The 144,179-nt window shown below is 36.2% G+C and overlaps 3 protein-coding genes across 5 annotated transcripts; 1 reads left to right on the top strand and 2 right to left on the bottom strand.

Moving 5' to 3' along the window:
* The first annotated feature begins 46,217 nt into the window (after nucleotides 1-46,217).
* Nucleotides 46,218-105,387, top strand: LOC129236402 (organic cation transporter protein). Of its 3 annotated transcripts, none has more exons than XM_054870774.1 (6): nucleotides 46,218-46,674; nucleotides 99,132-100,116; nucleotides 100,237-100,495; nucleotides 102,345-102,762; nucleotides 103,414-103,920; nucleotides 103,998-105,387. In XM_054870774.1, the coding sequence occupies exons 2-6, from the start codon at nucleotides 99,790-99,792 to the stop codon at nucleotides 104,188-104,190; spliced, it is 1,704 nt and encodes a 567-aa protein (XP_054726749.1). In that variant the 5' UTR covers nucleotides 46,218-46,674; nucleotides 99,132-99,789; the 3' UTR covers nucleotides 104,191-105,387. The 3 variants fall into 3 exon arrangements, with proteins under 3 accessions (XP_054726749.1, XP_054726747.1, XP_054726748.1); XM_054870772.1 differs by having other exon boundaries at nucleotides 46,218-47,310; XM_054870773.1 differs by lacking the exon at nucleotides 46,218-46,674 and adding an exon at nucleotides 81,665-81,828.
* Nucleotides 105,388-120,981: 15,594 nt separating this feature from the next.
* LOC129248818 (organic cation transporter-like protein) lies at nucleotides 120,982-128,093 on the bottom strand. Its single transcript, XM_054888433.1, has 6 exons — nucleotides 127,785-128,093; nucleotides 125,916-126,102; nucleotides 122,518-122,776; nucleotides 122,036-122,453; nucleotides 121,449-121,955; nucleotides 120,982-121,385 (listed from the first exon to the last, which is right to left on the bottom strand). Exons 1-6 carry the CDS (start codon nucleotides 127,940-127,942, stop codon nucleotides 121,265-121,267), a joined length of 1,650 nt encoding a protein of 549 aa, XP_054744408.1. The 5' UTR covers nucleotides 127,943-128,093; the 3' UTR covers nucleotides 120,982-121,264.
* A 5,103-nt stretch (nucleotides 128,094-133,196) lies between these two features.
* Nucleotides 133,197-139,635, bottom strand: LOC129249140 (organic cation transporter protein-like). The gene is made up of 6 exons (XM_054888796.1): nucleotides 139,335-139,635; nucleotides 136,734-136,920; nucleotides 134,523-134,781; nucleotides 134,036-134,453; nucleotides 133,455-133,961; nucleotides 133,197-133,397 (listed from the first exon to the last, which is right to left on the bottom strand). Exons 1-6 carry the CDS (start codon nucleotides 139,475-139,477, stop codon nucleotides 133,259-133,261), a joined length of 1,653 nt encoding a protein of 550 aa, XP_054744771.1. The 5' UTR covers nucleotides 139,478-139,635; the 3' UTR covers nucleotides 133,197-133,258.
* Between the last annotated feature and the right edge of the window lie 4,544 nt (nucleotides 139,636-144,179).

The following is a 144,179-nucleotide window of genomic DNA, read 5'->3' as shown; positions in this document are numbered from 1 at the left end:
GCTGCGAAGGTTATGCTATGTATTTGGTGGGACCAAGTTGCTGTTATTTATTATGAACTGTTAAAATCAAGGGAAACCATTACTGGGGATTGGTATCGACTTCAATTGATGCGATTGAGCCGAGCACTGCGCGAGAAGCGGCCGCAATACGCGGAGAGGCATGAAAAAGTGGATGACAGGATGAAGTTTGAGAGTAAAAGCGTATTTTCGACCTCAAACATAGCCAAGTCAAAAGTTGCAAAATCACACGTGTTGACTTTATGGGTCATAATTTCTACAATTTTTCGTCGATTCAGACAAACTTAGGCTTAAAATGTAGGTGACAAAATTGTCTTTCAGAAAACCTATTTTATGTCGATATAAAAAAATTTTTTGTTCCAGAAAAAAGTTAATAAACTTTGATAATTTAGTAAAAAACGTCAAAAATGCATTTTTTTTAACTTTCAGCAGCTGTTTTGCGAAAACTACGACTTCCATTGATACGAATAATATATTGCCATGTAGGTTATATGTGTGCCTTTTGAAACTTATGTACTTCAAAGAAATGGCGTGCACTGTGTTCGAGATTGCAGGTAATAACTGCACTATTGCCCAAAAACATGTTTTTTGGGAATATCTCGGAAACCGTTCTTTGAAAAAAAAAAAATAAAATTCATTTTTGGTTTCAGCGACCTCAAATTAGTCTAAAAAACGCTTTTTGGTCGAGGACCATTTTTGAAAGTGAAAATTCGTAAACTAGTGTTATCACCTGTTCCGATCGATGGCACATGGTGTAGCTAACCAACAATTCCATTCATATGAAGACATCAAAAAATCTATCGGAAAGATGGGAAAAAGTAGTGGCCAGCGATGGGCAATACTTTCAATGATTCACTTGTAACTGGTTTTTCAGAATAAAGTTGTATTTTCATCAAAAAACAGCGAGAACTTAGTTGCACACCTAATATAATTGGCGCTAACACCGTTTTTGAGTGTTTGGCCGAGTTTCCCCCTCCTATTTTCGGTATGCGTCTTTATGTTGTTCTATAAATGAAGGGACCTACAGTTTTAAGCCGACTCCCACTAAGGAGCTTTTTCATGGTAGAAATACACTCGGAGATTTGCCATTGTCTGCCGAGGCGCGGCCGCTATTAGAAAACACTTTTTCTTCATTTTGGTGGTTCACGGATATCCGAACCTACGTTCTCCGAATTCCGAATAGTAGTCACGCACCAACCAATTCAACTACGGCGGCCGCTTTTTAATTGGCGCGATTTTGACCGAGTTCAACAAAGCGCGCCAGTCATTCTTTTCTCGTGCGAACCGGCGCTAGTTGGACACACCAAGTGAAGCCATGTCCTCCTCCACCTGATCTTTCCAACGCAGCTGCTACCACCAGCTGGTACCGTATCGCATACTTTCAAAGCCGAAGTGTTTGTATCTATTCGGACGACATGACCCAGCCAACGTAACCGCTGGATCTTTATTCGCTATGTTTATGTTGTTGTAAAGCGTTTACCTCCCCCATAAAGAGGCCTGCCAAGTACAGGTTGGTTTAGAAAACGGGTCTAATTATAATAAACTTAACTATCAAAATGTTCGTGGTTATAAAACAAAATCATTGCTCTGACCCAGAAGGGGAATCATATTCAACATATCGCAGTAGAAATTGTACTTTAAAATTTTTCTTGCGTTTTTGCTCAAATTCGCATATATAATATAGACCTTGCAGCGTCTGTTCCATAGAGGGCGGCTGCAAGACAGACGGTCTTTTAACAAGCGGTTGAACTAGATTTGCTGCTCCCTACAGCTAAATCGAAGGTGGCAGCCCCATCATGTAGATCGGGACCTTAGGCTAACCACCTATTGCTTCCAAAACGTAACTGTTACTGTTACCGATCTTTGGCATCAGAATTATAAAATCTAATATAATGCCAAAATATTGTGAAAGAGTGTTATTACTCTTATTTTTAAACATTTTTATGCAGACCTTCACTTGTCGTGATTTTCTTAAAAAAATATTTATTAAAAACAATTTTATGTATAAAAAACTCGATCTCAAATCGGCCCAGCCAATGTAATTTTAATATTTTTCCGAAATATTTTGGCCGAGGTTTTAAAGTATAACAAATTTTATGATTTCAGCAGAAAAACCACAAGTGTTTTTGGTGAGGTACCCTTATGTACATTCATTTATGTGTAGTTGTTGTTGACGATGTTTTGATTGTTGTCATCACTCTGCCGATACTCGTATTGCTGTTGCAATGAATTATACAAATTTCAGTGTATCGACGAATGTGTGTGGAACACTTGACGCAAATTGCGTCCTTGCAACTATTTTTACCTATTTCACAATAAAAGCAATAAATACTGTTATTATAAAAAAATACATATACCATTTATAACAAGTTATACAAGATCTTTCAATACATATGTTCATATTTGTGATCACGTGCATACTCACTTACATTAGAGTTTCCTCAAATGAACTGTAAAAAGACAACTCGGGTACCCAGCGCTCTCCATGTAACTTACAAACACATATGCATTATACATATCTGCACTCATTATTCGAATATCTTTTAATATATTTTTTGTTTGATTTTTCTAACTTTCATATTTATGATAAGTTTTAATTAAGCCGCAGCACGTTTTCATTCGGCCGCTGCTATCTTCTAAGGTTGTCAATATCTTTGCGGGCTTTTTAGCTGATTTTTTGTTTTTGCTTGCCTTTAGCGATTTCGCCTTAGACTCACTTCCGGATAACTTTGGAGGCGTGTGTGACAGCTGACATGAAGTCGAACAGACTATTGTTGTCGTTGTAATAGATGATTGTGATAAATTGTTTGGTATTGTTAGCCACAGCTGATATTCGTATATAGCAAGAAAATGATTGAGAATTTATGAACCTCTGCATATCCCTGGCAACAGCAGCCATGTTAACGCAAGCACACGTACATATTTAAGTTTATACCACGATGGAGAGAATTGGGTTTATACGTTTGTACGAAGTTATGTGCAATCTAATGCGAGAGAAAAAATCGTACAGGAAACATTTTTAGAATGAAAATTATGCATTGTTGGAAATTCTCCGAATATGAGCGTAAAGGTTGGGAATTTTTGGGTAATCCCTATGTCTGTTCGACTTTAGACTAACTTCTCGAAGAGCTAGTGGCTTGCAATTTCCAGGATTACGACTATATCTCTGTAATACTCATACAACTTCCATCATCTATGCCATTCGTCGTCCACAGCTCTTCGCCGTGCAATAAGATGAGTAAGTTGAAAAGCTTATGAAATAGAGATTTCGCGTGCAACATGTTGCATGTTGTGCCTAATGACGTTTCTAACTTCCGGAATGGAACCTGCAATAAAAATTGAAACAATTCACTATTCACCAGTCGTTTCTTTCTCGTGCTAACCGGCACCAGTTGGACACACCAAGTTAAGCCAATTCTTTCTCCACCTAATCTTTCCAATGCAGAAGAGGCCTTCCTCTTCCTTTGCTACCACCATCGAATACTGGTACCGCATCGAATACTTTCAGAGCCGGAGCGTTTGTAGCCATTCGGGTGACATGACCCATCCATCGTAGCCGCTGGATCTTTATTCGCTGCGCTATGTCTATGTCGGCGATATTCGCCGTTGCCAACGTGCAAAGGTCCAAAAATCTTGCGCAGAATATTTCTCTCAAACACTTCAAGCGTCGCTTCATCGGATGTTGTCATCGTCCACCTACGGCCACACGTTAGGACGGGCATGATGAGAGCCTTGTAGAGTGTTATTTTCGTTCGGCGAACGAAGACGGCGGAATCAGTTTTCTTAATATAAAGTTATATCGAGCTCATTGCGTGAAAGACTAAAACTCACCTTTAGTGAATTCAGCTGGTTCTCATCGATGTACCTTTAGACCCAGTATATGTGGCAGAATATAGTTAATATGGACGAAATCTCGTAAAAAATCGAGTAAAAGGATATACACTTACCATCCATTGCCGATTTTCAAGCCGCTTTTGGCTAACAAAATAGATACGTCTATTTACTTTATCTGAACTTAGTTCTCTAGAAACAAATTTTAAATGGTGTTCCTTAAGTCTTTAAAAAACAGCAGTTCATACAGACTAGGTGTTCTTATTTCCTATTGCTAGATCTCTCATATATGACCCTTTTCAGTGACCGCGCCTATTTTAGTTCTTTCTCTGAATTGAATTTAAATTATATTTTCTCAAGTTTTAAGGAAAATATACCTTTGGGACTTAAAAACGTTATTATCAACAGTTAAAATATTTCAGTTAGTTAGAAACATTAAGCAACATCGCAAAAAGTGTAAGCTTTGGAACGATTAGCATAAATCTGAGTTCTCAATTTTATGTTTTGAAATATTTTTTGCTTTAGTAGCTATTATTATTATTATTGTAAATAGAAAATTGTTTACATTGATCGACTAGAAAATAAAGCTCGAGAACTATAAATGAAGCTAAAGCCCAACCTTTCCATTATTATCGTCAGGTTATTTTGAAAAATGTGGACATTTTTTCAAAAATTTCAGCTTTCAGCGGATGAAACAAGAGTGAACATTAGGGTGTCCGTTATTTGCCAATTTGATTATTTTTCTGGCGACGCCTCCTAAACTTTTAGTTTTCCGTCTAAGAAAAATTATCAGATCAAAATCAGCTCTTAATATTCAGAATAAACCTTGCCCCAAATACGATATATAATATTTCCCATATAAATTACAAGGGATTTTGCTACTTTTTGGAATAAACTTTTTTTTTCTCTAGTATGCTAATTTACAGCTATGAAAAACACATATTCTGATGGCAATTTTAACTCTCTACAAAAAAGATCTCTTATAATTTTTCGATAAATTGACTCCTTTAAAAGTTAATCGAAGTTAAAGTTGAACTGTGTAAAGTACTAAATATGCTTGAGTGCGCATGGGCAAGAAAAAGACAACCATATGTTGGCAGAAATGCTTGTAAAAATAATTGAAAAAGACATTTCATAGCAATGGACAAAAATTGATGATTTTTTTCAGAAATATTAGTTGATTAGATACTGTAAATGGAAAAATGTTTGAATAATTTTTACTTGGCTCTGGTCCATTGATTTTTTTTTATATAAACGTGAGAAGTTTACTACAACAATAATAATTTTGCTGCAAAAGTGAAAATGTCTGAAATTTACACACAGTTCAACTTTAACTTCGATTAACTTTTAAAGGAGTCAATTTATCGAAAAATTATAAGAGATCTTTTTTGTAGAGAGTTAAAATTGCCATCAGAATATGTGTTTTTCATAGCTGTAAATTAGCATACTAGAGAAAAAAAAGTTTATTCCAAAAAGTAGCAAAATCCCATGTAATTTATATAGGAAATATATCGTGTTTGGGGCAAGGTTTATTCTGAATATTAAGAGCTGATTTTGATCTGATAATTTTTCTTAGACGGAAAACTTTAGTTTAGGGGGCATCGCAAAAAAAAATAATCAAATTGGTAAATAACGGACACCCTAGTGAACATGTTAATTAATCTTCAACAAATTAATTACTTATTATACAAAGTAATCTAATTCTTCTATGAATCATGATTTAATAAATAGGATTAAAAATTTCTCTAGCAGAATGCGAAAACACACCAAAATTGGACTGATATGCAAACTCTCTCAAGTTCAATAAATAAACACTTGCATATGGTTTATATGATACATCAATAGATATGCATGTAAGCAGTAGCTAAATTGTAGCAAATTAACAGTATTGTGCTAAGTGAAATATCTCAAAATATAAATTTAAATAAGAAATCAAAATTAGCTAACGTACAAATATATTACGACATAAACACGAAATTTGGTAGCAAAAAAGAAAAACCCAAATGCGAAGAGGATCGAAAACAAATCAAGTCGAATTTGGTAAATAACTTTTAGAAAAGCAATTCGAAATGATTTCACTTGCAAGCATTTTTGGTGCTCGTTCAACAAGATGCTGTGGACATAAATAATAATTAATGCGACCATAATTTTACGTAATTCTCTTTTTTTAACGAAAGCAATCAAGCGGAAGTGTTGTTTGTTTGCAAGCAAAGATGGTGATAGGTACGCGCTGGCGTGTAAGTAACGTGACAAATTCATATGCATGCATGCTTACACACGCACATATCTTCTGTTCAAGAATTGCTCATTTAAGGGGGGAGCCTGGTTTATGAGGTCTAAAAATTGCATCTCTTTGCGATTTTTGTTTTAAGGAAAAAATTAATTTAGCACTGCAAAGTTTTTTCTATGTTTTAATGAACATTTAAAAAGTATAAAAAATTTTGTACTGGTTAAAATAAGTTGAAAAAAATGTTTAACATAGAAATTAGTAGAGCGCTGCAACGCTGGAGTTTCCAACTGGCGTACAAGATACAGCTCGTAATTATTATCTAAAGCAAAAAATTCAAATGGATTTCTAATTATCATGATTTTTTATTCTAGATAAACTAAGAAAACAGAGAGAAATTCCAAAATTTCAACTTTTTGGAGGTTTCAAAGAAAAAAATGCCTTTCTATAAAAAAAAATTCACTTCAACTTGGTACAAAAATCTTGACATTTTTTTTTTAATCTATTTTGTTAGTTCAAATAGAAGAGAATTTAATACTAAAGAAAACAAGCTATGATTCATTTCAAAAGGTTCATTAGTTTTTTTTCATTCATGTACGCCAATTCAAAGAAATCATAAAAATGAAAAGTCGAGAAAAGAAGATAAAGTTTGTACTTTGCTGCCTTGGCTGGGCGTTATCAAATTTCGTCTGCTGCACTTCGCTTCTGAGATGTCAAGAATAGCCAATTTATATTTATTCTGGTTCAAATTTATATTTAAAAAAACTTGTAAATTATAATTAATTAAAAGAAATACGCAGATGTCAGGAACATCCACTCGCACCTTCAACGAACCGACGACTACCCTTTTCGAACGCCAACCAGCGAATGCCCTCTCACATGCAAACTGCCGGTGACAGCTCGGCCTTTCCTACCTAACTAACTTAACTACCTAACGCTCGCCTACCTTTGGCTTTGTATCTACGGAAATATTGAGAATTAGGCTCTGTAACTTTGTGTGAATATTCTGAAATATATTAGGAATCGCTTAAAACGAAAAAAAAAAATGATTTTTTTGACCTTATAAACCAGGCTCCCCCCTTAAACGAACTAAGCTTCCGAGATAGCGTCAAAATATGTAATTTGTTATCTAAGTTTGTACATCTGTCAGTGCCAATTTCGCTAAGTTGTGTAAACCGTCTGTCCGAAATTTTGTGTTAAAAGTTACTATTTGCGGCAGCGTTGAAAATGTAAACGGTAGCCTACTGGACTTGCGGGGTGGTGTATTCAGATGTTCACAATTGCGAAACCTCGAAATACTTCGAAAAAGCTTCTCGTAAAATGCTTCTGACATTCGGAGGCGGCACTAAACAGTAGGTCCCCGCAGCCATGGAAAAATATCAAGACGCGCCCCACACATAGGAAGAAGTCGTCGGCCAAACACCCAAAAAGAGGGTAAGTGCAAATCATATAAATTAGGGGGCCTGAGCCACCACTTTCCCCGCTGATTCCACTGGACCCCTAGCTTTGTTAGGGGTGTCTATTACCCCAATGCGCCTTTCTAGAGTGTTAATTTTGTCAAGAAGAGTATTGACGGCCCCAGTTAAATTCGTGACAGGGGTCCTCAGATCCTCCATCCTGAGAGAAAATGTTGATTTTACTTAAAATATACGGTTAATTTTCAATTGGTGCTTGATTAAATTACTCGCCAGATAAAATTATTCAACACCTTCTGCTTTATCCTTGTAATTTTCATGTATGACTATTTTATTTATGTAAGGTTTTGCGGATACGTTTCGTTTTAAGTTTTTTTGTGGTTTTTCGAATTACATGTTTTTATTTTTACAATTTAGTCAATTTTCATGATACACACAGTTACAGATTTCCAGTCCGTTACATTCAAAAAGTTAATGCACCATGAGCCCGAAAGGAAACAAAAGTTAATTAAAAGTACGTTCACATTTTTATTGAGTACCAATAAATCCACAAAATTAATCTACCCGTTCACATATGGCAGATTACCTGTAAAATTGACAATCAGCTGTCAATACTCTTTTTAACGGGTTTTCTTCATAGAGCTTGTTTTGGTGGAATATTTTGGAGTTTTTGGTTTGTCTAATTATTATTAACGATATGAAGAAAAGATAAGGAGAACGAATAGCAAAGCAAATTTAACTGCGCAATTGGCTACTAGTATAAACAGTTGGAGGAAATCTGTAAATGACGTTTACTGAGGTTTCAAAAAATTATGCCAGCAATACGCATTCGAAATTCGATATTACATTTTATAATAAGCAATAAAGGCCAAAGTGTCTATGGACACACGTTTTTTTCTGTTATATGAATGCATAGTGAATAATACCTAACAAACATTTTATTAGAATTATGTCTACATATCTGTTTTCTTTGACGGCTTCCATTTTAATTATTTTTTACTTTGACGTTTTTCTTTACACGCGTAAAAATAATAATCTATTGCACAGAAAACACAGGGTTGGATGTCAAAAAGTATGGTTGTTATCTAAGACTTTTTTACAATCTCAGATTTTGCGAGAGAAATTTTGTATGGGAAATCTCGCTTTTAAATTACGGCTTGGGAGTTAACCACGAAAAAGTAGATCATGTACTTATATGTGAACGTATTATAAGATTCACTTAATTTTATTGACACTAAAAGTCTTACAGCCAACTGCTTTCTAATACTAACACTATCTAATATCGCACATCAACTCGTCCCGAACTTGCAATTCCTACATAACTTGTTTACAGCCTGCTGTTTGAGACTGGCTATGGTCTTGAATATGTTGATACTGCGACATGAGCAACGAATTTAAGGGTCTTCCCCGCCGCAATGCACTGGCCAAATATCTCACCTTGTACATGACTATTTGGCCAAGAACAAAACTAATACCGCTTCCCCATCTAACTTTTTTCTATTCCCATTTTTGAGATGACTGATGCAATAAACGTGAGCTCGCAGAAGGCGTGTACAAAATCAGCAAAGGAAAATTTTTTTGAAGATTGAAAGAAGCCTTGAAGTATTGGTTACCATGAAGGTCACTTTAAAGGGAATGAACTAATTTCTGAACCCCTGATTTTTTTGCCATCAAAAGCCATTTTGAGTCAGAAGCTTGCTGTTTTGGTGGTAAACGAGTTGACACGTCTGCGATTCTTTGCTGAAATGTAACGAAATTGACACATCTTTCAACGGAAGATGATTGGCAGTTAAAGGGAAAGGAGTCATGCACCAAAACACCAAGAGCGTGGTGCAATCGCGGTTAGCCGGCTCAAGAGATCGTTAAGAATAAATGACTTAGAAAGTTTTGCAAGGCTCTTTGTTTTGCTGCTCTTTGAGTTCCACTTTCTTGCGTTCCGTCAAGACCACACCATAAACATCCGTATCGAAGTACCAAAATCTCCAAGAGCTTGGATGGCGGGTTCTGTCATATCTACTTTATATGTTAGCTTAGTGCTAGTACAAAGCGATAATTTTCTTTTGCAGATTTGCAAAATTGTATGATGCTTAACAACTGACTTCAAAAGAGTTCAACAAACTGATTTCTGTAAAAAAATTTTTGCTTCAAAGCCGGATTTATTGAGCTTAAGGAGGATGTTGTTGGATTCTGGCAGAACGAAGAAGTAGGGCCACAAGAGGAGAAAAAAGTATCAAATGAATCAATTTATATTACAATAAATTTTTACATTTGTGTTGATCGGAAAAAAATATGTGCTTCAAAATATTGTATCACCCCAAAATGCTTCATATGTTTTATTTGGTAATCACAAGCTAATATATTGGTGAAATATAATGAACTTAGCTTATTTCGTCTTTTGTCTTACGTTTCAATTTAATTGGCAATGCTGTCACGAAATGTTGAAAGACCAATAATAATGGCGAATAAGAAAATAATAAGCAAAACTGTGTTTGCTGCTGCTAGCGTAAACTCTTGTCAAATCCCATACAAATGTCATAACCCAAACTAGTCCAGTCAAAAGAGACAAAAAAAATAGCCAACTAAGTAATTTTAGGAGTATGCGAGTTTATGGTTTTATTATGTAAAACCCATCACTGTGAACTTAAATTTGAGTTTTCGGGGTCGGGGGTTGTGTCCCGCGGCCGCCATCTTGGAAATAAGGGTGCAACTGGTTTTTTGCGTTTATCTCGTGAATTCCGAAAGTTACGAACATTTTGTAAAATACTTTTTTGTAGACAATAATATTATCTACATTTTTCATTCAAAACTTTTTATTGTAAAATTAATAATAAAAAAGTTATAAACAAAATTACGCGAAAAATTAAGGGATGAATTGTTTTAAAGCGTAATAACTTCTTTTTAATAGATTTTATGGAAAATATACTTTAGAGCTTTTTTATAGAGCATTCTTTTGTGAACATTTTTGCCTATAAGTTTTTTCCGCTATTTTTATTTAGTCGTATGATTTTGAGCTGCTAAGCGGAGCAACCAATACATTAGCGAAGCGCGTCATGATTACACAGGCCGACAAAATTTAACCAACATTCAGACCCAGAAACCAGACTATATATTTCCAAAGGTTTATGATGCGCTGAATCCAAATCTGGCCTCAGAATTGCTCTATCTGATCTGGTTTTCGAGATATCCTAACCTAAAAGTGCAAAAAACACCATTTTTGCCCATATTTGAGGTTATGTAGCCTTGCAGATGTTTTCTTTCACCAAAATTAAAGGATGGCATCTTTAAATGCAAGCCTTCTTTTTTCAAATGGCGTTTTGCTTGCTCAAATATCATTTTTTTTCGCAGAGATATCGCATTTTGAAATTTTCATGTTTCTAAATTTTCCTACACCTGAAAATCGATTAAGATAACATAGACATGATATAGTCGATTACTAATTTTCTTGGGTTTGAGGGCCTGAAATATATGGATTAATAGTATGTAAATTTGGAGTTTGTGGGTAAGCCTGCTTGCGGTTAAGTGGGTTAGCCTGCTCGCGGTATGATGGGGGTGGTTTCTAGGGGTTAGGGCTGTGTGTGACTCGGTACCCAAAGGTTAGATAGTGTAGGGGTGTGGTGAGTCAGCACACTTATGGTGTGAGACAAAATTTTAAGAAAAATAAGACTCAATTCAAGAAAATGAGTAATCTACTATATCATCATATATTACGCTTTAAAACAATTCATCCCTTAATTTTTCGCGTAATTTTGTTTATAATTTTTTTATTATTAATTTTACAATAAAAAGTTTTGAATGAAAAATGTAGATAATATTATTGTCTACAAAAAAGTATTTTACAAAATGTTCGTAACTTTCGGAATTCACGAGATAAACGCAAAAAACCAGTTGCACCCTTATTTCCAAGATGGCGGCCGCGGGACACAACCCCCGACCCCGAAAACTCAAATTTAAGTTCACAGTGATGGGTTTTACATAATAAAGCCATAAACTCGCATACTCCTAAAATTACTAAGTTAAATCTTCTTTTGACTGGACTAAACCCTTTTCAAATCCAACTTCCACAGCCTGGTTGTGTTGCGCATGCAAGCATTTTAATACAGGGTGGCTGATGAATTTTGCTACATTAAGAAACTCAAATAACTTTTTTTTTAGTGTATGGAATTCATTTATTTTTTTTCAAGTTGAAGGTCATTAAATTTTATTAAATGTAGCTTAACTAGTTTTAAAAATAATTGAATTTAAATGCCCCCCATGCTCGTTGACACAAGTGCGGCATCTTAGTAAAAAGTTGTTCATTGCTGCTTTGAGAGTTGCGACAGGAATAGCCGCAATTGTTGCCCGAATGGATAGTTTTAGTTCATCCAAATTTGTTGGCTTTGTTTTATAAACTTCTTGTTTACATAGACCCCACAAGAAAAAGTGAGGTGCAGTAAGGTCAGGCGACCTGGGGTGCCAACGAAATTCGGAGTTTCTTGAAATCAGTTTATTGGGAAATTTTCGTCGCAACTCTGTCATAACAGTCTGGGCTATGTGAGACGTTGCCCCATCTTGTTGAAACCACACAGAGTTGAAAGGAATTCTCTTTCGGCGTAGTTCTGGATAGAAAAATTCTTTCAGCATTTTCAAATAACGGTCTCCAGTAACCGTAACGGTGTGACCATTTTCTTCAAAAAAATAAGGCCCGACAATACAGCGTGAAGAAACCGCACACCACACTGTCACGCGAAGAGGATGCAATTCCGTCTCGTGGAGTATCTGTGGGTTAGAAGTACTCCATATTCGACAATTTTGTTTGTTCACATTGCCGTTTAAATCGAAATGGGCCTCATCAGACATGAAAAGGCAGTTTAACATGTTTTGGTCTTCTTCCACCATTTGCAGTATCTTCTGGCAAAATTCCAAGCGAATCGGTAAGTCTGCTGCATTCAGTTTGTTAACCATTTGAATTTTGTAGGGAAATAAGTCTAAATCTTTGTGCATTATTGTTTGCAAAGACTGTCGGCTGACACCAAGTTGAGCAGATAAGCTTCTTGTTGAAACCCTTGGATTGCTTTGTATAGCTGCAGCTACAGCAGCGATCGTTTCCTTCGTCCGAACTGGTGGGTTTCGATGATAAGGCCTTCTTGCGACTGTTCCTTGCTCAGCAAAATTATTCACCAGTCTCATTATGGTCCATCTGCTCGGGGGATCGCCGCCAAACATCCGCCTGTATTCTCTCTGTACCAAAACTACGGACTCCAGTGCGTGATAGCGGCGGACTATCCAAATTCTTGTTTGCGTGTCCCAATTTATATAAATTTTAATAAATTTTAAAGATCAATCTGCAAATTAAAACAAAAATGGAACAGATAACTTAAAAAGAAAAAAAGTTATTCAATTTTTTTTTGGTAGCGGCTTTCATCAGCCACCCTGTATAAGATGGTGTTTCTTTACGTGACTATTTTTCTTTTGTTATTGCATTCTTATCAAAATATGGCAACAATGTTTTGCAGCTTATCAATCGAGTCAATTTAATTGACTGCCGGCGTCTAAAATTCAGATATATGGGGAAACAAACGAGTTACAGTTTAAACACGCAGTGGAAACAGTTGACATTTATCTCAAACCCCAAATCTGAAAACCTTTGTTAAAGCACGTTTACATATTACGAGGTTAAGGTTAACTTAAAGTTAACCCAAAAAGATAATCTATAGTGTTTATATTTTGATATCCATCATAACCTAATGACGTCAGGGTCAAGCAGCTGTTGAATGTAAACATTAGATATCCGATTAGTTTGTCAGCTTGTTTCTATTGCTTTTGTGGTGAAATTGAAAGAAGCCTTGTGAGAAATTTGAATATTTTAACTCAATCGTAAATACCGTACGTTCTATTTTGTCTTGCAAGTCAAGAAGAGAGGAAAAGAGTTTGATTGCTCTGGACTCGCAATCTATTGAACAAAAATTTGCATTGCAAAAATGTCAACAAGATTTCAAAATGCATAAAAAGCTGCTAATGTTTATTCTCAAGTTGTAGTTTGGTCAACATTAGCTTTATCGAAAGTAGTGAGTCCAAGAAGTACTTGGGCATACGTAAGTAAAGATGAAACACGTAAAGTATTGTATTTCTTACCTTTAAATAAAACATACTCTTTAGGCTAGACACGGAACGTTTTATGAACAATATGCTCCCTTGATGAATGACGCTGTCTTTAAAAATGCGTTTCGCATGACTCGGGCTACTTTCCAAAACTTGTGCGAAAAGGTGAAGGGTATCACCAGGCGAGATACTTTCTTTAGGAACTGCATACCACTAGAGAAGAGAGTTGCTATCGCCGGGGAGTATGAGACAGTATGGTATTTCTAATGCAAGTGTATGCAACATATTGTAGTGAAAATTTTGTTAATAGCGAAAAAGTGGACTAGTTCAGAAAGGATTTGAGGGCTTAGGGTTTTCCCAATGCTTTGGAGCTATAGACGGATGCCACATCGAAGTCAGACCCTCTGCAAAGGACTAATACAATTATAAGGGGTGCTATTCCACAGTATTACTGGCACTTGTTGGCTATAGGTTTGTAATTGAACAACTGTTTGTTAAAAATGTACACAATAATTCTTCATTTGCAAATATCACTTTCTTTATATAAATGTCGGGTGCTCTGGTCGATGTATTGATTCAATTATTTTCGAAAATTGCAAGATGAAAAGTGCTTTACAGAACCACATCTTCAAAGAGAAAAGCAGAATAATTTCTGACGTTAAAGTTCCCATGAGCGGTGGATCGGCTTTCAGATTCTCGGAAACTTGCATGAATCCCTACCTGTTTAGTATTGATCCTCCAATGCATGAAAAAGTGTTCAACCAGCAGCTATCCAAATGCCGCAGGGTAGTTGAAAATGCTTTCGAGCTTTTGAAACCCCGCTCCAGAAGAATCAGAAAAAACGCTCCCTTTATCATAAAAACAGCATATGTCTTGCACAATTTTTTGAATTCCCACAACGACAAAATATATCAGATATGGCACCAAAAGCAAACTGAATATGAGAGGAGTCGCAATCTACCACAGCCGGAGCATACAGAGGCCATGCCCGATTTTGTGCTGAAAACATAAGAAAAGCTATTGCAATGTTTTTATGTTAGTATTCCAATTTTTTTTCATAAGAAAAGCTATTGCAACGTTTTTATGTAAGTATTCCAATTATTTTTTTATTTCCACCAAAATAATATTTCTTTTTTCATCTACAGTCAACGCCTTCTTCGTAATGTCCATCATTGTGGCTTGTATTTTTTGAATTTCAGTCAAGCCTTTTTCTAGACAAGCAGTTAAGAATCGCTTCCTGGCTCATTGTTTTTTTTTTAGGTTCAGTCGGACTTACTGGTACTGGAGATGGTAGCGATCTTCTGGAGCTTATTGATGCCTCCGACGCAAACAGTGGATCGTCATTCGCATCACCTTTATTGTTCGACACTATTAATTAAAGAAGTAAAAAACAATAGAAAATGGGAAATTATAAAGGGTGTTTTTTTTAGAGGTTAGGTTTTCAAGTTGGCACTATTTTTTCACAAGAAAGTTTTGTTCAGCGATGAAGCTCACTTTTGGTTGAATGGGTATGTCAATAAGCAAAATTGTCGCATTTGGAGTGAATATAATCCACAAGCCATTGCTGAGACGCCGTTACATCCTCAAAAAGTCACTGTTTGGTGTGCTCTATGGGCAGAGAGAATCATTGGTCCATATTTCTTTAAAAATGAAGCCGGCCATAATGTTACAGTCAATGGAGAGCGCTATAGAGCCATGATTAATGACTTTTTCGTGCCTGAATTGGACGATGTTGATGTGGACGACCTTTGGTTCCAACAAGACGGCGCTACATGCCACACAGCCAACGCAACAATCGATTTATTGAAGGAAACTTTTGGTGAGCGCATTATCTCGCGCCGTGGACCTGTGGCGTGGCCTCCAAGATCGTGCGATATAACACCGCTGGACTATTTCTTGTGGAGCTATGTGAAGTCGCTTGTCTACGCAGATAAGCCCGAGACGATTGACGTCTTGGAAGACAATATTCGGCGCGTTATTGCTGACATACGGCCCCAATTGCTGCAAAAAGTGGTCGAAAATTGGGCCTCTCGGCTAGAATTTATTCGAGCCAGCCGCGGCGGCCACTTGCCCGAAATCATTTTTAAAACATAATGGCAAACCATTATCTTTATAATAAAGCTAAATTCTTGGCCATAACATTAAATTATATACGTTTTATTTCATCTTGAAAACCTAACCTCTAAAAAAAACACCCTTTATAATAAACTTCGATTTTATCTCACCAAAATTATCTTGCTTGAGGGGCTCGAAAAGCACAGCGCAACTCAGTGAATCGTAGTATTGGGCGTCGGCGACATTTATTCTTATTCGACCTATCCTCGTGCAATCAGTGGATTGCTTTTGTATCCCTTGCGCCTTTTTGAATTTGTTTTTTTTTTCGTTTACACTGGGTTGTGCGATTCATTGTTATGCGTTCCACTACCATACATCACGACTGACTGGGGCTTCATAAACGGGCGGGCATGCAACATTGTTAAATTTTAGTTTCGAAACAATTACTTACTTATATTGGTTTGTAAGGTTATGGATTTTAACACTTGCCTTTACTCATTTCTTCTTCCCTCTCCAAGAAAATGTGATGGTTGGTCTGCCCACAATTCTAATACCACTTTTCAGCTTTTGGAACGAGGTTATCTTTTGTATGGGTAACCTGGTAGGTTAAGACCTAGATTAGCGAGTTAGCCTTGAAAGTGGAGATAACTTCGTTAACCTCGCAATATGTAACTAGAACTACTAGAAATGTATTATTTTCCTTTATGCAACTATTTCCAGGAAATAGTTTTATATATTGCATTAAATTTTAGTTTGTTGCGCTAGTGCAAAAATAATTAACTTTTGTGTCATTTAGAAAAATATAAAAAATTCGAATTTTTACGACAAAAAGTTTTCTTTAGCGAGTTTAGGGAATTTATTTTGAGAAAAAAAAAATTCTGGGAATCGATTTGTTAATAAATTTTATTTGTTGAGTGTTAATATTAAAATGCTAAACAATATTTCATCACTTGATGAATCAGTGCCCCTAAAATTAATTAACGGCATTCTTGTAGCAATCGAACTTAATTTTTTACGCAGCATGCGATTCTTACTGCTCAATAGCTGCTGCGCTTTTTTAAATTTCCTACAAAAATGTTGTTAATAAATCTTAATGAATTTTAATTAAATTGTGTACGCATTATTTTTTATTGAAACGGAAGAAGAAGTTTGGTTTAGCACTCATGCATACATATAAATCACAACAATTTGCTATGAGGTAATTATGAGAAAAGGTCTAATAAATCAGTGACAGTTGGGCGGATTTATATGTAAGTTTGTTTTGAAAATTTTCGAGTTCATTTCTGCGTATTGAATATTGTCATTATTTGCAAAAGGTGTGTCTACATGTATTCTAGAAATGACTTAGGCTGGGGTCAGTAGGAATGCCAACGTCTAACACGGTTGCTGTGCAATGGATCTCAAAATAAGTATGCAGGAGCGAAACTTACACGAAAATCAGCTATGGTTTTGGCTGATTATGAAATCGAATAAGTTCATGAAGAAATTGTAGGTTGCCGAATGCGTTGGTGCGTGTCTACCGTTCGGAATTCTTAGAGAACGTAGGTTCAACTCTTGGTGAACGACCAGAATGAAGAACAAGTTTAAGTCTAATAGCGGTCAGCCCTCCGCAAGCAACGGCAACCTTCAGAGTGTATTTCTGCCATGAAAAAGCTGCTCATAAAAACCATTTGCGGTTCGGAGTCGGCTTAAAATTGTAGGCCCCACAGAAGTGTACGCTCCAATGCTTTTATTTATATTTATTTTGTCTGCATGCAATTTTGTTTTAACTCTTTCAATTTCGTTTTCATTTTTAATTAAAATATGTTTCTCTCGATTTTTTTGAAAGGTACACACAATTTTTAAATAAAAATCTCTTAAATTTAAAATATAAATCTCTTAAATTTGGAAATTAGTAATATAAAATACCGCTTCTTGAGGCCATGAAAAACATTGGTCATGCATTTGTTTTTGATGTGTGGGAATGAGAAGAAGTCATTGGGTATCAATTGATGTTTTGAGTGTTTAAAATTAGACATGTTTGAGTCGTCGATTGAGAGCTTCCGGCATATGAATGTCTTTTGTCCCGATTGAATTTTTTCAACGTTTCTTTACACAAATTGGCAAAAGTCTGTTCTAAGCGTTTGTCAAATTAGTGAATGTTTGCAAGTGGAACTAATACCCAAGCATGTATAAGTAGTTTGAGTTACTTACTCGAGAACAATCAATATAAATTTTACCTTGGCTGAAGCCAAATCAATACCTGGTTTTTTAAAGTCAGCTCTAATGCCTTACAAATTTTTATTGAAAACCTAATCGGGAATTAAAGGCGCTTGGATTTGAATGAGCCGTTTGTTCCGATAATTGAAGTTCGGGAAATGAAATCAGATTCTCGTTTGACTCAATCAGTCAAGTTTGTTTAGTAGAAATTTGTTTAGTAAAATTTTTAATTCGCAAATAAGTACCGGTGCTCAACGTATGAGGTTTTACATTATTAAAAGTACAGTTTTTAAAATGATTTGGTGCCCTGGTAGCCTCGAATCTTTAAAATTATTTAAGAACTCGACTGCATCAATAGTCCATCTTTTGCAACAGCTAAGTTTATCGATGACCAAGTTAGTTCGTTCTTTCATCTCCGTTTATTTTGTATAGGATTGTGTGGTTTATTAAGGCAGTAGTCTGCTTTACAGGCTTCAAAAAATCGATTTTTTTGTTTTGTTTTAAATCTCTTCCAAAACTATCCAAGAATATGTCTTTAAAATTCCAGAGGCCAATTCGACATATTTTCGAAGCTAGAGCAGTTTTGGTGGCCGAGCGTCGAGCAGGTGCGAATGCTCAGGCAGACTTTAAAGCGCGTTTTCTCGAGTTTTCATTTTCACAAGTGTTAGAAAACGGTGCCGACGATAGCAAAAAGAATATATGTCCGATCGAAAAAAACCAAAGTGATCTAGCTTCAGTATTAAATTATCTTCTATTTGAACTAAAAAAGTTGGACAAAAGTATTATTTAAACTACTTGTTTTGCAACTTAAAGTCAATTTTTTTTCTTAAAAAAGTGAATTATTTTTTCAAACTTCGAAAAAATTTGGAATTTTATAACTTCTTCGGTATTTTTTTAGTTCATAAAGAAAAGAAACTTATAAAAATTAAAAAAAAATTTGGTTCGACTGTTTCAGATGCATCGCACGACCTCCATTACCGGCACCGATTTACAAGTGCAGACTCCAGGCGCTCCAGAAAAATACTTACAACTTTAAAAAATTTCAATATTTTTTAAAAATAAATATTGTTTTTTAAACCTTAAATATAGTAGGGGAGATCGGGGGGTTATGAGACGGGTTTTGTTTTTTGACCATAAACATAATATAACCTATCCATTTTTCTGCACATTAAAATTTTTTAATTGTGATTAAGTATAACAACACTTTGACAAAAGATTAATTTCTTAAAATTATAGAAAAATCTCTAAGTTTTGCCTGCCTGCTCAAAAATCATTTTTTTCGGATTTTCGCATGTTCGGGGGGTTGTGAGACACAAATTTCATCAGAAAGAAAACGGCCTGATTTTATAAAAATTTTTTATTTCAATCGTTAAAAAGGCATATATTGGCTTCTACAATATAATTGATATGAACAATATGAATAATATACCTAATCAATCAAGTCAATGAATATCCGAAAAAGAAAATATTAGATTAATCAGATTCACAATGGATGCAGGTGTAATAGCCGGCTGTTAAATTTGCACATTTCAAGTGAACAGGTCTATCGCAAGTATTACAGTGAATCGAATTGTTTCGGTTTAATTTTTTGGGCATTACACCTTTGCAGATAATACAAAAGTCTTCATCTTCAGAGTCCGACATATTTTGAATCGTCATTACAACCGAAGATTTTCTAGGACGTCCGCGCTTCGATGGTAATGCTTTTGCTGCCTTGTTCTTCTGGTTTTCTTTATTCTGAGAATCTTTTGCGCCAATTTCGACTTATCGATTTTATATGCGCTACCAACGGATCGTAGAGACTTTTTCGCGATTGTAACCTCCTTAATAGCAGCCACAAAAACATTGGCATCAATCGCAGGTTTAACAGTCTGACTATACTTATGACGCACCATAATGTCTGAAAAATAAATAATTAATTATCAAAAACCCTGTATTTATCCAATACAGTGTAAATAACACTAAACGTAACACAGAAATGCGAGATACGGCTGTAGAATACTATTAAATGTTCCTAGATTACGGAAATAGCATGTCTCATGACCCCCCGAATACGCTGTCTCACGACCCCCCAATTGCTTTATTTTCAATGTGGCCACTGTTTTATGGATGCATTTAATATTTACGCAAAACTCTTGTTGTGGGTCAAAAGGCTACTCACCAAGGAAGGTTTTGATGCATGCACTTTTATAATTAGCTTGTTCAACAAAGTGTAAGAAACAACAAAAACGATTATCAGCAAAACTTTCAATCACACAAGTGGAGTCGCGGTATGAGGACACACAAATAACCTGCATGAACAAAATATTTGTCATGTAAATATTATGATTGAAAGCTAGCAAGAAGTTACGCAGATACCAGACAGATGCCGCGCTCTTCAGTTCAGGGCTGTGAGCGTGTCTCATGACCCCCCGTGTCTCACGACCCCCCGATCTCCCCTACACTATCGTCTTAAAATTCCGTTTACCGCAATCATTTCCTTCCTTTTCAAAAAAAATTGCTAAAAAACGCTTTTTTCGGCTTCTAAAGCAGACTACTGCCTTAAACCTATTTTTTAATATATGCTATGTATGTATGTACGTTGTTCGCGTTGTTGACTTAAAACGCCATTAAAAATTATTTTTAATAAAACGTTCTCCGCATACTTATACCGCATTCGTATTCAATATTTTAATTTCTAAAAAAGGTGGCAACACCAGATAGTATTTAAACACTTTTAACTCGATATTTATATATAAGGTTGTCAAAAAAGTCTTGCGGTATTTTTATTGAATTTTCAATTGTTCATAAAATTCGTTATAATAATGCGATTTAAGTCAAATATGCGCCGTTTTGTTCGATGACGAGTTCCCAACGAGATGCCAACTTCATAATGCCCCTCTTATAGAAGCTCGCTTCCCTATTGTCAAAAAACTCGGAGAGCCAATTTTCACAGGACTCTCTTGAGGACAACTTCCCACTACCAAGCTCGTTCGCCATGGACAGAAATTGGTGGTAATCACTTGGTGCGAGATCCGGACTATACGGTGGATGCAAAAGAACCTCCCATCCGAGCTCCCGGAGCTTCTGGCGCGTCACCAAAGATGTGTGTGGCCTGGCGTTGCCCTGATGGAAGACAATTCGGCCTCTGTTGATCAAAGATGGCCTCTTCTGCATGAGTGCTGCATTCAAGCGGTCCAGTTGTTGGCAGTACAGGTCCGAATTGAGCGTTTGGCCATAGGGAAGCAGCTCATAGTGGATGATTCCCTGCCAATCCCACCAAACACACAGAAGAACCTTCCTGGCCGTCAATCCAGGCTTGGCCACCGTCTGGGCAGCTTCACCGCTTTTCGACCACGACCGTTTGCGCTTCACGTTGCCGTAAGTGACCCACTTTTCATCGCCAGTCACCATCCGCTTCAAAAACGGGTCGATTTTGTTGCGATTCAGAAGCGATTCGCATGCATCCATAGGGGCAAAAATTTTTTCTTGCGTCAAATCGTGTGGCACCCATACATCGAGCTTCTTTTTGAATCCAAGCTTCTTCAAATGGTTTATAACGGTTTGATGACTCATGCCCAGCTCTTGGCCGATGCTACGGCTGCTACTATGCCGGTCTCTTTCGATCAATTCAGCGATTTTATCGCAATTTTCGACGACAGGCCTTCCGGACCGTGGCGCATCTTCGATCACCTCTGCACCAGAACGAAAACGTTGAAACCATCGTTGTGTGGTGGAAATGAAAACTGTATCGGGTCCATAAACTTCACAAATTTTATTGGCAGCATGAGATGCATTTTTGCCTTTATCGTAGTAGTACTGTAAAATATGCCGTATTTTCTCTTTATTTTGCTCCATGTTTGCGACGCCATAACTCACGAACGACTAAAAGCAAACAACAATTAATCAAACACGTGTTAGCACGTGAAAAGAGCTTTCCAAAAAGCTCTAGCGTGAACCGATGCCACGAATACAACTAGAACTACGCGCTTGCAAAGACAAGCTTGCGGAAATACCGCAAGACTTTTTTGCCAACCTTTATTTGAATATTCAACTAAAATTTGTCATAAGGTGATATTTTTGTAATCAATTTCAGGTGTCACTAAACATTTTTTTTTCGTAACAATTTCTTAAAAATATTTGCTTTGATTTTCATACAATTAATTAATATTTTTCAATAAATTACTTTCTTTAAAACACTTACATACAAGTAGCGATAGCCTAATAAAATGAGTACTACACATAAAGCTTCTACGGTTTATAAGCATATCGACGACACTTAAAAAAGCGAGGCAGTAGTTTTTGAATGATACTATTTCCAAGAAGTTTACATGAGTGTGTAGGGATTGAACACGGTAGATTCTGTTTTTATGCAGCTTTTTTTATGCGGTTTTGAAATAGTGCGGTTTTTAAAAAATTGAAAAATGCATGTCGACCTATCGGGAATTGTACATATAAACAAGATTCTAAACCAGCTAAGCAAAAACTCATCACACATTATATCAAGAATGCTAACCTTACCGCCTGCATCACCATCCAGATCAGACGTCATTTTATGAAGTGACGGAAGTGATTTTACGCCAAATCCTAAACGAATGCGCAACATTGTCTGATTCTATTTCTGACGATGTAAATTTATTTTTCGATTTTGACGTTTCTTAAATAAAGATTTAATTTTCAAAAATACAATATTTTGTTTATGCGATTTTATTTAATTATTTCAGATTCATGCGGTCTATGGAACGTATCTATAGATATAATATGTGACTAGTACCCTTTTTTTATGCGATTTCATTACATTATTTCAGATTTATGCGGTTCTTAGCACTTTTGAAACGTGTCTGTAGTTTTACTATAGAACTGGTAGTTTTTTTTATGCTGTTTTTTTATGCTGTTTCTTGCGGAACGTATATACCGCATAAAAACAGAATCTACTGTATATGTATAATAGATAAGCTGCAAGGGCAATTAATAAAAGTCTTCTTTTATGCATTTTTAATTGACAAAGACTTATTTGTTGGTTCACTGATGCCAAAATATCTGCATTAAATAAATACTAACGAGTATGAAAAATTCAAATATGCATACATATACACCCATACATACATAAACCATACGTAGTACATAGGTACTTGCATGAAATAAAAGATTTTTCAATTGTCACCAGCTGAATTTTAAAAATATCGAATATATTGACCCACATTGAAATTAAAAACTAATCTTGGTTAGCAAATATCCCAATTTTATTATAGCGGAGCGTCTTAAAAAGTCAATTCCTATTAAATATTTTCCTTATGTATGCACATGAGATTTATTGCCTGTTTACTATGGCCGTCAATTGAACGAATCAATTTTTCATTTCAATCTTTCAGCAACTTGCACTTGCGCATTGAAACGTTGTGCAAATTGCTTGCCAACAATTTAAAAACAGCAAAAAGGGGGAATTTATTATTTTTGGCTACTAAAACAAAACAAAAAAATACTTAAGAAAAATAAATTAAAGAAAAAAATGCAAACGCAATTTATGGGGACCAAAACCAAGAACTGTGTCGGCCACAAACTCATAGCCAAAAACCAAACTGTTTTGCAAAAAACACAAAACAACGAAAAACAAGCACAAATCAATTCCTCTAGTTGAGAGAAGCGTGCAATGTAGACACAGAGAATTTTCTTTGCCAATTTGGCTAATATCTTTAGGCCATCGCACTGCCACTTTTGTCACTGAACTTTACATTGATTCTAAAGGACATACATACAAAATAATAATTACACTCTAGGTGACACGCAGCCAAGGCAAGTACGCATTTTACTTTCTAGGTGTGTGTGTGTGTATGTGGTGCGTGGTGCGATGAGGTGCAAGGTTTGGACATGCGAAATTAAGGGGGGAACCAATTTTTTTTTTCCTTTTAAGCGATTCCTAATATATTTCAGAATATTCACACAAAGTAACAGAGCCTAATTCTCAATATTTCCGTAGATACAAAGGCAAAGGTAGGCGAGCGTTAGGTAGTTACACTGAACGGCCAGCTATAGTACAAACTTTATCTTCTTTTCTCGACTTTTCATTTTTATGATTTCTTTGAATTGGAGTACATGAATGAAAAAAAACTAATGAACCTTTTGAAATGAATCATAGCGTGTTCCCTTCAGTATTAAATTCTCTTCTATTTGAACTAACAAAATAGATAAAAAAAAAATTTTTCAAGATTTTTATACCAAGTTGAAGTGAATTTTTTTTTTATAGAAAGGCATTTTTTTTCTTTAAAACCTCCAAAAAGTTGAAATTTTGGAATTTTTCTCAGTTTTCTTAGTTCATCTAGAATAAAAAATCATGATAATTAGAAATCCATTTGAATTTTTTGCTTTAGATAATAATTACGAGCTGTATCTTGTACGCCAGTTGGAAACTCGCGTTGCAGCGCTCTACTAATTTCTATGTTAAACATTTTTTTCAACTTATTTTAACCAGTACAAAAATTTTTTATACTTTTTAAATGTTCATTAAAAGATAAAAAAAACTTTGCAGTGCTAAATTAATTTTTTCCTTAAAAAAAAATCGCAAAGAGATGCAATTTTTAGACCTAATAAACCATGTTCCCCCTTTAAATTGTGAGAGTTACTTTGGCTGTTACGTCATAGGTTTTGACAGAGCGAGACCCGAATGAAATGAAAACAAAATGGGTAAAATGAGGTTAGTTGAATGCAAATAAATATAGTGGCCAACAAATTGTGTATTACCAATGTTTTTGAGGAAGGCGGCGATCCGCTGCGCTGTGTACAATTTAAATTTCATAATTTCCGGAATATCATCAGGAGTCGCGGCCGCTGTAGCCGAATAGTTGGTGCGTAACTACTATTCGGAAGTGGGTAGGCTTGAGTCTCCGTGCATGAAACACAAAAAGCTCGGCAGGCAAACCTTCGCGTGTATTTCTGCCATCAAAAATCTCCTCATAAAAATGATTTGCCGTTTGGAGCCGGCTTATAAATGTAGGTCCCTCAATTTGTGGAGCAAAATCAAGACGCATTCCACAAATAGGAGGAAAAGCTCAGCCAAATAGCTGACCGGAGTGTGCGCGCCAATTATTTATTAATCTTTATCGCATCATTCTGCACCAGTACGACTCTCTATTTATCAAATTATTACCAGTGGGAATGCCAAGAGCGCACTTCGCTGGATTATCTGATAAAACCAGTTAATATTTTAATCCGCAAGAGTTAGAAATACACGTAAGTGATGATTTTACTGCCGCTATTTATGCAAGAAAGCCCCTATTTTTGCGTGTGACTACTGTCCCTTAATCTGTCATCAAGACTGCCACCACTTTGCCAACTGGTCCCTGGAGGTGTTCCAACCATGTAAAATTGGAAAAACGTGTTCAACGCGTCATTTTAGACAAACAGCGTGGGATAAGGTAAGGAAATCAGGAAAAATCTAATGTTGCTGATTTCTAATATATAATATTGTTTATTTCAGAATGACACCTTCCATGAAATCGGAATGTAAATGCACTTTTATTTCTGAATCCCTTTTGTTTGCTTGAGTAGATACGGCGATACTTACCATGATACTTTAATACGTTTCGGCTGCTGGCCAATACCTGAAGAAGGTACATGTAACAGGAGATCCATGACGACGACAATAAAATTTGATGGAACCATAACTGTATTTTAAATTTCAACTTTAATAATTATATATATCCAGAATATCTGCTAAGCCAAAATAAGCGCAGTCTTAGCACACAGATTTCAGTTATGACGGGGCACTACCTAATAGGCAGGCAGGCCCAGAGGATGATGGAGATGAGGAAGAGGAAGAGGCGATCTCGCACCTTCTGTGTCATTGTCCTGCTCTATCCAGACGGAGATTTACCATTTTAGACAAATTCTTTAATGAATTGGAAGATCTCGGTACTGTGGAAATCAGATATCTTCTAAAATTTTTGAAAAGTGCACACTAGTTTTAGGAAATATAAGGACCAGCTCCCCATCACATTGGGCTATGAGCCTTAGTGTGTCCCACAGTGGACAACCGCTTCAACCTAACTAACCTAACGTATATCCAGCCCAGCAATTTTTTGTACGAAGTTTGATTGCATTGGAGACAGTAAGATTTTTGTAATAAAGTTGGGTTGTACCTGGTCATTGTTTAAAATAATTTTTATTCGTTAGTTACTGAAAAATCAAATTTTTTCTTACTACTACCATTATATCGAAGTTAGGTGAGGTTATTAATCTATCACGCCTATTTTAAACAACAACTTCCGAATTCCAACAATATTTGTTACTTTTTTATGATCTAAATTCTTTGATCTCTTTGTTTAACAGTATTTTGGGGCCCTGGAAAGGGACTTTTTTATATTATATTATAATAATAAGACAAATTTGACGCCTTTCATAAAATTTGACGCCTGTAAAGATAAATTATTAAAGCAAATAATAACTTTAAATAATACTTCTGACAATTGCAAAAACAAAAATTATTATTTTTTTTTTATTTTATAAAGGTTTACATAACAATAAAATTATTATATAAACTGATGGTAGTGCAGCGCTAGTATCGGAGGAGATCCGACGAAATATCATAGATCAGTGTTTTTGCATGGTGGAAAGAATAATGAGGTGGCGCCTATCGTGGTCCCGTTACTTTGCGCTCAGCGAATTTGACAACTAGTTACGTGATTTTAGCTCCAGTATGGCCAGATTACCATTTTCGTAACTTGATTTAGCATTTTTTTTTTGTTATTTTTATTATTTTGTGTCTCGGAGTTTTAGTTCTTTCTTCATGACATTTTTCTAGTTGTTCTAATTAAAATGTCATGTTTATAATTTTGTAAAATATACATTTTTTAATAATTATTTAAATAATTCACTCAGTTTTATTTAGCTTTACTTTTTTTAACATATGGTCGCATTACCCGCGATTACAGTTGTTGTTGGTGTTCTTCCCGTTTTCAGCAGTCAAATCTCTCTCTTGCTACTGCAGTGATGCCTAGCTTTGGATAGAAAAACGCACTAAAATGCCCATTTAAAGAAAATAAAATACCAAATTTTTATTGAATTACTTAAAGAACTTTGTATGCGTGACAAATTGTCTTTAAAATGTGCGTTTTTTTAAATAAATGTGTCATGCTTATGTACAATTTAATTTATGAGGTTTTTTTTAAGCGAGACTCTTTTGTTAAGGGAACGACGTTTTTGCTATATTTGAAGTTATGTAACTAGATAAGGTACTCTTTTTGTAAAAATGTCAGTATGGTTTCTTTAGTATTTTCTGGTATTTTGTTGTTTATTTTTACAATGAATATAACTCTTAATGCCCTATGTCTCACTAAGGATTGATGACCGGAAGAAACGATTACACCTCTATGGTTTTAATTCGCATTCAATAAATATTCAAAGGCTTTCTAAAATGTGTAAAAAGGTTTTCAATCTTAAGAAGAGTTGAGAGAGGGGCATTTAATATTTTTGCATAACCTTAAATGGAGCCCAAAATTAAATTTGCACTTTGAAATTATCAAATTTTATAAGAGTAAAAAAATTTTCATTAGCACTAAAATCTTCTCAGAGTGACCTTTTATAACATTCTTTCTTTAATAATACAGCTTTTTTTTAACTTACAGTTTCGGTAGCTTTAAATTAAACGCAAAAAGAAACAAACACGAAACTTCAAAATTTTCGCATTTTCGGTATAAAAAAGCACTAAATTTATTGCGAAGAGCAAATGGTTGGCAATACTGCAAAACTCAGCAAACGTGACGTCACGTACGCTCTGATGGGCGCAATCTTGTTTCTATCATTCTTGGTGTTTTTGATGTAGTGATATAATATGTATATTTAGTTATGTTGGCTTCGATGTTGCGTAAGTGATGATGTTTAGCCAATGCAAGATGAAGGGCATGAAGACCGAAGATTATTTATACTCAGAGTGGAGTTGCAAAAAGGGCATAGGTTGCGTGGAACGCCTTGAAGTATATGGGAGTGTGTAAGTATTGTGTGGCCTAGCCGAAGGCGTGTGTATGGTGTGACCAAATTCGTTGGGATTGATTCACTAAAACCTGGTTTTACACGCTTAGGATTAGCAAAGGAGTAGGGATGGTTATAGTTACTCCACTCGCGTAGGAGATCACTTTGCTTTTGGTGTTTTATGAGACTGTAGATGTCATGTCTAAAGATGATATTGACTGTAATGGTAGGGGTGATTCTCATTTGTTTAGCAATGGTCAGCATGTGTATTAGCATTAATATCTGCGTGGCCAGGAAACCACATAATTATGGTTTTTTGTGGTTTGATAGCTAGTGTGTCTCTTATAATATCAATTATGTAGTTAGAGTTGTTGTAGTTCTGGATTGCCGAAAAGCACGATAAGCTATCAGTGCACACTATGTATTTGCCCTTGTTTTGGATTGCGTACAAAAAAGCGTTAATAATTGTAACTGCTTCTGCTGTAAAAATAGAGCAAAACGGGAATAAGAACGCGTATGTGATTATTTCGTTTTGCTCTTTTACGACAGCAAATGAAGTCTGTTTTGCTTTAGACCCGTCGGTATAGATCAGTTTCCAGCCCATGGATCTGAATCATGAAAATAATGGATTTATATTCTTCACGAGATGTATTTGCTTTACGTTTTAGTCCTAAATTGTTAATAAAGGACGCCTCTTTAAGTAGCCAGGGAGGGTTTCGATGTTTATTGATTTGAAACCTTTGCACCGGTAAGTCTTTAGCAAATTTGAGATAGAGGTGGATGGCTGACGGTGCCTTTGAAATACGCAAGCTGTACATCTTTTCGAAGTGCGTTATTCGATGTTGTTATAAGCTTGGCGTAGAGTTACCAATACAGTCTTCTGCGTTATCTGCGATAGAAGTTAGTTCAGTTTCCGCAAAAATATTCTTCAGAGGAGTTGTTGGAAATGCTCGTAGAGATCTTCTCAGAGCTCTATGATAGGGAGCCAAGAGTAGCTTTATTTTATTTTTAGCATCATGTCCGTAGATCTCCAAGCCGTACTGATAAGTTTACGTGATAAGAGCCTTTGTGACGTTTATCAACAATGCCGAGCCGATAAACGAGCGCTTTGTGGACAGGTACTTAATAACTTCTAATTTAGAACTTAGTTTATTTCTAATATAATGACAGTGTTCGGTAAAAGTGTACTTTTTATCTAGTATTAAACCTCAGAACTTAAGGCTATTTGTACAGTATATATTAATGTTCTAAAAAGTAAGTGAATTTAATTTTTTACATATATGTATGTAGTAATTTGCACTTATCGGGAGAAATTGAAGCGCCTGAGGTTTTGGATCAGGTATCAATTTGATGTAGAATTTCTGGGTACGTTCTTATGACATCTGTTTTATTAGAATTTTTTGAAAATATGAGTACATCGTCAGCGTAAAGTTGATGTTCAACAGTGCTAAATTTCGATAAAATCATACTCAGCTCATCAAACACTATAGTGAAGAGGATCACAGAAATCCAAATGGAGAAGAGAGTCAATGGTTCCATGACCTCTTTTAAATCCGACTTGGCTGTGATGAATAAGACCTTTTGTATTGGTGTACCAGGAACGTCTAGCGGCGATCATTTTATCTAATAACTTCCCTAAACAGGGTAGCAGGGATATTGGACGATAACTGCAGATATCTAGAGGAGGTTTTCCAGCTTTAAGAATGGGGGTAACAGGGCTACTTTTCCAAACTTGGGGGTAAATGTGTAGTGAACGGCCAGGGCTTAGTTGCAGCTGTTTAGCGGCTGTGAAATCGGGCTGGAAGCTGGTGTCAGAAGAAGTTGAAAAGAATGTATGGCAAACCCTTGGGCTATTTCCTGAGGGAATAGAAGAGTTCCACGGGGGGAATCAAGAGCAGAAATTGTGGGAGATGGGCGTGTCCCTGTCAATCTTTTATATCAGCCCATGTGTTTTTAGTAGTTGATGCTGTTTGTAAATTTTCGAAAGCAATTAGCTTTGGCAATTTTTGCTTTGCAACGAAAAATAGCATTTGCCCTTTTGTACTGAATCAAAGTTAAGGTTGATCGCGAGCGTTTGTAATTGTGCCATGCTTTTTGCTTTTCTTGCCTTAGAGTTGAAAGGTGATCGCTCCACCACAATGGGGCCGGTTTGGTAGGCTTCCTGGATGTTTGTGGGATGGCAAGGTTGGCTGCAGATCTAATGATTTTATGTATATGTGAGGTTTCTTGATTTAAATTATGAGAAATTGGACGTGATCTGTTACCGATTTCGCAAACATTTCTGAATTCTAACCAATTACCGGAATTTGTAATGTACTTAATTCTTGGCCGGAAGAGGGTGCGGGAAGTGTTCTGTTGGATTTTTGTGACTATTGGGAAATGATCGCTGTTATGTAAATCATCTATAAGATTCCAGGTAGAGCTAGTAGAAAGTGTAGATGAACAGAGAGTGAAGTCAATGTGGGTTAATGATTTGTGCGTAGAAAAATAGTAGGCGAACCGTCATTAAGGAGAGTTCGGTTTGAAGAAAGAACTAAGTCTTCAATTATTCGCCCCTTCCGTTTGCACAATTCGACCCCCAAAAAGGGCTCCACGCATTGAAATCCTTAGCAAGAGATAAATAGGTGTGTTGACGTTGGAAAGATGTTATTGAAGTCATTTGCTGTAAAGTTGGTCAAGAGGGGCGTACGAACAGATGACCGAAATTTTGTTGGCAAAAAGTATTTCTAACGATAGGGAAGAGATGAGTGATGGGAGAGGATGACATTTATGCGGTATATTTTTAATCAGAGCAGCGATCCCTGTTTACTTGTCGTATTTTGAAGTATGTTGTAGCAATAACAAATGTAAGCCTTGGGGGCTCGAGGAACGGACTTGTATGGAAGATGGGTCTCATTTAGAAGAAAATTTGAAGGGTTGTATGTTTTAATCAGCATTTCTAAATCAATATAATTATTATAATAACCGTTGATATTCCATTGTAATAAAACTAACATGAGAATGCGAAAGCAGGGAGAAAAAAAAATAACAAAGGTTGTGTTTGTTGTAATGGTGTTATTAAGAGTTAGATATGTCCATGGATGTATTATCAGTATGCGGTGTGTTGGGAGGGAATGTGTGATCAGATGAGTCGACTGTTGAGTTGGAAGAATTATTTGTTGAGCAATGCGAAGAGATAGTGTTTGTAAAACGTGAGAGAGTGTTTGCTATACTATTATCGGAGTCTTGAGAGATATCATAGTTGGTGTTAGGTCGATTTTCTGTGTTTGTTTCGTTAGTTGCTGTATGATTCTAAGGAGGGAATAGAGAAGATGGATGGAAGTTAAAGTTTTGAGAGATGGGGAGAGTTGTATGTTGTTGGTAGGATTGGAAGTTAAATCGGTATTTGTGTTGATTACATTAGCGAATTCCGTATTAGTATATTGATTTGTCAAGTTGTTTGTGGAGATTGAATTGTTGTTGGTAAGTAGATGTGAAAACTAAATCGATATTGTGTGAATTACATTAGAAAAGCCAGAATTAGTGGTAGTTTGCATTGAGAGGTTATTGTCTGTAGAAATTGTATTGTTAGTGTTGTTTTTTTTTTGGTGCTAAGTTAGAAATTGTTTTGTTGGAGTTGTTTTCTGTTGGTGATAAGTTTATGGATATGGAAGCTGTTGATTTGATAACATTAGCGAATGATGATGGTTGAGGGGATAGAGATTTGATCTTTATATTTTTTTACTGCTTCGCGCATAGTGCGTTTTTCGAGCGTTTTTATTTTAAGAATTTCTTTGCTTTGTTGGAATTTGGATCAAATATTACAGTGGGATGGGTGATTACCCGCGTAATGAGCGCACAATATTCTAGTGCATTCGCTTTGGACATGTGGCGGGAAACTGCAAATAGCACAAACTGGAAGGCCTTTGCAATATTTGTTTGTATGCCCAAGCTTTTGACAGGACTTACATCTCACGGGGTTAGGAATATACGGACGAACGAACAGAATTCTCCTGGCAACTTCAAAAGTGGCTTAAGTCCTTCGATAATATCATCACCTGTCACATTCAAAAGAAATGTCGCAAATATGGGTCCTTTTACACAATTGAATTTGTCGTGTAGTTTGGCTTTAATTTCACACACTCTCCTGGTAGGGATTTAGCAGCGAGAAATTTTTCCGCAATGTATAATGTTTTTGTTAATTTCCTTGCTTATGGCTAAAATACCTTTGTGTACAGCGAAGCATGAAAGAGAATTGAACGGTTTATTATCATCCAAAGAATTAATTGTGATGTATTTCGGATCATCTTTTTTGACGGTAGGTAGTTCTGGGTAGATTTGGAGTTTGGTTGATTCAGCTTTCTTTCGATTTGTCTCTGCTCGAAGATAGCAGGGAAAACCTGTTATCTCCGAGATTTGTGGCCCCAGGACGCATAGTGACGGGGGTTTATTCACAACACTACAACTGTTAACGTAGCTTAGTTGAACAGGTGTATGTAGTAATGTAGTACTACCTATATTGCGAAATGTAGTGAAAAAGAGAATGCAAAACTAGTTTAATATAATCACGCTATGCACACAACTGTTCACTCTGAGTGTTATTGTTAATTTCGCCTAGGATGAGAAGATATGTATATTACGTTCCATCCTGTATGTTGACGATCCCTCGCAGATATATTAGAAATTAAACTGCGGGGTTTTTAGCAGGCGTTTATTTCTGAAACATAGGATGCACAAATTACATTTGACATAACAAATAATTTTTGCAAATTAAGTACTCGTCCATTCGCAACCTCTGATCGTGTTCTAGGGCACTATTTTTTATATTTTAGTTTTCTCACTTGTGAAATGGTTCATGCATATGCGCCTCGTGTTCGGATTGAATTCTTTTTCCTCGGGCAGAACTTAATCTACTTTTTCAGCAAAGCTGCGATCGATGGGAAACTGAATGAGCTTATAGGTATATACATCGGATGAGCTTTTATCGCTCGCACAATTTATAACGGCGTAGCTCATTTAAATATAAATATTAATTAGAGCTTAAAAATTCACACGCAAACAAAATAATGTATTTTTCGAATACGCATTCACTGTATTCGTAAGCAAACCGCCCTCACATTCTTTATTACGTCAGCAAATCCCTCACATTCACTGAGAGCCGGTTAGCGGTTTAATGTTGGCCACACCTCTGAATTCTGTACATAGTGATGAAGAACCCTATAAGAATTTTGGGGAAAGGGGAAATTTGGCACGCTTAAGAAAATAAATCTTTCGTACGCTTCGTTTGTGCGCATTGACACTTGCCCGAACAAATGTTTTTCCGACTGGTGCCACAATTCAGCTGTAGCCAAATTTGCTATTTGCTAGCCGACAGGCAACTAGATTGTTGAAGGCCCTTGCCATATTTTTTCGATATACATATATACTGGTATATTTATAATTATAAGTACATATTAATATATATGTATTTATTTATTTAATATAATATAATGAAATATGCTTATAAATAAATATATTTCATATTTGTGGCAGCACTAGCAACAATGCCTTCAGCTGCTTAGTGTACATAGAGGTTAGGTTTTCAAGTTGGCACTACTTTTTTCGTAGATGGTCTTTTTGACAGCTGTCACTTGATTTATGCTCAGTTTGGTTTGCCATTTCATAATGAATAGACTTACACCTGAACAACGTTTGCAAATCGTGCAAATTTATTACGAAAATAATGGTTCGGTTCGCGCGACGCATCGAAGAAAATTTTGTTCAGCGATGAAGCTCACTTTTGGTTGAATGGGTATGTCAATAAGCAAAATTGTCGCATTTATAGTGAACATAATCCACAAGCCATTGCTGAGACGCCGTTACATCCTCAAAAAGTCACTGTTTGGTGTGCTCTATGGGCAGAGGGAATCATTGGTCCATATTTCTTTAAAAATCAAGACGGCCATAATGTTACAGTCAATGGAGAGCGCTATAGAGCCATGATTAATGACTTTTTCGTGCCTGAATTGGACGATGTTGATGTGGACGACCTTTGGTTCCAACAAGACGGCGCTACATGCCATACAGCCAACGCAACAATCGATTTATTGAAGGAAACTTTTGGTGAGCGCATTATCTCGCGCCGTGGACCTGTGGCGTGGCCTCCAAGATCGTGCGATATAACACCGCTGGACTATTTCTTGTGGGGATATGTGAAGTCGCTTGTCTACGCAGATAAGCCCGAGACGATTGACGTCTTGGAAGAGAATATTCGGCGCGTTATTGCTTACATACGGCCCCAATTGCTGCAAAAAGTGGTCGAAAATTGGGCCTCTCGGCTGGAATTTATTCGAGTCAGTAGCGGCGGCCACTTGCCCGAAATCATTTTTAAAACATAATGGCAAACCCTTATCTTTATAATAAAGCTAAATTCTTGGCCATAACATTAAATTATATATGTTTTATTTCATCTTGAAACCCTAACCTCTAAAAAAAAACACCCTTTACATGCAACTATGTATATTGGTATTGGTATAAATAATTATAATTTGTGTATCCTAAATTAAAGTTGATAGTTTAAGTTCATTAAATTTTGTTACTTAATTTAGCTTTGCTGATATATTTGAATATTCTTGAAATATTTTCTGCAGTAGGAGCTTTTAAAAGCTCTGATGGCGTGTTCGATAAAAATATTTCTCCCCTGATCTTGTTGAGTGTTGGGCATGTATTCAGGATGTGTAGCGTAGATGTGCTGTTACCATAAACGCAACCTGGATCGTAGCTTCTATTGAGAAGATGTTGGTGTGAGAGTGCACAATGCCCGAGGCGTAGTCTTGAGAAAACTTTGAGCGCTGGAATACTACATGTTGTAGGGTAGGTTGTTTTAGTTTTGTTAGGATTAATAAGGCGATACTGTAATTGTTCCATATTGTAAGTGTTTCATAACTCTTTTTGTTGATTTTCTTTCATTTTGTACATATAGCGTAATATATCATTTTTCTCGTTTGTCTCTACGTAGTAGCAGGGCATATGCGGTACATTTTTAGCTTCCTTGTCGGCTACTTCGTTGCCGTGGATACCGCAGTGACTCGGTACCCACATTCATTTTATTTTAGTCTTATATGCAATCAGGGTATCCCGATTACATGCAATCAGCGGGCTTACGTTGTTTGAGAGGCTATCGGTGCATATGGTATATTTTCCTTTTGACGTTACCGCCCATTTTGTTGCTTCTTTCCCAGCATAGGCTTCAAAGTATCTGCACAGGTGTTGTGCTTTGGAAAGCACATTAATTCGTCTTCCAAAAAAGAGGAATGTAGAGCCCAAGGGGGATGTTTGCTAATTTTTAAGCTTCTTGGTTTTATTTCAGGATCGAGATGCGCTGTCTTTTGAACAACCCGATGGATAGCTGATTGCTTTTTTATATGCCGCTTTCGCGTAAGCGCTTGTTTCACTTTGTTGCGTAATGTTGTGGATTATGGGTATAAAAAAGTTTAGGTATCAGTCGTAATGTGCTCGATTCGAGTCTTTCTTGGATATGTGGCATGCCAGTTTCTGCAAGAACATTCTTTGTATTCGACGTGGGACAAGCTCTGATGCTGCGTCTGATAGCCGAATGGTATGGTGCGTAAAGTTTTTTTTAGTGAGTTTACAGCGTGGTGCCCAAATATTGGAACGTCGTAATCAATGGCCGATAGGAGTAGAGCCTTAGTTATGTTGGTTAGGATATTCGAATGAATATTTGATCTTTACGATGGGAGGAACTTAATAATACTTAGTTTATCAAATAACTTTTTTCTTAAAACTAATGCTCCTTAAAGTTAAACTTGGGGTCAAAAATTATACTTAAAATCTTAAATGTATTTACATTTGGTATTTTATTGTTGTGGGCCGCCGTAGCCGAATGGGTTGGTGCGTGATTACCATTCGGAATTAACAGAGAGGCCGTTGGTTCGAATCTCGGTGAAAGCAAAATTAATAAAAACATTTTTCTAATAGCGGTCGCCCCTCGGCAGGCAATGGCAAACCTCCGAGTGTATTTCTGCCTTGAAAAAGCTCCTCATAAAAATATCTGCCGTTCGGAGTCGGCTTGAAACATCAAGACGCACACCACAAATAGGAGGAGGAGCTCGGCCAAACACCTAACAGAAGTGTACGCGCCAATTATTTATTTTTTTTTTTATTTTAATGTTGTATCTTAAATTAAATCCATCACATGTTTTTTTGTGGCAAATATAATATGTAAACTGTTACATTTTTGAAATGATATTGTATGTTGGCTCCCGATGTGAGAGACCATTCAGAAATTTTGTTTAAGATCTCTGTAAAAGTATCTTTGACTTGCGTCAGATCGAATCTTCTTAAAAAAATCAGAACGTCATCTGCATACATACAATGTTCTACTGGGAACTGGGATATAATTTGGCTAATTTTATCGAAAGCGATCATAAATATTGTGACTGATATGGGAGAGGCTTGAGGTATACCTTTTTCCAACGGAAGGCAGTGTGAGTAGTTATTATTGAGTTTAACTCAGAAATTTCTATTGCTCAAAAAAGTTTTAACAAAGTTTAGGGCCTACTTTGCAGTTTGCTAGTTCTTGAAGGACGACGTGTGCACCGATACGATCGTATGCCTTCTTGAAATCTAGACTTAGAGCTGTTAAATGCTCCATATTGGCGATTGTGGTTGCCGCGGAGTGTTCGAAATGTAGCAGAACATCTAAAGTACCATGCCCTTTTTTGAATGCTACTTGCTTGGCGCTAATTGACTTAGTTTAGCTAGCTTTAGTTAGAGAGGTTTAGCTATTGGTATTGCGTCTGCTACCTTCCAATTCTGTGGGTAAATACCTAGCGAAATAATTTCGTTGTACAAGTTTACTATCCTTTTTTAAAGGGAGAAGGACAGTTTTTCAACAAAGGGTATGATATCCTATCAAGGCCTGTTGTTTTCCCCTTAGAGTTGGCGACGGCTTTCTCAAACTCGTCAGTAGTGATATCAGATGTGTATCCCTTTATGCTGGAATCTGGTGCTGCTTACTACCATGTTTTGGGCCCCGGCGAAGTCGATCAGCCTCTGTCCGTTACCGGATGTTTCGTTGTGCAGGCTGAATTTTCCGACTGTGGGACCAAAAATTCCCTTCTTGTCCACCCTGGCGTTGAAGTCGCCAAGCACGATTTTTATGTCGTGGCGGGAGCAGCGCTCATAGGAACGTTCCAAGCGCTCATAGAAGGAATCTTTGGTCGCAACGCTCTTCTCTTCCATCGGGGCGTGGCGCAAATAAAGGAGCTGTTGAAAAATTGCTCTTTGATGCAGATTATTGCGAGATGCTCGTCCACCGAAGTGAACGACAATACTTGGCTACGAAGCCTCTTTCCTAGTTTGTTTGCAGGGGTCGTCATCTGTATAGGAAGTTCTCATCCGAGGCTTTGTTCCTGTTTTCATTGGTTGGAATTTTCACGTGGTGGGTCCCAAACCCAGTGTGCAACCAGTTATCCTAGGATGCTTCGCCTTTTTACGTCGGCTTGCTCTCGAACGGGTGTTCGGAAGCTACCCAGAGGATACGTTGGCTAATCCTGGACGTTGAAGCTGCTTAAATCTTCGTAACGTTGAGCTACTTAAACCATATGCAGAAGAATCGTCCTGGCCACTCCCAAGTGAATGGCGGTCAGTAACTTTCCCCACTTGCGTGGACTTCTACACATGGAACCGTCCTAAATTGGGAAATACTAACTTGCTATATATATTCAGCCTTACGCTATAGAGAATTTCTGTGCTGTGATAGACAATATTGTTATTGCCACAAATTTATTATTTCTCTCTTTACGTATTTATATATTTAAATGAATAATTGCATAAATTTTTGAAATGTAAGATGCAACATTTATAAATAAATAAAGAATTAATATTACTATATTATGACTACTTATTTACCTTCATATGAAAAGGCCCACCCTAATGCGCATATGTATATGTGTAGGTATTATCAACACAATACTCGTACTCTTTTTCTGCTCAATTAATTCGCCTGCTGTGAAAATGTAATGAACGGAAATTTTATTCAACTTTATGTAATAAAACTAAATCTTCTAATTGACGAGCAATGACAGTGAATAAGAGAATGAAAATTAGTTTGCCTTTTCCTCTTCTTTTTGTTTACTTAAATGATGCATCTTTTCTCCATTCTCGTTTATTGCCCCTTTCATTTGCCTTATTGTTGTGTTTTCTGACTAGCAAAGAATGGTGATGAGTGTTTAGGAACAAAGAGGCTAGTGAAAAATATTGCTAAATACGAAACTGCTTTTGCTGCTGCCTCTGCATTCCGGGGAAGTTAAATGCGCTTTTCAGAAAATATAATTTATAGGGGCCTTTCTTTCGTCTGAAGCGTTGCAGCATTGTTCTTTGTATTACATACTATAGAGAACATCTTACAGACTTAATCATAAACAACAAGATGAAAGAGTTTTCAGAACAGGAAACTGACCATTGAATTTAACAAAGGAGTTCCTCGTTTTACGTTTTCATTTAATGCAAATATTGTATTACCATACACAATACATAAACGTATAGGCGTTTTGCATTGGTTTCGCAGTTTCTTAAATTGTTTAAAATTGAATGTTCATGACTGCCGGCAAGGAAATTAAGGCTGCAATTAGTGGTGCCGTAACCATAATCATAGCCGCACTTGCGGATTAGCTGATATTGAAGTAGAATTAATGACAACATTTATATTTTGCTATGAACACAGATAATTTTCCACTAAGTCAATTGATTTTTTTTTGGTTCATTTCTATTAAACACATTTTTATTGCAAATATCAATGCCAACCAAAGTATTTCACAGCGGCTTACGGTTACGGGGAAAATCAAAATTCAATAGATACATTCGGCTACGGTTATGGTTATGGCGTTATGGTGCGACACCTGTAATCGTTTACAGTGATGCCCATATGTTTGATCAGAACAGTTGATTACAGTGGTTACGGTTATGGCTAAGATACGGCACCCCTAAATGCAGCTTAAGAGGCACGGCTCATGGGTATTCATTCAAATCATGCATGGACAAAGTTTGTCAATTGAATTGGTGTGAAATAGTAACTACCAGAAAAAAAATACCAGTCTAACGGTTAGACGCGATAGAAGTGAAACCTTTCGTAAAAGAAACTGAGAGAGAATGAGACGAAAGCAGCATTAGGAGCGGGATAATTATAGGTTCATTATAATATTGCTATAAAGTTCATATTTTATTTTCTTCATTTTATTATTATTCATCCTCAATGTTTTCAATTTCAACAAATGATACGAGTGGCTTATGATAGCTAAAATATGATACAAATGCTTTGGTTTCGATGTTGTCAACATATCTTTGAAATACCGCGTCAATTGTTGTTTTTGATCGTGTTGTCGATTCAGTGCGATTGTTACACATTTTTAAATTGAATGTTGTATTGAGAACGTCAATTAAAGGAACCGCTGTGTCCAATGCAAAATTTATGTTAAAATCGCCACTTAAAATCATTGTAACTTTATCGTAATCTTTTCTAAGTATCCGCGATACTTCGGGTGTATACTTTATTAAATTTTCGTAAATGAATTCCGTGATGCTATTTATTGATTGATTCGGTGAAATATAAATTGCCACAATTAAAACTGTTTTTCCATTGCTCAATCTGGTTTCGCATGCACATATTTCTCTCACTTTAGAGAGCTGAACAGACAGTGATTCTAGTTGTTGTGCATTCGGATCTATCTATGGAGTTACAATACGAGCACCGTCATTTTGATTGTGGTATATTGCAACACCGCCTGCAATTGCGGTAAATATTTAAAAATGAAAATATTTACGAATATAAAAAATACGGACGCAATACAGCACACGCGGTTGCTATTATGAGCGTACTAGCATACGTGCTAGCATACATACAAACATACATACGTATGACGCTTGAACTAAACACCAAAGCAAGTAATAGGCAGTGTAGTATACATACTACAATACTCACTATACTAGCGTGGCTCAGCAGTACACAGCCACACACATATACGTATATTAACATATAACGCTTCGTAGTGTCGCTTTTTCGTTTCATCGAGTCTCAAATCACTCCCAACGATTCTAAAGAAGTTTTCACTTCAATAAAATCTGATTAAAATAAAGTTACAAGAAACCCCTTTAAATTTCGGTTTGAATTGATATGAGTTCCGAGACAATTCATTAATTTTTTCTTCAAGTTAAAGTGTAGTACAATTTTGTAATAAAAAATTCTTGAAATTAAGGGAAATAGGAATAACAATAAATAAAAATTACTGAGTAAACGTTAAATATTGGTACGAACACTTTAGATGTAATAAACCGATTTTCGATTCTTTAGTCAAAAGAGAAATTGGAAAAAATAGGTGATATCGTATGTGCAGTGAAGCACAGTGTATACAGTGAACCAAATGTAAACACTCTTATTTGACAAATCGTTTGAACGCATTGGTTAAAAACTTTCATGAAGTGTCATTAGTTTTAGCCCGAATGAAATTTCTTTTTAAACATTTTTTTCGAATACTACTACGATTTAATGCAACTGGTAAACGATTTGTTCGATACCCAAAATTCAAAAGTTCTAAAATATTACTTATACCGTATTCAAGAAACCATTTGGCTGAAAGCGGATTTATATATTCAACGAAATAACTTCAGATATGCCAAACTCCTATATTCCAATGAAAACCAGTTAAACACCATTTCAGAGAGGAATACTTTTCACGAATACGTCACATATAGATTTATACTACTTTCAGCAATAATTCGTAGTTGAAAGAATTTAAACGAACAATTTAAATCAAGATGGCTTGGAACATTTCTTTGGCGCCAGTATTCAGGGAATTTCAATGACCACCTCAACCCACTTCAATTTAACTACTGTTTGCAGAAATATATGTTTGGTGAAAATGTAATAATTTATTTATTTGTGTATAAACACACTTATCATCTACGTTATGATTAATTTGTTCTGTTAGCAAAGAATACCGAAATACTCAGTGCAATGCTTAATGTTGAAGCCGATAAGACAAAGTTGATTGAATTGAGTTTGACAATGTAACATAGATCTCTCTGTAGAACTTAATGAAGACAGTATTGTGGTCGATGAATTTTACGAAGACGCATTGGAGTGCATCTCAGATTATATTATTAAAAAACTTAATTTAATAACCCAAATTTCGGACGAAATTGGATGGTTCATACAAAACGGGGGAAAACTTGATCAAACCAAAGGAAACATTTTTAAAAGATTTACAACTTTTGAAAAATATGTTTTTAGAAGTTAAGGCAAAGATACTTAGCAGTAAAAATGTGTATTTGATGAACTATTGGAAAAAGTAGAAATGTCACAATTGGCATAGACGTAACAAAGTTATTTTTCAAAGGCAGGATTAATTTTCGAATCAAACCTTTGTTTTATGTTAAACGTATTTTTTGATATTATTTTACAAAATTTTAATTAAAATATCATACTGTATTCTTAGGTACTTTTACCCTATTTGCTTCCTATCGGTTAAGGGGTTGCATGGGTTTCGTCGGGTAAAAAAAGGCCTATTTTAAATTTTTTTTCTGTGTAAAAAATTATTTATTTAATTCAAACTTTCTTCTGTCTTATAGATACATATTTAAAGAATAATTTCTGAAATTTTCAAAAAACAAAAAATTAAAACTCTTCCATTGTGACGTCATTTCCGGTGACCCCTCGAAAAAAAGGTGAGTCCGTGTTGTCAGCATAACTCCTGGCAGGATTATCGAAAATAAAAAAAATTAAATAAGTGTTTTAGTTAAGACTATAAACTCGTGCTTGAACGAAGGAAAGAAAATAAAAGTAAAAATTGGAATTTTGGCCGACATTTTTCCAAAAAAATGAAAATTTCGGTTAAATTTCCTTGACATTTTTTTTTTAAATAATTAGTTGTAATTGAAAACACGGTTCCGAGAAAAACGCGTTTAAAGTTTTGAGTAGCAATAAAAGTGGCTTGGAGCGCACACCTTCGAAAGGTTGTATCTCCGAAACTATTATTCGGATCGACTTGAAAATTTGGGATAATATTCTTGAGAAATTGTTGTAGAAATTAATAAGCAAAAAAAATTGATTTTTTGAACCCACGAAACCCATGTAACCCCTTAATGGAAGCTACTAACTGTAACTACTAACACAAATCACTACAAAAAATTATTAAATAAGCATTTCGTCAATGGCTGGCTCACCCTTACTTTTTTCTCCTCTGTTGAGAATTTTAATCTCGAAATGCTATTGACGAGTTCCGACTACGCAGACAATTTGCAGAGCACCTCTGGCGGGAGAGTGGACTGTTCGATGCTATCTAGAAGCTTGGAATGGCTAACTGTATCGAAAGCCAAAGTTCATTATGCACCTTGAAGTCACCAACTATCAAACGGTTTTCACATCTGAGCAGCGCCTCAATCCTAGGGCGATATCTAGGAGGAACCGAGGAGCAGGTGACATTGTAAGGTGTTTTCCCTACGATCGATGTCTTCATCAATAAGTTTTGTGGTTGCGCAGTGTGGTGAATTATAAATGGGGTGAGAGACATGTGGGGTTTTTTGTATTGCTAATGCTGTGCATGTCGTTTTTTTGTTATGCCCTGATGGTGTTATCATAATTTTGCTTTGCCTAAATGCTTTTTATACCATACTTTTAAAAATGGAATTTTTATGGTATATTTCCATGAAGAACTTAGCCGCAGAAGTATCAAAAAGAGTTAATTCGAACAAATGATTTTTATTACACTTTGAGTTAACTCCTTGTGAAAGAGGTGCAAATCAATAATATTGCAAAGAATTGCCTATTGATGGATTGAGAAATTGCCTTTTACCTATACAGATGGATTTGGTTCACATTGAAAATATATGTATGTAAATTTGTTACGTGGGAAGATATAAGTTCGGTTATTGACTTTTCTTATGAAATAAGAACATCTGTGGACAAGTGTGCATTAAAGATAGTAGGAAAGTATTTCGGGATCTTGAGACTACACTAAAGATGTCCCGCGATGGGATCAACAGTTGCAATAATATTTGCATCGTTACGGCGAGCTCTCGACAAATGTAAGGACAAATGAGCCATTCTCAACTGTATTCTTCCCTATTATGCCATATTTAGTAAAATTTTACGCCTTCTATGGATCGCTGAGAAATATTTGTAATACAGGGTGTTTTTTAAGAGCTTGAGAACTTAAAATGATAGTCCAATACAAAACATAAATATTTTTGGAATGATTTTTTATTATATTCTAGTCGATAGTTTCATGGCATTTATTTTTTGTATATGATATTCGGCATATGTCAACCGCGTCCACTAGTTATATGGTTCATTTTAACAGTCCAATTTTTGACTACTTTTTCATGTAAATTTGAATAATTAATCTAAATGAGGTCAATCAATAAATTTTTGCACCAGATGTATATTATGGGCATATAAGCCAAATGCCAACAAGTTGAGACCGACGACGAATCGACAACCAACCACCTCCTATTGACGAAGAGCTTCAGCAGCCTCACGATCGCATAACTTTGGCTCAATTACGGTCTGGATATTATAGTAGGTTAAGCTCCTACTTATCCAGAATCGACCCCGACATACTCAATATATGTATGTATGTCCGGCATGTGAACGCACACCGCACGATACTAACCACCTATTTACATGCCCACTCAAACCCATTCTCCTAACATCCCTCTCCCTCTGGACCCAACCGGTCGAAACAGCACGTTTCCTGCCCCTCCCGTTAGTTCAGTTAGACGATGACGATCGGTGAATATACCCCACTAGCAGGGCCTAGTGCCTGATACCGCAACAACAACAACAGCAGCTAAAAAACACCCGATACTTTCAGATCAGTTCCGATATAGAAAGATAATTTGACCAAGCATATATCGTTCTGGATATAAAAATGCGGACATAAAAAATATGATATTATAGTTGCTACAGTTTGTTTTTTTAAATACAGATGTTTAATTTTTTAAGTTAATAGTTTGTGTATATATTTATGAAATAAGTTATCAAGAAGATTAGTGTTTTACATTTTCAATGGTGTGGAATTTGAACATAATTTATTACTAAAAAATACTTCAACATTACAGTATTAAATATTCTAAAACTCTAGTTTTGGTCCAGAAATAACGGTATTTTTTCCTTGATATATTTCAAAGTCATACAACATGCCATTTGAACTACAAAGACAAAATAATTTAATTCCCCATTTTATTGGCTTTTTAGGCATGTATTGCCTAAGGACAGTCTTTCCTTTGAAAGGTACCATCATTTCATCCACACAAAGATTCTCTTCTTTGGGGATAGTATACAACTTTTTAGTAAAGATATTTATTAATGGACGAATCCTGAAAAGTTTGTCATTGCCTGGATCACTTGTTGTGAACTTCAAGTTGTTTCGCAAGGAATGAAATCTATTCTTTGTCATATTTTGACGAAATGCCGGAATATCTGTGGGCGCTGTCCAGTACATAGACAATCTGGGATAACCAATTGTCCCAATCATAACCTCCAAAGCAAGAAACTTAAAAAATTCTTCTTTCGTTAAGTTAAATGATGACCGTCTTTTAAAAGAGAGGCTTGGTTTGTCGCCTGCACTACTTCTTCAAAAAATTCTACAGTAAAATACTCCAAAAAGTACTGTACTGGAAGTTTTACAGCGTTACTTGAATAACACTCAGAAAACTGGTTTTGGTTGATAGTTCGAAGTACCAGCTTCTGAGCTAGAGCCATTTTCATACAAAACTAGTTCGTCATTACATTCCCCGTTGATATTTGTAATGCTTATATCATACGGACCTTGACGACTAAGCTCCTCCATCATAAAAGTTTCATTATTGTCAAATGTCTCAAATAAATCCTCTAACATTTCTTCGGATTCCGAATTATCAAAGTCTGAGAGATCTGAGTCCTCGAAATTCTCCAAAATCTTTTCTATAACACTGTCGCTAATTTTTCTTGCCATATTTGAAAATAATATTCCGCAAACAACAACACGTCTCTCTGCTACCAGTTTCAATCGCAAATAAACTTCTTCTGCAATCTAATGCAAGTTAACACCTTACGAGAAATTTGTTGCCATATGGCAAGAAGCTTAGTTTTAAAAATCAGCACAGCTTTTAAAGCTGCGAGCGAAAAAATATTTATATGCCAAATGACAGATTGAACATTTTTCTATATACTTTATTCAAAAATTGTTGAAAACATTTGCCCAAAATGCCTGAAAAATCTAAAAATGCAAAATACAAATTTCAGAGTGAAGTGCTATATGCCAGAAGGCTTTCTTTAAAAATGTTGTATTACCGATATATAATGGGCGGTTATTATTTATTTTAATTCTGTTTAACCATTAAACTTCAATTTTTAAAAATATGTAACAAACAGGTTGATATTTTTTACAAGAGAGTGTTGACGGCCTTTTAAAGTTTACTGTTGCCATATGGCAACAATATCGCGAAAGGGTTAACAACTCTCCCCACTCACCTATGCGCACCGCTCCTATAAAATTACATCACGTTGGCGTCCTATACTACCATTCGTGTATCTAACAGGCCATTAGACTTGGGGTTATCATTTAATCAATTCGGTAAGAATTGTAAGGGGTGGGAAGCGAACTAAATACTTCCAAAAAGTTGTATGCCTTTATATAGGTTTCAAGCGCACAAAATTAGAAAGGCTAAGCTTTTAAGCGCCTGAAAAACAAAAACCAGCCCAAGTTAGTGAGCATGGCCTTCCCGTATAGTGGTTTCCAAAAGAAAATTTTGGGTGAAATAAATTTTAAGTTACTCAGCCTTCATGCCGGAGTTAAAACTGTGATTCTGCCAAGAAAGAATATTATATGAAAAGGGGCAGTGTTCAGTGACTACTATCAAATTACATTTATGTATATGTATAGTAGATCGTAGCGAAATTTAGTTACATACAAGACATACATTACAAGAGTCTCTTTATGGTTTCACTCGTTCCTGATTTTAAGGGGTCCATATCTTTAGTATCAGCATAGATGTGTTTTCCTTGTAGATACATACGTTGTGTTGCTAAAGTCACAGGTATCGTTTTCTTTTTATTGAAGTTTTTGCATTCCCACACAAATCAAACCTTAACCAAGAATTGATCTCTGAGAATGGATTTGTGGTGTTGATCTCCACACTTTATTTTAACTTTTTGAGAAGATAAGGTAAAGCGTGTACAAATCTGCGGCGTTGGCGCTGGCAAAGCAGTCCATTCGATCGAGGCACAGCCAAAGGGGGACAATTAAATCAGTTTCTACGCAAACAAACAACAAAGCCGGTTAAACGTGCAATGTAAACAACTGAATAATGGCAAATAAAAAAAAAAAATATTAAGAAAAAGGAACAACGTACAGCTGACAGCCGCATTAAAATAATACACATCACCTGGCGCTGATTTTGCGGCCGCCAACCGAGGAAGCGAGGTCTGGCGTTTACCTTTCGGTCGCTGCCCTTGAAAAAGTTGCTGGTTGTTGGCGTTGGCTTTGGTTTTGGTTGTTGAGCCGACGCCGACGCTGTCGTTATCGTCATCGTTATAGTCTTTACATTTAAAATCGCCTTTAAATTGAGCCTAACGCTTCATTAGCTTTGGCCATTTAGTCGATCGTGTGCATTCGCGCTGTCAACAAGAAAGATCGCTAAATAACCAACTACTCGGTAAACAGTGTTGTTCATCCTGCCGGGTGCCGCCGACGAACGTAAAGCCAAAGTATTACAAACGCGCAGAAATTGTGAAAAAATGTGTGGTTAACGAACAAAGGAAATTTATTTTCACGAAATCATCAGAAATTTAAGCATAACAAAGCCAAAAGAATTTTTTCTCCACAGAATTTTTTTCCCGTAAATTTTTTTATAAATAAAACGTCGATTAGTAGACCACAAATATACATACGGGTATGCATTGAGTAGACTAAAATAATAATAAAAATAAATATTGCTTGTACGGAAGCAATTAACGTTTGGACTTCCAGAGGCTGCCATTTCTTTATGTTTGTAATTTTTGCTGTTATTGTAATGCAATTTGAATTTTCTGCAACTCAGCAGTAAGTGAAAGACAAAAGAAAAAGAAGAAAACAAACCTAATTTTTTTTAATAAATTATTGTAAACAAAAGTGAAAAAAGAAGATCAAAAACGAGTGTGCGTGCACTGAAGAGAATGTCTACAAGTGCGCCTTGATGTTGATCGTGCCAATTTCATGTAAAAAGTGCTTAAATGTGCAAATTGTTTTTGTCTCTTTAATAACATTTTTTTGTGGGTCCTCATTTTTGTTGTGTCGTATTTGTTTGTCTTTTTGCTCAACGAATTTATGCACAAAGTCATAATGAAATTTTCCACTACGAGTATTTGTTAGTGCAATGCATGTGCATAACCAACTATAATTGTTTAGACATGGAAATACATAATTACCATTAATTGACTTATCAGCCCCACAGTTTTTGCATAAGTGCATTCGGCGAAAAAATCGTTTACATATACGAGTTTAAGCATTTCAAGCAAATGATCGGCGTATAAAGTATTGTTGTAGCAAGGTATGTATTCACGCAAATATGTATGTACATATGTATCATACATAGTGGATGTTTACTAGGGCGGGTCGATTTAAAAATCGCTCATTGCTCTGTGAAAATCGTATTCTAGGGATCAAAATAAGAAACTTTGCCGAAGGAACCAAACCTCTAAAACGAATTCTGATGTCCCTCAATTTAAAAATATAACCATTTTTGGCCTTTACATGAAAAGATCAGCTAAATGGCTATGTTTTTTCTTTATTTTTATTTATTCATAATAATAATTATTATTTATTTATAATAATAATATCTATTTTTTCTCTTAAGAAATTTATTTAGTCAGAACATATGTAAATGAAAAAATTCATTTAAGTAAGTTATAGAAAAGAAACTCATATCAAAGAAAGCGACATCAGAATTCTTTTTAGAGGTATGGTTCCTTCGGCAAAGTTTCTTATTTTGATCCCTAGAATATGATTTTCACAGAGCAATGGGCGATTTTTTTGCCTCCCCACAAATCGACCCGGCCTAATGTTTACCCTGCAGTGAAAAGCCAAACTAGGCGGTAAATATTCTGATGCATTAACTGGTATGTGGTGAAGAAGCCATACTAGTTCCAGAGTGACTAGAATTGTAGCAGTGGCAAATGGCCCAATTAAAGGGATATGTGAACAAATATTCTTTCATTACCATAAATAAGAATGCAGAAAATAGTCCCAAGACGTTTCATCGGGTGACTTTGTTGACGCAGACCCTCTTCATATGAAATACTAGGACTTTCTCTACCTCCATTTGTACTTGGCTCCTGTTTATTTAGGTGAAGTTGCTGTGCAAATAACTAGACCGATCTTCTGATTTTCAAAGATTAAATCGGAATATTGACACCAAATGTCGAATTTCGAAAACACGAACCAGATATTTGAAGTGTTTTTTATACGCTTTTTAAGTTTCTTCAGTACACTTATTCTTTTTGCTTGGTCCGTTTTCCATAACGGTACATCTCTGAGGTATTGACAAATAGTCAGTATAATTTTGGCATTGCCATATAAATATTGTATTTCTTTACACTTAGATAGATGTAATGAGATCTAGCCTAGGTCATATATTCAGATAAAATGTGTTGATTCAATGAGTTGTATTGAAACATACTTACGAGGGGTGCCTTTTATATTTCCGGATTAGAGAACAAAAACAAATTTTAATCATCGAAAATCACTTTATTTTTTTTCAAAATATTCTCCATGCAGATCTATACACTTTTGCATGCGTTTGAACCAATTGTCGAAGCACTTTTGCCACTCTGAATGAGTTACCTCCAAAGCATGCATTCTGAATGCCGCAACCGCTTCTTCAGGTGTCGAAAAACGTTGACCTCTCAGTTTGTTTTTTACCTACGGGAATAAAAAGAAGTCATTCGGTGCCAAGTCAGGACTATACGGCGGATGACCCATTAATTCGATGTTTTGGGTGCTCAAAAATGCAGTTGTTTGAGCCGATGTGTGAGAGCTCGCATTGTCCTGGTGAAGAGTGATTCGTCTTTGGCGATTGGTTTTCCTACTTTTTTGGAAGACAACTGGCAAACAAATGGTTGTGTACCACTCAGAATTTACTGTTCTGCGTTGTTCTAGTGGTACGGTTGCGACATGTCCAGTTTTTCCGAAAAAACAGGCGACCATTTGCTTGGAAGTGCTTCGTGCGCGAACAAGTTTTGTTGGATTTGGCTCATCTTGAAACACCCATACAGTCGACTGCTGTTTACTTTCGGGCTCATACGCGTAAATCCATGATTCATCACCTGTCACGATGTTATAGACGTGTTTCGAAGCCCCGCGATCGTATTTTTTGAGCATTTCCTTCGACCAATCGACACGAGCCTTTTTTTGAGCGATTGACAAATTGTGTGCAATCCAACGCGAACAAATTTTTTTGACAGTCAAATGTTTATGCAATATTGAATAATGCTGGTCCCACTATTGCCTAAGATTGTCTCAATCCCACGATAGGTCACATGACGATCTTGCAATATCAGTTCGCGCACAGCATCAATGGTTTTCGGAACAACAACTGATTTTGGACGACCTTCACGAAATTCGTCTTGGAGTGAATTCACCATACCATCGATAAACACTGGTCCTTGATGGAGCTTCATCGCCAATGCAATGAATTAAGTTCATCCATGCAATGTTGCTGAGTTAATCCACGCTGAAAGTTGTAAAAAATAATCGCACGAAAATGTTCACGATTTAATTCCATTTTTGGACCGAGATGAATCTTTTAAGTTACTGTATACAACACATATCGGCCGCCGTAGCCGAATGGGTTGGTGCGTGATCACCATTCGGAATTCACTGGGAGGTCGTTGGTTGGAATCTCGGTGAAAGCAAAATTAATAAAAACATTTTTCTAATAGCGGTCGCCCCTCGGCAGGCAATGGCAAACCTCCGAGTGTATTTCTGCCATGAAAAAGCTCCTCATAAAAATATCTGCCGTTCGGAGTCGGCTTGAAACTGTAGGTCCCTCCATTTGTGGAACAACATCAAGACGCACACCACAAATAGGAGGAGGAGCTCGGCCAAACACCTAACAGAAGTGTACGCGCCAATTATTTATTTATTTTTTTTTATACAACACAAATAGCGCTGGTATTTCCAAACGTTCTGAGTACATAAAAGCCAAAAAATGTTAAACTTTGCGATACAGCTGTCAGTTGCCAGATTGCAACACCAGGGTTGCCAAATCCCGAAATATAAAAGGCACCCCTCGCATATATGTACATATGTCTTAAGTAAAAAAATGATGTGCCCATGAGTACACATGTACATGCCTATATATGTGCAAACAACGATGACTGTTGTGTATCGCGGGCCTAGACGTTCCACCGTTGTGTTCACGTTTTGCACGAGTGCTCCACGTGGTTAGAGTGAATGTAGTTGTTACTACTCCGGCAGCAATAGCAAGTTGAGCTGAATGTTCTCTTCGTCAAATTGATGTTTTATTATGGTGATGTGCTGTGTTGTAAGTCATTCTTTCTTATCAGCATATCCTGTTCGAACTGACTTTTATCAGAAGAATATGCGCTTTTGACGATGGGAGAAATTTTGAGATAGGCTCAAAATTTTTCATTTTATATTGCACTCATTTTATGTCCTTTTATTTTAATTTTACTTAGTTTAATCTTATTTAATTTTTTTATAAAATTTTACTTTGTTTTTAATTTATTACACCTTTTTAGGTTAATTTAATTTATTTTAATTTTTGCCTTAATTTTATTTGAATTTATTTTATTTATTTTGCTCTATTTATTTTGCCTTTATTTGTCGCATTTTATTTATTATTTTTAAATTTAGTTAAGTTTGATTTATTCTAGTTTAATCCAATTTAGATCATTTAGTTGTACCTATTAAGCGGATCTTGTATTTACAGTCTGCCTAATAGAAGCGTGACCGCCATAAAAAAGAAACTATCATATTTGACCAGTTCGATTCTAACAAACAGCATTGTCCACTTTGGTATACCGTTACTCCTGTGGCGGCCGCCGTTGCCGAATGTGCATCTGCACAGGTTCGAATCTCGGTGCATGAAACACCAAATGATAGAAAAAGTGTATTTCCGCCATGAAAAAGCTCCTCATAAAATATATCTGCCTTTCGGAGTTGGCTTAAGACTATAGGTCACTCCATTTGTGGGAAAACATCAAGACGCACACCACAAATAGAAGGAGGAGCTCCTCCAAACACCAAATAAAGGGTTTGATATTTGAGTATAGATATGTATATATATATATTAGGCCGGGTGGATTTGTGGGGAGGCAAAAAAATCGCCCTTTGCTCTGTGAAAATCATATTCTAGGGATCAAAATAAAAAACTTTGCCGAAGGAACTATACCTCTAAAACGAATTCTGATGCCCCCCAATTTGGGTCGAACTTTTGTGGGGAAGCAAAAAAATCGCCCTTTGCTCTGTAAAAATCATATTCGAGGGATTAAAATAAGAAACTTTGCCGAAGGAACCATACCTCTAAAACGAATTCTGATGTCCCCCAATTTGGGTCGAACTTTTTAGTTTCTTTTCTCATGTAAAGGCCAAAAATGGTGATATTTAGAAATGATTGTATGGGGAACCCCCCAGGGGAGTTCCAGGGGGTGTGCCACTGGCATGGGTAGATCGGCCGTCGAAAGTTAGTTGGGGTCGGTCATACATTTGGACTCGATTGGAGCACTCTAAATGGGTCAAAGTGGGATTTTTCGTTCGGCCCAAATTGGGGGACATCAGAATTCGTTTTAGAGGTATGAGCGATTTTTAAATCGACTCGCCCTAATACATATATATATCCATTTATATATAAACGTTTTCGAATTTTTCAATTATTTGCTGCAGATACACGTGAAATTTTTGGACCTATAGGAACACTGCTTCAAATCGTTTTTCACACGTGGAACTCATTTTCTGAACACAACGTTCGCTTTCTAAATTTTTCACAAAACTAACAAATTGCCCAACGCCTATTGCGAAAAGGTAGACATATCCCTAAGCAACATTTAATCTTTTTTATAATGGAACTCTATGTTTGAATTTTGCCGGCCACTCCATTAGACACACGACATCAATATATAAATTAAAAAATTAAAACTAAATTTTTATTTTAAAAACAAAACAAAAAAACTGCGGAGCGAACTCCGTCTTACTTTATTGAATACAAAATTTATACTGAATTAAATTAAATTATAATCAAGCTAATTGTGCTCGACAATGCAACGATACCGGATACCGCTTCCAAGAAATGCAGCTTGGACGTACATACCTACATACGCTTACTTGCAGTAGACATATCGTTAGCTTTTTACAGGTGTCAACGCCCTATTTTGAAATAACTGTGGAGGGCGTTAACTTATACAATTGCTGTTGTGCCTTATTGCTTATTAATTTTTCTATTGTTTTTATGTGCAGCGCCTGGCATTCTATCATTGAATTTCCCGTTTTTGGTTTTTTCAATCATAGAAGTTTTTTCAATTGTGCCTATTTTTAATTCGTCGATGAAATTGTAGTTCTATTCTAATTGCTATGAAGTGGAGTGGCTTAGTTATCTTAAAGGTATGGATATGCAAAATATTGACAGATAACAAGATTCGTTTTTTTTTACTTTACTTTGATAACTGGACAAGTTGGGTATTTCTCTCTAAATTAAATGAAATAAATATGTACACTGCTGGTCTTAGGTTAGACGCACCATCGTTTTTTTAAACAAAACCAATTATTTATTATCATGCTTGTTCTAATTGTCCAAAATCCTTTTCTTATCAAAGTGCGAATCTTGTTCGAAAAAAAAATGCTGACAGCTGGTTGATTTGCGAAAAAATAACTGTACATTCGGAGATTATAGAAATTTCTATGGCAATCACACGTGTTTTCGGTTGGTCATTGAATTAGACGCAGCTTAAATTTCTTCGTATTGCGTGGACAAGTGTAAACTTTCGTATTGAAAAAAATATCAAAAATAAACAAATAAAGTGTTTTCGAGCTACATTTGAAGAAAAAAATGGGAAAAGCGGCTGTTATGAGCTTATTGGAACGTCAAAAAGTAGACTTTCTTCACTCCCAAGGACTGTCCAATCGGAACATGTCTGATGTTGATCAAATTTGGATTGCCAGACGTTATATCCGCTCAACTAAAAAGAAGTCGTACGAGTATTTGGTATCTGTTTTTCCTTGTGCACACTTTCTAACTTAAAATTAAATATTTCGACTACTAAACGAAATAGGCTCTCTCTACACTGTAATGGTGGGCCTGAAGAGTTTAGTCTCTACCAATGGTAGATGACTGTCTCGTAAAAAGTGGATCCCAACAACATCTTCGTGCTCAACATTTTTTAGAAAAGGGAAGGCGTTTCACATTGCCGCCAATTAGCGTATATCGAAGGGGGAAAAGTCTCTAAACGCATTCCGGAACTGAGCCAACATAGCAAAACAATTCAGAAGCAAAATCAAATTGGACTCCCCAAGTGATTTCGTTTACTTCAACGCTTATTTGTTGGGCCAGAACGTTTTTGTGACCTTAGCTGAGCTTAAACGTAGGCGTATAAATAGGGCTAAGTTTACTTTGAACGGCACAAGAGCTGGGGTGAAGTGGAGGGTCACAGGTGGGCAAAATATTGCGGATACCCTCTTAGTGGAATAATATCGGGTGTTTTTTAGTGGCATGGTTTGACAGCTGGGAATGGCAAAAAGTGTTGACATTTCTGTTTAGTAATGTTTGGTAAGTCATCAAGAATCGTTTAACGCAAAACAACGCTTCCAAATTGCGAGAATTTACTTAAAAAAAAAATCTGTTTGCGAAGTTGATAGAGAACTGATCTCATTGGTTCTTAATTATTTCGATATAAGAAAGAAACTACCGTTGCGGTGAATGTGTATGGCGCTATCGAGCCTTGAGGATTGAATTTTTGTTTCCAAAAATCGATCAGCTAACTAAATGGACCATATCACTCGTGGTCGCTAGTTATAATCAAAACAAAAAAAAAGTGCCATGAAATTATTTTCCCGACTCCCTATTACGATTACAATAGTCGCTAATACCCAGCATTCTTTCTATCCTTGCTAGCTTTAGAGACATTATGATATAAATTTGAGGCAAATTGTTTTTTTTTTTAACCAAAAGACTAGACTTATAAGCCAAACATATGCAGTAGCTTCTGTTTATATCGGTTATCTTGGATTTGATTAATGGCTGGCTGCACTTAATGACTGGGTGAATGCGAAGTTGTGATGGCTTAATTTAATATCACTACATACAGGGTGTGCGGTGGCAGGATTAGGAATTAAAAGTCAAATTTATAACGAAATTACTAATCTCAAAAGTTTATTTAAATAACTATTAAAAAGAAGACAAGTGCAGATTTTTTTTAAATTATTTCCTCTAAATGTTGGTCATAACGTCGTGTACATTCTGAGAATCTGGTCCCCGTGTCACTTGCTGGCGAAGTGATGTCGGGATGCTATTAACCTCGCGAATTATATTTTCTTTAAGGTCTGAACTAACTCTTGTTTCATAATTTTACTTTTGAGGTACTCCCACAGAAAAAAAGTCCATAGGGAGAAGATTGGTCGACTTGGGTGGCGAGGACATGTGACCGAAACGGCTTACCAGTTTATTAAGGAAGAAATCGCGCAGTTATGCTATGGTTTCTCTTGTCGTTTGCGGCGTTGCGCCATTGTGCTGAACCATGTGTGTGCTTTGTTCATGGACCAATTACACTGGTCGACAAAAAATGATTATTTTTCTGATTCAAGCATCGGACCCGGCCTATCTTATAGATTTTTCATCGCTGAATACGAATCTGACCTTAAAAAGTTTCCATCACGTCAAGATTTTGAAAAAAATTAGTTCAAAAAGTAAAAAAAAACGTGTTTTTGACCATTTTTGACCAAATGTAGTGGATGAACCTGAGGTGATGGAAGCTTCTACCTAGCCTTAAACTGAAGCCTGAACCTTCAGTTATAAGATCCAAATCGAAAATACCCTGAATCAATTGTAAATTTTGATGTAGCACAATTTTTTTAACTGCTCGCGCACGATTTTCATAGGTGCAGCCATGCAGGCTAGTTAGCCTTATCATAGTGGTGCGCTGACTTGTACCTTTTACCTATCATGTTTTTAGTTATTGGGTTTGCTTAGCACGATTCGGAATTATTAGATATATATGTTATCAGAACTGCACTTTACATATCTTTTGTGATAAAAAGTTCATTTTTAATTGACACTTCAACATAAATTGGTCAATCAATATCTTCGAAGTTTCTTTATCATCAGTTTTTTTCAGGACTACTTAGCATTATTCAGATATTTAAATTTTTCTTTTAAATGTAGAAATCCTTTACCAGTTTTATCCATGGCCTTTACAAAATTTTTCATCAGGCCAAGTTTGATATGAAGTGGTGGTAAAATGATGTCATTTGAATCAACAAGAGGTTTACTTGAGACATTTTTGGCTCCTGGAATAAATTCCTTTCTCTTAGGCCACGCTTTAACTTTGTAATGCTTATCTCTTGCTCTACTGTCCCATTCGCAAAGAAAACAGCAGAACTTCGTATATCCAGTTTGCAAGCCAAGTACAATTGCTACAACTTGTAAGTCTGCACAAATTTGCCATTTGTAGCTTGAATAGTTAATACAATCTAGAAGCACTTTCATATTTTCATATGTCTCTTTCATTTTAGCAGCGTGAGCAACAGGGACAGATGGATATAAATTTCCATTAAACAGAAGAACTGCCTTTAAACTGTCTTTGGATGCGTCTATGAATAAACGCCATTCACATGGCTTATGTTCTCTTCCTAATTCCATCATAAGGCCGTCAACATCATTACAGTAGACAAGTTCACCACTCATATGAATATTATTTTAGTTTAAAAATAATAATAATAATAATAATAACAGAAATACGATTCCAAATTTCTCTGTCGCTTTCTAACGTGAGTTATAAAAGTTCCGGGTTCAAGCATGTTCCATTCTTTTAGCCGAGAACCAAGTAACTCACTCTGAAGTTTTGATAATTTCAGATCTCTAAATAAATCATTTAGTTTTGACTGATTTATAAGAATTGGTTGATCAGAAATGGTATCAAAACACTCAGAATCGGACATTTCTTCTGGTTCTTTACAACCATCCACTGGTTGTAAATAAGTACATTTATCTGTCACTAAATCGTCTTCTTGAGCAGTGACAGGTAAGAGTACAGGTAAGAGTTCACTGTGATTTTGCGGGTAAGTCACTGAAGATACATTTGGATATTCGATTTTACATTTATTCTTCCCAGAATAACCAGAAGTATTTATACTACAAAAGTAACAATTAGTAAAATGATCTATTGGTTCTTTCCATATCATTGGAGTACCAAAAGACATGGAAGGACGCTGTCCTCGTCTCCATAAAAACAAATTTGATGTACAATGATTACAGCAAAAGTTTGGAGTCCAACTTTTATCAAAATTTATTATTTTTAAACTAAAATAATATTCATATGACTCTTTAGTAGCAGGAGTTAATGTGCGTCTCTGCTTTCTTGTCATAAACTGTCCACAAATGTAACAGAATAAATTTGGATCCGTTTTACAAACTCTAGGCATAGTAAAACCTGAAGAATCAGTTAAAGTATAAAAACCAAAAAACTTATATATTTGAAAAATATCTGATGTAGGTAAAGGTCAGATTCTAATATTAAGAAATTGAGATGTAGTCCTGAAAAAAACTGATGATAAAGAAACTTCGAAGATATTGATTGACCAATTTATGTTGAAGTGTCAATTAAAAATGAACTTTTTATCACAAAAGATATGTAAAGTGCAGTTCTGATAACATATATATCTAATAATTCCGAATCGTGCTAAGCAAACCCAATAACTAAAAACATGATAGGTAAAAGGTACAAGTCAGCGCACCACTATGATAAGGCTAACTAGCCTGCATGGCTGCACCTATGAAAATCGTGCGCGAGCAGTTAAAAAAATTGTGCTACATCAAAATTTACAATTGATTCAGGGTATTTTCGATTTGGATCTTATAACTGAAGGTTCAGGCTTCAGTTTAAGGCTAGGTAGAAGCTTCCATCACCTCAGTTCATCCACTACATTTGGTCAAAAATGGTCAAAAACACGTTTTTTTTTACTTTTTGAACTAATTTTTTTCAAAATCTTGACGTGATGGAAACTTTTTAAGGTCAGATTCGTATTCAGCGATGAAAAATCTATAAGATAGGCCGGGTCCGATGCTTGAATCATTTTCAGTGTCGACCTGTGTTATTCTCCTGCTTGACCATGCACACGAAATGGTCACTTTGATACTGTGAAGTTGATGTTAGTGGGGTCTGTGCTTTAGGTGACAAATAACGGCGATTTTTCTTATTTGCACTTCTATTTAAATGGAAATGAACCTCATCACTCTAAAAGAAAATGTCTACCGTACGAAATCGTTCCTACATTGTGAACCAGAAATTTGTTCGCAAATTGCAGTCGTAAGGCTTAAGCACTTGTAAGATTTCCAGCCTAAGATCCTTCCTCAACATTTCATGAACAATAGTTTTTGGAAGTTATACGGCAGCCGCTCTCTTGCGCGCGGAATGACGCAAATTAACTTGTAGCGACGAGTTCAATACTTTCATTCGTTCTCGATGTCCAGCTAGATCCCGGCCGTGAGCTGTTTACCACCGAAATTGTGGCCCGAAACCTTCGCACTCATTGAGGAATCAAATCTTCACTTCACTACGACTTCGTGACTGCGTACGTACTGTATTTGAGGACAACTTGAGAGCGAAACTAATTAGCTTTCATTTTGACAAAATTTATTGAAAGTTCATTAACTTATTATATATCTATAAAATCATTCAATAACATTTCTATTAGCTCCAATAACTTCCTCGATCAAATGCTTCTTATTCATACTGACCATAATTCAACTACAACTGTATGGGTCATACATAGTAATCCAGAGAATTAAGGTGTGGGGATCTAGCTGGCCTTAGTTTCGATGTTATGTGATCATGGAAATTTTCAGCCATCCAAACTTGAGTCGCCATCGCTCTGTGTGACAGTAGAGATGTACTGAAAGATGTATCAACTGTCACCTCGTACACTATCAATCCAGGGTTTAACTACTGTCTCTAGAACGTCGATATTTGCAGCGTACTTCTCTCGAAATCCTTAAGTAAAGAAGGATGGTGGCATGACATGTCCTTTGTTGCTCACAACACCTGAAACCATAATAGTGTGCATGACAACAGGATTGTAGGACTGCAACATAGCTATCTGTTATTTCTGAGATAGATCTTTTGGTTTTGATTAAAATTTGTTTCGTCAGAAAAAGCCATAATATCTCAGGAGCTTCAGGGTGTTTAATTCTGTTTAGAAGGCGTTTTGATCAGAAAACTCACTGTTCCTGTGTTTGCTCCGGCATAAACTGTCTTCTACGCACAACGAAGGATTTATACCGGAGATCTTCATGGACAACCTCAGAAACGTTAAACTCCCTCATTGATTTTGAAGGGTGCTCGCCAATGATCGCTTGCACTTTTTGAATAAATTCTGCAGATCGGACAGTGTCAGAATTTTCTTCATGTTTTTTTGTGTTTTGGAACAGATTCTGCATCGCCGCCTGATGCTTCCAATGCACAGCGAATCCTATGAACGAATGCACGGGCACACTTAAGAAAATTGTAGACTTCTAAATCAGTGTGATTTGCACATATAACGACGACTGCCCGTCTCTTCACTCCTTGAGTTAAGTTGTAGTTAACCATGTCTTATCTGAAAAAGAGTAAACAAAATAACTGTTTCGGGAAGGTATAGGTCCTCAACTATCGTATGCACCCCGTATATTCAAAATTAGGCACATACATCCATACGTATTCCTAAAGTTCACAATTTGTGCTTACTGATAGCTACTACAAGGCTTCTTCATCAAACAAAGTATTTCAAGTGCTAATAAAATATTATTAATGGTTGATTATCCCCATGTGATGGTGGGAAATGTGAATGACATTACACAAAGGGAAGAGAGTAAATTTCATATGAAGTCACTGCAAACAATAATGAAGCCACACAAAGCCTGTTGCCATATGAATGAATTATGCAGACACTTATTGAAAATATGTATGTATATATGTATGCGGGTATATTTACTTAGCCACTCAGTACAAAAAGAAAAACAAAACATGGTATTAAAGAGTATGAAGTACTCATCGAGGCTGTCACCAATGGCATCCAATAATAAGCTGTATGCAAAAAGCAGCAATACAATTTTATATAAATGTACACCGAGCTGTACATATACAGACATTCGTGTGTTGTACTTAAATTTACATATCTACTCATACATGTACTGCATATCTATGCTCGTGACCATATGAATTTAGAAATTTATTCAAGAGAGAGTAATCGGCATTAAGTGGTATCCATATAATCATAAATAGTAGTTGCTATTGGATTTTCGAAATGTTTAAGCACGTGTTTTTATATGTAGATACATACATATGTATACATTTCCATATACGATTTGCTACTATTGTTGCTAATATTGAAAAACAAAGCACAATCGTTCACTTGGCTAAACTTTTACGTCTATGTATTTGTACATACATATTAGGGTGGCAATTTAGATCTCCAGCATGAAGGATTTTCTGCTACATATTGTGCTTTCAGATTGGCTTCTAAGAAATATTTACTCGAACAAACGGTGTTGTTAGTCGAAAAAGATTTTTGGTTCGGCGCAGGTCTTCCTCTGAACAGATGAACCTTGAAACCTTACATGCTGTGTATTAACGCCTGTTGCCCACAGGTTGTTAAATTAACCTCAGCACTCTCCTTGTTCAGTAAAACCAACGCGAGCAATACGCCCGCTAACTTGCCAACAGTCTCTTCTGTACGCTTGCCACACGGGCCGTTCATTGCAGTTCCTTAATAATCTTTGGTGCTGATTTTTCCATTTTGAATTTCTTTGGTGGTTCTTCGGTTTCTTCTCTTTTTATCTACTCGATCTGCTTTCTCATTTAATTTTTCACCAATCTGCAGATCTACTATTTGCCACAATTAAATTTTTCAATGGGCTAGTACCTACATCACTGTCATGACGCAATAAGATATAATACCTTAAGTAAGTGGTTTGGCATGGGCAGCGGTAAGATCCCAACTGGTGTTTTGGAGCTTCTGGGACTGGTGAAGTATACACCTGCAACTGTCATCACCTTCCTACCCTCAAAGGAGGAGAGAGAACTGGACGATACACAGTGGAACAGAAACGAGCTCGCTGTCTCAAAAATGTGTATCTCTGTTATCTTAAGCGATAATAACATGAAAATTTGTACTTGTTTATTGAGCGTGTGGACTTTTTAATGAAATTAACAATTTATTATAAAAACAAGGTTTGAAAATTTAAAAGCCGAAAATGATAAATAAAAATAAAATTTTGAAATAATTTGTAAATAATGATTATGACTTTTGACTTTTAGACTTGAAATATTATATATGGATCTGACGTGAATAATAATGAATTGGGTAAAACTGCGAAAATAAATGTCACCATGAATAAGGTTTTTATGGAGCGCGGATGGCATATAATGCCATATAATACTAATTATATTTATTAACAAATATTTGAGCTATATCCATTGCGTATTGACCGACTTCGGTAGCAATTAATGCGACTCCAGATGACATCGTATGTAATATTATATTATATAAAGCCGTATGATGTAAAAGGTTTTGGATATTGGAACTTAGGGATAACACATCTTTTTTGCATCCAATACCATGTAGTATGACGGAAAGGTAAACATATTTTTTTTTTCAGATAAGTAAGTTCTTAATAATCCGTATCTTCTTAACAACTTCCTTTTTGTCCTTCTTGGGCAAAGTGCGTGCAATATTCACAATAGAAGCTTCATTTGATTCGCCGATTGACCGTAAGTATTGGACATAAGCGTTGTGTATAAATCAAACCCATATTCTTTTACGTTACATATTATGAGGTCGACCACTTTATCCTGAAAATTTGGGAATATTCGAAAACGCCCCGGTCTTAAAATCTTCTGTAAATCGCCGAACTTTCTGGTGGAATTTTTTGGCTTTATTCTTGTTGGCCAGCATCTCAAACTGCTCGCCCTCACGTATTTCGGCCTCTTGTTTCTTTTTTCGGATAATACGTTGCTCTTCCTTTCTTAGCTTTCGGTAGCGATCCCACATGGCTCGCGTTGCGCCCGATCGTAGCGTGGCTCCATAGTCAGCATCCTTTCTTTCTGCGGCAGCATGACATTCCTCGTCGCACCAACTGTTTTTTCGGATGCGCCGGAATCCGATTTCTTCTTCGGCGGCAGTAGGTAGTGAACGAGAAATGTTGCTTCATTGCTCGAGCATGTCGAATTGTTGGGCAGTACTCTCTGAGAGCAGGCTGTCTGTTGTGATTGCAGCTTTTCGATGTCGAGCATTCTTTGCGTAGTTAGATGTACGTTTTTGCTGCACAGAGGCGCGTGCGTAGATTTAATGCCAGACGCTCGTCCACTGGAGTGAATAACAATACTTGGCGAAGAAATCTCTCTCCCACAACTAATCCAACATTGAATTGCGCTCCTTTACATGATAGCTGTAGTAGACGTCGCATGGTCCTAAGTTTTTCCTTTCTTGCCCCGTCCATCTCATCTCTTGAATGGCAGTGATGTCAGCCTAAATAAATAAATAAAATAAACTTAAAAAAATAATTTCTGGTACGCGAAAACTAGTAGTAGTAGTAGTAATTCTTTATTTATTTATAAATATTTCATCTTACATTACAATAATTTTTACAATAATTCGTTTAAATATACATATAAATACATAAAGAAAGAAATAATAAATTTGTGGCAATAACAATGTTGTCTGTCACAACTCAAAAATTAATCAAAAATTGAACTCTGCAATAAGAAAAATTCTATATCGTAAGGCTGAGTAATAAAGCAAGGTAGTCTTTTCCAATTATGGCCATTAAGTATATCTATTACTTCTGCTTCATTTAGCTTCGCTGGGTTTAGGTATTTTATTCTGATCTCCTTCAGTACCGGACATCTTCCTAAGAAGTGCTGCATATTTTATTCCTCGTTTAAATTGCAGAGGGTGCATATTTTCTGAGCATTTCCATACGTAGTTGCATTTAGCTTCAGTAAACCACATCTTGCTTTGAAAATTGTCGTAATATCAGCTAGCCGCATATCTTCTTTAATATATGATTCCCCTTTTGAGTAGTCTAAATGTTTATAAATTCGCTTCGCGCTTGACTGTGCTTTTGATATCTTTTATTTTCATTTCGGTAAGAAGTTGTACACAGCGATCTTGCCAGTCTATAGAGGTGATGTTTTCTTAAACTTCAGACCAAACTCCATTCCCATGTCGTTCAGATGTTTAAGCCAAAACACATTTTTACTTAAGATGCCTTGTGTTAGTTTGTGTGGGAGTCTGTTGCAATTATATTTATAAATAGTTTTCCAGATATACTTCACGTGTAATTCTAAAGAATACATGTGGCTATCTTCTATATTAGTTTCTAATGTTATTGCATAATTTGGAGTGAACTCGGGTAGTTTGAGGATTCTTTTAATAAAGTAACGTTGAAGTTTATTTACCCCATCGAATAAGGCATATTCCCAAACTTGCGCTGCGTAGGTTTGGATCGCTCTGCATACCGCTTGGAACAGCTTCCATTTTGATTTTAATGAAATGAATGGCTTCGTAAAAAAATCGTTCCATGTGCAACTAATACTAGCTTTTGCTGAAGTATTTCTGGCTTCTAAGTGCTTGCCGAATGCCATTTTGGGTGTGAGAATGACACCAAGATATTTATATTCGGCCACCAATTTAATTTCTTTACCTTGGTACCACCATTTTTCAGCCTGGGAAAGTCGTCCACCTCTTCTAAACACCATCATCTCCGATTTATTTGGGTTTACTTCCATATTCCATTCAGCGCAGTATTTCTCCAGGTTATTAATCATGGATTGCATGACTTTAGGGTTATCCACTAGGAGAACAATATCATCGGCATAGAGGAGAAGACGTATATTCATGCCCTCAACCAATAGTCCACCTTCTAAATTGTCGTGCAAATCGTTTAGATATAAAATGAACAATAATGGCGACAACAGACATCCTTGTTTCACACCACTGCAGGTTTCAAAATAGTCGGATACTACTTTTCCCGTCCAAACCGCAGTACTAGTATTATCGTAAATATTTTCTAAGAGGTTCGTTATTTTGCTAGATATTCCCATCTTTCGAAGTTTATAAATCATCGGTCTCCTCGGCACCCTGTCGAACGCCGCCTTGAAATCAACAAAATATGCGTAAACTTTTTGATTTTCATGAAACTTTAGATGTACAATAGACGCAAGATTATAAATGTTATCTACAGTTGAATAGTTTCTTCTAAAGCCGGCTTGGAATTCTGTGAGCACGTTGTTTTTTTCTACCCAATTTGCAAGTCTTGCGTTTATCAATCCCATTAACACCTTTGCGATAGAATTCATAAACGCGAAAACTATAAACATAGATTTTGTTGCAAAAGATGTAAACAATATATAGGGCTATGCTCCTATGGACTTTTCCATTCAGTCGCTGAAGAAAAGCCGGTTATATTTTTTTAGCAACAAACTGACCCGCCCTAATATACAGATATGCTGACAAAAAAAGTATGCTAATTAGCTGATAAAGCATAAAAATTTCCTTGCAATTAAATACGCAAGCTAACACAAATAATAATAAAATATGAATAGTCAGAGTTGCGGATGGCAAAGTCACAGTTGTCAATTGATTTCGTAAACAAATTATCCAACAACAAAACGCGCAAAAAATGGTATGTGGAGTAAAATCTACTAAAACTATTTGAAATTAAGACTGGTACGAGCCTATCACCAACAGACATCCAATAATAAGAATATAATAATAAAGAAAGCAGCAAAACTTCACCGTCTGTTTGGCAACTTGTACGTATATTTACGCATGTGTATACAGGGTGGTCTAAAACAAATATATTTGTATAGAACCCAATTGTTTTAATACCGTAGTTATAGAGAAGTATACAGGACTTTAATGATTAAAATGTTTTTTCTTTTTTCAAAAACACCGTTTTAACTTTGTTATAGTAAAAAAATGGTGTCTTAAGCCTGCAGTAATAACACTGTGTGACAAAAAAAAACAAATTAAATATACTTTTATGGAGACCACAACTTGTGGGTATAGAAAAACTAAAAAAAAATGGTATAGGAGAAATTTCCAATACACCCACAAAACCTCATTTTATGGCCATAAAACCGTTATACCTACATACCAAATTAGTAAAAAAAAAAATAAAATCTTAAAACTCACACAACTCCATTAATTTTAATTCAGTCAAATATGGCTCATTCGACGCAAAATTAAATTTACTAATATATAATAGTATATAAGTATATAATAAGTATATAAGTAATAGTATATAAAAAAAATAAAAAAAATCCAAATACTTCCGTCTACAGTCGCGTCAGTTGTCATTTCAGAAAAACTGTCAACACACTGTCAAAAAGGGTTTTTTTTTTGTTCTTTCGAATTAAAAAAACAGATTCGAAATCGGATGGAAATTGGCGAAGTTAGGAGTGATTGTTCACATCAACCTACTGAAAAACGGTTTTATGGCCATAAAATGAGATTTTGGGGGTGTATTGGAAATTTCTCCTATACCATTTTTCTTAGTTTTACTATACCTACAAGTTGTACTAGGTCTCCATAAAAGTATAATATCACTGTCGCACAGTGTAATAATACATTTAAATAGCGTTGCCAACTATTAAATTTTCACTAGGACTTTGAAATAAAGCGCATTAGAACAGTAAAAGCACTAAATTGTTTAAAATACAAAAATACTTTTATTCATAACATTAACAAATATATTAACCAAAAGTAAAAAACAAACATTTAATGTATCATATGACTTAATAACAAAACTTATTCGCTCATAATGATTCTGTACTAAAATAGCCCGTAAAAAAAAGCTATTTTACAAGTTATTGTAATTTCAAAGTCTATTTCCTCACCTTTTTCACCTTGTGGCGATAAAATTCTGACTTCAAATCATAGTTTGAATTTATGTAGATAAACGTGTTTACCTCCGATGTGACTGTTCACATCACCTTGTATAAGTAGATTTTAATGGCCATCTCTTTCTAATCAATTTTTTAAGTGGAACAATACATTTACTAAAATGTAAAATGGTTATGAATATTCCTTTAAAAAGCAATAATTGCGCTGAAGACGAGCTAAACTTCTGCATTTGAGTATGTGAACTATCGGAGTATGCTAAGTTTTCCACATTTGTAAATGGATTCAGACCAGTTGAATCTTTAAACATCTTTAAACATCATTTGACCCCAAAATTCTGATAGGTACCAGCAAGTAAAACAAAACATAGCAGCTCAAAGCAGGCATGCAAATGCGATCAGCGAGTCGATCAATATTTGCAGAGAAATATGTGTATGTATGTGTATATTATGATCGACTTTTCCAAAATTAGCGCTCTAATAAACCTTAATAAACCTTGTCTCTTCGATTTCATTATCTTTAATTATTATTTTTGCTTATGCTAATACATTTGCTGGCACTTGTTTGGAAATTTTTCAATTTAGGACTACACAGGCATGAAACCCCAAATAACGGAGAAAGTTTTTCGAATAGCGGTAGCTCCACGGCAGGCAAACCTCCGAGGGACTCCTTCCGTTCAGAGGCGGCAAAAAGGTGTAGGTCCCTCTATTTGTGAAAAAACATAAAAAAAGATTATAAGCGGGTATATGAATATATACTTATTAGGCCGGGTCGATTTGTGGGGAGGCAAAAAAATCGCCCATTGCTCTGTGAACATCATATTCTAGGGATCAAAATAAGAAACTTTGCCGAAGTAACTATACCTCTAAAACGAATTCTGATGTCCCCCAGTTTGGGTCGAACTTTTAGTGTCTTTTGTGGGGAGGCAAAAAAATCGGCCATTGCTCTGTGAAAATCATATTCTAGGGATCAAAGTAAGAAACTTTGCCGAAGGAACCATACCTGTAAAACGAATTCCGATGTCCCCCAATTTGGGTCGAACTTTTTAGTTTCTTTTCTCATGTAAAGGCCAAAAATGGTGATATTTTGAAATGATTGTATGGGGAACCCCCCAGGGGAGTTCCAGAGGGTGTGCCACTGGCATGGGTAGATCGGCCGTCCAAAGTTAGTGGGGGTCGGTCATACATTTGGACTCGATTGGAGCACTCTAAATGGGTCAAAGTGGGATTTTTCGTTCGACCCAAATTGGGGGACATCAGAATTCGTTTTAGAGGTATGGTTCCTTCGGCAAAGTTTCTTATTTTGATCCCTAGAATACGATTTTCACAGAGCAATGAGCGATTTTTAAATTGACCCGCCCTAATACTTATATATAAGTAGTTTATATACTTAGTAGGTACTTAAATGTTAGACAATATTTTTATTTAATTGGAAATCAAATTCTTTTTTACAGAAAATTTACATTGAAATCTGTAAAAATATAGATGTTGAAGCGACATTTTCGGAAGTACTCATAAAATATCTCAACATGGCATGATATAGAAAAAGCAGTTCATGTTTTTCGAAAAGAAAACTCCATTAGTATCGATCAACATCGATTAAACAACATTGAAAACGCTCAAGATTTAGAAAAGTTGTATTTTTTCATTAAGTTTGTCCTTGACCATTCTGTAAACTTCTGCTTTTTACTATAAACTTTACTCATTCAAATCTCGCCCGCAAATGGTGTAAAATTCGGAGATCTTGGTAGTAAGGCAATATCGCTCTTTTTTGACACCGCACGTTCTGAAAACGTCCGACGCAAAAAGTCCATTCATGAGTGTAACGTGTGGCATGTCGGATTTTCGGTAACCCTCTCCCTGATAATTTCAATACTTTCTTTTGATACACGGAAGCAATTATAATTTTTTAATAATGTAATTAAAGACGCCGACCGATTGGGTGAAAGCTATTCCATTATTTCCTTGATCGGTTTAGTTACCGCTCCCTGTATCACCTGCATTGATATATATCGATTTAAATCTTCGCTCGATTATGTCGCATGAGCTGCTCTAAACCCGTAGTTGAGTCATCTAATGTTGATTTTGTCGGCTAGTGAAAGTTGTTAAATCGATTTATGAAACTAGGTCGCATATTTTTCAATATTAAACATAGTTAACAATAGGTGTGATAATTTTAAAATAGAATATGGATATTGGACCCATGAATGCAACATAGAAGTCAAAACATCTAGTATCGACAAAACAGCTAATAATTTAGTAAATAAAAGGAAAAATATTCGTATATATGTACATATATAACATTCGCGCTTACACCAAGTTTGCGTGTCTACTCGTATACCGGATCTATACCGCCTGCGAATAGCAGATTTTTTTTATGAGGAGCTTGTTTATGGCAAAAGTACTATTTGGTTTGCTATTGCCTAACGTCTTCTATCACTTTGGTGTTCCGTGCCCACAACGGGTTTCGTATCTGGACATTACCGAATTGCAGTTCAGCTACGGCCGAAATATAAACAAAAATATTATAGCAAGAGCTGATGGAGAGCCAAATGGGAGACATCTGTGAATAATTAACCATCAATCAACACCATAGTAATAACAAAAATTCACGGAAAATGTGCTTCACGAAAAGCAATAAAAATGTATATATTATAATAATATCTACATAAAGAAAGAAATAATAAAATATAGTAACTAATTATATTAAAAACAGAACAGAATGCTACTACTCCACTTCTAATTACATCAGCAATAATAATTCGGATAATTACAAATGCAATCAGGGCTCAGCAGTAGCAATAAAATTGCATTCGTCTGCGTCATCAGTTAAGCAGCAGCAGATCGGCAAACCCTGGTTTAAGCTTATTGTAATGGGAAAAACACAAGTGGACTTACCCTATGATCAAAAAGTACCGGGAAGGTGATGTTGACTGTTTTCTTCGATTGCCAAATGGTGTAAAATTCGGAGATCTTGGTAGTGCACCATGAGTAACTTCCATCGGGCCAGACAGTCAATAAAGAATATTATTTATTGACTTTGAAGCGTTTGAGAGATGCTGTACGTCGCAAACGGGCGGAAATGTAGGCAAACAATTCTTGGTTTTTGCATGATGTTAACGCGCCGTCGCACCGAGCCCAAATTGTACTGGATTATTTGACGAAACACCAAGTAAATATATATCGCGCATGCACCGTATCCACCTGATATGTCCCCGTGCGACTTATTTTTTTCCCCAAGTTGAAATTACCACTTCGTGGAAGGAGATTTCATTCGATAGAGGAGATTAAAGAGAATGCGACGAAGGAGCTGAAGGCCATCCCTTTCCTCGCCCTACCAGGGGTGCATGGAGGACTGGGTTAAACGTTGGCACATGTGTGCTGCTTCATATTTTGAAGGAGATAATTTAATTTGCCTGAAATTTAGTGCTGTGTTTTATTTAAACATTCCCAGAAATTTCTGATCATAGGGTATACCATAGCAGAACCAGCTAAATTCGCATATAAACCGGTTAAAACTAAGATTAATGCATTGTAAGAAAAACAACAGCAATAACTTAAAGTATTTATAATAACAAAAACAACAAATATTGCGAAATGATAACGATTAATAGTCGACAATAATTGTTGCTGCAATTGCTTATGCTTCTCGCTGTCGTTGACATTGCGACGTTCATATACGCATGTGTATAATACATATACATATAGTACGTACGCACTCGTATATGAGTATGTGCAAATATAAGATTCACATTGCAAGGGTGTATTGTTCAGCTGTTGAAAAAGGAGTGTTGTTGTTTTTATTGTCAATATCGTAGCCATTCGATGCATTTAGTGTAGTAATGTGCAAGTACTTGCTCGCGGGCAACAATTTTTCGCAATCGTACTTTTGAAGAGCCGACGACTGTTACTCGGCAACAGATGACAACGTGCGTTATTTTTCTTGTTGTTTTTCCGCACATTACTCCCTCGTGAGTTTAAATTTCGTTTACATCATTCGGAAATTACACAGCAAATGCACTTGACAATAAAAGTGCAATGCTTGCGGTAACTCCCTCATCATATTTTTATTGAAGTGCTTATATGTGTTGGTTTATTTGATTTTATGCTGTTTAATTTCCCGTCTCATATACCACAGTAAAAACATCTCTCTGATAAGAGTAATGTCGGTATACTGCCTTGCAAATTGATGCTTAAGTGTTTACGTGAGTAGTGAGGAAATGGATCTGTACTAGTTTCGTGCTTTTTATTTGGATAAAAAATCCTATTCGAAATTGCGTAAAATACCATAGACTTGATGATCTTACTCAGATGTACAATACATAAAATATTCTATAAAGATTTATGCCAGAGCAGTTGCTCAAAGTGGTCGTACCAAATTTGGTCCCGATATCTCAGCTCACTCGACCCTTGTAGTTAGTACAAGTACTATAATTCGACTTGGATGTACGACTTTTTCTTTTTAAGATTATATGACAATAATGGAGTGTCTTTTACATAAAATTAGTAAATTACTAATTCAAACTTCCATAGTATTTTCAAGTCGTACTTCTCTGCGGACGTTTCACTGTAAGAGTAAATAAATTTATTAAAGTGAAAATGTGTTAACTTCATCATTCACAGAACATATCGCAGTTACGTATCGAAGACATCAGAAATCCGGCAAAATCATCTAAGCCTTGTAAAAGAGTGGCTGGAGCACCGGCGTGTTAAGGTGAAAGAACAATAGGAATAAATTGTAGAATTTAATAAGGGCTAGGTGTTATTTTTGGAAGCAAAGAAACTTATAGACAATGAGATTTACAGCTTACAGTATCAGAGGGACAGACGGAAATTAGTTTTAAAGCATAAAAAGTGGAGGTGTGGGGTTGGTCCGATCTCATTAATATTTATGACAAATTTAAGTGATGCACAGAGCAAAACGTATGCTAGGTTGCTTGTGTAAGACCTACATTTGAATTCTATCCCCAAACTAAGTTGCTTAAACCACTGAGATCTTTTTGCACATTTCCCAGGTCTTCAAAGAAATAATCGCCAAGATATTTGGCACGGCTTCTTTGAAGTGCAGGACTTTCACAGAGAAGGTGTTGCACCGATTCAATTTCTTCTTCATCTCCAGAGCTCCTGAGGAAGTCATTGTGAAGTACACCCATTCTACTGGCTAGGGTGCCAATAGCGCAGTGACCCGTTATAACACCTGTGAGGGCGCTGGTAATTGATCTGTTGAATCCAAGCAGACATTTTGTCATGTTAAGATTCAGTTTTGGCCAGATCGCTTTGAAGACCCTGCAGTTAGTAGTCAGATACTACTTTTTATTGGTTCTCGCGGTTAAGCTCAGATCAATCGCAGGGTATAATTCGTTGCTTATGTTCTCAACTACCCGCTGAAGGTCAAGCTTGGAGCCTTTCCTTGTACATTAATTCACCCTTTCATTTCCCTTCACACCAGAGTGGCCGGGAACCCTACAAAGTGTGGTGTTGTATTGTTGGATGAGCGAGAGGGACTTCCTGCATTCTTGAACACACCTTGAATTGATGCGCTTGAGGGCAGTGCCTTGATCGCTGCTGGACTACATATCAACAAAAATGGTAAGGATTGCTGGAGGTAAGTCCATCAGTCTTATCGTTTTTTGTTGCTTTATCTATAGCGTAGATCTCAGCTTGGAAAACGCTACACAAATCTGGCAGTCTAAAGGATCAATAAAGATAATTGTGCCGAGTACACTCCCGATCCAGTGTCATTCTCCATCTTTGAGTCGTTAGTATAAATATGGCGACCACTATCAACTGATTTGATTTTGCCGGGCATTCGTGTTTTATAGACTTTGTTCAGATCTATTTTGAGAACTAGATAGATAGAAGCATCAAAAACAATCTTGTAACTATTCCACAGTTAGTAGAACTGATGCATGGGTGGAATATGTAGAATTCCTTCCAGTGTCGTCTGAGGCGTCGATCGGAGCGCAAGTGTTATTCCTACAAAAGCTAATTTTTATGAAATTCTTTAGATAGGAACGAAATCTCCATAATTCAAAATGGGTCTGATGATCGTATTGTACAGCCATTGGTTGATATACGGTTTCAGGCAGCAATTTTTGCCAAATGACCTCTTACAGATAAAGTATGACTCCACCTATAGACGGTAACTGAAAACTCGGTATCTTATATCTTCTAGGGTACAGAACTAGTTCGGTCATGGCTACTACGTATGCTAAGCTTGGACTAATATAGTTTTATTAAGTCGTTATCGAGTACACACATTTACCCAAAATTTTGCTTGAGTCGTAATTCTTCGAGTATTTGTGAGCTATGAAGGGTGATTGATTTGCGGTTGTGTTGGCCGCTTTATGCTGCTGATGAAGTTCATCAGATTTTTCATATCAAGACCTGCTATGTCAGCAGGCGCAGAAAAGAAGTTAGAACCAAGATGCGTAAATCTTAGTCCCGCGAGAGCGGGGCAGCTAAGGAGCAGGTGATGAGATGATTTCACCTCATGAGGATGGCCACAAAATTAGAGTTCTGAGATGTTGTCATCCTCAGATAATCCCGCGAACCCCTCCGAGCGCAGATTGTCAAGGGGATCCCGATCCTCTCATTTCGCGGGCACATTGCCTCACAGGTCCCTTGCCTGGTCAGCTTGTCGGCTTCGCAGTTTCCAGCAATGCTACAATGACCAGGTACCCAGATTATCCTTATGTCGAAAAATTATCATGCTATCGAAAGTGAGACCAGGCATTCTCTGACCAATTTCGAGTACAATATAATAGAGCCTTGGGCCATAATTGCCGCTTGGCTATCGGAGTAAATATTTACCTTCTTAACAGTTATTACGCAAGTAAGTAGCCAGTCAGCTGCTTCTTTGATTGCGGTCACCTCTGCTTGGAGCACACTGCAGTGATCCGGTAACCTGAATTTGAGTTTGATGGGAAGCTCTTTGCAGAATACTCCTTCTCCAACCCTACCGTCCAACTTCGAGCTATCCGTGAACAGGTTAACCATGCACTGTCCAGAGGCGTTGCCCACGGTCCCCTCCTCCCTTGATGGAATACGGGTGGAGAAAGACTAAGCGAGGGTACACACTGACTCGTCAATGGGGGGATGAACTCAAAGTTTCTAAGGATGCTTCAGTGCCCATTGATTGAGCCTATAGCCCGAACCTCTCAGTCTCAGCGATGCCTACAGGTATCTACCACATTTAACATTACATTAATCGCTAGAGTAGGAGTAGTTTGAAGCGCCCCACTGATTCCAATGAGTGCAGACCTTTGAACTCTCTCCAGATTTTTAACTGATGCCATCCTCTCCAGTAAGTTCCACCAGACAACGACTCCATATTGGCTTTATTATGGTATTATAGAACCAAAATACAACTCTAGTCGAAAGACCACATCTTTTTCCAAATGCGCCCTTGCATCCATACAAGGCGATACTACTAGATACTTCACCCTGTCAGAAAGCACCAACGGAGCGCTCACTAATTGAGGGGAGTTGAGCTCTGGGTATTTTATATTTCCTCGTGAAAAGGACAAGCTCCGTCTTAAGAGGATTCACCGGAAAGCCGCAGTCCGCTGCCCATCGAACAACTACGTTCAGATATCCCTGCATCAAATCGTACAGGGTGTCTACAAACTTTTCTCTAACATTTAATGCCACGTCATCCGCGTAGGCAATCACCCTACAGCCGCTCCTCACCAGTTCCTCCAGCAAGTCTTTAATAACAATAATTTAGAGAAATGGTGAGAAACAACGCCTACCGGCGGAGAGAGACGCGGCCCCACTCTGCCACGGCCGTTCTGTCGCTAAGCATTCTGTAGATAAATCTTTAAAGGTCGGCTCCAACCCCCCGACTACCCAGAGATTTAGTGACTGAAATCCTTAAATACTTGCAACAGAAACTTTCAAAAATAACGGAGAAAAATATCTCAAAAACGTTTAGACCGACCCGACCGCTCTTGTACTGCACACGCACTCGATATACCGTGTCTACAACGAAGAGATCGCCTCGTGTTCGATACAGATACTTACGTACATATGTATTAAGATTTAAAAACTAATAGAGCCATGAATTGGGAAAAAGTCTGTGCTCTTCCCTTAAGATACAAAACATTTTCTTTAGGGATACTACAAAGAGGGTGGCGTTTCTGCTAGTTATTTATAAGTATATACATGTATCTCTTTTAGAATGGGGCCCCACAATGTTGGTATATTATAATTACACTGTGGAACAAATTCAGGTTAGCAAAAGTTAGGTCCATTCTGAGAGTGGCGGGTGAAAATAGAGGCGAAATTAGAAGACCCGTATCGCGGCGTTTGTTTATGTTAGTTCGAATTTTTTTTTAATCGGCCTTCGAAGTTTGCAGTCAAATGCCGATTTTCAGTATATTGTTTATATGGTTTTTTGGCTATAACTCGTCGACTAATTGATATTTTTTCAATCTGTAAAAGCCAAATTATTGCTAGAGACCTGTGCAATAATTACAATTTTTGAAAAAATTGATTTCGAAAATTTTTATGGTACTTATGAGGCAAAATGTTGGAAAAATTATTTTTTTTTCATGTTTTTTGAAAATATTTTCAACAAAACTAAGTCTTTTTTACATTTTGTGTGGTCTATAATATGCTTCTCAGTTTCTTAAATAAATGTAATTTGAAAAAAAATTGTCTTAGTCGACAATTTGCGCTTTAGGCATACAGTCATAATACAAAACTTGCGTTTTTTGAGCTTAATATTAATTTATTTCTCATTTTTTATTTACCAATTTTGTTCAGTGTTGGTTTTGAAGAAACATAGAAAAAGAAAATATAAAAATATGGAAAAAAATATAATTTTGAAATGTTAATAATGAAAAGTTTTAAGTAGAAAAATAAAATAAATTAAATTAATAATTTGGCCAGCTGCCGTTTAGCAGGCGGCTGTGGATCAACATCACTGCTCTCTCTAATGTCTTGGTCATCGTCATCATCATCAGAGAGATCGATTATTTCGTCCAACAGATATTCTGGATTTTCATCTGTGTCTTCCCCTTCTTCCTCTGTTTCCTCGTCTTCCTCTTCTTCAAAGGTGTTTTTATACCACCAACAAATTTCAGCGAGTATCGCATCTGGAGATTTCTTTCCTCTGTACCTGAAACGAAAATAGTTTTCAATCGTTAACATGTTTAAATTGTGCACTCTGACCAAGATATTAGAAAAATCTAGGAATTCAAAATATGCACACTCTATAGTTACCTTATTTCAAATGGAAGCGCAGTTTGGTGATGACGTTCGCCTTGCTCATCAGATTCAGTTGGCAACTGTTGAGCGAGTTTTTCAAGATGCTGATGCAAGAGATGAATTTTGTATGACATATTAACCCCAATTTCAGCGAAAGCTGCCAACATGTTTGCAACAGATTGCCTGTAGTTTTCTTCACGTTCTTTACCCAAAAGTCCTTTGATGACTGCTTTCAATGCGAGCCATCCATTTAATTCTCGGTCTGTCAGAACTTGCTCAAAATCTTGACGACTCATTAGTTTCCGTATGTCGGGACCATTAACAACCCCTTCCTGAATTTTGGCCTTACTTAGTCTTGGGAAAATATCTTTCAAGCGGTTGAATACTGCTGGTCTTTTTGCGATACATTTCAAAAAATTTTTAGCAATGCCAAGTTTAATGTGGAGCAACGGCAACAAAATTTTCATTTCAGGAACAAGACTTTCGTGTAGCCTATTGTCATTAGGCCATTTTCGCCCAATTCGACTACTCCAGTTATGTTGTTTGTACTGGTTTCTTCCTTTAATACCTTCTCCGTATCGTGAATCCCAATCGCACAAAAAACACGGATATTTTGGACGGCCAGATGCTGTTAAGCCTGTAATCAAGGAAACTACTTTGAGGTCGCAGCAAATGCGCCATTGGTGTTCGTTATATTCGACTACTTCCAGAATGTCTTTCAATTTATCGAAAGTTTCACTAGTGTCAGTGCTATACGCAATCGGAACAGAAGGCATTCTATTTGTCTTGTGCAAAAGCACAACTTTTAAGCTGATTAGTGAACTATCGATAAAGAGACGCCAATCATCTTTTTTATAGGTTAACCCTATCGCCTCCATTAACTTTTCAATATCGTTGCAATAAGCGAAATTTTTTGCATCATTGACATTGAAGAACTTTTGTAACTCTTTTTGGCGTTTTCGATATGCTGTTACTTTTGTACCTTTCGTCAGCAAATTATTTCCATTCAAAAATGACGCCAGTCGTTCTGATTTTTTCTGAGTCAAACACAAATTTGCAACAATTCCATCCAATTGGTTTTGTGTTATTAGGATTGGGTACTTTGATGTTTTATTTGATGTACCTTCACCAGGGTTGAATTCTGAGGAGAAATCCATGGGTGTGGCAGGGGTGGTTGTAGTACTGATACCTGTTTGAAGATCAGTACTTCGGTATGTTGGTACTGGAACGAATTCTGAGTGCGGTAATGGTAATTGGACACTTGACACTGCTACATAAGTTTTATTCTTTGTTTTCCTTCTATTCAAAGTTTTATTGTAGTTGGTACATCCATAGCAATTTTCTTCTTGATGTGGGCTATTATCTGACCAAATCATTGGTACACCAAAAGGCATAGCCTTCTCCTTTTCACTTTTCCATTGCATAAGAATTGAATAGCAATTAAAGCAAACTTTTTTAGGGGCATAGTTTACGTCATTGATAAACTCTTGCGAGAAATATTGTCTATAGATTTCCAAAAAAGAATCAGTCACATTGCCGCATTTTTCATCGCTTACTATGAAACGTCCACAAATATTACAAAAATGGTTCATTTTACATGTTGGTTCCGACATTTTTAATACAATATATATTATAGAATGTTTTTTTTTGTTAATTTTATGAAACTGATACACTTAACTTAAATCACTCAATAAATGAAATAGGTTCCAAAAGAATGAATAGCAAATTTTATCACGACCGAGCGAAAATTAAAAGACATCAGCTTCGGCTGAGTTTCGAGTCTTAACTGAATCTTTATTTTTAAAATTAGTTCGCATGCAACACAAATGTTTACAAATATTATTTTAATAGCTATTGATTGTTCCTGGAAATTCCCTTTCTTAATTGTATTCTGGGAATTTCCTTTTCCTTAATTATTTTTGGAGCATGCTTTCTTCTCGGAAAATCCCTTTTTTAATCCATACTTAGCATTTCCTTTTCTTTAATTGTTTTTGGAATGTTCCTAATTCTTGAAACTTCTCTTTTTAATTACTTCTACCGAAATCGATATTTATTTAATGGTTTTGGGGATTTTTAATTACTATGTGTTTACTAGGAATTTTGGGTTTTTTTACATTAGTTTTATGTAATGAATGTGTGTATATCGCACAAATTTTCGACTGATACTATATTTTTTTCCATGATATTTATGTCATGGATTGAAAACTATATTTTAGATAAGAAAAAAAGCGAAAAAAATGAGTCGCTTGCCAGATATTAAGAAATAATAAGGAAAACGTTAATTTTTCGAACATTTTGTGACTTTCGTCAAAGTAGCTGCCAAAGTATTTAATCCCGTAATTTTCTTTTCAAATTACATTTATTTAAGAAACTGAGAAGCATGTTATAGACCACACAAAATGTAAAAAAGACTTAGTTTTGTTGAAAATATTTTCAAAAAACATGAAAAAAAAATAATTTTTCCAACATTTTGCCTCATAAGTACCATAAAAATTTTCGAAATCAATTTTTTCAAAAATTGTAATTATTGCACAGGTCTCTAGCAATAATTTGGCTTTTACAGATTGAAAAAATATCAATTAGTCGACGAGTTATAGCCAAAAAACCATATAAACAATATACTGAAAATCGGCATTTGACTGCAAACTTCGAAGGCCGATTAAAAAAAAATTCGAACTAACATAAACAAACGCCGCGATACGGGTCTTCTAATTTCGCCTCTATTTTCACCCGCCACTCTCAGAATGGACCTAACTTTTGCTAACCTGAATTTGTTCCACAGTGTTATTATTTAGCGTACAACTATGCCTAGAATGTCCAGATTTGAAAAAGGGTAAACACTAGCAGGCATAACTTTTTTGTACGAGTACATATTTACATGGACTACATATATGTATGCACATATGTGTAGTATATATTTTCTTTCCTTTTTAATAAGCTCTAACTTGTTGAATCAGCATAATATTGAGAACGCAAATCTCACAATTGTTTATCTGCTTTAATTGAATTAAATGAATTAGTCATGTATTGGGCACGCTTCACATACTCGTACATGCGTTTTGCACTTTGTCTATATTTTAAACAGGAAATACATTGCGAATGCCACTCTAAAAATGCTGGTGTGTCATTTGAAGAAATTAATATGCATTTTATTTGTGCATTTTAGCATTACGCAGTAGCTATGACAAACTTCCATTCGCTTCCGCCGACTTCGCCTAGAAACTAGAATTGTTCCCTTCTTAAACTAGGACTTTAGCAAATTAGTCAAGTAACAAGTACTAACGACTACCATTTGTAAGTGCGCAGGTTCGAATCTCCGTGCATGCAAGATCAAATGATAGAAAAATCATCTGCCGTTTGGAGTCGGCTTTAAGCTGTAGGCCGCTCCCTTTGTGGAACAACATCAAGACGCACACCACAAATATACAAATAACTCTTAAAGGACGTATAGTATACGTATGTATATGTATAATAGTGAGTGTGCTTCATGAAGCGCAAAAAGTTGTGAGTACTTGCTGGACCTAGCCTGCTAAGCATTTCAAGAATTATTTATGCATTGGAGTCACGTCTTAGCCTGATTGGGGCAGTGGTAGTTGTGCAGCTATGAGGGAAATCATTGGATAGGGAAACCAAATCGCTCAGAAATTTTTTGCATACTTTAGCTGTGTATTTTCGAGGGGTTGCCGTTTGATTGTATAGGCTTAAAAGCAACTTAGTTGTCAGGAAGTTAAAAGCCAAAGAGCGACTTTTTTTATTTCTTATTCTTCTTAATTTGAGGTGGATGAAGGCTTAGGTTTAGCGAGAGATGATTAGAATGAAGCTTCCTACCCACCATGGTGTTTAACATAAAGCTATCTGTGAAATAGTTGTTGATCTTGAATGCAGCTCATTTTTTTATTCTCACTTGTTCCTCTCTGCGATTCTTGTGGTGCGAAATTTTTGTTGCACAGACTGTAGGAATAGCGCACTCTAAACTTATGTGTAGAATACACCATTTAAAAATGCTTTAGAGGGAAAAAGTTATGAGTAACATGTCGGACAAACGAAATCTGTGGAGAGCGTGGACCCTTTAACATGAATTTTGACCGATCATTGGATGGACACTTGTGTCGATGTTTTTTTAATCCGAGGAAACTACCAACCAACTCATTCGAAGGGTCCGAGTCGCTTTGTGAGGTCTGCATACAACTACACACTAGTCTAAATGCTGAAGATATGATGGAATTTAACGACCCCTACGTTGGTTGGCAAAAAACAGTTATTTTTCGAAATTTCCTTGCCAAAATTTTTTAGGCTCAGGGGAAAATTTTTCTTTAAATGTAAGGTGGTACGGTCTAATGCAGCATACAAAATATATACACATGTACTTATACTTATGGAATTTCCCGCTCTCACCCAAAAACTGAAAATAAATCTAAGCATTGTCTTTTATCACCTGCTTATTTTGATACAAACAAACAAACAAACAAAGTTTTCCTCTTTATAATATTAGTATAGATATAGTTTTGTTCTCTTTTAGCTTAAAATTTAAATACCGAATACGTTTTACAATTCTTTTCTTCAAAGTTAGATTTGAATAGTATAAGAAAGTATCTAAACCATTTCAACTTGTAGTTAAATTAAATTCTATATTTAAAAAAAAATAACTGAATTGTATTAGGGACATACTAGAGAAGGGCACAGTTCCCAAAAAATCGGTTGTCGATTAACGACGGTTTTTATTCAGGTTTGAAAAACTGGATTAACAACCTGATCTTTTCGGCTTACCGAAAAACAACGAGACGATAAAAACACTCAAAACTAGAAAAATTATAGATATCGATAAAATTTAATTTTTCTTTCTAGAAATATCTATTGTATATTCGAGGGTCGTTTGAAAAGTCCGTGCAAAAATACAAACTACTTAATTGTTACACTCCCAACACTCCAGTTCGTTGGGTAACAAGTAGCAGTCCGAGAGAGCCAAGTTTGGAGAATAGGGGGAGTGTAAAACGAGTTGAATCCTTATTTCCATTAATTTTTTGTGCTGAGGCTTAAGCTGGTGCGTTGTTATGACAGTGTTCAAATAGTGTGGTATTTGTTTTTGTTGCTTTAGTGGTTGTTTTTCAAAAGAATTTCAAGTTTTTTTATTAATTCCCATTAAATGCTATGAATAAATATGAATCAGTATAAAAAAGAAGTCAAAGATAAATAAAGAGTGCTATTTTTTGCTAATGAATTCGAAAAAATAGATTTATTGTCAAAAATGTCAAAAGTCACTATGTCAAAAGTCACTCTTGACAAACTGTACCTACATATGTACCAAATATGCTCAAATATGAACGAGACTTTATCAATAAAACGGTCCGCGGATGACATATGGCAAAAATAAATTTTTTATTTTTTGGTAGGACTGTTATAAGCTTACATGGCAAATTTCAGCGTGATATGTCACATAGTTTGTTTTCTGTGCTACTGTAAACAAGTCAAGCTCGAGTGTGTTCTTCGAATTTAACGATGGAAATTCAAGTTGAACAAAGAAAAAATGTAGCAGACAACCTATGGGGACTTTACTCTATCGCGTGCACGTGTTTTCCAGTGGTACAAATCGTTCAAAGAGGGCCGTACATCAACCCAAAAAACCACGCCAAAGTCGCTCAAAAATTAAGGTTATGCTGACTGTTTTTTTTCGATTACGAAGGTGTGGTGCACTCGGAGTTCCTTCCGCAAGGCCGATCGGTTAAAGCTGAATATTATTTAGACGTTTTAAAGCGTTTGCGCGAGAACATTCGTCTTAAAAGGAAGGAATTGTGGGACAACAAGTCAGGGTTCTTGCATCACGATAATGCACCAGCTCACACATCACGTCTTGTTCGCGATTACTTGAACAAAAATAATGTTAATATCGTTCCGCAAGCACCATATTCGCCTGATATGGCTCCATGTGACTTTTTCCTGTTTCCTAAGCTCAAGTTGCCGCTCCGTGGAAAACATTTTGAGACAATTGAAGTCATAAAAGAGATTTCGAAGAAGGACCTGAAATCCATACCGAAATCGGCCTTCCAGAAATGCTATGATGATTAGAAAAAACGTTGGCATATGTGTATCGCCTCCAATGGTGATTACTTTGAAGGAGATAAAATAAAAATTGAACTGAAATAATTAACCGTTTGTGTTTTATTAAATCAGTCTCGTTCATATTTGAGCAGTACACCGTAGTTGCAAAATGTTGACAACATTTGAGCATTTCAAAATGTTTTCCTCTGTCACGACCCAGACCTGTTTCGCCTGACAAAAGGAAGCGTGGGAAATTTAGAAACCTGTATACCATCTTCCTTGATATCGTATTTTTTTAGCTTTTCATAATTTAAAACTCAATTTTTTGATCAGATTCTTTCAAGGGCAAGGGGGTATCGGAAACAATATAATAGCAATAGATTTCCATGAAGATGCCAAAATACCAGCAAAAGTCAAATTGATAGCATGGCTGCTAATGTATTTTTTTATAATAAAACCGGGTTGGATTCCGTTCGAACTTAGAGGCAAAACTAACCTGCTTTATATACTTGTAAATATATACATATGTATATTTGAAAAAATGTTTTTTATTTTTTTTATGTCATTTTGCAATTCAAACGATCATCTATCCTGGCATTTCTGCTGTCTGCATACATATGTATGTAACTTGTTCACCATCGCTAAACTGGTTGAAATGTGGGGAAGACAAGCGAGCGATCAATACATGCACATATGAAACAGTTAAATCGTGTCGGAAACTGGTTGTCTGTTAAACCGATTTTCTACACATATGCATGAATACATACACATGTACATATTTACAAACTTGAAGCCAAGTTTCAAGCCAACATACTTGCATTTGTATCTCTTTACAGCTGTCACAGTAAATTTGCACTTACATACTCGTCGACACACGCACACATGCATACCTCGGTGGGTTCTCTTTGCTTAGCAAGACTGGTATAATTTTTGTTTATTTGTTGTTGTACGCAAACCAGCTGTTTTGCGTTCGGTATTTATTTATATAGAATTTTATAGTACAATCTTGTATCACTGTGCTCAGTGCAAAATAAACAATAAATTACTTTTTCTCTTCGCTCTCCCTCTCAACATATTTGTTTATTAACACGTTGAAGGCCATGGGAGTCATCGGTGACCGGCACTTTTTTGGAGCAAAGTGGGGGTCAAGAAAAACATAATTTGACTAAACTTAAAAGTTTTACAATTTTCAATTTTATTTACGTTTTTGCAAAAATATTTTATTTAAATATGAGAAATTTGTGTATAAATTTCATATCCACATAATATGTTTTGCATACCAACAAATTCATGTTGGTGCCACGGGCAACCCATGTAAAATCGGCGTGGCATTCAACGTGTTAAGCTGCTATCATTTAGCTCTAGAAGCAGAGACACTCACAACAAATTGACTGGCTGCTGTGGCTGCCACTGGGGCCATTGCCATTACAAAAGGTATTGCTGTTACTAACCGCCCTCTTTTCTTCAGCATTCCTACCAGCGCATTGGTGATAGTCAGCCTGTTTTTTCTCGCCACTCAATCTGTTGCTGCCGGATCTTTGACAGTTGTTCGCTTTGTGTTGTCGTTCAGTTTGTTTATGTCGTTCGATATTATTGCACGTGTCTACTGTTTCACATTTTTGTTAACCTTAGCTGAGTTTTGTTGCGCTGTTCGCATTCGCGCCGCGTTTTTTTATTTGTGTGCTTGGCGTTGGGCGTCTCTTGAAAGTGTGCGTTCTGAATTAAAAATTTTCCTTTGTTTATTGATGCGATTTTCTTTCGCAGAAGTTTTATGTTTAGTAAATTCTACATATTTTTTTACATCTAAACTTTTGCGCTCTCTTCTGTGAAAAGCCATTTAACTGATTTAACACTAAAAGAAAAGAAAGAAGAAAGCGCTTTGGTTTTTGTTCATTGCTTGGGGAGATGTATAAATCCTAGAAACGGTGCGCATTTTTTGTCGATTTTTGTGTGTGTTAAAAATGAAAATGAATAGTTTTCCGGAACTACCCACACACATAAGTACTAAATGTCGGCATACGCATTTGTAGTGTATAAAAGTGTACCTGCTCTGACGTACCAACTACATACCAACTCATCTTTCTACAAATAAAATATAAAAATTAAAGCTAAATAAAAGAAATAAAATAAAATATAATAAAATAAAATAAAATAAAATAAAATAAAATATATTAAAATAAAATAAAATAAAATAAAATAAAATAAAATAAAATAAAATAAAATAAAATAAAATAAAATAAAATAAAATAAAATAAAATAAAATAAAATAAAATAAAATAAAATAAAATAAAATAAAATAAAATAAAATAAAATAAATTTTAAATGCAATGGAAAATAAGTCACATCATATTAAATCAAATAAAAACTTTAAAATTAATTTAAATAAAATAAAATGAGAACTTTATGAACGTAACGTAATAATCTACTTTGGGGCGCACAACCAAAAGTTGGTCAAAAAAGTCGATGGGGTACCAATCGATGCATATTGGTTCCAGTATTAATAATTTGAAGGAGCTACGTGATTTTTTTAATCGTTCAAAAGTTATTAATAAAAAGCACTTTTATAATGTTGCTCTCTTCTATCACTAACTTAAGTACATAAATACACTCAGGCGCCAAACTTCAATTTTCCTTATATAGCGTAACATTTGAAGTAGTGAAAAACTAACCAAATAACGCTTGGTATTGCCACTTTATTGTAGTATCCTTTAACACATTTAGACTTCTGATAATTTATATTTTTATTTTCATTTCATTTGATCACTTTGTAGATAATACCAAAATAAAATAAACTGAATTAAAATTAACTTAAGTGGAAAAACTAAGTAAAACAAAAATCAACTGAAATTTAAATAAATAAAATAATACTAAATTAACTTAAATGAAATTAAATAATATTAAATATAAATAAAAAAGAGAAAACTATATTTCAAAAAAATTATAAGTGTATAAAAATAAAACAAACTGAATTAAAATAAAATATTTAATTATCGCGTACTTCCTTTGTTGCGCCTCGTCCGATTTGTGGACTGCGTTTTGATGTTGTTTCGCAAATGAGCGACCTACAGTTGTATGCCGCCTTCGATCGATAGAGTTTTATGCCTGCTGAGGAGCGACTACTATTAGAAAAGACCTTTTCTGTTATTTGCTCATAGTAGATCTAGTGTTTTAACACCATAATAAAAAATTGATGGTGACACCAGGCAGCGCATGTAACGTTGGTTTCAAAGTATGGAATGTTTCTAGACGTCCTTCTCATTAAAAAATCAAGATTCGATATATATTTGTCTCGACTCCCGTGCAATCTAGCGGACTTACAACAACTTTTTTATTCTGCATACCTGTATGAGGTTATATTTCGTTTGATATAGGGTTCATGAACATCGGCTTTGATTTAAATTTTTTATAGTTTTTTTTTTTTTTTTTTTAATTCGATATGAAGCAATTGGTATGAAAATCTATTTGTTATTTCATTTCTATGAACAGTTGTCAATTCTACTAAGTGTTACAACTGAAAAGTTGTGCAAAAATTTACTCGTACACAGCAATAAATACGTGTGCACGAAAAAAGGCAGGATATGGTCAGAAGTACATTCCAGGCAATCGTGCGTAGAAAATAACAGAATGTGTTTGGAATACACGGTAATATAGTACCACAGCATTTTAACCAGTTTTGACTGTTTTTTTTTTATAAACACATAGTTCACTCTATATATCTATGAACCAAAATTTCAAATTTTGTACGAAATTTATAAAAATTCTAAATATTTTCCTCAAAATTCTACATTTTTAATCAGAATTCAAAAAAGAAATTTGGGCACATAGCTCTATAGTCTAACACATTTCAGTAGAATAAAGTGCAAGTTGAATTCGCTCAAAACATACTTTTTTCCCGAATGAGTAAAATTTTCTCCTTATAAAAAAATCTTTGCCTTATTCTTTTCTATTATTCACTTTTATTTATATTCGTACTAGCAAACCCGGCCCGCTTCGCTGGGCAAAGACACGGCGGGTACACGTTTTGGCATATATTTCGAGACCCCAGTCACGGAGCGGCATGAAAAATACTCTGTACTAAAGCATTCACCAACAGCTTCAATTTGATATCGATATTGTACAAACACATTCTAGGGTTACCCGGGTCCACGTTTTGGTCTCTATCTCGAGACCCTAGTCACGGAGCGGCATGAAAAATACTCTGAACTAAAGCATTCACCAACATTCCACTTGATACCCATATTGTACATACACATCCAAAGGTTACCCGGGTCCACGTTTTGACCTATATCTCGAACCCTATCCACCAATAGGTATCCAAACTATACGGAAACCATCTTCAATACCTTCTTAACAATGTGTGTAAGTTTGGTTTAATTCGGTGCAAAGACACGGCCGGTTAGCGAACACACACAAAAAGTTGACTTTATTTTCTATATAAGATTACATGCTTTATTTCATTTTTTAATAATCATTTCTCATTGTTTGAAAATGGTATAGGTTATTAGCTGGCGGATATAAAAATATTACAATTTTGTGATATATAATATAAATTATCTTCTGCAGTCATTTCTAACATAGTATGCAATTAAGCTTTTAACATTTTTTTTTAATCTAAATCCCTTTCAATCTACGACAATCCCTTTCTCAATGCTAAACTTGAGCTAAAGTCAAGCGAAGAGTTACTAAAGACGAATCTTCCAACTTTTCTGATGCTGCTGCAAAAGCTTCCTGTCCTATTTTATCGACTTCATTGGCAATACTTAAATTTGTATCGCAAATTTTATTAATTCTGCTTTTTTTCTCTTAAAATATTTATTATTTCAAACCGTTTTTCTCACTGAATCGGCTAAATAGCAAGGGCTATTTAGAAGTGAATTACCACCACATTTTTTAATATTTGCCCAACCTTTGATATTTGATGTTTTCGTTAACTTTTTATTTGACTTTGCAAAAGTATTGTGCAAACAAATGGTGGTAATTCCAGTGAAACGCTGCTGAATCAATAAGACTTTCATTCAATTCGCAGCCAAAAGTTTTCAGCAAGTGGAAATTAAATTACCTACATATGTACATATATATATTAAATTTTAAATATTTTAGATGTTACTAGGTTTAGCAAAGTCTTATTTATGACTATTCCTGTTTCATTTATTTTTGCACTGTTTGGTTCTTTTTGGGGTCGAGGTACGTAGTAGAAGTTGCGTGCTTTACTAGGGATTTCTCTGAAAACCAGTTATTTCGTTCATACGTTTTTCATAAAATGGTATTTTGAAACAGATTTGCGTGTACATATTTACACTGGGTGTCCGTTGACAGAATTAGGAATTAAAACCTAAATTAAACCTGATGTTAAAAGTTAATTTCAATAACTATTACAACAAATGTTTTGCTTAATGTTGCCATTTGTCCGCTCATGTGCACGCTTCAAAATTGCAAAAGAAATGAGAAAAATCATCGACCTCGCTACACACACGCAACCGATTGTAAAAGCCGAATGAAAGTCGTTAACTTCGCCACGCACATGCAACCGATTGTAAGTTGATAAACATTTTTGTTCGATTTTGTTTTCGATCGGCTTACCAACTGCGCCACACGCATGTCAATCTGTTGAAATTTCACCCGATTTTTCGATTTGTTTTTCGTTTGTGGCCTGCAAAAGCAAGGGGCGGAATCTGTTCTTTATTGCACAAAAAATGGTGAAAAACCGAAGGGCCGATAAAAACGTCAATGAAAATATATTCCCACCCATCAATAGTCATAAAAACGCCTAAAATTGAAGAAGAGCAAACTGAAAAATGTACAGTGGCGGTTAAAATAATAGGAGCATGACATATTTCAAAGTTTTAAATATTCAAATCTGTCATGTTTAACGTCCAATAGTTTACCGATAGCACCTCATCATTTTGATCAGTTTTGAAGATTCCTTTTTTTTTGAATGTTCATTACTTTTTTTTGATTTTTATAAAATTATGTAACAAAAACTAATTAAATCAAAGAAATTTGTTGAATTTTCTTAAATTGTGTACACAATTTGAAATAGATAGCCTAAGCTGGGCAATATATCGCGCTGCTATTACTTTTACCGCCGCTGTACACATACTTATATATTTGGTTGTGCCATCAACTGACACACCAGTAACCGTGCCTAACGATGGCAGTAATAACAGTCAGAGCAAACAAAAAAAAAATAATAATAATAATAATACTCACATAGCGTTTGCCAGTAATAAGAGAAAAGGATTGAGTGCTCCCTGTTGCTAGTGCCCTCGGTGATGATGTGCAGGTGTGGGTGTTGTGTTTACCACGTAAAAAGGTCAAAAGATTTCCACAAATGGCCACTGAGTGCGGAATAAACAAGTTATTCCTTAGTACTTAGCCGTCCACAGACAAATAGGCGACAACAATTCGCAATCAATGAAATATAAACAAATTCTTGTATCAACTCGCACGCGCCCAGACTAGTGAGTAAGTATAGATGGCGGTGTTGTTGACCGGCTGGGCTGATAGTGAGGCTGAGTACTGGCAAAGAAAACTGTTCGGGTAGCAGCTGGTAACTAGTGATTCAATTCGTTTTTGTTGTAGGCGCGTACACGAGCTTTTGGTTGATTTTTTCTGTGTGGTCACACTTTGCACTTACCATTTATTGGCTCAGCTACATGAAGTGTGTGTGCGTATGCGTGTTGATTTATCAGCAGCTATTGGTGGGCAAATGCCAACTTATACATATACATATTTGGACACATAAATTCTCAATATTAATCACTTTGCGGTATTCTTGATAGAAAGTTATTGCAATGCCAGATTTTTTTTTATTTTTAAGTAGTTTAATTACTTACCTTATCGAGGAAGCCAATAAAAGTGCGAAAGTAAATTAGAAAGTAAAGCGTGGAGACGACAAATCTGATCATTATTTGCCATGTTCTTAACCCTGTGATTCTCGTTACTGGGCAAAAAATGTGTGAACATAAATTTTTGATAATTTTTTTATTATGCCTACAGAAACCAAGGATCTGAGCCTTACCAACGTTGCGGACTTTATGTCCACAATCTCCATTTGTTTGTAGGTATTTTCTATTTTGGGAACAAGAACAAGTTGCAAGGAGCCAAGTTCAGTAAGCACGGTGGCGCAGGCAAGATTATAGTGTTATTTAAAAAAAAACAATTTTTTTATTATTTTCACCTTCTTTTTGAAACATACCTCGTATGTTATGCAGATATTGTGAAATCGGTGCTTTAAAAGTCTATAAAGTACGAATAGACAGATAACCATAAGGAAATATGATCATTGGATAAATTTCAGTATTTGTATACAGATTGCAGATACAGATTGCTATTTAAATTTTGATCGTCTTTTAGTCATTTTTTGGGCAAAATTAATTATATTATTTAAAGACCACTAAACAACACAAATAGCACTAAGATGAAAAAACGTTCGGATTTTGACTACCATTAGAAATTTCAAACTTTTCGATGACGATGTCGTGATATGACGTATTCACATTTCTTTTGCCATATGCAAATTTAAGTAGCAACCATTGTAAACATGCTTTTAATACTATCGAGGGCTGTTGCAGAAAATATAGGGCATGATTTCGCTTGATAAGATTCCTTCTGTTTTCAAGCCTCTACTTTCATGATTTTATTAATATTTTTTTTAAGTCATACAAAATCCAAAGTGTTTGCACCTGTATGAAGTTTTTTTTTCTTTCATACAACCATTACCCTGTCTTGGGCAAACATGCTCTTTTATCATATGAGCTGTGGCACATTTACTCTACATAATTATATGTATATTTTTATAAAAAATGGTTAAGTAAGATAACATCTGTTTAAATACGAATTTGTCTGTTACCTTGCCTACACATTTTATATTTATTTATTTTGCAATTTATCACAAACTCTCCGTTCATCGTGAGTTTCTCGTCCGCTGGCTTTGTCTTCACACCTTCTTTATTTCTTCTCTTCTTTTCAGTTATCACTTCACAGTAATTGCCTATCATTTATGTACATAAAATCTTTCGCAAATAATTCATTTTCGCTCATTTAAAATCTACTTAACCTCATTTTCAAGGTGTTGGAAATTCCATCATTGTAAAGTCTATATTATCTTACATAATACGAGTCATAAAATGTGTTGTACTGAACTGACTGATTTGATTAATTTTGAACTAAAACATTTACATCTAAGATATCTCTAAATGCATTGTCTCACTTGCGTTGTTTCCATATTTGAACATTCAATATTTTTTTATGGATGTATATGGATGATGTGCATTTATAAATAGTATTTGACGTTGAAGTAGTGGTGTGTTTCTTATACAAAATAAAAAATCTGCTCTATCTCCAACTATAGGAGACAGGCTTTGACGCCATTGAATATGCCGACCATCTTACGGTCATTGTGCCAGCGAATTTGGAAGTACAATTTCCTACATCATGAATCAAGCGCTGTCCCACTGTTGCTATAATAGCGACTATCCCCACTGCATATTTTCCTTAAAAAATGCGCAGCCAGAAGTGCACTAAAAATGCAATTCTTGCTTGGGAAATATCTTCCTGATTTTGGTCATACAAATATCATAACCGAGATACCGGATCAGAATATAATTTGTTCATTAACAGACTATATGATCCGAAAATGTGTTTTTAACCGTAGGTTTGAAATGATAATCTCAGACCGCGATGAATGGGGACTAGGAGGACCTTGGGTCGATCCCAGAAGTTTCGAATGGCTTACAGACGGTTTGAAAACAAATACTGGATTCGATGCGGGAATCTATGGTCCAAACACGAAAATTTGGGAACTCATAGGCAAATGACCTATTGCCTTTTAGGTTTAAATTCGAGCAATTTCAGTCTGTACGAGAATAAATCATATGTGAGGCAAAAAGGGTGCACGCATAGCTATATAATAGGATAGTAAAGTTTCATTAAAAGCACTAGCTTCACATTTTGTGGAATCGCCTAGCAACCTAAACCAACTTAGTGCAACAAAAAAAAATTATACTTTGATGTGTTCCGGGTCACTCTCAAATAAAATGTAACGAAATTGCTGATAGACACGTTAGGGCGGGTTCCGCTGTAGGTTTTCACCATACTGTGGTATCAACTGGGTAGACGCTAGATGCAGGGTAAATAGTTTGGAAAATGCTCATGAAATTATCCATTGGGAAGTCACAGAAGGCCTCCGTCAAGCCAAAAGGCTTATAAGACCTTTCATCTACAATAGGGAACTACATAGCAGGCGGTAATATATGTAAGTAGGTATAAGAAAAAAAGTTGGTTCTCAGTAATTCACATTGGGAATGAGACAGAGTGTAGACTCTATTTTGAGGATGATGGGATCACAGAGCATACCTTACGCATCTGTTTTGCTTTGGCAAAGAATATACTTCACATCTTTCACTGAGATTAAATGGATCCGAACGAAATCAGGAATGCTCGTCTTGCTGATATTTTCAAATTTGTCTGCAGAACGAAAAATTTACAGAAAGAATTTGGTTTCCAACCAATTCCCAACCTGAAGCAGGGAACATCTACGTTAAATAGAATCTGAAGTAAAATATTTAAGGTTGCAGTGCCAGTCATTGGGACAAGTATTAATTACTTCTGAAACATGTAGTAGGACACACAAAATCTTTTAGGTGGAAGTGTCGGCCATTGAAAACACTGCAGATACAAAATTGTTGGAGATAAATAATAATAATAATAAATATATAAAGATTTTTCCAATAAGAGGTGTTATTTTGATATTCAAATAAAAATGCTATTTTTTAAATTAATGGTCCGATGTTTATTTCATTATAAAGAGGAAGGTATGCCGTTAATAGTGGAAAATAACATCAAGCAAATTACCACCACGACCGCGCTTACAGGACAATAACCTTTTCATGAAATTTTCAATAACCCAATTCCAGAGTAGCTGCCCTATGCCCTCGATAGCCTCACGAATTCCATCTTTGAGGTCTTGAATCGACCCTGGGCTGTTGGCGTAGATCTTCTCTTTCATGTGGCCCTAAAAAAAACAGTCACAAGGTGTTAAATCACAAGATCTCGGTGGTCAATAGTGATCACCTCTTCCAGAGATAACACGGTCCGGAAACTTTTCCCGTAAGAGATCATTGGTTTCGTTGCTTGTGTGGCACATAGCGCCGTCTTGTTGAAAATAAACGTTGTCCAGATCAATACCATCCAATTCCGGCTATAAAAAATCGTTAATCATCTCTCGATAGCGATATATAACACCTTTTATTGGAAAACCCTTTAGAACGAAAGCCTCGTAGTTAATGCCGCTTTTTTAATTTATGCTGTAATTATGTAACTGCTGTAGGAATTGTTATAAATAAAAAATAAATATATAGTATGTTTGAAATGGTGTAAGAAAGGGGTCATAAGGGTCGTTTGAAAATTTGATTTTCAACATAAAAGAGAAAAATTTTAAAGCATAAGTGTTGTAGAAGAGAAGTACGGGAGGATAGGATAGGAAGGAAGAGATATAAGATTTCTGGAAAGTCATCAAGACACCCATTAAAATAGGAGGATGATCTCGGCCAGCCTGCAACAAACGGCGTCAATTATATATTTATATATATATGTATATAAGTATATATGTATATATTGCCCTATCCGTAAAATTTCACAGGAATACTTAGTTTTAGTATAGACGGCCGCCGTCGACGAATGGGTTGGTGCGTGATTACCAATTGGAATTCACAGAGAGAACGTAGGTTCGAATCTCGGTGAAACACCAAAATAAAGAGAAATATTTTTCTAATAGCGTTCGCCCCTCCGAGTGTATTTCATCCATGAAAAAGCTCCTCATAAAAATATCTCCCGTTCGGAGTCGGCTTAAAACTATAGGTCCCTCCATTTGTGGAACAACATCAAGACGCACATCACAAATAGCAGGAGGAGCTCGGCCAAACACCCAAAAAGGGTGTACGTGCCAATTATATATATTAAGGGTGATTTTTTAAAAACTATAGGAAAGTTTTTCAAATTTTTATTTAAATCGATAGTACAGTCCTTATAATTTAATGTTTGAAGATTATTTCATGCAAATATTGACCACGACTGCTCTTCAAATGGTCCATCCGCTTAGTCCAATTTTGGCATACTCTTTCCAATATTTCGGCCGGTATCTCACATATAAATCCTTTAATGTTGTCTTCCAATGCGTTAATTGAAGCAGGCTTGTTTGAATAGACATGAGCTTTAACATAGCCCCACAACAAATAATCTAAAGACGTAATATCACACGATCTGGGTGGCCAATTGACAGGTCCCGAACGTGAAATAAAATGTTCACCGAACTCGCCTCTCAACAAGTCCATTGTTACGCGTGCTGTGTGGCATGTGGCGCCGTCTTGCTGAAACCACATGTCATGCAAGTCAAGCTCTTGCATTTTGGACAAAAAACAGTTGGATATCATTTCACGGTAGCGCTCATCATCACAGTTACGTTACGATTCGCAGTATCTTTGAAGAAGTACGGTCCAATGATACCTCCACCCCATAAACCGCACCAAACTGTGACCTTTTCTGAATATATTGGTAGCTCTTGCAATTCTTCTGGCTGATCTTCACTCCAAAGTCGACAATTCTGCTTGTTTACGTACCCATTGATCCAAAAATGAGCTTCGTCGCTGAACACAATTTTTCGATAAAAAAGTGGATCTTCGGCCAACTTTCCAAGAGCGGTAGGTCGTTCGCCTTCAATTCTTGCACCAGCTGTATTTTGAAAGGCTTCACACCTAAATCATATTGCAAAATGTTCCACTTTATTGAGTAACAGAGGCCCAATTGCTGCGAACGGCGACGAATCGATAATTGATGGTCATCATTAACACTGGCCGATAAAGCTGCGATATTTTCTTGAGTTCGCACTCTACGTAAGCGTGTTGGTGGGTTGATGGCAAATGATGTAAATTTGATTCTAAATTTAGTCACAATAGCTCGAATAGCCGCTTCACTGGGTCGATTAAACTGACCATAAAATGGAAGAAGCGCGCGATAAACTTTCTTAACAGAACACGCATTTTTATAATAAAATTCAATGATTTGCAAGCGTTGTTCGTTTGTAAGACGATTCATGGTTAAGTTATAGACCAAACTGAAGATGTTTGACAGTGAAACAAAACACGAAACATGCGTCAGCTGTTTAAATCAACTGTTTAAAAAGATAATAGCTCAAAAATCACCCGTTATATACTTAGTTTTAGTTAGTTTAGAAATTGAACCAAGGAATACTGTAAGCACAACATTGAAATTGCTATAATTTTATTATTTAAATATCTTCAGTAATGAGGTTATTTTTCTGGTTAAGTGGTTTCATAAACAAGGAAAATGACAGATAGATGTGGAGCGGCGAATCATCAGAAGTCTCTTATTTTTTCGAAGTTTTCAGTAACTACAAAAAATATAACTGTTCAACTTCCACGAGACTGAGTTGTTTCCATGCTTTTAAGAGCGTTAAATAATTCAAGTAATTTTTCTGATTCCAAGTGGCTTGGTCCAGTAATCGCTTTGTCTTCATGCTGCGTGACACTTCGGGTGACTCCAATTGGTGCATTTCATTTTCTACCCCTTCGAAAGCTGAATTCGATCGAAATTTACCACAACAACATTTTCACAAGCTTGTTCAGGATTTCAAACATTTCGGCTGAATTAAACAGCCGCTGTTGCTTAAAATTTAGACTTTAAACAAATAATCATTTAAAGCGCCTTAAAGAAGATAAATCGGTGAAAAGGAAAGGGCATCATATATCGTAGTTAATCAGCATTTGCTATCAGTCAGTGGCCATGTTTTTAAAATCACAGCAGAACACTCAAAGCAAGTCATTTATTGAATCTGTAAAACGGTAAGCAAATCAAATAAACGAAGCCGACGCACTTATTCGCATGTTGTCAACAACTTTTTATGAGCCTCATTACCACTCCATGATAATTTATCTTAATTGCGCAGATTTTATAGAATTTCAAAATTCTACAGCAGAGAGTATCTTCTCTTAGATTTGTAAAGGGTGCTTTTTAGATGTACTATAGTAAATACATACATCTTCTAATAAAACACAAAAAAGTAGATTCGGGTTTTGCCTATCTTGGCTGTATCTTACGAAGACAAGTCGGTAATTTCATTTTTTCCAGCAGAACCCGCTTTGCCTCACTATAAACGCGCTGAATCTTTTGACCAAGTCGTTGATGGTAGCTGTTATCAGCACGATTCAGTGATCCGTTGTAACTTCACAAAAGGTGGTAAAAAAGTGTCAAGGCATTTTCATGGGGAAGCAAAAAGTCGCAGACCGCGTGTCATTAGCGGTCATCACGCTTTATTGTACTGAAGGTTCCATTTTCAGTTTGAAAAAGTAAACTAAACCAAACAGTAGAAGAGAGAGTTATGTATGTTTAAAAGGTTGCCGCCGGGAACATTGGCACACTTATACCACAAAATAAAAGTCCATTATGTTACCATAGTTTTAATTGGTTGCCTTCCTTGCTGAACTGTACAACACTGAATTTCATTTCAGATTAATTTCATCAGGTATTTCAAGTGAACAATCGCTCCTGATTTAGTTTGTACAGTGATTCCCATCCCACACAGTGGTTTAGTTTTTAAGGAGATGCAAAATCATTTTCAATCTTTGATTTGGATCCTACATCATCTTTGGAAAAGTTACTTAGACAGAACCCTCTTAGAGTTACAGTGAGAGTGAATATACCCAATTTTTTTAGAGAGTGCACTCTTCACTCTTATTTCCGATCCCATTTCGGTCACGTTTTTCTGGAAATAATTTAAATTATTTTAGAATTAGCTTTCAAGAGGTATCTATTATGCAGCTTTCCCCTATGTCACCATGGCCTGTTACGTTTAGCTTTCTCCCAGCAGAGATCGCAATTAAACGTGAATCAGTTCATAGATCTGGCCATTACTAAAAATTAATACTTATATTATATTTTCTATTAGTTGTTCTTTGCCAAACATCCATATTACTCCTTAGCCTCTATGAAAAATCGTCTAAGAAGAAAGACACTGCATTGATACCGCAACCGAAAATACGTGCTTAGCTGTGGAGTTCTCGAGAGGGCGCAACCACCTACTGTGCCGCTAATCTCTTAGTCATCTGTCACTTACACTGTCAGCTGGAGTGCTAATTTTTCCTCCACTCTTCCCTGTGTGAATTCCAGTATTTGTTACTCTCAGCAACCGAAATACTTCGGCAGCTAGTTTGACAGACAGACAAGGATGCATTTGTATAAAAAAACACCCGTTAATCGTATAGGCTATCCATTCGTTCCACTTCCTTAACAACACATTGACACTGTTGAATAGAAATGTGTGTATGTACATAGTTGGCGCAAATATTAGTTTGCACTGTAAATTAACTGCCATGTAAACAGATATAATTATTATTTAAATTAATTAAAAGTCTAGCAGACTTTGAAGAGTTGATGTGTAAGCAGGCAATGATTTTCTTGCGAATATGTTGTGAGTTATTACCGGATTGAAGTGGTACTAACTAAAACTGACTAAACTACAGTTATCTTTTAGAGTGAAATTACTAAAAACAAACAAATAAAAACAACAATACGTGTTCATAAAACGTGTATACTCTACTAACTATTCACAAACAAAACGAAAAGAATTCAACTAAGTTTTCGTGTTTAAGTAGTCAGTTCCTTTGAATAGGTCCACCTTCAATTGATATCGTGTGCGATTGCTGAACTTCTTATTTACTCTCCTAACAATAAAATATATTTTGTTTACCTCAAAGTGTTAAAATCATATTATGTGAAGCGTGCAATAATTTAGTTAGCTGTGGGCGAATATATAAGTAGGTAAACATTGGCGTACGAGCAGCAAATGGTGTATACAAATGTGTGCGTACGACAAACACAAATGTTCAAGTTATAATTTCAATTTATGCTACTCATACGAAGGTTAAGAAAACTATTTCTAAATTGCAAAACAAAACGTCATTAGCATTACATTAATTAGAGCTGCCAGTCCTGAAATTCGATAACGAGATTCTTAGATTTCGGTGCTATTTAAGTATTGAAAATTAGATGATATATATAAATATTATAATTGGCGCCTACTGCCTTTAATGGGTGTTTGGCTGAACTCCTCTTCCGATTTTCGGTGCGCGTCTTGATGTTTTTCCGCATGCCAATGCAATTTATTTTCAAAATAGTTATATTATCTCTTGTTACATATATGTACGAGTATTTATTGGGGATGCCGGTCGCGTATTGCGGGATTCTGGTATTCTGGCGCTATGCGAGCTTTGAGAACTGCGGATACATTGCACATGCGAATGTTAAACAAACTACTTGCAAACAAACCACATATTGCAAAAAAATTGAAATTTTTTAGGTCAAATTTCGCTAAAACATAATATGGATTTTCCAAAGTGTTCGAATAACATGTATTACGATTTACAAACGGGTATAATAACGGGTGAGCAAACACATTTGTTCCATACAATTTGGAACAAAAAGTAAATTTGTTTTAAATCTCTTTTGATGTGAAACATTTATAGGCTCACTTGTAAACCGAATCGTTGGCGTGGCGACGCTTGCCACGTTATACTAAGGTATACACACACATCAGGCCACGTGTCGTACTCTGGATGTACAACTTAGTGGTTCTGCCAATTTTGACATACGGTTGCCTAGTTTGGTGGGTAGCTCTTCAGAAGGGCTACAACTTCACTAAATTAGAGAGAGTGCAGAGAACTGCATGTGTAGGCATCACTGGTGCCTGTAGGACATGTCCCACCGCTGCGCTCAACGTTATTCTCCACTTAATTCCTGTGGATCTGCAGGTTAAGTCCATTGCTGCTCAGAGTGCTATTAGACTGAAGGAGTTTGGCCTTTGGAGACAACTCCCGGTAGGGCATAGCAGCATCTTGAAGCAGATCTCCCCTTCCTTCTCTGATATTCGCACCGACCTCTCCATCCGCAAACTGTGCTTTGAGGGTTGTGCTAGGGCTATCTTTCCGAGCAGGCAAGATTGGAAAGAGGGGAGAGTTGTTGCGGATATAGATGCCTCTGTTTTCACTGACGGATCCAAAATGGAATCTGGAGTGGGAGCGGGGGTCTACTCCAAATCAGCCAGCATTTCGGTCTCCCATAAACTGCCGGAGACAAGCAGCGTCTTTCAAGCAGAGGTCTTCGCGATCCTGCAGGCATGCAAAATGCTTCGGGATCGCTGCTGGGAGGGAGACATTAAAATTTTTTCCGATAGCCAAGCTGCAATCAAGGCACTGTCGTTGCCGAATTGCAGCTCTATTCTCGTGAACTCCTGCAAGGAGGAACTTAAACGCCTCGAACGTGCAGGAAACATTTCCCTCATCTGGGTTCCTGGGCACAGGAATATAGAGGGAAATGAAATTGCCGATGAGCTTGCCAGGAAGGGGGCGAAAGAAACAAATCCAGCTGCCCTCTTCTCAGACATCGGCATCCCCTTGGCCGTCGTTAAAGGGAAACTACACAACTTCTTTCTAAGAAAGGCGCAAGACAGATGGAGGTCTGTCTCATCGTGTGCCATTTCAAAAGCACTATGGCCTCAATATGACATAAACAGAACGCTTAAGGTGATGGGAACTCCCCGCCATTCAATTTCCAAACTCATTGCGGTGATCACTGGCCACTGGGTGATCGGCACTCACGCGGAGAAGCTTGGAATTCCGTACAACCCCCATTGCAGAAGCTGTGGGGATCCTGCAGAGAAAGAGACTGTGGAGCACTTCCTCTGCAGATGTCCGGCCTTGGCGGCTAGGCGTTTGAGATTCCTCAGCATCCCTTTTGGGGATGACTTGATGAAATTCTCCAGCCTAGATCCCTTTTCTCTCCTCCGCTACATCAACAGCACTGGATGGCTGTAGACGGGCTTATCTCCTACCTTAATCCTTTCACAGGTAGTGGTCCACTTTATGGTATCAAAACGGCACGTAAGTGCTACTTGTAGTGTACCTGGGGTACTCTTGCCATCTTACCTACCTACCTACCTACCTACACACACATATATATATCTTATGTGTACTAGTATGAAAAGTGTTAAGCCAATTTCAAAGGAACAACTCACAAATGATGTGGGTTAAAGTGTGTTAGTTGTGTGCCATGTTAGAGAGACAAATGTAGAGTTGCTAAAGAACGGCAAGTTGGATGCTCGTGAGTGCTTAGTAAATGTTGGTGCGTTATGTGTTTTTGAATGTGTTCGGTAATTTGCTATGTAGATAATAGAAATTCGATTACAGAGAATTCATGGGAAACTGAAAGGCTGGCTAGAGTGGGCACCTTTGAGGCGCGCTCTCTGTGCGAAGAAATGACGAAGGTCAGTGTTTGAGTTGAAAAATATCAAAAGGTCACAGAAAGCAGAGCCACAGCAGAAAGAAGTTTCATTACTCAATTATTTAAACCAAGTGGAAGATTTATTGCTTTATTAATTCGAAATGAAAAGTGCAAACTTATTTAATAGCAAATTCGAGATATGCCAGCTCGTAATGAGCAAAAGTTGAAATTGAATAAAAAGTTTAAGCCTATGGAGGAAGGCATATTTTAAAGACACATTTTGATTATCATACAAAGTGACACAAAATTGATCATGCTATCGGATTATTTATATTTTTTACAAATAGTGCAGTACGTCAATCATAATTGAAATTTGTGCAGTGTAGAGCTGCTTTATAAAAACAGACAAACAATGGCGGGCGTAAAGGTCAAAAGTCATCACTCATTATAATTTCTTTATTTATTATTTTTTTAATTTTATTTAATAATTTTCAAATACAAATCTGGATGATTAATTTTGCGCCACTTGAAAATTCAAAAATTCCATCACTCAAAATCATTTTTTTATTTAAAATTTTTTTAATTTTATTTAATAATTTTCAAACACAAAACTGGATGATTAATTTTGCGCCACTTGAAAATTCAAAAATTCCATCACTCAAAGTCAGTTTTTTATTTAATTTTTTTTTAATTTTATTTAATAATTTTCAAATACAAAACTGGATGATTAATTTTGCGCCACCTGAAAATCCAAAAAATTTCATCCCTCAGTCATTTTTTTATTTAATTTTTTTTTAATTTCATTTAATAATTTTCAAATACAAAATTGGATGATTAATTTTGAGCCACCTGAAAATTCAAAAAAATTCAGCACTCAAAGCACACTTCAAAAAGAATTTCAATTGCAAATCAACAACAATCCAAGAGAATATTCTACCAAATATGGAACAACAATAGATGCTGTATTTGTGAGATATTTTGATAATATTTCATCCAATACTTTTGTAACGTAGGTACATTAGTTATCATCGACCAATCGTCATATTAATACCGGCAGAGGAAACATCGAATATAACTATTACTGAAGTCACAGATGAAAATATTTAAATTGTGGCTTGATATTAATATCGAATTTTCATATCACATGTAAATAAATGTTTATTAAATAAAGTTACCATTTTCTGTAAGAAATTCGTAATACTTCATTTTTTCATTAGGCTAATTCCTGTAACAATATTATCTTTTATGCATATTACTTGTACACAAACGATGTTTCACATCTGCCAGGCGTCCCATGACGACTCACATTTTTTTTTGTAAGTTTTTCTCGTTCTAAAAAATTAAAAAAAAAACAATCTTTTTTAATGTTAAAAAGAACCATAGATATTTTACTTTAAAAACTCCACAGCATCAGTTTCAACATTGAAAAAATCTCAAAATTATTAGATTTCATCGGAGTATAAATTTTAGATGCGGTTATGTTGGGTTCTCCGTGCTAAATAACTATACGCTAAAATTGTTCATATTAAGTTGTACCATTTGCATGTGCAACTCAATCGTCAAACTTAAACCATATTTACTTGGCTTTAGTGACTGAATATAAACGACAGATTTGATAGACGCCGTCAAAACAACTTGGCCGCCAAATCTTATTATTAACAGTACCTCACAACTATTTTCATATATCTATAGCTCTCTTCCCCTCTCTTTCTAATTACAGTAATAAATTGGATTTGTAACATCAACTTATTGCCTAATTGATCAATTGATGTGCGTAGAATTCTACACATATTTAAAATTTAAACGGAAATAAATAACATTTTTTATTAAAAAAAGTCAAATTATATATATAAATAAACCGATATAGTGTGACTAGCAACTGCTTGTGATATACACAAATACACACAAAGAAAGCAATAATTGCAATAGTTATACGAAAAAAACAGCTCCAATATAAAAGTGACGTCGTTCAAGTATAAAAAATCGGATAGCGAACGCGCATTCAAGCCCAGTTAGCATTTCAAAGAACGTCGAACGACGAACTGAAAAAGTAATAAAATAAAACATACACCCACAAATCGTCAAAATCGCCAACATCAACTTTAACTCAATACTAAAACGTCAACGCCATTGCTATTGAAAATTGAAGCCAACAGAGCAGCATATTTATTCTCTACCGTCATCGTCATCAACATCAACATCAACATCATCACTATCGACATACATCGCCAACTGGCTACGAGACCGCCCCACTAAACCACTATTGTCCATTGTACAATAGACGCAAAAGTTGAAGTCGTTCGTTGTGCTCCACTAACAGGTACTTTGAAATTACCGCACCTACGAACACAGGTCAGGTCGCATCATACGCATCAACCATGGATTTTGATCAGATACTCTCCAAATGCGGCGATTTCAGTCGTTATCAATTGATGTTGTTGAGCCTGTTCGGTGTTATAAATTTCATCGTTTCACTACACTATTTTACCCAGACTGTGATAAGTTTTGTGCCCGATCATTGGTGCTACCATGAGAAATTAGCGAATAAGTCATTCGATGAGATAGCGGAGATCTATTCCAAATTCTCCAATCCATCTTGTACGCGTCTGCTCGATATCGATGGCCCTAATGTGACAGTGAGTCCAGAGCGCTGCACGCGTTGGATCTACAAATATGATTACGGTTATCGGAGCATGAATACCGAGGTGAGTGTAAGCCAGACGATTCATATGTTATAGATTATATTTACACATTTACTGTGGATCTATTTGTGTTTTATGCTGTAATGTAGATCTTCTCACGCTCTTTTTCTATCTCATTCATAGCTGGATTGGGTATGTGAGTCATCGTACAAGGCGCGTGTTGGACAATCCTTGTTCTTTATAGGTTCCGTTGTGGGAACCCTCTTTTACGGTCTACTCTCGGATAAGATAGGTCGTTTGCCTGCTTTGATACTTTCGAATTTTTCGGGCTTTATTGGGGATTTTTCGACAATATTCTCGCAAAGTGTGACAACATTTTCACTTTGTCGTTTCATATCCGGCATGGCAGCAGATACGAATTTTTACCTCATGTATATTATCGGTGAGTAAATGCGACATATTGTATAAAATTATGTATACTCGATGGATATGATGGTACTTTAATGCAATAAAAGAGTCTGACATTGCAAAGTTTCATCCCGAATTCTTTTTCAATCGGTTTTTAGCTTGGCACAGCCAGTGCTAGATTATCGGATTTATTCGTCGAATCTTTCGCTGTGCGACTTCTGTCTGTGTCAAGGTGAGCTCAGCGTGTTTTGTTCAACTTTGGTTAGCAATTTTATGCACAATTTCTCTGCTGTATTTCTCAGAGCCTAATGTGCGGTACACTTATTAAATTAATTTGATTTTGATTTTCTGTCTGAACGACTTTATGCCTATTGACTTCAGAAGTACGTAAAATGTGCCGAATAAAAAATTTGTGAAAACGGTGAATCCGCCTTAAGATTACATACATTGTTAATTTTCTAATATACAGGGCCCGCCATCTATCGTTGCGGATTTGAACTAGGTATTATTTGAAGAATGGTAACACTTAGCTGCCATCTGATTTGACAGAAAATTAGTTTTGTTCTTCCGCTGAACGAAAATGGTTGTGTATACGCTCAAAGAACGCTGGGAAATATTGCGACATTACTTTGAAAATCAGGGTAATGTTGCAGAATGTGTACGAAAATTACGTACGGCAATGGGAAGAAGAAAAGCACCGAATGACGCGTATGTGCGTTACTTTGCGAAAAAAGTAAGAGAAACTGGGTTGCGTACACCCGAAAATATTGCTGTTGCTCAAAGACCAGTGTTATGCCAACAAACCAGCAACAATTGATGCACTGAAGACCAACATACGCGATGTCATAGCTGAAATACAGCCGCATACAATCGAAAATGTGTTGAAAAATTGGGCCGATCGTATGGGATAGTGCATAGCCGAGGCAGCCATATGTATGAAGTTGTGTTCCATCATTAACCGGAAAGATTGTACTTTAAAATAAAAAAAAAACAGTTTGGAAAAATATTGAGTAGTTTCTTTTTTATAGCATTTTTAATTCCGTAAAGTTATATGGCGGACCCTTTATATACTTGTATAACTGTTGTCTTAGCCCGCAAGAATAAGAAACTAATATTTTCACTTACCGCGCCTTTAATGTGGCGGGTATGTCAAGCATCAGTATTTATATTTTAAATTATTATAATATAAATATCTCCTACATAAGCTTAATAAAGATATTATCTCGTCGGACAGCTTTATTCAACAACTAAAAAAAAGTTCGTTGGGAAATCACATCGCCGCACCACTGAGTACACCTTTTGTTGAAATGTTTTTGAACGCAAGCAATAATTTCACAAAATTTGATAATAATCGCCAGCAAAGAGAAAAATACATATTACACAGTATAATAACGGAAAATTTGCAAGAAATTTAAATCTTCAATAACGGTTGACTGTTTTAATAGTTAAGATTTTTCCTGTTCTGCATAACATACAAATGAAAACTCATCAGCGTTTACCCGGAAATCCGTGGCAATCTTTCGCCAAGGCAAATTTATATAGGTGGTGTTTCTATAGCAGATTTTTGTTTCGCTTTGGTTGTTTGAGTGCCAAAGTGTCTCGCTTACATTATGATTGAAATGCGTGAAATTTATGGAATCCATGGAAAGTAACCAGCTGATTTTGACACTCAAACAAAAATATTGTAATATTTAGGCGATTAGGCGCAACGCACTACTACATTATTACACAAAGCGAAAGCCGAGCGCTGCGCGCACACTAATGTTTTGTAAGCAAATAAAAATATGACAAATATATATTATGTATTATTTTAAAATTATAAAATATTTAATACAAAATTGTATTGTACATATTTCACTATCTCTTTGTACTCTTTTCTTTAGTACTCGAATACATCCGTCCGTCGATGCGTACACTTGGACTGAACTTAGCCGTCGGTGTCTTTTATACAATCGGTCTAGTCTTTACTCCGTGGCTGGCGGTACTCGTTGGCCATTGGCAACTTTACTTAGCCTGCACTTCACTGCCAATTCTCTCTGTAGTGTTGTTTTATTTTGTGGTGCAGGAGAGCGCTCAATGGTTGGTCACAAGAAATGATGTGGATGGCGCTATAAAGCGTTTGAAACGTGTCGCCCGATTCAATAAACGTAAAGTAACGCCAGCGGAATTTGAGGAATTTCGCAAACATTGTGAGAAGCAGCGTCAGAAGATGGGCGGCGATGAGCAGGTGCATTCGACGCTCTTGGATATGTTTAAAACGCCACGCATGCGCAAACATACGCTTATACTGTTCTTCAAATCGTAAGTATTGTCAGCCTCGTTATTTAATAGCCTCATATCATATATTTAGTTGTAGTATATAAATACATGGCGGGCTCGGTAGTCTAGCGTAAGTGCACTAACCTGCCAGAGATTGTGGTTTCGGATCCCACGTAAAGCACGGTCCTCGCACTTTTCCAAATTTACTTACTTTCCCCGTTTCTAAAAAAACTCATTCCTCAAACCCAAAAACCCATCCTCTCCAACCTTACTCCCGCACAATAGTCAGCGCATTATTTGCATTGTGCTTGCTAAAACCAAACAAAAACACAGAGGTACATATTGCATCAGTGGCGCCAGCAAGAGGAAGCAGGCGGCTGCGGTAATAGCGCAGACACACCACTTCAGCGAAGTCCTCAACCATCTGTGTGATCCTTCTGCTAGTAAAATGTGGCACACAGATGGCGCTCCAAGCAGCGACAGGGCATACCGACTACTGGCAGGCTAATCACATGCCCTGTCAGAAATCAAATAGATTGACGAAACCAACGCAAGATAAGTCTTGCCGTGGCCCTATGCTCCCGAAAGGAGTGAACAAAGAAAATATATATACATATATATATATCTAAATACATAAATATGTATTATAGTTAATAGTAAAATTAATTAATATTCCATCTTCTCATCCGCCAGCATGGTCATCACCCTTTGCTACGATGCTGTGTCACGTAATGTCGAAGGCATGGGCATCTCGCCTTTCATCATGTTCTCCTTGAGTGCCATCGCCGTACTACCGTCTAGTATTATTGTCATCTTGCTGCAGGATCGCATTGGACGTAAAGGTATGGCGGCTGGATCATTGCTTGTCGGCGGTTTATTCACCACAATGGCTGGCATAGCGATCGCCTATCAACAACACAACCACAATGCGATACTATTGGCGGCCTTAACAATTGCGGCGCGTTTCGGTGTGGCCATCTCTTACGAATCAGGCTCACAATACGCCACTGAGCTGATACCGACCTGTGTGCGCGGGCAAGGTGTGGCAGCGGTGCATGTAGCTGGTTTTGCGGCATCATTCTTAGCGCCATATATCTTGTGGTTGGGTACGTTCTTCAAGGCGGCGCCATCTATTATTTTGGGTGTGCTCTTCTTTACGGGTTCCTTTGTTTGCTTGCTCTTGCCCGAAACGCTGAACAGGTAAATAAACATTTTTCAACATGATTAGAATATAATGAAAATCTTCTTACTAATTCTTATTTTATGTACATTTACAGAACGCTTCCAAAGACCGTTGAGGAGGGTGAGGTATTCGGCAAAGGTGAACGCATGTTTGATTTTCCATGTATTTCGAAGAAAGGCAAACATTCATGCAATTCAGAGGAGGAAGTCTACGAGCGAAAGCAATCGTTAACTGTTTTTGAACGTGGTGATGAATCGGCCGATGAGAACCTTAACAGTGCGGCGTAAAAGTAATAGAGCGCATGAATTTCGCTAGATATACTTATAATATAATATTTTTCTAGGCTTCCTTAGACGATGTTAAGCTATAAATCAAAGAAATAATACAAACAAGCGCAAAAAGTAGAAAGAATTTTTTTACAGTTTAATTTTGTTAGTAAACGTCTTTAGTTCTTAAGTACTTACCGGTAATTTTCTAGGCGATAGGCGGAATATAGGTTGAAAATGTAGAAGAAATTCGTCGAAAGCACTCAAAATAATATTTGCTAGAGAGCAATTTTTACAAATGTATGTATGTACATATAAAAAAAAAAATAATTTAAGAATTTAAAAGAATTTAGGGAAGCGAAACGGATATTTGGTATATATGTATATACAATATATATATTCTTATACGAAAAGCTTATATATAGATATAAAGAATATTAGTACTAGCTTAAACCCGCATATAAACTCTTATAGAAATCAAATCGGCATAAATAAATACATATACATACATATATATACAAAAGGTATATCGTAGTACTTCAAAAGTTTACTAACCACCCTTAGCATTGGGCACAATTTTACTTAAGCAAGGCTTTAAGCAAGTACTGATTTCTATGCTGATTTACAGGAAAAAAAAACAAAAACAAAAAAGAAATGCAGGCATATAAAAATTGTAATTAATTTGGAAAAAAGCGAAATTAAATGTGGAAAATCTAAATATCGTATTATGACACAAGAACACCGCAAAATATATAAATATACATACAAACATACAAGTTAGGCTTATGAGCTCCTTGTAAAATGTACAATATGTAAATACATATACATATGTGAGCGGCAGAAAAATAATCTGTACGTATGTATTTATATGTATATTTATATATATGTATATATATAAATGCATATACATAAATATGCTGTATACACATAGCCATACATATATTGCATATATAAGCCATGCATATGCGTATGAATAAGTCAAATAATAATTATATTCATACCTAAGCGCTAACGAAGGAAAAATACTTATACAAATTTATAAAATACATTTACTCATATAAACACAAAAGTTGTATAATATATATATTTTTTTTTTTTCAATATATTTAGTTTTTTATAAGCATATAGTACATATAAATTAAATAGCTGTTAGCCTTTACTAGTAAATCCAAATAATTATAAAGCAAAATCTTTTAAAACGATTTATTTTGTCTTCATATTTTTATATATGCAGCTGGTGTAACAAACTATAAACAATTTATGTATGCATGTTTGTAAATTGATTTTTTATACAAACGAAATACACAAAGAAAATTTATAAAGGAAAAAATGGATACATCTTTTTGATAAAGTATTTATTTTTAAAATTCGGAAATACTAAATACGTGAAAAGCAGACAATCTACAATGGTTAAGATATCTCTACTCATATTTCTGTAGTCGTATAAAAATAATAATCCATCAATCACCTTTCACCTCAACTCAATTCACCGAGCTTTAACCCTTACACGTCTGTTGGTGTCCCCATAAACCAACCACATCTGTGGAGAACCGTTTGGCTGGGGAACTAGTAGGCTGTGACACTTCATGCAAAAGAAAATGTGTGATATCTTGCGTGATAGTTACATTTTCAAAAAAACTTGAATGAATGAATACTGGAAATAAGCTGTGAGCCACTGTACGTATATGCGACCCAAGAATGATAGAAAGAAGATTGCGCCCATCGGAGAGTGCGTGACGTCACGTTTGCCAAGTAGTGCAGTGTTGCCAACCATTTGCTCTCCACAAAAAATTTAGTGCTTTTTTATACCGAAAATGCGATAATTTTGAAGTTTCGTGTTTGCTTCTTTTTGTTTTTAATTTAAAGCTACCGAAACTGTAAGTTAAAAAAAATTTATTATTTAACAAAGGAAAGTTAAAAAAGGTCACTCTGAGAAGATTTTAGTGCTAATAAAAATTTGTTATTTCTTATAAAATTTAGTATTTTGAAAGTGAAAATTTAATTTTTTTTCCTTTTGAGGTTATGTCAGAATATTAAATCTTCTTCTCTTAACTCTTCTTAATCTTGAAAACCTTTTAAAAGCGTTTGAATTTACTGAATGCGAATTAAAACCATAGAGATGTAATCGTTTCGTCTGGTCCTCATTCCTTAGTGGGACATAGGGCATCAAGAGGTGTATTCACAGTAAAAATAAGCAACAAAATACCAGAAAATACTGAAAAAACCATAACGACATTTTTACAAAAAGAGTACTTTATTTTGTTACATAACCTGAAATACAGCAAATAAGTCATTCGCTTAACAAAAGAGTTTCTTTTACCAAAAAAACTCATAAATTAAATTTTACATTTCGATAAAACATTTATTTAAAACAAAACGCAGTTTTTCAAGTAATTCAATAAAAATTTGGTATTTTATTTTCTTTAAATGCGTTTTTATATCCAAAGCTAGGCATCACTGCAATAGCGGGACATAGATTTGACTGCTGAAAGGAGAAGAAGAAGAAAAATTTGGAAATTAAAAATGTAAATAAAGCGAGAAATGTCATATTGGCTGATAAGAAATATAAAAAAGCTTATATCACACGCTTTATTGAGGTTCTTACTATCACAATTTTTCACTGCACATTTCAGTTTTCCTTATTTTTCACTTATACACTTTCACGAATTATCTTATTTTTGCGTAAATATTCACTAAAACGTTTGGTTAATTAACGCAGTTTTCAAAAAAGAAACGAATATTTATAAACATCTACAATAACCGCAATCATGGGCAATGTGACCAGATCTTAAAAAAAAAGTAAGGTTAAATAAAACTAAGTGAATTATTGAAATAATTTTTAAAAAATGTATATTTTACAAAATTATAAACATTACATTTTAATTAGAACATATTACAAAAATTTCATGAAGAAATAACTAAAACTCGGAGACTAAATAACAAAAAAATTCTAAATAAAGTTACGAAAATATTAATCTGGTCATATTGGTGCTAAAATCACGTCACTCATTGTCAAATTCGCTGAGAGCAAAGTAACGGAACCACGATAGGCGCCATCTCATTATTCTCTCCATCGTGTATGCGCCCGTTATGCATGGTGGGCAAAATGTATTCAACAAATTGTGACTAAATTTGACAGTGCTCTCATAAGGAATATAGTATATTTAATATGAAATGAAAAACAAAAATTCCATTTTAATTAGTGTGTTTATTTTTTGACATTGTAGTCTCTTAAAGAGAGCCATATTGCGTTGTCAATCTCTCCTTATTTATTACTATTCGGTAGTACTATGTTTTTCGCAGTTTTATGTTTATACCTCGCCAAGTGGGAAATGTTGCGGTTTGAGTTTATTTTAGTGTGTGATTAAATAGAGATGGTTTTTTTTATATCAGTACAGAATCACATTCCTTAATTGAAAATATATTTTAATATCAAGCACCATCTTGTCTTCGGTTCTGTAAGAGGACAATGAAAAATATTCGATAAAAAAATTGCCTCAGAAAAATTGAGGTATTTAAGTGTTAATATCAGCGTCATGTGTAGCAGCTTTCATTAAAGTGCGATGTTTATCGCCAGCGGCCTTGCCAGGCGTTTGCGAATAGATGAAGCAGTCACCACTAACATTGAGAACACAGGGCATGCTGACGAGCAGGAGCTACTTGATGGAATAAAAAAAATGGATTAAGGAACAATTGCCTAGCGTTTTATGTAGAATTTTGCTTGCAAATAAGGAAAAGGTGTGGCTTTATAAAAAGTTTTAACAATTTTGAACATTAAAACTAATAGTGACCTGAATTTATAGTGGTTTCTTTCATGATAAAATACCCAAGTAGCTTAAGTAGTTTCAGTGAACTCCTGCGTGCAGATTGGTTTCTCCAACTTTACTTTGTATACATTCTTCTCCGTTTGGCATAGTTTTTTTTTCAGATTGAGCCATTTATTTCTTTAAAGTTTGCAATTTATTTTGAAATCGTTCGGGTTGAATTGAAATGTCGAGACATATCTTCATATTAAATGAGGTGAAGGCTATCTTAAAAAGTGTGCAAAAAAGAAAATGACAATTTTTTGCCATCATACGACTGTTAAAATTAAAATTGTGTAACTAGTTACATATATAACCAGTGTTGCCATGGCAGCCGGTTTTAAATTATCGGAATGACTTGGGGTTTTCCCGACCAAGGCTTGCCGCCCCAGTAAACTAGCCCTGTCTGGTGCACCGTAGCTTAGGGTTATATCCATTTTAAGGTAAATCATTTCATTCACTTCAAATATCCTGAAACGGAACAGAATACAAATTCAATTGTCCTAATATCACCGAAATAAAAAGTTTTAACGGGTGCTTAGCTTAGGAAGAGTGGTCGAGGATTAAGGGAGTGCTACCTGAGCTTCGAGGTGAGCTCGTTTACGGGTTTATTTACTGCAGCTAGGTTTGTTAACCCACATCAAGATCTTTTGTGTGCTATTTATTTACCATTTCATGAACCCTTTCAGAGGTTCAGTGATAAGCTTAGCAAATGAATTTATTAATTTGCCTTATAATTGAGGGATAACACATACACAAAAATACTGGGGATGGCGCAGCTGGAGTTGGTTCAATGAGGGTTATTATCCGAAGTGCGGTCGAAAGCAAAATTAAAAGTGGGCATATGATGAAACTAAGTGTACTATATTTACACTGCATTAATAGGGCAAATTTTCGAAAGAATAGTTTTGTGTAAATTGGTTTGCCTTTTTTCATAAAAAATTTATTTACTCAAAACTCACCCGAAGAGGTAAAAGTGTTCACATGAAAAGAAAGGTATTAATTTAATATGAATTACCTTCCAAATAGTTTACTTGGTTTTGCTCTACCGTTACTACCTGTCCAACGTGTTGTTGTGGGTGATGTAGCGATTGCGGGTGCAGAGCAGGGGACCACGTATTCACTTGACTGATGTCAGGTTTCGAGGTATGGTTGGAGCAGCTGGTTGGCCATTACGTGCGAATCGGAGAGGGAAGGGTATGAAAGAAGTGGTGCGTGAGGAGCCAAGGGAGATCCGATTAAGGTGCTTAACGGAGGCGTTGGCGCATTGTGCAAGTAGAGGCCGTAGAGGCTGGAGGCTGTGGGTCTAAAGGGCTGAACATGTCTTAAGATGGCCATCTGTAGCACAGATTGCATCACCAAAGTTGAGTTTAGGTGAAGCTGTCTTTGGCAAGCGCAGCAGAATTGAACTTCAGATCAAGGGTTAGGATGAATACCAGCTCCAAGAAGAAGTGTTGGGAGCGGCCTTGCTGCATAGAGCTGCTTCAGTGGCGATAGGCGAGGGTTGGAATTTTACTTCGTAAAAGTCTAGGAGTTCAATGAAAAAGGAAAAATATTAAAAATTATGTAAAAATATAAATTATGCACGGTGATGCCAAATTGGAAGTACCAAATTTAGTTTAAATTCAATACGACATACTGACAACCTTTGACAATTTGTTAGTTTCTTATTTAATTTTCATTCATTTGTTACCAAGTGTCTGATTACAAACCTTACAGGCTAGAAGAGCTTTCATTTTTTATTGATCAATTACAAGAGATTTGCTATAAAAAGAAATATCTCAGCATAGCGACGACGAAGTCAAAGGAACTGTAGATTTTATTAAGCCCAATAAGTGCTATAGTAATAGAGGCAAAATTAAAGTAATTAGATTAAAATACGACAACATCTAAAAGACAATATAAGCGTAGCAATCCAGTGGAAGCCTTGAATCTAATCATCATACATAAACATTAAAACATTATGAGCAAACGACGGCCACTGTAAGATGGAAACGGGGTCTGTAAAATGAAGCGGATGATAAGCAAAACGAACAAAGTTACGTTGGACTCTATCAGTTCTATGAGCGTGAGAGTTATAGAATGAATTCCAGATTGTTGAAGCATATCCCAATTTTGAACGGTCCAAAGGATAAACATATAAAGCGACTTTTTGAGGTAGGGATTATTAAAATTTTTCGTGTAGTGTTTTAAAAATGCTTAATTGGTGCCATTGAGTTTTGATAAAATAAAGAACTGGCTCAAAAATCTCACTTTATGTACTACAATTCAATAGATTATAAAACAGCGTACACAACTTGTTTTTTTCAAATTTTGAATAAAAAATTGTAATTTGGATGCAAATTTGATGAATTTTGTTTTAAATCAGCACAAAGATGGAAACTTGGGGTAAAATATCTTTGCCATAGAATAAAGTATATTTAAAAAACAAAAAGAAATGAATAATTGCGTTGAAATTAATATATAAATAAATAAATAGTTAAGACTATTCAAAATATACTGGTTGTTATAGTTTTGTGCTTTTCCTTCCGTGTTTTTAAAGGGGGAAAAATCAAATATTACTTATGGTGAACTGAAAAGACCTTATGGTATAATGTGAATATGAACACATTTTACCAGATAGAGGACGAGCAGTGTTGCCAACGCCAATAAATCTGAGTCGCTAGGGCCAATATCAAAAGTCGCTAGAAAGTCGCAAACTCCATCAGGGGCGGATCCTAAATTTCATTCTGAGAGGTGCACAAGAGGCCAGCTGCGGACTTAAAATTTTTAGATGAATAATAATTAAACCAGTAATACCAACTCTACTGAAATTTGAGATCAACGGAAGTAAGTTTCAATCTCCTGAAATACTGTTTTTTTTTCAGAGGTAAATCCATTATTTAAGCAACCTCGAGATAGATTTAAATATTTTATATTTACTTAAAATGCATTAAAAAGTAAGTAAGCTAGAGGATAGTAAACAATCAACTGAGCCGATATCAATTCTATTGTTTCACGTACAGAACATAATAAAATCCGGGGATTCCCCGACCGCATTGCTCTTATGTGAACAGTGGTAAAAATAATTTGGTTACTCATTACAATTGTGTGAAACAAGGTGTAATTGAAATGGAATATATTTTATTATTTCTTAATACAACGTATGACTTTTGTTAATTTCATAAAAAAATTTAAGGTAAAAATATATTTAAAATTTTAATTATAGATCGATAATTTATCAACGATAACACACCAATAGGTAGTGCGTTATTTTATCTATAGTCAGTAACTGTTACTCTAGAGTATGGAAGGTAAAGGGCATTCACGGGTAATCAAGTTGACAGAAAAGTATCTATTGCCTAAAACGGTTTTGATTTCCGCTCCTAAAGTCGCCAGATAAGTCGCTAAATCATTTTTGTCGTCAAAACTTTTTTTTTTGTCGCCAAAACTCAAGCAAAAGTCGTCAATTCTAGCGACAAAGTCGCTAAATTGGCAACACTGAGGACGAGCCGTAGGGTATGAGTAGCCCTGTCGATTCACTTATTTTATCGGCAATTTTCTATAGCGCCTTAAAGAATACATATATTTAAAAGTATAAATTAAATGCGGTTAAGTTTCGCCAAAGAATACTCGACAAAGGCGTGGATAATACATCCGCAACCTGCAACGGATTAGCAGGCTAAGAATGATAGACTTAAAAGATTATAGTTTAGTTTTAAACATAATTCAAAAACGCATGGTTGTACGATGCTAAAATATTAACATAAGTTTAATACCGTCACAATTAATGTATTGACCCCAAACAGGTGGGAAACCGTAAACAAATTTAAGTCTAACTAGTTCAAAAATCTAAACGAACGCCGCTGTCATAAAAGATGTTCTTTAAGCACAGCGGCATAATACGAGGGGTGCCTTTTATATGTCGGGATTAGAGAACAAAAACAAATTTTAATCCTCGAAAATCACTTTATTGTTTTTCAAAATATTCTCCATGAAGATCTATACACTTTTGCATGCGTTTGAACAAATTGTCGAAGCACTTTTGCCACTCTGAATGAGGTACCTCCAAAACAAAAAAAACATGCATTCTGAATGCCGCAACCGCTTCTTCAGGTGTCGAAAAACGTTGACCTCTCAGTTACGTTTACGTACGGGAATAAAAAGAAGTCATTCGGTGCCAAGTCAGGACTATACGGCGGATGACCCATTAATTCGATGTTTTGGGTGCTCAAAAATGCAGTTGTTTGAGCCGATGTGTGAGAGCTCGCATTGTCCTGGTGAAGAGTGATTCGTCTTTGGCGATTGGTTTTCCTAATTTCTTGGAAGACAACTGGCAAACAAATGGTTGTGTACCACTCAGAATTTACTGTTCTGCGTTGTTCTAGTGGTACGGTTGCGACATGTCCAGTTTTTCCAAAAAAACAGGCGACCATTTACTTGGAAGTGCTCCGTGCGCGAACAACTTTTGTTGGATTTGGCTCATCTTGAAACACCCATACAGTCGACTGCTGTTTACTTTCGGGTTCATACGCGTAAATCCATGATTCATCACCTGTCACGATGTCATAGAGGTGTTTCGAAGCCCCGCGATCGTATGTTTTGAGCACTTCCTTCGACCAATCGACACGAGCCTTTTTTTGAGCGATTGACAAATTGTGTGGGATCCAACGCGAACAAATTTTTTTGACAGTCAAATGTTTATGCAATATTGAATGTATGCTGGTCCCACTAATGCCTAAGATTGTCTCAATCTCACGATAGGTCACATGACGATCTTGCAATATCAGTTCGCGCACAGCATCAATGGTTTTCGGAACATCGGAACAACAACTGATTTTGGACGACCTTCACGAAATTCGTCTTGGAGTGAACTACGACCACGATTGAATTCACCATACCATCGATGAACACTGGTCCTTGATGGAGCTTCATCGCCAAAAAATGAATTAAGTTCATCCATGCAATGTTGCTGATTTAAGCCACGTCGAAAGTTGTAAAAAATAATCGCACGAAAATGTTCACGATTTAATTCCATTTTTGGACCGAGATGAATCTTTTAAGTTACTGTAAACAACACAAACAGCGATGGTATTTCAAAACGTTCTGAGTACGTAAAAGCCAAAAAATGTCAAACTTTGCAATACAGCTGTCAGTTGCCAGATTGCAACACCAGGGTTGCCAAATCCCGAAATATAAAAGGCACCCCTCGTAAACATAGGAGTGAGACAAGATACTACCCCAAAGAAAAACGACTACGGAGAAAAATCTTAAATGAACATTTTTTTAAGAGATTGCGTATTTGAGAGATAAAAAAAACTATTGAAAAATGTTAATCATTTAAAACTACATTAATAAATAAACATACCTAAATATGTATTTAGTGGGAAGTTTTTTATTTAATTTTAATTCTTGTTGAGAGTTTTGTTCAAACTGTCAGGCTAGGTGTTCTTGAACAGCAAAGGAAGCATTCGAACGGCGAAACTGGTAGAACAAATAACGAGTTTGACTATGGGGAAAATATGTGTAGAGTCAATGGACATAGTAAAGTATTTAAGGGTGTGTAAGGGTCAGGTAGCACATACGACATATGAGTTATTCTGCGGGTGTTAGAATACTTTCCGGCACTAAGTCGTTGGGTATAATAGCGAACATACTAGGAAGGTCGGTCTTGACCCATTTAACATAGTATTAAACTTGGACGTAATAATCACTCGATTAGATTTTACATATGCATATAGGTACAGTGGCGGACAGAAGTAATTTGTATATTCCCGTATATAAGGTAGAAGCATTTACTTATTTAAATGCGTATTCTAATTGTTGCGAATTTCCTAAAGAAGTAAAAATATTGTATAGGATTTGCAAACACCTTCCCAAAGTCCTAAAATAAACCTTCCAGAAAATTGTTGGGCCTATCTCGAGGATAAAGTGCGGGAGTACAAAATTTCAAAAAACTAACCTTAAGTCTTTTTTGGCCGAGGAATGGGAAAAATACTTACCGAAATTTTTTGAATTATGTGGTATAAACCTCTAACTTTAATAAATTGTGAAAAAAAGTATAAATAAATTATAAAAAATACAACAAATTTAAGATTTTGTTAAGGGGTAACACCACTGTAGAAATTTCAAAAAATTGATTTTTTTATAAGCTTAAAAAATTCTTTGAACCTTTTAAAATACAGAACAAAAAGTTTTATACGTTACCGAAGTTTATTTCATAAATATTTTAAGATTTTAACCAAGCGTTAGTGACTGCTACCTAACGACTTCTCGCAGTGAATCATCTCCTGGACGGTTATAGCCTAATGACTAACATTCTAATGGTAATAACCTAATAGTAAACAAATGTAATTTTAATTTTTAGCTTACAAATGTTGTTAAAAACCTACATATATAGTTAGGAATTCTTTAGTACATTTTAGCAACTCACGTTAGTACAACTACGGTTATCGTGTACAACTTACTAAGTGCATCTGCAAAGAAATTAAACATGGCTAACGAAGATTTCGATATTAATTATGATTTTGGCAATAGAATTTTAAATTTTGTGACCGTTTTCTCATTGATTTCTCAACATGTGAAGTATGAAAGAAGTCCTCGAGGTTTAGGATTCAAGATAGTAGTTGTCCTAATTGCCCAGACGTTGTTATTCCAAGTTGTAAATTTAAAAATAAAGGATACGAAATCAACCGTAGAATAGTTTTAGCTATGAGACTACTAGGAGTAGGGCTAAATGGAATTCCCGAAATTTTGCGGTTTCATGGAATTGCCAAGACCAATTTTCCAATCTTTCTACGACAGATTAGTAGATTCTATTTCGATCGCAACTAGATCTGTAAAAGACGCTAGTATGAAAAAAGCAGCGGAGAAAGAGAAAGAAAGTTGTATTCCAAGCGGAGAACTTGAAGGAATAACTGTTTCCGGAGATGATTGTTGGAGAAAACGTGGGTTTTCTTCACTTTTAGGAGTAACGTCACTAATTGGGTGGTACACAGGAAAAATCGTAGATGTTGAGGTAAAACCCAAGTATTGTAAGGCTTGCGAGTACTGGAAAAGTAAGTCTGGGACATCTGAGTACAATGAATGGATTGAAACACATACTGATCATTGTCAAGCGAACCACGAAGGTTCATCTGGAAAAATGGAGCTAGACGCAGCAATTGAGATGTTCAAGCGCTTTGAAGATTTGCACGGACTAAAATACGCTAATTATATTAGAGACGGCGATAGTAAAACATTCAAAAGCACACTCGGGGCAGAACCTTACGGAAATTTCTTCGTAAAAAAGAAAGAATGTATTGACCATGTGCAAAAGAGGGTGGGCACTCGGTTACGAAATTAAAAAAAAAAACGCAAAAGGTCTTGGAGGAAAGGGTAAATTAACTTCGAAATTAATTGACGAATTAATCATTTACTATGGCTTAGCAATCCGTCGAAATTCAGACTCTGTGGAAAAAATGAAAAATGAAATTTGGGCAACCTTATTTGACAAGCTCTCAACCGATGAGAATCCACAGCATGACAAGTGCTCAGAAACTTGGTGCAACTGGAAAAAAGCGCAAGCCGCAGGTTCTGTAGCCGATTACCATCATAAGTTACCTCTTTCACAACAAATTTTTAATGTTATTAAACCCATTTATGACGACCTTACTAGAGACGATTTATTAAACCGCTGCTTGCAAAAGCTTATATTATGAATTATGAAGGTTTTAAAAATGGAAATTAGGTTACAGTCCTACAATTTTTGTCTTGAAAGCGATGCTAAGCGCATTCAGCACGCTGAGCAGTCACTGACGGATAGAGCAAAAGAGGCGTGTTCTAACTTTCAATCGTCCAGAAAAGAAGAAGAATATATTAATACCGAAGGACTTTTTTACGGTGCAGGAATTGCAGATTAATGGTAAAAAAAATTTAATATTAACATTTTTAATTTTTTCGTATGTATTACACATTTCCAAACTTTAAACGCGTTTTTCTCCAAACACGTTTTCTGAAATTGGCACGCAGCATAACTCAAACAAATTTAAATATTTTTAATCAGGTTTTTCACTACGTCTATATAACAATCTTCTTAAGAGAAGAGCGTAGGGGAATTTCGATAGCTTAATTTAAACGATTGTTATAATTATTTAAGTGCCGTTTTTTAGTCCAAAATAGAGTTTTTTCCTTCAAATGCTTGCTAATTCCACAAAAATAAATATTTTTTAAATCCCCTACGTGTTTCTCTAGCTATTCTTATCTAGATTAAGAAAAAAAATGTTTCTTTGTTCCAGATTAAAATTTGCACCCTCTGTGCTGCGTGCCGCGGAGCTCCTTCAAGAGAAACCACATTACAAAAATGTCTCCAATGCCGCCATTTTGTAAAATTTTTCGATCAAACTTTGTAGTTTTGTATTTTAGTATATAAGTAATAACTTCCCAAATCAGAGTGATTGTTTTCCCTTTCCTTCTATACAAAAAAATTCTTTAAAAATCGTGTTTATTTTACTCGTGTACAGTGGTGTTACCCCTTAATTGTCCTTGTCTTACTGTATGTATGAAGGGAAATATGTCTATTATATGAAGTTGAAAAAAAATTAACTATCATATCAAGTCCATGTGCACTTTTTAGAAAATTTCAATATCTGATTCCCACAGTCCTGAGATCTTCCAACCCATTAAAAAATTGGATACCTAAAGTGGTGAACCTTCGTCTGCCTGGAACAGGAGAGTAGCTTAGCAAATATTCTGCGCATTCAGCATTGAGGGAGAGTCGGCCAAATTTGTTAGGCGATTCTACATATGCGTTCACTACGCTTCAAAAATAAGTAGTTTATATGTATGTTTGTGGGAGTAAACCTATGTCATTTTAATTATTCTAATCTGGCCGCCGTAGCCGAATGGGCTGGTGTGTGACTACCATTTGGAATTCACAGAGAGAGCGTAGGTTTGAATCTCGGTAAAACACCAAAATTAAGAGAAACATTTTTCTAATAGCGGTTGCCCCTCCGAGTGCATTTATGCCATGAAAACGCTCCTCATAAAAATATCTACCGTTCGGAGTCGGCTTGAAACTGTAGGTCCCTCCATTTGTGGAACAACATCTAGATGCACAATACAAATAAGAGGAGGAGTTCGGCCAAACACCCAAAAATGGTGTACGCGCCAATTATACATACATACAATCAGGAAGTGTAGTACCGAGTCTTGCTAGTTCAATTCCGCTCCATTTTGCAAGGGGACATATTACATTTTAGCGTAATGATTAAACCATTTCATTAAGGGATGTGCGGCATTTCATAGCTTCCTTGGAGGTTGTCTGGTTTTCAGTGAAAACGTAGGTACTATTTCCCGGTGTCGCACGTGTCACGGTCTTAAAGGAGATCCCCAGATGTTCAGAATATATGTCTCTGTCCGCCCTGCCCTCGAGCTTTGAGTCGTATGTGTATACATCTGCAGTTGTATGCGAGATCTCGTCACGTCAACACTTTTTTAAAGCGTTCGGTCTTATTGCGGCAAGTTTCCTCTGCAGATCTACTCGAAGGAAATCCAGTATCGTTGCTTTCGATGGCGTTGTTGATATTGCATAGGTTATAAACACTGGTGTTAGTATATTGCCTTAAAACCTGGTCAATCCTCTTACCGTTCACACCATTCTCAAGGACTTTCCACCACACAAATTGCTATAGCAGAGGGTTGGTCTAACTAACTCTGTATGGAGCCAGTGAATTATTCGGGGTTCCATTGGCCTGCCACAGGAGTACATTATTGCCGCTGTTTTGCGCATTCTATCTGAAACTGTGGTCCCCAGTTTAGCTTCATATCCAGCCAAAGGCCTGAGAGTTCTCCCCGCTAGGGATATTTGCTTAGGAGCATGTGCCTTATGTGTTTTGTTGAAGATTATTAAATCCGTTTTCTTCAGATTTACTTCTAAGCCTGTTAGACTGTTACACTAATGGGCCCGTTTGTTGAGAGACCTTTGCAGAAAATTACCCAAAATTAGACGTGTTTGTCCGATATCATCGGCGCACGCAATTATCTCTCCTCCGATATCTTCAAGTTCTTGGACGAGACTATTGACCGCCAAGTTTCAGAGTAGGGATATGATTAACTCACCTTGAGGCGTACCCCTGACCGAAAATTTCTTAATACAATTCCGAAGTGCAGAATTAGCTTATCGTCCGCTGATTAGCATTCGTTCTTTAAACGATACTAGCGCACTGCTTATTCCCATATTCAGCAATCGCTTTAGGGATTTTAGTAAGAATGATAGATTAATTGACCTGAAGTCCTTGGGTTTCGTATGTGTGGTTTTTCTCGCCTTGCGAAAAGGATGTAGTTAAGCCGGATAACCGCATCAAAGATATCTATAATATGTTTGAGGTCAGCTGGTATATCTGCTGGTGGATTCCCATTACAGTCTATTGGATAAGTGGTGCTGTCTCTTTTACAAAGACAACTCGAAAAATGCGTTTAAATTACTAGTTATAGTGTTTCTTAAGTGCCTTCCTCTTTTATGAGAAAATTAGACTTATTAGGTCTCGTGGATAACACTTTACGGAGTCTGTTGCCCACCGAAGTGCTCTCTATCTTTTGACAAAATACATAGTGGCATACTTAAATATGCGTTGGCGGGCAAAGATTTGGAGCTCTTCGCTTCAGTATACAAATTTCTGTATTCCCTACTCTGGTTTGCTATACGAGTGGCCTACACTGGAGGTTTCCGTTTCCTTTTTTCGCCCTTGGAGAGAAATCTGCTTCTTCCGTTCACTGAACCGCCGAAGCCAACTCGCCTATTGTTGAATCGACTGTAACTCGGTATAGATTTGTTTGCTAGCTAAAGTGGTTTCAAATTTACCCTATCTAGTCTGCGAATCAGTTGTCTGTGGTTTGCCATTATGTTTTAAAAATGATTTCGGGCAAGTGGCCGCCGCGGCTGGCTCGAATAAATTCCAGCCGAGAGGCCCAATTTTCGACCACTTTTTGCAGTAATTGGGGCCGTATGTCAGCAATAACGCGCCGAATATTCTCTTCCAAGACGTCAATCGTCTCGGGCTTATCTGCGTAGACAAGCGAGTTCACATAGCCCCACAAGAAATAGTCCAGCGGTGTTATATCGCACGATCTTGGAGGCCACGCCATAGGTCCACGGCGCGAGATAATGCGCTCACCAAAAGTTTCCTTCAATAAATCGATTGTTGCGTTGGCTGTATGGCATGTAGCGCCGTCTTGTTGGAACCAAAGGTCGTCCACATCAACATCGACCAATTCAGGCACGAAAAAGTCATTAATCATGGCTCTATAGCGCTCTCCATTGACTGTAACATTATGGCCGGCTTCATTTTTAAAGAAATATGGACCAATGATTCCCTCTGCCCATAGAGCACACCAAACAGTGACTTTTTGAGGATGTAACGGCGTCTCAGCAATGGCTTGTGGATTATGTTCACTCCAAATGCGACAATTTTGCTTATTGACATACCCATTCAACCAAAAGTGAGCTTCATCGCTGAACAAAATTTTCTTGTGAAAATCGGGATCGGTGGCCATCTCGTTTTGGGCCCAAATTTGCACGATTTGCAAACGTTGTTCAGGTGTAAATCTATTCATTATGAAATGGCAAACCAAACTGAGCATAAATCAAGTGACAGCTGTCAAAAAGACCATCTACGAAAAAAGTAGTGCCAACTTGAAAACCTAATCTCTAAAAAAACACCCTTTAGTTATCTTACGAATCTTCAATTCTTCGTCAATGGAATAAGTGTTCATTTGTTGGTCCTAGTGTTTGTTTGTAAATAAACAAAAAGTGTGCTCGCAATAATCATTACAACCAAATACCGGTTTAGATTTACGGCATACAATTCTGGGAATGTATGCCTCATATCCATTTCCCTTGATTGACCATCGCACTGTATCTCATGAAACAATAGTGCTTAGAGATGTTTGCAATACAGTAGCTATATTCGGAGCACTTACTCTTCCTGATGGTTTGCCCGATTTCTGAGTATGATTTTCTATCATTATGCATGCGTACAACAATTTTCCTATCCTCTAATGTCAATTCTTTTTGAGACTTGATTGGACACGTAAAAAAGTATGCGAATAAATGAACTTCATCTGTTATGCTGAAAATAGTTTGCCAACAAATATTATTTCGAAGCATCGTAAATCAAAACTATCGTTATTTCGTGCAAAGTGCGAGCGTATCAACAATTTTGCTGTACGAATTTCTTACTTACATATTTGCTTGCCATTGTTGATGCAGCAGACAAAGTTGATTACGAATGAGTACAAAGTGTATTATTCATACGTACCCTATGATCAGAAAGTACCGAGAATGTTTAAATAAAACAAAACAGAGTTAAATTTCAGGCAAATTTATTTTATCTCCTTCAAAATATGACCCGTCTGAAGCAACACACATGTGCCAATGTTTAATCCAGTCCTCCATGCACCCTGCCTAGCCCGATGGAAGATACTCAGGGTGCACTACACCTTGGCAATCGAAGAAAACAGTCAACATCACCTTTCCGGTACTTTTTGATCATAGGGTATATTAATAAAGTTTTTGAGAATCTATAATAATGTATGATATTTCTTAAAATTACATCTAGAAATGGTAGGGTATCAACTTATCGACCTTAAGAATCAATATATAAACTATTTTTTTGCGAAATCTTTCAAAAGCAGCGCTAAAAATACCATTTTACGTAGGATAGATGATGTTAAACGGACTGTTCACTCCATGCTAATAGAGACCCTTTGTGTTATCTACAGCTAATGTGTTTCAGCTAAAATGTTTCACAAGAATTTAGCATATAAAAACTCGGCTTAACTTATGGTTTTTCAAATAAGTTGCTTTGGGACGACTTTTTCTCGAATGAAGACCGTGCATATAAAGACAAGAAAGTGCAGTTCGCAGATAAGGTTTTAACTGGTTTTCGCGTGGTTAATTTCTCAGCTGAGTTTTGCTAGCGGATCGGTCCGGGAACTTTCGCTTGGGGAGATAGTTTTTTCACTGAACCAATGACCGAAAATTTTCGCCTAATTTAATTTACAATGTAAGCAGCATTTATTTTCACACATGATTCACAGTTTCTTTAAGTTTTTTAAAAAGTAAAAAATATTATTAATATTCTCACCACATTATAACTACATATGTACATACTTCACCATTCATTCATTCATTCACTACCCAATAAGTTAGATTTGCTCAGAATTTCTAAGACGCCATGTCAATTCTCGCTTTGGCCTAAGCGTTCAAAGGGGTAAAATTGCCTTTGAAATCTTAACAAAAATCCTTCACTTGACAGGTGATCGCGAGTACTGGTCTAAAATTTATCTGCGATCACAGCTTCTTTGGTATTCTTTTTCCTATCGAAGCACAAGAAGTAGTACCAGCGTTGATGTCGCGCAAACTCCTCGCCATCTTTTAAGGTCTGCGGTAATTTTCTGTGGAAGCAGTTAAAGCACAATTCAGATATACTTTTGAGAAGAAAAAACAAAGTTACTTACTGATTCATTGTCTCTGGCAAAGCTAAGCATAACAGTGCGCCCATCAAAGCTATTATAGACATAAGGACCGATGGCAGAGGTTTATAGTAGTAACCTAAATATATCACATAAGAGCTAAGACTTGCAAAAGCGAAACCTGCAACATGAATATTGGCTATGCCGCGTCCGCGTACAGTGGTCGGTATGAATTCTGAAGCATATTGTGCTTCCGCCTCATAGCTCACTACAACGCCATAACGTCCGAGACCAACCATAATGGCAAGTAGTGTGGAATGTTTTTCGGTATCGAGTAAAGCAACCATAAAGCCGGTAGTGGAAATAATGATTGCGCTCATAAAGAGCGTACTGAATGCCATACCCTTGCGGCCTATTCGATTTTGTAGCAGGATGATTGTTAAACCACCAAGTATGTAGGAACTTGAAGTGGCTGCGAAAAGTATGAACGGTGAGGTGCCCATGCCTTCCATATTTTTGCTCACTACATCAAATGTGAGCGAGATGAACATGCTATATGTATGAGAGAGAGAGAAAGAGAGAGTTGGATTAGCAAGTGGAGTTCCATTATTAAGCAAGAATTATGTACTCACGACTTCAACACCATTATGATGGTAAATTTACGTAAACGCGGTGTACGGAACATGCCCCAGAAGGTGTCCTTGCTTGTTTTCAACTTGCATTCCTCATTCTGTTTGTTTTGATAGTATGATTTGAACTCATCGAATACCTCATCGCTCACCTCACGTTTATTGAGTTTAGCAACATATTTGAGACATTTAATTGCACGAGCGTAACGTTTGGTTGCAATCAGCCATTGTGCGCTTTCACAAATAAAAATTGGATATGCGAGTATAATCAAGGCGGGCACCGAAGCAATGTAGAGATAGGTTCGCCACGAACCAGACCAAATTGCTAACCAGGGAGAGATTGCCAAGCCGATACAGTAGAATAAACCGGTTATCAAGTTCAAACCGAGTGTGCGCTTCTGTGGGCTTAGGTATTCAAAAACTGCAAGAACATTTTTAACATGCATATTGTAGAATTACATACTTACAAGTTTTATGGCACTCACCCATTATGTACATGAGATAGAAGAAGGTGTCCGTTGATAGCCCAGAAATAAAGCGGAAGATTGCAAAAAGTGGTAGGCTATTGACAAAACTTGTCAAAAAGTCTCCTGTAGCGCCTGTAAGTGTAGTGAGAATGAGCGCTGGCAGACGACCGATTTTATCAGCCAAGAAACCGAAGAATACCGTGCCCATAACGGACCCGACAAACCACAGCGATTGACCCACTGCAGACTGCAAGGTGTCCTCGCATACCCAGTTTAGCTGGAAGGTAAAAAAGAAATGGAAAACTTTTCGATAAGAGTGAAGGTTTTTCATGTTAGCAAAAAAAGTTTGTCAAAAAACAAAGTCAAGACGTAGCTGCGCTGTAGAAGTTTAATTTTACAAAGACCGGAATCACATCGCTATTCCTTTTCATTTCATTTTATCAGTATTTCCGGTTGCCAAAAAGTATTTATTAGAATAGATGAGTGACTAGTTGCTGATGTTCTTACACGTAAATATAATAATAATGCTACTGGATAGACAATCTTTGGTCGCTTGTACTGCCGGGTCGTTTCCCATTTTCCGTTGGAGCTTTTTTCTGAAATCGAAGTTCTTCCCACATTATTTGGAGAATGACATGCAGAAATGTGTTATCGACCTAAGTACTGATAGATTCAGACTGTATTTTTTCAACTTTTTTTTGGTTAAATTTAAATTTAGATGTAATATTTTGGAAAATAGTTAATGCAAAATTCGATAGCTACCAAAAAGTAAGTGTTATACATTTTTTATGCCAGCTCTTACTTATTTGTGAAGCTAACTCGATCGCAAAAAAAGCGTTTGGGCTCATCTAGACAAACTTCTGAAATCGAGTTAAACAAAGCGCCAAATATTTATTTTCCCGACTAAATATAAGCAGAAAAATTTAAAAAGATAAAAACCCAATACTGTATACATCTTTCTGCCATGAAAGAGCTTCCCATAGAAACAAGCCTTTGCTGGAATACAACTACCAGCTTTTGTACAAGGAAGTACTAAAATTATAGCACTATAAATTATAGGAATAGTGCAAAATAAACCATTTAAGGTAATTTATGAATATTAATAATAAGGTTTATCAAATTACCGGAAGAAATTAATTAATTTTAGAAGGATTTATGAAGAAAAAATGTATTTAATTGCTACAGTATTTGGCCCCTTCTTAATTTGTTTTTTATAAAGTTAGTTTGAAAGCTCACATGAATGATTCCTTTATTTTCCTAATCTCCGGAAAAAAATTCATACTTTATATAACTTTCGTAATCGGGCTATAGAGTCATACCAAGGGGAGGAAATTCAGCAATAGGGAGGAGCACTTCCCACGACAGTCGGTCCTACGTTACCGGAAAGGCCCGTATTTATATCCGGAAAAGGACTGTCCCTTCGGCAGCATTCTCCGCACATGTATGAGAAATCGTCCCCTTTCTGTTTTAACCTCGTACCTATAAAATCATAATTTTCAGTAAATCGATAAAAAAGTTTAGAGTTACTTAACTTCTATGAAAAGTTATAGCTTATTTGATACGACACTATAGTAGATACGAGGTTTTTGAATTCGAACATGTAGATACGAAAAAAATCGAAACGCTCTGAAAAAAATTCTATAATCATTATGAACATTGTATGTTTTGTTTTACGTAATACGAGTGCTAAGGAGTGTTTTTCACTAAAAATCTCAATTTTGAAAAAAAATGAAGTTACGAGGTTAAGGGGGGAGCCTGGTTTATGAGGTCTAAAAATTGCGTCTCTTAGCGATTTTTTTTTTTTAGGAAAAAATAAATTTAGCACTGAAATTTTTTTTCTATCTTTTAATGAACATTTAAAAAGTATACAAAATTTTTGTGCTGGTTAAAATAAGTTGAAAAAAATTTTTAACATAGAAATTAGTAGAGCGCTGCAACGCTGGAGTTTCCAACTGGCGTACAAGATACAGCTCGTAATTATTATCTAAAGCAAAAAATTCAAATGGATTTCTAATTATCATGATTTTTTATTCTAGATGAACTAAGAAAACTGAGAGAAATTCCAAAATTTCAATTTTTTGGAGGTTTTAAAGAAAAAAATGCCTTTCTATAAAAAAAATTCACTTCAACTTGGTATAAAAATCTTGAAAAAATTTTTTTTATCTATTTTGTTAGTTCAAATAGAAGAGAATTTAATACTGAAGAAAACAAGCTATGATTCATTTCAAAAGGTTCATTAGTTTTTTTTCATTCATGTACGCCAATTCAAAGAAATCATAAAAATGAAAAGTCGAGAAAAGAAGATAAAGTTTGTACTATAGCTGGCCGGTCACAGCGTAACTACCTAACGCTTGCCTACCTTTGGCTTTGTATAGGGTTATTCAATAGGTGCGCCTCAACTTTTTTCCGATAGGGAGGGCGAACGACGCAATATTTTTTATTTTTCGCTTGTCATTTGTAAACTTCATTAATATACATTTCATCATGGAACGCTACACACTTGAGCAAGGATTGCAAATCGTGCAAATTTTTTATGAAAATAATCGTTCTGTTGCTGCTACTTTAAGAGCATTACGGCCATTTTACGGTCCATTTAACAAGCCGTCCCGTTTTGGAGTTATGTGAAGTCATTGGTCTACAGTAACAAGCCGGCGACGATTTGTGAGCTCAGAGCCAATATTGAACGCGAAATTGCTGGAATTTCGGCCGATTTATGCAAAAGAGTGGTCGAAAATTGTGTTCAACGATTGGACTTCGTAAAACGTGCACGCGGTGGTCATGCAAAAGAAATCGAATTTCATACTTAAATGTATATGTTCAAACTCGATAATAAAAAAAAAAATTAGTTAAAAAAGTCAAACCGTTTGTGTTTTATTCAAAAAAGTTCAAAAGTTGAAGCGCTCTTACTGAAAAACTCTATATCTACGGAAATATTGAGAATTATGCTCTGTAACTTTGTGTGAATATTCTGAAATATATTAGGAAGCTTCAAACGAAAAAAAAAAATTGATTTTTTTGACCTTATAAACCAGGCTTCCCCCCTTAACACAGAAAGGGGACGAAATGTTTATGCTGCTACAACAAAAACTTCATTTCTTCATCGAACTAAACGTTCTGGGTATCTACTGTAGATTTAAGTACACAGCGTGTACAGCGTACACAAAAATCGTAGCATGCATTTGTGCGCTTCTGTGTTATAATACCAGCAATTGCGCGCGCAACCACCAAAACAAAGTAGATGATGACGAGTGCTGGATCATTATTAAATTATTGTTATCTTAATTTGAAAATATTGTAACTTTTAATTCTTAATAAGCACATGGTCGCTGGTGATCGTTCTCATTTCTAGTTATATTCATTAAATAAATAATTATTTTTCAGTCATGTGGAATATTCCATAAAAACTTTATACTCACTTCTGAGGTAATGCTTTCGTATCCCATTTCATATTCATAAATCCATTTCCGACACTGGCCCACTTCAGCAACAATTGGTCTGCCATCAATAATATCGTCGAGCAGAGTACACTTGGGGTTGTCAGTTTGAGCGTAAACAGCGCGAATTTCAGCAAAACTGGCATTAGCTAATTTTTCGTGGTAACACCTAGTTGGGAATAAAAGTAGATGAAAACGCGAAAAAAACAATGCGTCATAGTTTTATTTATACAATTTTAATTATGCAATTAGTTTTAAGCAAAAATCTTGTAAATATTGATTAATTTAACAAAAAGTTTTTTTTTTTTTTGAGGGGGAGATTAGTAAGCAAGTGAGCTGTTGAAATAGAATATGTTTTTATTTCTTTGCTTTTTCTTTAAAATTTTAGAAAAAAACTAAACAGGCGTGTAGAAATAATTAGAGGTGGGCGTACATAGAGTGCAATTCATGCCGAGATACGTCAGTTTCCTTTTAGTTTAAACATGTACAAAGTTTGCTAAAACGTGCTTCGCAAAGCTAAAAGTCCACTATGAATAATAAGAAGTTTTCAAAAATAAATTTTTTGTTTTAATTTTTGTTTAAATTTTATTTGCATCATTATGAAAAATGTAGTAAAAAAGCAACAATAATAAATGTAACTACATCAGCTTAGTTTATATCTCAAAGCATACTTTTGCAAATCAATCACACGTTGGAGAAAATAAAAGTTTTTTTCCCCTTTATTTGTTCATTCAACATCTTAAGCGACAATTTGAAATGAGTATTTACTTGGGGCTTATACATGCAAGTTTTCAAGTAATTTGACTTTCAATTCCCATTGCACTCACATTTTGTTAGCAATGCACTCACATTTTTGCAAGTGCATCAGTTTAATACAAATTTCCCTTCAAGTTGAAGTTTGATTTCGTTTAATTTCTACAGCTGAGCACAGTTTTGACAAGCAACACTAACAGCGTAGTGATAATTTTTCTTCTTTGGGCATTATAACTCGAGCGGAAGCCAATATATTTGTCCAAGGTAGTTTGGTATAGAAAACCGGCGAAATCGGGCAATAACCACGGCCCACGCTCATATAACGCTAATTTTCAAAAAAGCCAAAAACATATTTTTCCGTTATAGGTAAAGCAAAATTAATCACATTTGGTATAAAAAATGATCCCAAGAAAGTAAATATTAGTACAACGAAGGCACAAATGAACTGCATTAAATATGACTAAAAGTTCGGTTCAGACGGAATTTAGCACTTCCTTATTTATTCAATATTCCACTATATGCATACACATATGCATTAAAGGGTTTTTCAATTGGCGCGGGTCGATTTTGACGCCCTGTGGCAGCTATTTTGTTTTGGTGACATCTGTCAAATCTTTTGTTTATTATTCAGTTGTTTAGGCCAAATCATCATGGCAAGTTACTCGATTGAACAGCACGTTCATATGATAAAACTTTATTATCAAAATGAGTTTTCATTAACGCAAACGTTGCGCGCATTGCGCCCATTTTTCGGTAGACGTGATGGCCCTTCCAAGCAGGACGGCGCTACGTGCTACACAGCAACCGCCATTTTATTGCATTTCAACATCTACCCGCCCTTATTGAAAACCCCTTTATAAGTACACACAACAAGCGACCTTTTTCACTTCTGTTAGGTAGTGCAATCACTGCCATTCAAATAACTTTGAACATTTCTCAACACTTTTTTGAATTTATGCTCACTTTGTAATCACTTTCCTTTGCTTTGTAATACACTTAACTCCTCTTTAATTTTTTCCTGTAACGATCACCACGTGCATACATACATATCTACATTCGTATGAACACTTATGCACCCATAAGTATTTTCCAGCTCACCAATGTTCCGGCGTAAAGCTGATTATTGTCTGCGCAAAATAATGCAGCGATGAGAAGATATTTGTAAATCCAAATAATAGTAATAAAATGTATTGAAAACGTCCGAAGTTACCACATTTCTCCAAAACAGCATCAAAATCCATCGGTGGCAGACCCATCTTGTCGTTGTTTTTGATGTATTTTGCTTCCGTTTTAAATATTAAAAAATCGCCGAAATATATGTAAATCTTAGTGCTTGTCCTTACAAACACTCTGCTATGCACGCGAAAAGTTCGAAAACATTTCCGGAATTCAATTCGAAAGTTTCAAGTCTCTATGTCAGCTTTTATACACTTGTGCCGCCAGCTAGTGACTGCTGCTAATACAGCTAAAAAGACGCTGGCACATCGGTACGTCGGCGCTGCTGTCGACGCATCACTCATAGTGATACCTTGATAGCTGTACTTCCAATTAAATACTCGATACTTTTTTCCTGAAGTAAGTAAAATTTTTGGTTGCCTTTTTTTTAAATTTGATGCTTTGTTCGATACTTGTTTCTAGTATTTACTATATGGCAACGGAATAACTATTATTCGTCATAAATTCAATCTATATCTGAATATATAATTATGTGTGCCCTTTATTGGGCATTTGGCTGAGCTCCTCCTCCTATTTGTGATGTGCCTCTTGATCTGTGGGAAAAGATACTTACAGATTTATTCTGCCTCTGAACGGTGAATGGTTTCTTATGAGGAGCTTTTTCATGGAAGAAACACACTCTTAGGTTTGCCATTGTCTGCCGAGGAGCGATCGCTATTATAAAAAACCTTTTCTGTCATTTGGTGCTTCATGCCCAAAGAAAAATTGTCTGATTTTTATAATTTAAATATTTTACTCGACTCTTAAATAATTTATATACATGTATTTGATGAGTCCTAGACACTTTGGTCCGATAGCAAAGAGAAGTAAAAGTATCGATAACAAGGTGGTGATCACTAATCATACATGCCCACAACGCTTACGTTTATGATCACTGCCGCCTAACATCTCACTTGTACACATCGTACACTCTATTGCTAGGCAGGAAAGTACAGCAAATAACTTCTTTAAACACAAAAAAAGTAAGCGCTACTGAGCCAATTTGTATGGCGACGTTTTAGGTAAAAGCTCAAAATCAACAGAATTTTATTTGCTATTTTTACATTGCCCAAATCGTTTATCTCTTTCTATGTGTGCGCTGGTACACGCGCGAGTATGTGTTTTTAGTATATTTGCTTTGCAATTAAATAATTTATTTATTTATTTAGAACTTCTTTGTAACAAAGCGTAGCCAATCGCACACCCGTGCACACAAATAAAACAGAAGATTTGTGTGTACGGGTGTGCGATTGGCTGCGCTTTGTTTCTGTTTTGGATCCGACTGCACCCGATAACCAACACATTGGCTTTCAAGACATGTTGTCTTTGGACACAGTCCCATACCTACTCAAAACACGAGAACTATGAATTATTCTCACATCCGTCTCCATTCTCACCACGGACAGTGCTCGCTAAGATGCCAAAAAGATTACAAATAACTAGAAGATTAGTTAAAAATGAATTTATATCCTTAGCTTTAGCCAAATATAACTCCATGGCCTAGTTTGAATAATTGGATGCTTTAATAATACTAGTACATACCTTTGCTAAGTATATAATAATTTGAAACTTTATTGACGTAAAATGGTTACAAATTTAATATTCAAAGTATTGTCCATCGCTTACTACTACTTTTTCCCATCTTTCTGGCAATTCACGGATTCCCTTTGTGAAAAATTCGGTCGGTTTTGCCGCAATCCACGAATCGATCCATTTTTTGACTTCATCGTAATTACGGAAGTGCTGGTCAGCCAGGCCATGTTGCATCGATCGGAAGAGATAGTAATCGGATGGCGCAAGGTCTGGACTATACGGCGGGTGGGGTAGGAAATCCCATTTGAGCGTTTCTAAGTATGTTTTGACCACTTGTGCAACATGTGGCCGAGCATTGTCATGTTGCAAAATAACTTTGTCGTGTCTATCGGCGTATTGCGGCCGTTTTTCTCGCAGTGCTCGGCTCAAACGCATCAATTGTCGTCGGTAGACATCCCCCGTAATCGTTTCATTCGGTTTCAGTAGCTCATAATACACAACACCCAGCTGGTCCCACCAGATACACAGCATAACCTTCAGGCCATGAATATTCTGCGCCGACGTCGATGTTGAAGCATGGCCAGGGTATCCATACGTTGCCCGACGTTTTGGATTGTCGTAATGGACCCACTTTTCATCGCCAGTCACAATTCGATGCAAAAAACCCTTTCTTTTGTGCCGTTGAAGCAGTTGTTCGCATGCCATAAAACGGCGTTCAACGTCTCTTGGCTTCAATTCATACGGCACCCAATGGCCTACCTTTCGGATCATTCCCATGGCTTTTAAACGTTTGGAAATGGTTGATTGATCAACTCCCAAAGTTTTTGCAACCTCTTCTTGCGTTTGAGCCGGATCTTGATCGAGCAATTCCTCCAATTCGGTATCCATGAACTTTGGCGGCGCACCCTCGCGTTCTTCGTCTTCCAAGCCAAAATCACCACTTTTAAAGCGTGCAAACCACTTCTGGCACGTTCGCTCAGCTAGAGCATGCTCACCATAAACTTCCACCAAGATACGATGACTTTCGGCTGCTTTTTTCTTCATATTAAAATAATGAAGAAGAATTCCCCGCAAAAACACATTATTTGGCACGAAATTCGACATTTTCAAGTGTGGTAAAAATATTGTTGTTTACGCTTCAAATAAAAAACTTATACTGACGTTTGTGCCTTACGACAGTAGCTCTCCAATGAATGTTTGGAAATGTGGATCGATCAAGTTACGCCATCTGTTGTAAAACCGCACGAACTTATTCATAGCCCTATTACATTAGGGCGATTTAAAATCGCTCATTGCTCTGTGAAAATCGTATTCTAGGGATTAAAATAAGAAACTTTGCCGACGGAACTATACCTCTAAAACGAATTCTGATGTCCCCCAATTTGGGTCGAGCTTTTGGGTAGCTAAAATCAGATAAATGGCTATGTTTTTTCTTTATTTTTATTTATTTATAATAATATATATCTATTTTTTCTCTTAAGAAATTGATTTAGTCAGAACATATGTAAATGAAAAAATTAATTTAAGTGAGTTATAGAAAAGAAACTCACATCAAAGAAAGCGACATCAGAATTCGTTTTAGGGGTATGGTTCCTTCGTCAAAGTTTCTTATTTTGATCCCTAGAATATGATTTTCACAGAAAAATGGGCGATTTTTTTGCCTCCCCACAAATCGACCCGGCCTAATATACATATATACATAGGTACATATAGTGCATAAATACTTAAATAGGTAGCTCCCACGTAGATTGTGCGGCACAGCTACTTTGTAAGAGAACGTGGGATTAATAGACGTACCAATCGGAGATTTGCCATTACCTGCCGATGGGTGACCGCTGTTACAAAAAACTACTGTTGAGCGCACCTAATGCAAAGCCCTCCATAATTCTACAAGTATAGAGTTCACGCACCAGCCCATTCGTTTACGGCGGCCGCCATATGTATGTACACGCCCATCGCGTGCACTCTACAAATATCGTTTGATTATTTCATTGTCATCCTAGTATCGTTAGATCAAAAATAGGTAAAAAGTTAATATCTCAATCTGCTAATGGTAAGCGCATTTCCAGCATTATTTTCGAAGAAACCAGGAACAATGACTCCACCATACAACAATTGAGTGACCATCAGTAATGTGAACTGATATTTGTCTTGATCGCGGCAGTCAACTAAACTTTTTCGATTTACTTCTTCATTCCGGTCACAAAATTTTCCAAAATTTCAAATTTGATAGGCTCACCATTTCCGTAGTAGATTTTAAATAGTTTTATACCATTCTTCAGCAAAACCGAACTTATTTTATAAATTGTTGACTTTGATTGGCATCTGCCAAAACAAAACATTGCTAAAAAAGAACTCGAACAAGAAAGACTCTGAATATACGTAATAATAATTGGTGCTTACACCCTTTTTGGGTGTTGGGCCGAGCTCCTCCTCCTATTTGTGGCGTGCATCTTGATGTTGTTCTACAAATGGAGGAACCTACAGTTTCAAGCCGACTCCGAACGGCAGATATTTTTATGAGGAGCTTTTTCAAGGCAGAAATTCACTCGGAGGTTTGCCATTGCCTGCCGAGGGGCGAGCGCTATTAGAAAAATGTTTTTCTTATTTTCGGTGTTTCACCTACGTTCTCTCTGTGAATTCCGAATGGCCGCCGAATATACATATGTATATACAAATTATAAGTACGATTTCGCAAACATAAGTACATCCCAATCCATGCGCATCTTATTGTGCAGAGTGAATAATAAACACTTGTCCCCAAAATTAAGGAATTGCTTTGATGAGTAATTAATTAAACAAAAAAATTAAAAGCGATTTTTATTAGAATTTACAATCTATACAAACAAACATGGGTAACACAATGTTGCAGACAGATGCTGACAGATTTAGTTCTGAAATTTTTTGCCACCAGTTTGCTTTGCAGTTGAAGTGGTTTGTCTGTTATCCTTTTTCACTGTTAGTAACAGATATCTTTAACATGGCGATGTCCAATGCAATGTGAGTTGTCAGTCTTTGCATTGGCATCATATCATTTAAGAACTAGTCAGTTTCTGCGTTAGTGTTATACCAGCTAACAAACTATGTAGTTAAAAATATACAAAATTTAGGTGAAATAGTTTCACACATTGTTGGTGTTGCTTTGGCAAAGGTTTCTGTGAAGTTTGGTTGAAATCCGATAACGCGTGTGTGTGTGGTGCGTCAGTTAAGTGAGTGTGTTTTTGCTACCGTATTTTTTGTACCGCATTTCATTAGAATTGAATACATTTTGGTCGTGTGTGTCTGGGCCGATTATTATGAAATTTGGTATATATTGTATATATTTTTCCACGGACAAGGTTAGTATAATATGCTTATTGATTCCACTCGCCACCAGGTGGCGCTGCCGACGGCCAAAACGAGAACCCGGGTAACCCTAGGATGTGTTTTTACATTGTGGGTATCTAATCAAAGCTACTGATGAGTGCTTTAATACAGAGTACTTTTTAGATCTCTGAGTGACCAGATCTCTGAGTGGCCAGGCACAGATTTGCAAGTCCATGGACATTTTCATGTTGCTCTATCAAGTACTGGAAGGGCCAAAAATTAAACGATGAAATGACATAACCAAAAACTTTGTACTTCGAAGTACTCAGAATTATGTTATAGAAAAGTATCTCTTTTAATCTGTGCAAATAATAAAATTGTTAAGTAATATACACATAATACAGATCTCGGTTTTTAAATAACGCATATTTTATAAGAAAAGCATACAATTTCGCTTATTTGAAATTAGAATTATTAATGTAACAAAAAATAATTCATTTAATTTTCCCCTAATTTATTCAGCTAATGCTATTCGCATTTTCGTTTTTTTGTTTTTGTTTAGTTTCGCCCTTTCTTTCGTGACTTAAACATGGGAAGTAGTACCAGCGCTGATGTCTTGCGAATTTCTCGCCGTCTTTTAGTGTTTCAGGTAGTTTTCTACAGAAAAAGCGATACATTATTTGCGATTTAGTTGGAAAACATAATTCTACTTACAGATTTAATGTCTCTGGCAATGCCAAACAGAGTAGAGCGCCGAACATCATTGCAACAGCGATAACAATCGAAGGTAGTGGTTTGAAGTAGTGGCCCAAGAAAATGACATACGAACTGAGCGATGCAAAACCATAACCGATCACATGAATATTTGCCATGCCCCGTCCACGTACAGTTGTTGGTATGAATTCAGCAGCATATTGCGCCTCTGCATCATAACTTACAATCGCACCATAACGACCCAGAGCAACCATAACTGCCAGCAGCACAGCGTTCTGTTCAGGATCAAGAAATGCAATCAAGAAGCCAGTGATCGTTACAACGATTGCACCAACGAAGAGCGAACCGAAAGCCATGCCTTTGCGGCCGATACGGTTTTGTAGCAAAATAATTGTTAAACCGCCTGGGATATAGGTAATCGAGGTGAACGAGAACAGCATGAAGGGAGAAGAGCCTAAACCTTCCATATTGCGGCTGAGCACGTCGAAAGCCATTGTAATGATAACGCTTTGACATAGAAATCGATCAAATCATGTTGAGTTGCTGTATTACGAACTGGTGGTTGTAAATCATTTACTTACGATTTTATCAGCAGTATGGTGGTGAACTTGCGCAGTCTCGGCGTGCGGAACATGCCCCAGAAAGTGTCTTTATTGGTATTCATCTTAATCTCCTCGGCCATTTTTGTTTCATAGTATCTTCTGAATTGCACGAATATCTCCTCTTCAACCACGCGCCCGTTGTATTTAGCGACTCGCTTCAAGCAATTAATGGCACGATCGTAACGTTCTGTCGCTATTAACCATTGCGCGCTCTCACAGATGAAGATCGGGTAGACGAGTACGACCAACGCCGGCAAAGAGGCCACATAGAGGTAATAACGCCATGTACCCACCCAAATGGCGTACCAGGGTGACATAAACAATCCAAAGCAATAGAAAATAGCTGTTATGATATTAAGACCGAATGTGCGTTTTTTTGGGCTCAAGTACTCGAAAACTGCGTAGAAATCAAATTAGATTGTTTGAGGTACATACTTTGAGTGCTACTTTTTGGTGTTTTATTTACCCATTATGTACATGAGATAGAATATGGTGTCATTTGATAGGCCCGACACAAATCTGTATAACGCAAATGTCGGCAGTGAACTAACGAAGGAAGTTAAAAAATCTCCTGAAGCACCAGCGAGTGTGGTACAAATCAGCGCTGGGAGGCGTCCGATTTTGTCAGCCAGAAAACCGAAGAATATTGTACCAACGATAGAGCCCACAAAGAAAAAAGATTGCCCCACAGCAACTTTGTACGCATCGTCACACACCCATTTGAGCTGAAAATGTAGTAAGCAAACAATTTTTATTGAAATTATGTCGCGCTACTATTGTTGGAGTTAAGGTCTATGTCTTCAAGAGCAACGCATCGCAAAATTCGTGATTTTTTTGTGATCAAAATAATCGTCCGAATAAGTTGTCAATTGAAAGGTTTTTGAAAAATTTCAAGAAACTGGTTCTGTTGCAGATAGAAAAAGGACAGGCAGATCCAAAACAGGACGTTTTGCGGCGAATATTGTTACTGAAGCGTAAAATGTTGCTGAACAACCTTCAACATCGATATCTCGACGTTCTCAATAATTAGGCATTCGGGATTTATTAATCAACTGTTTGATGGACTTTACCAGTAGACGTGACATTTAGATGTAGAATGACATGACGAAAAATAGTGAAACCTAAAAGATTCTAAATGTTTACATTTTTTATTTTAAAACAACATCTAGACGCGCCTTTTAAGAATCTTTTATTATTGAATTATCAGAAATTAAATCATTTTAGAAAGCCACTTTGAACTTGCCACCATTTTGCTAAAAGGTTTTGCTTCTTCCGGAAAATGCTATCCAATTATCAAAATATTGCTATGCGACACCGTCGATGAATGGATGTGGAATTATGAATAAAATTAATTTTTTTCTACATGAGATATTTGGTTACTGTGATTTTGTAAATGGTTTTTCTTTATATGGTTTCTACAACATTTTTTTTTTACGAAATGAGCCAAAAAGATGGCGTAATGAAGAGAAAGAAGTGTGGAATGGAACCTTTCTATATTTTCTTCCCTAATCCCCTAATCCTGATACAATTATACGAAAATAAAGTTTAAATATACCAACCATAGAAAAAAGTAGTATTTTGTCTAGGCTTTTAAAACCAGAAAAAAATAGTCAAATTCATTTCATCATCATCATAAGAAAATTGTTTTTCTCGATTTCTTTTATTCATTTCTTAAATGAAATCTCTTAGGACAGTATTCATTTTTAATATATGCACAATTTGCTTTACAATTGAATTCCAAAAGCCGGTAGCCTTTATCTTTCCAACGATACAGTTCTAAGCTGAGGTGCATCTATTTTGTGCCACTGTGTAGACTCTGACTTCAACTTGTTTTCTGATGAATCCAAGTTTTATTTGCTTTAACAATCCAACTCTTTATTTTATCCCTATTTTCACTTTACACATTCAAAAACTCAATTTCAACCATTTCTGCGGTTTGCTTCTTCAAACGTAAACCTCCCAGAAATGTTCTTTTCATCACTGCAGCAATGTCTGGGGAGGTCGCCTCAATCAATCAATCGTCCGACTTGAGCATTGATTACCCTCAATATTAGCTCTGCCGCGCTTGAAAAAACTACAGCACCTATAAATAAATCATTGCCTCCACAGGGCATAGATGAAAATTTGAAAAAGGTGAGCCAAGAAGCACCCAGGGATTGCTAAAATCTGGGGAAAGTAAAAGCGTAGATAGTCAAGAAGGGAAGGAGAGACGTAACAGAAAGAAAGAGATAGGATAGAATAGGGACATATGTAGATGGCTAGTCCTGTGAGCAAATCTGAAAATATCCTCCAGTTTTAGAGAAGGAATATTACTCATTCTCAAGACATCAGAACGCAAAATTCGTAGCCTTGCTCTAGCAAAGGCAGGACATTCAGAGAGAAGGCATAGATGACCTTGCTTCAAAAATGATTTGTTGCATTTGTACATTTATATTTTAAATATAAGCCGTTTTCTTTGAAAGTGTTGTAAGTATATTTTATTTTACTTGGAGATATTTAAGATTTTGCAATTGAATAATTTGTGAAATATGGATATATGTTATTCCGTTAGTTATGTATTTTTTCAACATTAAATTGATTTAAATTTATAATGTAATCATTTTTTTAATGTGATTAACAAAAATTTATACTTTTAATGACTTATATATTATATGTATGACACCTATAGTATACTTACATCTGTTGTTATGCTGCGGTAATCGCGATCAAATGCGTTTATCCATTCTCTGCACTTGCCTACCCCTGCAACCACTGGTCGGTCGTCGATGATATCATCGAGCAGGGTACAGTGAGGATTTGCCGTCTGCTCATAAATGCTGCGTATGTAAGATATGCTGGCATTGCCCAACTTTTCGTGGTAACACCTGACAACGATAACAGTATATAATATATGTATACTTTCCATACCATGGCACCGTGGCTGGTAATAATAATACGTATACGTGCATACATACCTTCTGTTCAAATATGAACGAGACTGATTTAATAAAACACAAACGGTTAATTATTGTTCAATTATTATTTTATCTCCTTCAAAGTAATCACCATTGGAGGCGATACACATATGCCAACGTTTTTTCCAATCATCATAGCATTTCTGGAAGGCCGATTTCGGTATGGATTTCAGTTCCTTCTTCGAATTCTCTTTTATGACTTCAATTGTCTCAAAATGTTTTCCACGGAGCGGCAACTTGAGCTTGGGAAACAGGAAAAAGTCACATGGAGCCATATCAGGCGAATACGGTGCTTGCGGAACGATATTAACATTATTTTTGTTCAAATAATCGCGAACAAGACGTGATGTATGAGCTGGTGCATTATCGTGATGCAAGAACCATGACTTGTTGTCCCACAATTCCTTCCTTTTAAGACGAATGTTCTCGCGCAAACGCTTTAAAACGTCTAAATAATATTCAGCGTTAACCGATCGGCCTTGCGGAAGGAACTCCGAGTGCACCACACCTTCGTAATCGAAAAAACAGTCAGCATAACCTTAATTTTTGAGCGACTTTGGCGACGTTCATGAGGCAAGTTTTCAACTGATGTACGGCCCTCTGTGAACGATTTTTATCACTGGAAAACACGTGCACGCGATAGAGCAGAGTCCCCATAGGTTGTCTGCAATATTTTTAAGGCCTCTGAAGCCGAAATTTTGTTGGAATAACAAATTTTCAAACAAATTCTTTGAATTCCCATGGTTAAATTCGAAAAACACACTCGAGCTTGACTTGTTTACAGTAGCACAGAAAACAAACTATGCGACATATCACGCTGAAGTTTGCCATGTAAGCTTATAACAGTCCTACCAAAAAAAAAAATTTATTTTTGCCATATGTCATCCGCGGACCGTTTTGTTGATAAAGTTCATATTTGAGCAGAAGGTACATCTGTAAATAATAGTGTGACAAAAGCAAAATTACCTCCAACCTAAGGGTCAAACATATGTACTCAATTAATTCTGCGGTCAGTACAAATTTTGAGTCGCGCTATACTTAGTTGGTATAGTTGGATTGCGTTTTCGTAACTAGGGAAAGGAAAACTATTTATATTAATCAAAGTTTGATCTTCAAAATGTTGCTTACCGGTGCTTGTGTGAATTACACCATTCGGCAAAAATCAGATTTTTTTTTTTTAAATCCAGGAAAAATGGTATATGTGCGTGAAACAATAGAATCGGTATACTCAGTTTTTAAAACTCAAAAGGGGGAAAACGTAGGCAGAGGTACCCATTGCGTATACTTCATTTCATAGGAAAAAAGTTCGACTACTCCTTCTCGTGTTTATAAAGCAGTATCAAAATGAAGCTGGGGTATGATACCTATGTAGGCATAATTATATTTTTTTTCGTTTAAGATAATTCATTAGGAAATTTCAAGGATATTTAATGATATAATTTTTCAAAGTATATTATTTGATTCAAGGATTAAAAACTTGTCATGGCTTTGGATTTTCGTCGTAAAACTAACAATAGAGTTTTCGTAATTTTTGAAAGATTGTGCTACGTTCACGCTGTGCAAGGCGAATAGCTCTTAACTTAAAAGCTTAATTGGATACTCTTGAATTTTTGTAGAATATTTGTAAGTGAGTAGAAACTCGCAAAAACTTGGTATGTAATAAAAAATCACTTTGAAAAATGGTTGATGTGCTCTTTAAAATTTATGTATGGTTTAAAGTACCGACATAACCAGGCTTAAAACAAGTTGAGAATATGTGGATTTTTAATCTCGGAATAAGCGAATTTATTTCTCAGGTAGTTAAAAAATCGGGCGGTCGCTGTAGCGGAATGAGTTGGTGCATGACCATTTGGAAGTGCGCAGGTTCGAAAATGAAAAAAAAAGTTTTCTCTAATAGCAGTCGCCCTTCGGCAGGCAATGGCAAACTTCCGAGTGTATTTGTGCCAGGAAAAAGTTCCTCATAAAAACCATTTGCCCTTCGCAGTTGGCTTAAACTGTAGGTCACTCCATTTGTGGAACAACATCAAGACGCACAAGACAAATAGGAGGAGCAGCTCGGACAAACACCAAAACAACAGAAGTGTAGCGCCAAATATTTCTTTATTTTATTTTGTTGAAAAATTTAGAATAATTAAAGGTAATTTTAAAGTTATCACTGATTTCTCATATCGGTTAGAGAGATGACTTTATTTTATAGATGACAAGATGGCACTTTTTGTAATATTATATGTTTATAATTTTTTATATAAATTTAACTCATGCATAGGTAAATGTATAACTATGTATGCACGTACACTTGCTCGGAATACGATATTTTTACTCACCAATGCTCTGGCGTAAAACTAATAATCGTCTGTGCAAAATAATGCATTGATGAGAGTATATTTGTGCATCCAAATAACAACAACAACATAAATTGATAGCGTCCATAACTGCCGCATTTCTCCAATACCGCACTGAAGTCCATTTTTCCAGTTTTTAGCGTAATATAGAAATTTGGTTTTTTCTCTAATGAAGAAAAAAAAATAAATTATTTTACACTATTTTTTAATCCGGTATTAGGAGAGGCTCTGGGCTTTCCGATTGCCAAGTCAAAACCATTTGACGGCTGCTACGGTCTCAGTTTTGCATTTTGGATAATTTGTTGCTTTTAGCTGTTCTTAGCTCTCCACTTCTGTGGGAGCTTATTAACTAAGACCCAATGGAAATATTTAAATAAATAGAATTCTTTAAATACATAAAACATCAAAATGAACGGCCTGAAATATTTGCTGAGGCATTTTATTTGTGTTATATTTCAGTATTATCTGTCTACACTGTTTGTATTTGCATCTGTGCATGTAAAAATATATCCAAACATATACCTACACACACAAATGTATGAGTACGTGTAATATATGTTTGTTCTTTTTGCTAAGCTTTTTAGGGTTGCTGTAAAGACCATGTTTGCCATCTGGCTTATCACGAGTGCTCATATTCTAGCGCTAAATATAAAAGAATATTCTATACTTTATTTGCTTCCCTAATATCTTAAGGCGTTTGTGGTGCAAATAATCCTGCATAAATAATGAAATTAATGAAATAGTAATAACGAAAATGTGGCGAATAGAAAGTTCTGGCGGGCAACTGCGAAGGATTTATAGTTCTATGTCACCTTCTAATGGCAGATGGCTTTGGAAAAAACTTTTTCTTGAAGTCGCATCAACAGCCCTCGAATTACTGGCCATTGTGCCCAGTTCAAGAACACTACCCTGCCTCATAAACATATGTTTTATGTCTAGATAAATAAATCTTAGATAAATAAATCTTAGTTTGAAATTTCAAATTATTCATTTATTGCATCTTTGGGGATGATAGATCTTTGTAGGTAAGTGGCCTCTTCTCCTCTTCTCCGGAGTGGTTTTTTGACTCGATTAACAGAAAGGGGATTAACGCAGGGAGCCATGTCAGATGAATTTGATGGGTGTTGGATGGCATTCGTTTCGTTCTTGTTAAAAAATTCACGAATAATAAGGGCACTGTGCGAATGTGCGTCATCATGGTACAAAATCCACGAGTTTTTTTTCCCACAAATCCTTCTGTTTCTGGTGAAGTACTTCACGTATACGACTCATAACGGCCAAATAATAATCCTTATTAACTGACTGACCTTCTGACAAAATTTAGTGGTGTAAAAAGCCGTTGTGCTCCATAAAAATTGTTTCATCGCTTTCTTTTTCACAGAAAGCGGCCTGTGTTTTTCCCCAATAAACTAGACCGAAATATATTTCTAAAGGTCACACACAATTGAGAAAAAAGACATCTTCAAGTCTGCATTATCTTAAATATGTCATCTCACACGAGGATCCGTCCACAAAGATAGCGGAATCTCGGCCATTCCGGCTTTCAGTAATCTCTTATCTTCATGAGAGATAAACGCAGCAATCATCACATAAAAAAAAAGGCAATCGCACATAATAGTCGTGAGGGACCACGAAAGCTTTAAGGGAGACTGGAAACTAGGCCTTTCCGGTTTCAAGACTGGAGACCCGTCCTTTCTGGCTACCTCCATTCATTTACTTCCATCACATTTACCTTCGATTCAATCATATATGTACATATATATTTCATTGAACAAATATTTAGTTTCATAGTACTGACAAGAAAGCATAATACATAAGATTTGAAAACTTATTGTTATACATGAAAGATTCAATAAATAAAGAAAATTAAAAAAAAGACGTGGGAAGGTATACATAATGTATTATACAATTGGTAAAATATACGGAATGCTGAGATATTTATGGTTAACGCAGCTCCTAACACCAATGTCACTAAAACTGTTCATCGCAAAATCTTATTTGCTACGAACGTTGTTGTACCGCTCTGTGCCAACACTGATAGTCAATGCAATAAAAAACTCAATGTGATTTACAAGTAAAGGGTGATTTTTTTAAGAACTATAGGAAAGTTTTTCAAAAAAACACACATAAAATTCAGAAAAATGCAGGACATTTTTATTTAAATCGATAGTACAGTCCGTATAATTTGATGTTTGAAGATTATTTCATGCAAATGTTGACCGTGACTGCACTTCAAATGGTCCATCCGCTTAGTCCAATTTTGGGATACTCTTTCCAATGTTTCGGCCGGTATCTCACATTTAAATGCTTGTCTAAATAGACATGAGCTTTAACATAGCCCCACAAAAATAATCTAAAAGCGTTATATCGCACGATCTGGATGGCCAATTGACAGGTCCCGAACGTGAAATAAAATGTTCACCGAACTTGCCTCTCAACAAGTCCATTGTTACGCGTGCTGTGTGGCATATGGCACCGTCTTGCTGAAACCACATGTCATGCAAGTCAAGCTCTTGCATTTTGGGCAAAAAAAAGTTGGATACGAGTATCATTTCACGGTAGCGCTCACCATTCACAGTTACGTTACGATTCGCAGCATTTTTGAAGAAGTACGGTCCAATGATACCTCCAGCCCTTAAAACGCACCAAACTGTGACCTTTTCTGAATATATTGGTAGCTCTTGCAATTCTTCTGGCTGATCTTCACTCCAAAATCGACAATTCTGCTTATTTACGTACCCATTGATCCAAAAATGAGCTGCCTCGCTGAACACAATTTTTCGATAAAAAAGTGGATCTTCGGCCAACTTAAACTTTCTTAACAGAACACGCATTTTTATAATAAAATTCAATGATTTGAATGCGTTGTTCGTTTGTAAGACGATTCATGGTTAAATTATAGACCAAACTGAAGATGTTTGACAGTGAAACAAAACACGAACCGTGCGTCAGCTGCTTAAACCAACTGTTTAAAAAGATAATAGCTAAAAAATCACCCTTTATAATAACATTACCAGGTACATATAGCAGAAAACGGTATGGGCTCGCAAGATAACCCCGATATCACGCGATGATATGTTGAAGTTCATGTGCCTTATACTGGTTCTCAAAGCCCTTAAGCTCAAGGCTACTAAATATATTTTGCACTTTAAAACAGCATTACTTAAATATTACTCACGGTAAATCTTACGCTTCAGGAATAATCTAATTTAGTTTTAATATAATACATTTTAGATGTTAAGTTCAAATATAAATTTTAGTTTTTTATGCATTATATTGTAATACTATTAGGATCTAACACTAAAATATTATATAACCTGTGGTTGTTGTGTTAGACTAAATAAATAAATAAAATTAATGGTTTAATTAATAGCGGCCGCCGTGACCGAATGTGTTGGTGCATGACTACCATTCGGAATTTAGAGAGAACGTAGGTTCCAATCTCGGTGAAGCACCAAAATTAAGAAAACGTTTTTTCTAATAGCGGTCGCCTCTCGGCAGGCAATGGCAAACCTCCGAGTGTATTTATGCCATGAAAAAAAGCTCCTCATTAAAAATATCTGCCGTTCGGAGCCGGCTTGAATCTGTAGGTCCCTCCATTTGTGGAAGAACGGTCAAACACCCAAAAAGGGTGAACGCGCCAATTATATATGTACCAGGTGTATAAGCTTAAATCCGCTGACTGCTCGTAGATGGCGTTAGTGAGCATATCAAGTTACCATAGAAATGCCATATTTTTTTTTGCATGGGTTCGACACCTGTTTACATCAATCACTGCACATCATCAGTGATTTCATACAGCAACACACTTTTTTCCTTGCGTAATCATGTCTAATTTTGTGCCAAAAAAAGAGCATATGCGGGAAGCTCTACTTTTTTGCTTTAATTTGAAGAAATCGGCTGCCGAATCGCATAGAATGCTTGTGGACGCCTATGGTGACAGTGCATTATCGGAAACAACTTGCAGAGACTGGTTTCGTCGGTTCAAAGACGGCCATTTTGACTTGAGTGACAAGAAGCGTGAAAATCGGCCCAGAAAAGTTGAATTGCAGGCTCTTTTGGATGAGGACGATACCCAATCGCAAAAAATGCTTGCCGAGCAGTTAGGTGTCACTCAACCAGCCATTTCCATGCGTTTACGTGCCATGGGAAAGGTCCAAAAAGTCGGAAAATTGGTACCCCATGAATTGAACGATAGACAGATGGAGCGACGCCAAAACACATGCGAAATCTTGCTGGCTAGGCATAAAAGAAAGTCGTTCCTGCATCTTGTGGTGACTAGCGATGAAAAGTGGATATACTTTGAGAATCCTAAACGAAAAAAATCATGGGTCGATCCCGGCCAACCATCAACTTCTTCATCAAGACCTAATCGCTTTGGACGCAAGACGATGCTGTGCGTTTGGTGGGATCAGCAGGGTGTCGTTTACTATGAGCTGTTGAAACCTGGTGAAACTGTTAATTCTCATCGCTACCACCAACAACTCATCAAATTGCACCGTGCTTTGCGTGAAAAAAGGCCTCGTTATGAACAAAGACATGAGAAGCTGATTTTCCTCCACGACAACGCCCCATCGCACACGTCAAGAATGGTCCAAAACTACTTGGAGACAATCAATTGGGAGGTGCTACCTCATCCCGCTTATTCACCAGACCTGGCCCCTTCGGACTATCATCTGTTTTCATCGATGGGTCACGCGCTCGCCGAACAGCACTTCGATTCGTACGAAGGCGTCCGGAAATGGCTTGACGAGTGGTTCGCCTCGAAAGATGAAGAATTCTTTTGGCGTGGTATACACAAATTGCCCGAGAGATGGGAAAAATGTA

Source organism: Anastrepha obliqua, chromosome 1 (assembly GCF_027943255.1).
Source record: "Anastrepha obliqua isolate idAnaObli1 chromosome 1, idAnaObli1_1.0, whole genome shotgun sequence".
In the NCBI taxonomy this organism is placed as follows: Eukaryota; Metazoa; Arthropoda; class Insecta; order Diptera; family Tephritidae; genus Anastrepha; species Anastrepha obliqua.
The sequence above is the reverse complement of the archived record's forward strand: the minus strand, read 5'-3'. Positions and strand labels throughout refer to the sequence as shown.

Bases quoted from the DNA above. Each gene is read 5' to 3' on its own strand.
- LOC129236402 (XM_054870774.1), top strand. From the start codon at position 99,790: ATGGATTTTGATCAGATACTCTCCAAATGCGGCGATTTCAGTCGTTAT. The intron at 100,117-100,236 runs GTGAGTGTAAGC...TCTCATTCATAG, and splicing joins ATCGGAGCATGAATACCGAG to CTGGATTGGGTATGTGAGTC. The intron at 103,921-103,997 runs GTAAATAAACAT...GTACATTTACAG, and splicing joins TTGCCCGAAACGCTGAACAG to AACGCTTCCAAAGACCGTTG.
- LOC129249140 (XM_054888796.1), bottom strand. From the start codon at position 139,477: ATGGACTTCAGTGCGGTATTGGAGAAATGCGGCAGTTATGGACGCTAT. The intron at 134,782-136,733 runs GTAAGTATACTA...CTACATTTTCAG, and splicing joins ACCGCAGCATAACAACAGAT to CTCAAATGGGTGTGTGACGA. The intron at 134,454-134,522 runs GTAAATAAAACA...ATTTCTACGCAG, and splicing joins CTATCTCATGTACATAATGG to TTTTCGAGTACTTGAGCCCA.
- LOC129248818 (XM_054888433.1), bottom strand. From the start codon at position 127,942: ATGGGTCTGCCACCGATGGATTTTGATGCTGTTTTGGAGAAATGTGGT. The intron at 126,103-127,784 runs GTGAGCTGGAAA...ATTCCCAACTAG, and splicing joins AGCTTTACGCCGGAACATTG to GTGTTACCACGAAAAATTAG. The intron at 122,777-125,915 runs GTGAGTATAAAG...TTTACCTTCCAG, and splicing joins ACGAAAGCATTACCTCAGAA to CTAAACTGGGTATGCGAGGA.